We start from the raw sequence: 102,360 nt of genomic DNA, 5'->3' as shown, positions 1-102,360 counted from the left end.
TGGCCCTTTGTGACAAATTATAACTGATCCTTAAGTTAAGTTGTGAATAATCTGTGATCAATTTTACTAGACACACCAGGGCCTGATGACTGCTGTCTGGAGTGGCTTAGTCAAAGTCTAGACTTACAAACAATTTAGCAAACCTTCCATCTGACTGAAAACTCCTCAGATGTGAAAAACTTACTGCTAGTTATTCGTGAGGACAATTACTGTGGAACCATCATTATTGTTTCACACAGGGCCATGTTGGGTTGGACAGCTTCCCACTGTAAAAAATAATCAAAATTTAAAATCTGAATTTTATATTACCATTTGATCATCCTAATCTGGTATGAACGTATTATTACTGGACCATAAGATTATTTCTGCCTCTTTACATATTTAACAATGTGAAAAAGTAACATAAACTAATCAATCAAAAGAAAAAAGTTTTTAAAAAAAGTAATTCAAGGAGCATAAACCTTAAATATGTATGAATATATGCCAAAGATAAACAGAGCATTTATTAGTTTTCCAAGTCATTTATGTCTACAAAAACTATCCAAAATGGGGATATTAATCAATATTTATGTTAACATAATCTTTTGTTCAAATTTAAGCAAATCCTAAAAGGTATCATTTCTTTCAGAAAATCTGCAAATAAAAAAAATACTTTTAATTTGATAAGGCTATTGGTGCACGTCACATTTTTATTTCTTTATATATAATTTAATAAATAACATTTCATTTCCATGACTTTCCATTGGGCTTTACAGATAAAAATAAATGCACTGCACATTAAAAGGTCTTTTGAGGTTAATAGCATATAGATTTATTATATACAGCATCAGTTGGGCTTTCACAATTCACACTTAATATTTCAAGTAATTCAGATTTCTTCTGATCGTCAGAAGTGCTTCAGTGCTCATTCTCTGCTACTCTTACAAAGCTGAGTGCTAAATTTAATTCATTTATATATTCTTTTGTTCTATTTCAAAAGATAAACATTCGGTTGTATTTTTACAAGAACATGTAGAAACCGTGGATCAGTTTATGAAATAAAAGCCTGGACAGTAGAAAGAAAACTGATTTAAAATCCGGTTTGAGCGGCCTGCCGCCAGCAGGGGGCGGTGTTATTAGGTAGACTTGATTGTAAAGTCAGTTCTACTCAGTGAGCGCAGGAGAGGAAGGTGGAACATTTCAATGAGTTCAAATCTCACAGAAAAGTTTATTTATTTCATCAAGTCCAATTCAAAAACTGAAACTCATATTTTATAGATTGATTGAACACAGAGTGACACTTAAGTGATTATTTATGGCCATTTTACTTGTTATGACTTAAAAAATAAATAAATAAACCAAGCCAATTGTCTACAATATTAAATATAACAAAACCAGAAACCTTATGGACAAGTTACAGCCAACACAATCATGGGTCAGAATGCTGGCTACAGTTTTACCGGCAAACTTCTTCCACAAAAGGTCATTGGCAATGAACCCTGTTCAAGGGTTAGCCAAGAAACACAGAAAGTTGAGTGGAAGGAAAAACAAGATAATTATTGTGAAGCACAAGTCATTTATCTTAGCAATTTTCAACTCATCTGCATTTTCACATCTGATCATCTCCCTCTTAGCAAGTTCAGCTTTTTCTACCAGAGTTTTTCCATCCACTCAACTTTCAAATGATGTACTTGAATTGTCGTGAGTAACATTCCGATATTCTGAGAATTAGAATTTTGGGTTTTCAATAACTGTTAACCATGATGTTTAAAATGATTAACTAATGCTTCAAATGCAAAAGATCAATGTGTGAGTTTCACTTTTTCAACTGAATCCGTAAAACAAACAAACTCAACAACATTCTATTTTTCCATTCTGTTGTATCTAAGTGAAACCAAGTTATAGTCTTAAAAAAACAAAAGCAACAACAGTGGCTGAAACCATGAGCAGGACAGGCTTTGTTCTGAGACCAGCAGCGATCACTCTGCCTTCAGCAGCAGATTCATCTCATCAGGTCAGCTCATTACTGAGCGTCATCTCGACTCCAGGGTAATAACAGAATGTGGTTTAAGGTGTGCAACACAGATGGACATGTGTTTTCATGATTCGCAGTACACCTGTTAGCTGAAGGCAAGGGAAAAGCCAAGACAAAGGCGTCCGCCCCCTCTCCCTTTTTGTTTATGATTGCTTTCAAAGATCAAATTCATTTTGAAATCAAAATGTGTGTTTTGTTTTTTCTGCATGTAGCATCTTTGGTGGTTCTTGCATGAATGGTGTCCTGGGCGGACCCTGATGTCCTGACCCAACCCACAGCCCAAAGTCTGAAAATTCACAAGAATAATGACTTCTATGTTTAGGGTAAAACAATCCAGTTCAGGTTTGATGAGATAAAACTTTGACCTAGAGAGGATCCAATACTTAGCAACACCAAAACAGCCCTTCAGGTTTGTTTCAAATCTGAATTACAGCTGGAACTATTAGTCACCTGTGGCCTATTGTCATACTTACAGTGGTTATACAGTAATCAATACAAAATTGAACATGCAGTTAAGGAATGGAAAACATGTGGGCACAACTGACACTAGCTGCATTTACAGTGACCATATAATTACGCAATTTGACTTTTTGAAAATAAATTTGCTTAATGGAAACACGCCAATTTTGAAAAAACTCTAGTTTCTCAATACAAAGTTGCGGTGATTTCTTTTTGAAGTATTGAAACAGGTTCATTTTGCAAAACTGCAATGGAAACACTTTGTTTCCATTGCAAAGTGTTTAAGCACATGATTAAGCTTGTTTATTGTATAAACAAGCTTAATCATGTGATTTTAATTGTTTCTTATTTAACAGAAACACCGCAATTCCAAAATTGTGTTTTTTCGACATTAGCAGAATACTGACAACATTTTGCGGACATTTGTAACAGAAACGCAGCTAGTGCTTTTCTTGTGCTGCCCCTTGGCAGAATGGCGCCCTGGGCAGAGAGACGTATTCCCACGATTGTCACCAAAAAGCAAAGGAAAGCATGCTGCATGTCTGTGTGTGCACACCAAACACTACACATGGCTGGATTACAATTTCCAGTTAGTAGAAGAAGTCTGCGACACATTGAACATTCAGGAATGGAAATGGTTAGTCAGTTACTGAAACAACGAGACACAGAACACAATCACTTAAAGCTTTCACATTCCAACGCAGATATGTTAGGAGACAAATGGAACGGGTGTGAGTTTCTCTTTATCGCAGCAGGAATAAAATGTCTCACATTTAATACAAAGTTTCTCATCTTCATTTTGGTCTGTCCACTACTAACTGTACGACTACCCTGCAATCATTACACTGCATTTAAATTTAAGGCAATGCATCACAGACTGGACTGCCACTAGAAACACATTTCCCTGTATATTTGCATTAATATGAGAGAGAGTGTATTGCTCATGGGCTCCGCCTGTAGACGGCCCCCAATTCGCAGACGGGGTTTTGGTCATTAATACCTTATTAAGGCCCACAGAGGAAATTACATTCAACCGTGATTAAATTCAGTGAATTGCAGCAATTTTAAAACAATGTCAGGGGTTGAAGTGTGGCAATTTGACATTTAGTGCAGCATACTTGATATGAGCGTGGGACTGTTGTACCCAAGATGGTTAATGCAGCATTTTTTATGACTTGATCAAAGGTTTGCACAGGTTTTACAACACAGCTTCACAGTGCTCAAGAGGACAGAGTAATATATGGATACCAGCATCACCAGCTGTGACCACATCTGTTCAGTTTTTATAAAAGTGGATTATAGTAACTGGGGAACCCAGTCGGAGTAAGTTTTATTCTGTTGAACCCTTTTCATATTGTTTGAAGAAAAACAAATCCAAAGCAGTATTCCTAGACAAATTCTGAAATATCCATGCCAGGCCAGTAGATGGCAACACTGTCAAAAATGACCCCATCAAAATACAAAAAAAAAGGAGAAAACTTCTTTAGCTAATTTTAACTCTGACACCAATTGCCATTTTTTGCTTTGTCGTCATCCCCCCCTCCCCCCCACACACACTTTTCATGGCAACTTCAAAGAGAAAGGCGAAGAAAACGTTAAAAAATGTGTCGCCTCTGTTTCCAGCAGAAAACAAAAACAGGAGTATGCTGCGATATTAATGTTCCTTCAGATCTTCATTTTGTGATGTTAATATGGCAAACAATTTTTTAATACACAATGGTAACTCACAGAGTAAATCATTAACTCAAATGATTTACAGGTGGAATCAGATCAATATTCTCCCAGACTGTAGGAGGCAGTGTAGGGCACCTATTAAAAACACTGTTGTTATTAGCACCTTGCCGACACCATGGTGTTATTGTCACTATTGTTTGAATCATTAAAATGTCTGTCTTTTTGAACCTCCACAAGGAGGCGCTCTTTCTTGTCCACCATGTTTTTTGTGGAACTCTACACGTAGTTACTAAGTTTCCAGGGTGCACGGTGTCAAAAACTTTGTCTGCACGGACAATACCTAAAGGGGCGTGGTTATTGAAATGACGCAATTTGAACGCCCTGCTGTGCGGCCCTCTAGGATGTGTCAAGCACAAATCAAGCATTACACTTAACAGCTTATTTTCATGCAATGTTACATGAAATAAAGAGTTCAAGATCTAGAGTCTAAGTCAGGTATTGACGTTTCAAGATGCAAATTTAAGTCAACTTAGAAGTGTCTGTTTTCATGACTTGAGTCTAAGATACATATACGTGTCCTGATATCTGTCCTGTGACGTGGCCTACATTGGTTGCGTTGCCAACACATGTTCACTTGTGCAGCAGTGACGCAGGAAACTACAGTAAGTTATTTCCTTGTGTATTTTGGGCGTTTTTCTGTAAAAGGTCATTTTCAGTGCAGAGGCTTTTGACATCTTCATGGATAAGGGAGTTGTGTACCACCAGTCCCATCAAATGGTTTGATGTTAGGTGAAGCTGTTAGGTGTTGTGAAATTTGTTTTCACAGAAATTACTGATGGAGAAATCAGTACTGACACACGAGACCCCAAGTTCAACCTTTTGGTCCAGATCAGAGATCCGTTATGGAGTCACACCTCACCGAACGAAACAGACTTTCTAGACAAACAAAGTAGACTTTGATTAAAGCAAACTATAACAGGCTGATGTGAATGCACCCAATGTATTTTTTCCACAACTGGATCTGTGTTTGATTTATTTAATTAGAACACTAATTGATTTTCTGAAGGGTCTTTAAACTGGAGAATGCATCTCGCTCATATTGTCTTCATATTAGAAACCAGGTAAAACCAGAATAACAGACTGATGCAACTTTTGGATGTTTGAACCTGGGTGGTTTCAATTCAGTCAAAGTGAATCAAAGTAATTTGCTTATTTTCTGAATAAAAAAACACTCCAGTGGATGTACCTTACGTACACTAAAATCAGCAGCATATCTGCAGTGTCCCAGAGAGATCGTGCTTATCTAGAATGAGAGTGGCAGGGAAAAGATAGGAAGTTTTGTTTGTAAGTTCCTTATGTTTACCGCCTTATTATTGTAGTTGTAGTCACAGCTAGCGCGCTGTTATAAACAGATACTGTACCTCACCTTCCCTACAACTCAACGGTTGCTTTGGCAGTTATTTTCAGAGAAGTACCGAGGAGCGCCCCAACCAGAGTGTGGTTGTTCAGTGAGAGGCAACTCTTGGCTTGGAGCTCAGTTGATTTATACTTGAAGGTGTTGCACGGCTGCAGCTGGGGTGAAAGGTCAAGGTTTGGCAGTGCAGAACGGTTTTAAATATTAGTCTCTCTTTGCATGGGCTCTACTTCTTTTTGGTTTTGGTCGGCCAGGTCTTCGGAGGCCTGGGCCGCACCGTAAGCCTCCTTCTCATCCCGAACTCGGTCGGGATCTTCCGTCTCAGTTCGTTTGTACATCTCCCCCTGCTTGCGCTCGCGCTCCAAGAGTCTGTAGTTAATGAAGTTTCCAATGAAAAGCCAAATACTCGCCAGGATGACAACACCACCACAACAGAAATACATGGACTTGTAATTTTTGGTGACGTCGACAAGTTTCCCTGAAAGAGAAAGCAAAAGATGGTTGAGTTGCATGGAACTGATGTCATCAAGTCAATAGGACATTTAAAACAAACAAACAAACAAAACATGTTCAAAGACAGGAAAACTACCTGCTAATGGTGGACCAATAAGAACAGGGCAGCACTCTATAATTGTAGTGAGTCCCACAGCACTGGAGAACCTCGGCGCTCCAACCAGGTCCATCAATGTCTCAAACAGCACTGAGCTTACCATGCCAAAAGCAAAGCCAAAGAATACTGCATACACCACCAGGCCAGTGTAGCTTTCCACTAGTGGGCAAAGGATATGGCACACCCCATTGTACAGCACAGCGAAACTGAAAAAATACTGGATCTTGGGGCGAACCCATCGTGAATTGGCCAGCAGCCCCATGGTGGGTCTGGCAAACATGTCCACGAAAGCCAAGATTGAGAGCAGGAAGGCAGCAGAGTATTCATCCACACCCATGTCTTTGGCGTAGGCAGCGAGGAAGACAATGGGTGCAAAGAAACCCAGGAACATTATGACGTTGCCTGACAGGTAGATGAGGAAGCCCCGATGCTTGAACAGCGTCAGGTCCAGGTACTTGTTGACTATCTGCCAGAGGCTGCGCTTTTCAGTCGTAGTGGTGACGGCGGCCAGCGCCTCGTCCTTCTTGACCTTGCCGGGCGGCGGTCCGAGCGGCCTCATGAGGGAGCCAGCCACGCAGCAGTTCAGCAGCAGCCCGCCCAGGATGAGGAAGCTGCCTCTCCATCCAAACTGGTTAAAGAGGTACTGGTTGAGAGGTGCCAGAGTGCTGAGGAAGACTGGGCTGCCTGCCATCGCTAACCCATTAGCAATGGGGCGCTTCTTAAAGAAATATTTGCCTATCATCGTCAACGCTGGCTGCAGGTTGAAGGCCAGTCCAAGTCCTGCGAAGATGGACATAAACAGGAGATTCAGCAATGATTAGTCCTCAAGAAACCAAGTTAAGAAAGTAACATATGCAGAGTATCATTACTTTTTTCTAAATTACTGTTGAACTTTTCATTTGATGAAGATAAGTACATTCCTTTTAAATAAAATAAAATAATATGTAAAGTGATGTATTCAAGAACTTACATTCTAAAGATCATCTGATTTCATTTGTGGTTTCTGTCAAAAACTGTTAACCGTTTCTATTTCAGTTTCAAAATGTAACCATGACAGTAGATTCTTGTTTTTAATAGTATAAATACACTCTACAGTAACATCTATGACCATATAGCTACATAATAACACTATGATAAGTCAGTTAAATTACATATTAAAGATTGTTTGTGTCATGGAAACATCAAATCGGATTATAAATTATTTGTTTTTGATAGAATGAATACAACTAATCATCACCCAAACATTTTAGCTCCTGAAAGATTGAAGCTGCCTTTATTTTTAACCTACACACATTATGTTGGGATCATTTTAAGGTTATATTATGAAAGTTACTTTATTCAAATACTTTTTTTTTTTTTTTAACAGTATTTTTTTTAAAATACTTAGATTTTACAGTAAATAAATAAATTCTGCTAGAACAGGGTTTCCCAGCCCTGGTCCTCAGTTTTACACGTTTCCCTGCTTTAAAAAACGACTGAAATTCAACAAAAGCCTGTTAATTCACCAACAACTGAAAACAGGTGTGCTGGAGCAGAGAACCATCTACAGCATGTTGCTCAGTTTGTCCAGAGGACCAGGGTAGAAAAATACTAGCATAGCTGAATGTAGGGGTTGCTAAGTTTGGCTCTACATGTAATTATCCAAAACATTGAAAAACAGCAATTACATTATCTAAGGTGTTAGAAAGGATGCACCTAATTATGCACCAAACACGTTAAGCAAAAGAAAAGCCGTCTAAACAGAGTTACTGCTAACCGTCTGCTTGCTCATGTTAGCATTTAGCACCAGAGAGGCACACATTCCTAGATATTTTTGTAGCTTTTTACTAAAATGTGTTTTTGGTGATTTTATTTGTTTAATAACAAAAGTTTCTCACCATATAGTGAAGAGTGGAGTCAGCTGTTATCAACCCGTTCAGTACTCTGCTAATGGATGCTAGCTCCTACACCAACTTTACATGCCATAAACTGAACTTTATCTTGTTGTACTGTCTCAATATTAGATTTATACTTTTATCTTCAGCTGTTTTCGAGTAATAAGTTCAGTAATTCAGTCTAATATTAGAATTTGCCAGAAGTCCATAATAGAAAGTTGGAAGACAAAACCATCTAATCTAAAAATAAAGTGCAGTACAATGACTAAAGAGATTAAACGATGCAAACATGTTTCCTGCTACACCAGTTTAATTTTACCTTCTCCTTGGTGAGGTGGAGGCTAATCCCACCGTCTCAACACGGACTTCCTGAAGTGGATAGGCTTACCTCCGATGACTCCGATGCAGAAGTAAAGCTGCATCACGTTGGTGCAGAAGGACGCTGAGATCATACCCACAGAACAAAGGCAGCCGCCCATCATGACGATGGGTCTGCAGCCGTAGGTGTTGACCAGTATGCTGCTGATGGGACCTGCAGCGAATAAACAGAAAACACACAGAGGCCAAGGCTGAAGGACTTAATCTGAAGACCGGAAACAACAAGCAACATCTGCTACCAGCGACCTTTTCACATTATCACCTCAAATCTGTGAGCGCTGAGCGACCGTGTGTAATTACTCTGTCAGCATTAGAGGGACCTGTTAGCTGCCTAACAACATCATCCTGTCAAATGAGCTGCTTTACAAACTCCAACAAACTAAAGAACTAATCAGACCCGTTTCTACGTCTCTTTTTTGCGTTAGCTTTACTTTTTTACATAAGACTAACTTGGCTGACGAATGTTTTTGATCGTCAGAATCAAAATATTTCTTTCTTCTTATTATTACTATAAAGAGGGAGATAAATGACAGCTTCATTGATTTATTTACAATAATAAAGACAATGCTGCTTTTAGTACTGGAGTCTGCTAAACGTTTGAGTGCATGATTTGGTAACCTGAGCATGAAAAGGTTTTTTTTTTGGTACTTTCTTAGCCTAATATTTTTGCTACCACCTGGAAGATGAATTATATTTCTAGCAGTTCATCATAAAAACCACAGACGACTCTGAGTCATCGCTGAACTCGCTCTTCAGGAATCCCTTCCCGACCTTGAGGAAAGCTACCCTCATTACCATTTGTATTATCGAGGGGGAGGGGGAACCTGAAATTGGCCATGATGAGAACTGGGCTGATTACTCCGTGTCTGGCCGGGAAACGACCAGCGTTTGGCAAAAAGAGGTTGACTTCATTACTGGGTGGACCAAAACCCAGAACTATCCAAGGACCTCCACTGTACCGGCCGGTTTGTCTCGGTATAGAGCACTTCTACACATTTCATAGTGGTGAACATTTCATAGTGAACAGAAAACCATCATGGTCCTGTTAGACCATGTGTCATTAGGTAAGTTTTCATTGACTGTATAACTACACAATTTGACATTTTGAAAATAAATGTACTTTATGGAAGGATGACAATTTGGAAAAAAATAATTTTTCAATAAAAGATTTTGGTGTTAGGATGAGGTGGGTTTTTTTTTTTGGTTGTATCAAAATTTGTTTATTTCACAAAACTGCAATAGAAACACTTTTTCCTCATCACACAAGTCACATGATCAACAATAGGATGTTACCACCAGTGAAAACCACAAAGAAGAAGACAACAGGAAGTGGAAGGAGGATGATGGCGCAGCATGTTTTTTAATGACTTATCAGGTGAACAAACTTATTCACACATTACAATAATTGTGTTTCATATTTAACGGAAACACAACAATTGCAAAATTGTGTTTCTACGACATTAGCGGGAACTTGAGTATTACTTCACCACATCTGGATGCCTAAATGTGTCAAGTTGCTGATATGCTTTTTTGTGTTAAGTAATAAAAGAGACTAAGTGCACATTTAAAAAATGGGATTCCTGTTAAAGAGAGGATGAGCTGGAAGATCAAGAAACAAAAAACTTTTAGTTGATATGTTGGCTTCTATCAGACTTTAAATGTACTGTCTTTAGACTTCCCATGACTGAAAGTGAATGCAACACACTGGTTCTAACAACAAATGCACCATACTGATCTTTATCACATTCCTGCATTGGAGCAATCACTTCAAAGTTCAAACAGGTCACAGCATACTACAGGTTTTAACTAGGACAGATAGCTGCGAGAGTTTCCGTCTGAAGTGTCCGACTGCTAATTTTATAACCTGTCAGTGTTACGACACCTTATTCCACTGAAGCGTTTTGTTTAGAAGTCTCTTTGTTTGATAGGTCATCTACATAACCAGTTGGGCAACTGAGCAACAATTCCTGAAGAGGTAAGACTTTAGTCAGTCTGCGTACATAGCTGAGTGGTGAGAACAACAGGTTTGCAGGAAACAAGGAAGAAAACCCTGTGGCTGATTCCAGAGGTCAAGGGAGTCATTTTGAATTTTGTTGGCAAAGTTTCTACCTCTGGCTATCTTTGACCCAAAGCATTTTATACTCACAACATGAACAGTGTCTATAAAAAGTATTCGTTCCAGGGGCCACAGAGGTGGGTAGGGTTCCCAGTGAGAGCAGCAATACTTCAACATGTTTTTACTGAAGTTAAAGGAACCGTCTAAGAAATTAAGAGTAAAAAAGTAAATGTTAGAAAGAGTGATGATTTATTTAGAAATGATGTCATTGGATTGACAAAAGCAGAACGTTTCTGCGTAAATTCTGATGTTTTAAACATTAAAGTTTGAAAAACAAGATAAAGAAATATTGTGATCACAAAAAAAATTAGTGACAAAATACAGTTATACCTTAGACTTGTCTGTTTTCGTTCGAGAGACGCTGATACAACACATTTTTTGGTGCTTTTGTGGACTTTTTGTCCACAAATCCCTTCACACTTTCTCTTAGAAATTAGTCATGATCAGCAAAGCTTTCATTTTTGACCAAAAAACTGGTTTCCACAAAATAATGACAATTGAACAAAAACGTCTTTCCTATCCATCCCCTGACTTATACTTTTCAAACAATGTTTCTCTGACTTGTTGGAGTGTTTTTTGTCTTCATGCTGTCCTGGTAGCCAGGAATACCGATGAACCAGTGGTCTTTAAACTACAATCACACATTCCACTCATTGTAAGACTGCTACCACTACCTGGTTGGACCTCTGTTAAATTAGGTCAGTCACTTTAAAGGGTGTGATGGGAGACCCCCACCTCTCATCCAGTGACCACTGGAGATAGACACCATTCCTAAAAATTCTTAAATCTAACATCTCATTTAATTTACTTGACTACTTTTATCTTCCTGAAGCAAATAAAGAATTGTGAAAATATAACTTGTCCGGTATCTATCAAGGTTGTTTTGTTTGTGCAGCTGACTCTTAGTTTTGCATGTTGTAGACAAGGTTAGCACGGGGCAGTACTAATAAGGGAGAAGGTCTTTTCGGCCATTTGGAAGGACTGGATTATTACCTGTGGGTGTCTGCTGCTTGGCTCATTACCAGCTAGCCTTCTGGTAATGGTGGCGCTGTGTAAACAGCACACAAAAAGCAGCTGCAGGGGAATTAGAGAGGTGTTAAACATTCAGAGTGATGGAATCACCGGTGTAATCGGCAGGACAAGAGAGCAGGTGTTTAATGAATAGCTGATGAGTTCAATCAATATGAATGAGTGAGTAACAAGAGCCACTCACTTAGTACCTGCACATATTGACGGAGTCAACACAGGATAATGACATTCAAAAGCTTTCAAAAGGAGATCTGTTCGACGCGGAAGTCGCGGGTTCGACTCCCGGTCCCGACGACCTTTGCCGCATGTCTTCTCCCCTCTCCTCACCCATTTCCCTGTCTGCCTACTATCCCAAAAATACGAGCCACTAGCGCCACAAAAACTCTTCGGAGAAAAAAAAAAAAAGGAGATCTGGGAGTCTGGATCTGACCACTTATCCACAGCTATTCCCCCACTGCAGTCTGTCAGAGGTAGGCCGATAATGAGCAACAAGCAGCCAACTTTGTCGGTGTTGGAGCGTTTTCTCACAGCTTCAGAGTTTAAGCTAATAAATACTGCCCATGACGAACAATCAGACTCATTCCCTCCAGTTTGTAGCCATCATGTCCACTGTGGATCCCTCCAGAAAGTCTGGATTAGCAAATAAAAACAACAAATATATAGCCTGCAATGCATCGTCAACATATTTTTTAAGATTTACTAAGTGTCTCTCTGTTCTGCTGTGTCCGACCATCCAGCCTCATCACGCTTGTTCCTGACCGGCACAGATGGCAGCAGCAGCAGAGGCTCTGATTGGAGAATTACAGCGTGGGCAGATGGCAGCCATGGTGGGCCTGGGTGAGCGATCTGCTGAACGCAGACCAATATGCCGGGGCCCGTGTCCACCTCACCATCAATTCCCACCAGTCAGAGGCTTTAATATGAATTTCAGTCACCCATCGTCTGATTGGCTGCCTTACCCAGCTACTTAGCAGGGATTAACTAACGTCTCTGATTGTGATTGAGATCTGTAATTAATATTGTAAAAACCACCATGACTGAACTCTAGTTGTGACTGTCACTTCCATCTTCTTAGTTCCTTGTTCAGGTCTAGGGCCGGGAAAGGGGCAGCTAACATCTCTGCAGATCCCACACATGCTGGACACAAACTGTACTTTTACCTCTAGGACGGTGCCACAAAGCGCTCTTTACAAAAACTAGCTTCTTTTGTCAAAAACAATGTATATATAGCTAATTACAGAAAACGTTTATGTATTTGTTTATATTTAATTGTCTTCATTGAGAGCAAAAGTAGATCTGAAGTCAAATATTCTTTGCCTCACACAAGCATATAAAGCTGATTCTGATGATCTAAAATCAGTTTTTTTTTGTCAGTAACAAGACATAAATTTAATGCCATTTACTCTTTGTCTTTAAAAACATTTTAAAGTTTGAACTTGTCGAGAGTGTTACTACCAGATTACTTTGCTAATCATTAGCTTAGCTTAATGAACAAGTTCATTAAGCTAAGCTAATCAGGGAGGTAATATGACTTCAGATTTAACTTCCTGCCATAAAGAGATCTGTTTGGTTTTATCCAGAATGCTATTTTTTCTGTTGATTTGTCACAACTAAAAGGCTGTTATTATTGGACCCAAATATCAATGTGGTTTATTGTGTGTCTTTGTTTAAGACTCTTATTTTTAAGGAAGAAAATAAATAGATTTTGATTTACAGTGTGGCGTAAGCAACATAGCAATACCAGGACTGGCTAGGCTTTAGCAGCTAGCAATGCTAAAGGCTACTTCCTAACCTAGATCAGTGGTTCCCAAAGAATTTCTTCTGGGCCCCCCTATGGATTACAATAAAATGCCCCCCAAAAAAGAATCAACTGGGCACAGACATGGTCCAACCAGACATAAACAACCTATACACATATTTTGCTTTCAATCTCCATTGAAGTTAATTTCACACTTCAGGTTGCAACAAAACACACCACAAACCATCTTAACAGTGAAACACTTTTGTGTAACAGTTTTTTTTAGTTTTTTTTTTTAATTCATACCGCTTCCCGCGCCCCCCTACAATGGCTCTGCCCACACTTTGGGAACCACTGACCTAGATTATGTTTTGCTAAATCGCTTTCAGGACTGCTTACCTGCTGCATACATGACAGCTAGCATGATGGAGGAGATCCACGCCACCTGGCTGTAGGACGCATCGAAGATGATCTGGATGTCTTTGAAGAAGACCGTGATGGCTTTGGGGAAGGCGTAGGAGAATCCGATGGAGATGAAGGATCCCAGCACCACCGCCCACCCCCACCCACCGTCCGGTGGGGGCACGGCAGCGCCTGTGTTGGGGAGTGGCATCGCTGAGTCTTCACTGTAGCGACAGAGAAAAAAACAAGGAAAAAAAAGATCAATGGGTAGAAAGCTTGCATGATAAGCTGTAGTTTTGTGGATTGCTTTTCATAAATTTAGACCTTTCATTGTTCTGACCGAGCCTTTTGACAAGCCCTTCATCACGAGCTGAAACAAGTCTTTTATTTATTTGACAGTTGAAGTTCCTGAGCTCGTGAAAACATGCCATGTTTATTACGCTATTGTAATCAAAATTTGTTTATTTAGCTCAGAGGTCTCAAACTCCAGTCCTCCAGTCGCTGTCCTGCAGTTTTTAGATGTTCCACACGTACAAAACACTGGAATAAAATGGCTCAATTACCTCCTCCTTGTGTAGACCAGTTCTCCAGAGTCTTGCTAATGACCTAATTATTCTATTCAGGTGGTGCAGCAGAGGGACAACTAAAAGTTGCAGGACAGCGGCCCTTGAGAACTGGAGTTTGACACCTATGATTTAAAGTAATTATCTGTCTTTTTCTGCTAAAGAGCTCAGTAAGCTTTTGAAACAAATTCATTTTTTGTAGTTTCCCCAAAACATATGACAGTACTCGAAAGAACCGTAGCTGCATGGAACTACAATCTGTGAATACTCCATTTAAAAACACTGTCCATTTTTATAGTTCAAACACCTAATATGTCTTTATATGCATAAATATGCCCACTGGAAGCTACCACATGCGCTATTATCTACAGTCTTCTTCTATGTTGGGCAGGCAGCCAATCAGAGGCAAGGAACATGAATGGCGCTTAGGCAGTTCAGATTTTATTTTGGGGTTTTTTATGTTTCCTCTCCGGCAGTGTGTCAGTCAGAATCACCAAGGTGAGGCCCAACAGATTTACTCTCACATTTTATCATTTATTCAGTTAACACTGTTTTCTAGAATCAGAACCTCTTACAAGGATTCCCTCTTTTTGAGTTCTCCTTTCTTTCCTGTTCACTCCTTTTTCTTAAATGTGGTGTCTGTGAACCTTTGAGTTTTACATCCAGAGAATGAAACACAAACAGAACAGATGATAACATCACATTGGTCTCAGCTGTGATCATGACTGAGATCAGTTTCACACTGAGGTATCAGCCGATTGTCCATCACCCAAAGCTAATTGCACACCTCTTATTACACCTTTATCTGACCAATAAAACTCCTTCCTCTGGAATCCCACCATTTTTTCAACTATTTAACCCATACATACCCATACATAATTACAGGTCTGCCAATTTAACTTGTTAGTTAAAATAAGAGCCTTCCATGACAGATTCTAAAAAATAAATAAATCTAATTTTCAAAAACCACAAATTAAATGAATTTCTGTAAAGTTTCCCATAGAATACCTCCCTTATTAGGTAAAATAATTGGTCCTGTAGCTTAATTATTGATGGACTTGAGCCAGATCAACTTCATTAATGAGACTAAGGTGACCGTCATTCAGCAGCCCTATCACTTGCTACAGTTACCATTTAGAATAACTTGGGCCAAAGTGTGTTTATAGGAAAATGTCCCTGATTATTACAGTCAGGCCTGAAGCTGTGTTTACAGTACACACACATCCATGTGACAATAAAAGCCTTTTTGTTTCAAGTCATTCAGGTGTGACAGTCACATTCCGGAGCTCCATGTCCGGGTGCACAAAAAGCACACAAACACACACTGACGCTCACACACGCACATACACCGTTTGTGTGTGTTTGCTTGAACTCAACGTACCTGAGAGACCAGGCCCCGCCCCCAATTCCCCTTGAACACCTCACTCATCAGGAGATAATGGAAATATTACTACGTGGGGGGGAGGGGTCAGGTGACAGAAAGGCAAAATCAGGTCAAGCTGGGTGTTTCTGAGCAAACATACCTTTATTAACAACCTGTTCACACACGCATTGCAAATATTTTCAGGTTTTCATTCTTCATTGTCAACTGTCGCTTTGGATTGTAATTAGAGTAAAATGCCGGCAAATCACTTTGCTTTGCACGTAACCAGCCAGTTTGAGTGTTTGCACAGTAAGACGGCATGCAAACCTTGATAAAGCCTCTTTGACGTGCTTTAACTATACATGAGCGGGATCACGTCTGAGCATTTTAAAGGTGGGAACTTTCCATTGATATGACTGGATACAGCGCTCAAATGCATTTTGAAGGCTTGGAGTGAGTCAGTGATTGGACAGCCATCAGGTCATGATTTTGTAGTCCAGAATAAAAAACGCTTCATGACTAAAAATCTTCTTTGCTGACCTGAGAAACAGAATGACAGAATGTTGGGTTTCATTCATTTTCATGTAAGCCATAACCATGAACAGAGATAATCACAAATTCTGACTCTGTGTAATGAATCAATGGAAATTTTGAGGTTTTGAATCGAACTGCAGCAATAAATAAAACTTTATGATGACGTTCTAATTTATTGGGATAATTAGTCAATATGAAGACGTAACTACATAAGTTCAACCTGTTCATTTGCTTTTATTTATCATTTAAATTAGAAATATACAATAAAATCAAAGACAACTACAGAAAAAAAATCTGAAGTTTTTCAAAATTTGACCTACCTTCATAAACTACTTCTATCGTGCTCTGCTGTCTGTCATGAAGGAAAACTGTTTAGCCACTCAGACCCGCTTCAGTTCCAAAAATCTGGTTAAACATGTCCAAAGTGAACTTATTACACAATTGTTCACCGATTTGTCTTCTTCTTATCTCTCGCCATTAAATTCCCAGATGAGAGCAGAGTGAAGTGTGTGGCCTGGTACGAGGCGGAGTGTGTGTACCTGAAAACAGCCGGCTCAAACAGAACCAGCAGGATGACTCTTCACTTCTCAGACTGACTGACTGACTGAGTCACGACAATGATGTTAGAGAGAGCAGGCTGCTCTGCTTCCTGCCCTCTGCTCTAATCTGCTCAGGTTGTAATAAAACCAGGTCGGACTATATAAAGCAGCAGTTACCTGAACACACACTGGGAGGACTCTTCCAAATACGATTGGCTTTGTCTCAATAAAGGGAGATTTTGACTGAAATAAATGAATCAAGATATTAATAAATATGCATATTTAGACTTGTTTCTGAAATGTGCTGCAAAAATAAAATTTGATTGAGTGATTGATTAAATAATGTAAAAAAAAATAAAATAAAAAAAAGCTACATAGCTACCCTTTCGAAAGCAGATAACCCTGCTTGAGGAGCCAATCCAAGCATTTAGCTTGCAAAAAGTAAGTAAATCTTCATCAGTGCTGACTGAATGTCTGCATAGAGTGATATTTAGTCATGATAGTCATATTAGTTCAAACTATCACAGTATTAGGCACTTTTAGGCTAACATTGTAAACAAGAAATTGTTCTTAATGGTTTTTCTGGTGGCATAAAGCTATAACAACCAAACCAGGCCTGGTGGCATGGCGGTCCAGGGGGGCAGAGTCAGCCGTGCCCCCCCTGGACTAGGAGCTGTTTGTCGTTTTTACCTTAGAATGGACAACTTTCTGTTTTTCCAATATCAATTTGATACAGTAGGGGCTTCCGCATTTCCCATATCTGTGTCCTCTGTCACCGTTTTCAGCAGTTAAAATTGTTTAATCAGTTGTTAACACGCCGTAACCTGTTTTTCCGAGCCGCCTTTAAACGCAACATGAGCGCTACGACGCTCGCGCAGCGACGGAGACTTGCTGCTGCTGTGCAGAGCTGCGCAGCTGTGTATTAGAGTCATTGCTTTTTGCTGGTTTGCTGCTAAGAATTTTGCACAGTTTTTCCCCAAAACTAACCGACTGAGTTGAGTAATGCGGTTGGATGCAGGGAATGTTAGTTAAAAGATGACTAGCTAATAACAATACAGCTACGTAGATTCATTTTGCCTCCAAAACAAGTGGATGCCCCCTTGTTAAACTCGTCTGGAGTCGGGGCTGTACCAAACTACTTTTTTTTTTTACAATTCCAAAAATTTATACAGAAACAGATTCATAAAAAGATGACACTACAACGTTTATTTTCCTAAAGCCATTGAAATACAAGGCAGATACCTAATCTGCGAAGGTAGAGTTACTTTTCCTTTAAGACTTTTAGTTCCCTGCAGCTTCTTCTTTGTACCATTAAACTAATGCATCAATAATTCAACCTTAAATCCATTTTCTATGTCCGCGTTTGAAGTCGTGGCAGGTCAGTCCAGCAGTTACAGGGCTCTGGATCTGGATCCATCACAAGATCAAGACATGAGACCAATACCCAAGAGCAATTTAGAACTGTTACTAATCATACTATGAGTGTTCTTGAACTGTAGAGTGAGAATTTTAACAGCTTTAAATGGCTTTACTGGGAGCATGACTTCATAGCTGGGGAAAAGATTGTTCCTCAGCCAAGTTTGTGTTGGGAAATGTAATTTGGAGTATCAGTCCCTTGTATTTCTGTTTTAATCAAAGTTAGAGATTAAGCTTTTTTTTCCCTACAGCTCCACACAGAGGATCTAATCCATGCTAATCAGATTACAGACAGCAGCTCTCAGCAGAGATGCTGGTTTGGACTGAACGCAACGACAATGCATGCCGGTTCCTTGTAATCTATAAGCAGCTTAAGTTGATGGGTTTGAATATGAAGCTCCAAATAGAATGACCATAAAAAGAGCATCGGGTAGAGTTTAAAAAGCAAACAGTGTGGCTTTACAGAACGTGTTCATAATGAGCCTTTTGAGTGCAGAGGAAGTCAAGCAAAGCAAAGTCACTCTTCTGTCATTGCAATGTCAACACATCCTAATGTTGCTTCTAATGGCCACAGTCAATACAGGCCATCTCTGCTGTGTCCTTCACTGGATGGTTCTGACAGAGTTCTAGTGGGTTTATAAACTTTCAAGGCATTGGATTAAATCAGCTGATTTAAACTGACACAAAGTGACCTAAAAATGTGATCCAGTCCCTAAAAGTTGAAAAGTATGGAAGCGTTTTACCGTAGGAGCTTGGAAATCAATTCAAAAGTGGTATCTGGTTAAAACGAGAAAGTTTTCTTGTTCTGACCAGTTTTATATCTTGTAAGGCATAATGGGGCTCACTATGACTCTCCTCACCCCGTTTCTTCTAGAACACAGCCAAAAAATATGACCGTTTTTGCTTAAAAAGAGGGTATTTTGCTTTTAATGACATGTACGTGTGATTCTAAGAATATTTTTAAATCTATTTGACTATTTCTAAGAGCACACCGCCTTTCAGGACGGAATAAATTTGTCATTTTCATATGGTGATGCTGGTCTTGAAAAGCAAAACAGTGAGCGATTGAATTTATACTCACTAGTTATTGAATTGTGCAATTTAACATTTCAAAAATAAAACTGTTTAATGGAAATATGTCAACTTAAAAAAAAAGAATCTTTTTTTTTTTAATGAATGTTTTGCTGCTAGAATGAGGTGTTGTTTTTGTTTTGGCTGTATCAGAATTAGGTTTTTGTTCGCAACTCTACAACAGAGACACTTTTTTTCACATCCTACGAGACACGTGATCAACAACCTGATGTTGCTACCGACGCAAACCAGGAAGAAGACAGGAAGTAGTGTTTGCAGGATGATGGTTGGTGAGGCGTGTCTTTTAATGACTTATCTCGTGAGCAAACTTATTCATGTGTGATTTTAATTGTGCTTCTTATTTAATAGAAAACACAACAACGTCTAAAAAAAAACAAAAAACCACCAACATAAACTAGTGTGTCAGGAACTTAACTCTACGCATCCTGCTGTGGAGAGCTCAGTGGACGCTCAGTGGACGCTACCCACTGAGCAAGGCAGTTGGTCAGCTAAATCCAGTGCAATGAAGCCAGGAACCTGGTCAGAGGCTGATAACAGATTAGAACTAGGGTGGAGGTTCACCTTCCAGCAACACTGCTCTAAACATGCAGCTGAACTACAATGTGATGGTTTAGCTATAGTACGTGCTAAGAATGTTCCAGTCAGTGTACAAACTTCAATCAGTCACATGCCCCACAGAATTTGCAATCATAATACAAATGCATTTGTTAGACACTGTGCATCATCATTTAATATATCCTGAAATCTCCCGGAGAGTCCAACACGCGCTAAAATTGACCCAAGTGAAGCACGTCACAAGGACAGAAGTTGAGCGATTCATCCAATCAAACAAATTCAGTTATGTCTAATATCATTACAACAGCATCACAAAGACTGAACAGAAACAGAAAACAGTTGTGAATCATAGAGGGAGGACATGAGGGAGGACTCTGAACAACCTGGTGCCATCTCTTTCCAACAAAAAGCCTGAATAAGGGTCGTCTTTTAACCAGAATGTTACAGAAAATCAGACTTTTAGCACTTCAGTTGAACAGCATAAACTGATAAACAGGCTTGACAAAGCGGTAACCCGACCCCTACGGATCAGCGGGTTCCAGCGTGACCACCACACCCCCACCCCCTTCAACTGAGTCTCACGCTGGGACATAAAGTCATGGCAAGGCAAGCTTAGCTCTAAGGTTACGTCAGTGTAATAGCACTCATTTAGTTTGACAAAGAGTTCATGATTAACATAATTATGGACTCTGAAGGTTGGACTGAAGCACAGACCATTTACAGTAAACACAACGGTCTGTTCGTCACCATGGTTCAGGTAAATACACTTGACCTTGGTGAGCGCAGGAGAACAGACAGACAGACAGCAGCTCCTTCTGACAGCTTCTGTCTGTCTGTTAAATACATTCAGGTGATAACAGCTGTTCTGCTAACTGTTCAGCATCTGCACTATGAAGTTCATGAGCTAATTCCTGAACAAGAGTCTGGAATGGAAAGGTCCCCTTCGGTTGTTCCATGTGGGCTGCCAACACATGTGTTCAGCAGCCAATCCAGGGCTTTCTTACTGCCACACCTCTCTGACCTCATGGAGAAGGTCAGAGGATTGAGGTGTTTCTACTGCTGTAAGTTAGTAACTAAAACTTTATTTATAGAGAACCTTTCATAATATAAACACCACTAAGTACCTCACGCTAAACAAATAGTTATTAAATCAATACCTATTGACTAAAATTGGATATAAAGCGACGCGTGTAGAAGTTCTGCATCCTCTCCAAGTCGATACAAGAATCTTAAAATGCACTCTGAAATAAACCACAGGCCGTTGCAGACCCGTAAGCAGTGAGACTCAAATGTGAGAAGGTTTGATTTAGCCAGAAGTCTGGCAGCAGCATGTTGAACAACCTGCTGCTGTTTTATGGAGGTCATGCTAACATTTTGCGAAAAACGGTTTGCAATAAGCAGAAAGGCACGACTGTTTACTTTGGTAGTAATTTTCAAATGACAAGAGCAGGAATGAAAAGTGACAGTTGTTCCAACTGATTTATGTTTTTCTTAATTCTGGAAAGATAATTGTTTTTTTTTTCTTTGTTTAGCTGAAGAAAAACACCAGACATTCACTGTTTGACTAAGACAAAGCACTTCAGTAGAGTGTAGTTAAAGAAGATTTACAACTAAATGTCATCTGTTTAGTAGTGATGCCAGGCTCAATGAATTGACCCAAGAGTGAGCAGATATAACAAAAAAGCAAGAACTAAAGTAGAACCTTGGGATACACCAAGCGTGCTGTTTGCTAATGTGACTGAGTGTTGCTATCCAGCCCAACAGAGCTGCTATAAGTCAAATGACAATTCACCCAGGAAACAACTAAAAACGGTAGCCTTTAAACAAAAAATACAACAAGAACTGCTTCCTTTCAACTACACAAGAAGAGCATCATACATTGATAAAGTTTCTGAATAACAAAAATGGCTTCTGGTACAATTGCCCACACAACCAAAAGCCATTTTTGTCCTTTGGGTACCGTTGTCCTGAGATGCATTCAGGTGGTATTGCAGCTAAATGTCATTAAATGTCACTATTCTCTAGAGCTTAGACAGCAGTATCTTACCCCTAACCACCACCATCAAACTTGGTTTTGTAAATAAAGTCTAATGAGCCTGACCAGATGTTGAGATAGGACTCTGCTTTTCAGAAAACCACAACATGTAGACATTATCAACGAAAGTGTTTAGGATCCTTATATAAGAGAAACTTCAAACCCGAATGGGACACAGGAATATGAGCTGTAAAGGTTCCAGCTTGGCTACAGGAAGTGGCTGCATCTGGCCAGCATGGTGTTCAGCACATCCCATTATAGACCCGCTCAGTGTTGTTTTTACACTTGACTTTGTGTGCAGATTCAACAGAGAAGATAATGATATTAACAATGAGATATGGGAGGTAGAGCTGTCTTTATTTGTCCAACACATCCCACAGATGCTTGACTGGGTAGAGGTCTGTGAAACAAGCAGGTGAAGACAGTATGACAAGGTTCTTGTCAGAATCCCAGAAGCAGCTTTCCTCTGAGGAAATATGCATCACCCTGTTTAAGAGGCCACAAAATGGTCTGAAACATTACTTAGCTACGGGGTAAATGTCAAAGTAACATCTATATGGATGGAAGGACCAAAGGTTTCCCTAGAGGAGCATAGAACACTGCAGTCCCTCTACCTAATTCATCTGAGTAACATACTGTATATACCCAAAAGTAAGCCATACAATCTTCAGACATCTACACGATTTAAGCAAACATGGTTACTCAGGACAAGTCATCTTCTTGCATTGCTACATGGCCCAGTTCTGATGCTTCCATGCTTGTAGTTGGCGCTTTAAGGGGTCAGGAGTCAACATGACCACCCTGAACTGGACTTGGCTCCTTGTGTATATCTCCAAACCTTAACGACGTCATCAATTCACCAGAGTCTCTTCCAGGGATGGCATAGATACTGACCATTGCAAACCCTGGGTTTGCAAAATGCAGAACCACCATGAGGTCTATGAGAAGGTGTGCAGTGGGCCTTCACCTATTCACGGTTCACTCTTGGATTTTCCTATTGGCAGATTTTTCTGTGGAAATTAGCTCATTAATGGATATTTCCATAGAGCATATCTAAAATATTCAAACGAAAATGTAGTTTGGAAAGCTAAAATACCAAGGCAAAATGTTGCTTGACACACTATTGGCAACACAGTCAATCCAGGAACGTCATTCGTCTTAGTTGTCACTGTCGGCTGAAACTCAAAGAACAGAAATTAAGAACGTGGATGTTAGCTGTGCTCTGCCGGAGCATTAATGGGTTTCCACTGTGCACATAAAGGCATAATAACATAAATTTGGTGTCTGAGCTATTAAAATAGAAAATTAAACGCATTTTTACATTGACTCTGAGATATTTGTTGATTTTAGCTATTTGAGGTTGGTTGTGCTTAATAATACCGGGTTACATTGTAACTTTAACAAGCTATAAATTTAAACAAGCTGTATTTCATTGACGCAGACTTCATCGTTGCTTTTGAGGTGTCAGAAACCACAGCTGCACTGGGTGTTACAACCCACTGTTCTAGCCATAGACCTCAGCTAACATCACCGCGTTTACTCTGGGAGAATGAATCCTAATCACTTGTAAGTCAGAGAACCTTTGTAGCATTTAGAGCGGTGGTGCCCAAAGTGGGTCCTCGAGGGCCAGCATCCTGCATGTCTTAGTTCTCTCCCTGGTTTAAAGGACCTGCGACCTGGATCCAATGATGGCTCATTAGAAGCCCTAAGAAGTACTTTGACGTGCTGAAAAGGTTGCTACTATCACCAGGGTGAGAACTAAAATGTGCAGGATGACTTTGGGCACACCTGTTTTAGAGATATTTAATACTTGAACAGACATGTGTTAAAGGAGGACACAGTAGTGGTTTCTCAAAAGTCTGTTACTTTTGAGAAATAAACTATGGTAATAGTTTTTTTTTTATGTATCTCAGAACTATAACAGTTTAAATATCTAAATTCTACTTTAAGCATTTACCTGGAGTTGACATAAGTCATAAGTGAACTCCAAGGGAGTTGCTGTAGGCCACTTATGCCAGTTAATGGATATTCACTGCATTCATTCCACTGTAATGAAAAAAGTCTAACCAACCAATGAGGCGTGCTTCAGACTCCCTTACTGAACAAATAAATAAACTACCTTTTTTCCAAAGACTTTTTCTGGGGTAAATTTCTAACCTGGACAGCCGTTTTTACCTTGATAAAAAGAAACAGAAGGAGGAATTATAGAAAACTGCACTGGTTGTAGAAAAGATTCCATTAGAGGAAAAAATGCCTCAATAAATCAAAAAGGACAAAATATGTAACCCTCAAAATCCTGTCATATAGAATAAATAATCAGTATTATTCACTTCACCTCCTCGTCATGATGCTACGCCTGAATAAAACATAAAATGCTACACAAATTAAAGATGGGAAAGAAATGTTTAAATATCTTGATTTTACAACTTATGGCCACAGAGGCGCTGTTGAGTAACTTCACAAGAGTGATGTCATGATGCTCTGTCACGCTCATTTTGAAAGAGGTAAATTTAAAACAAGAAGCTAAGTCCACATTCCGCTTTATAAACCGACCTGTAACCTTACACCTAAAGGTCAATAAGACGGCTCAACCAGAACAGGACCACGTCTAAGCAGAAACATCACATCCTGAACCCGAGGAAACCTGCTGCTTGGAAACTAGTCTTCATCACATCCTGTTGTGGAGAGGAACAAAAACTCACCATGATGTTATTTACAAGCAGCTCAGTAGCATAAAATTCTGCTGCTGACGGTGTGGAGCAGTGATTCCTCCATGAGCGTAGCAGCTTAATCATACGGCGCTGCTGATGTAAGGACAGAGACCGGATGAAACCAGCTTTAATTCCCATTGCCTGTATAGAGCTAAACAGGAAGAGACTTTAAAATTCTAACATTTGACACTCAGATGTCTGCCTTTCTCCACGGGCACTTGAACGCGTCATAAAAAAATGTCTTCAGGCATCTAACAAGGACACGCAGCAACCGGTCGCTATCTGCGTTAACTGTAGCGCGTGCCAGCGTCCTCAAACAAACCGACTGATAATGTCCAGGACCGCCCGACAGAGACACGCGGAGGTCCCCCATGGTTACCTTTCAGATGAAATGTAGTCGTCCGTGTGTGTTCACGCGCTGCCTGCCGGGCTCCGTGACCTTGCCGCGGAAAGATGCGTGTGTCCGTGGGAACCGGGTGGATGCGACTTCGAGTTTCCTGAGAGTGTCGGAGCCCGCGCAGGCACAGAGCAGCTGCAGGTGCTACCGCGCTGCGGAGGGCGGCGCTGCGCTGAGCGGCGCGACGCGGCGTGGTGCGGCGCGGCGCGGCCCGGGCTCTGGAGCAGATCAGGGCGGCTCAGACCGGCTCCACCATCATATCCTCATCTTATTAATTATTCCTCCGTCATGCTGCTGAGCATCGCAGAACACAGACCAGGCAGCCGCACAGCAGCATTTTCTTCACACAATGAGCCCAAACTTTAATGCATTTAATGATGACAAACACAAAGTAAGTAGTACATAATGTAGAGGTGGAAGGAAATAATATATGGTTGATCAACCATATATTATAAAACATTAAATCAACTATGCGTATACACAAGTGTGATATAAGTCATTTAGATATGACGTAAATATAAATTAAGTAAATAATAATAATAATGATAACAAGAAAAATGCCACCCTGTGCAACGTTAGAGAGACATGTTCAGTTCAGTCATCTTCAGTCAAGACAGAAATTGCCCACAGCATGATGCTGTCACTACCATGTTTCACCATAAGGAATGTATGTTCAGGGAACTTCGCATAGCTTTCTCTACAGCTTTGTAGAAAGTCCAGAAATGTCTCTTTTGCTCTCATCTGACCTCCTTTGAAAGTGTCAGTTTTCTTTTGGAGGTTCACTTTTACACGCCGGCTGCATTTCTTCTGAGAAGTGTCGTTTCAATGTAAAAGGAGCGCCACAGCCACCAGCATCAGACGCAATCTGGGTCATCTGTGCTCAATCCACGGGATTAGTTTGATCACTGAGAAGCCTCCGCATATGGTGCTGGAAGAAACACGCCTGATGACGAAAAGCCAGAAAAATCTACACCTCTGCAAATTTAAACTAAGAGACGAGGCAAACTGCTGCTGGAGAAGATGGGCAGTTGGGCTTTAAGTTGTTCATTGAAAAAGAAAATATATATATATATATATTAAAATTCTGCTTAAATAATCTCTATATAATTATTTTCTGAGCTATGTAGATTTATATAACTAATGTGAGCTGCTCTCAGCGCTCTGCCGGTGCTGCCAGGTTGTTGTTCATGAATGTTTTATCTTTATATTGCACCAGCAATAAAAAGTTCTCTGAAGCCGAGTAAAAGAGCCATTCATGCTGAGTCACGCCGCTTTTTCCAAAAACCTGAATCGGCACTTGTTCCCAGATGAAGGCAGGAGACATTTTAGCGCTGAGCAGGTCTCGTGTTGTTTATCTAACTGGAAAAGTGTAGGCAAACTTTTGGAAATAGTTTAGCCTTGAAATTGAAAACTCACGTCTTAAAACTAGAGGGGTTTAGGTTTTTGTTGCACTTGTACCAAAATACCAACAAATCAGACGTCGCCTACTCAGGATTATGTCATCAGCACCGAGTTCGTACAGGGAATTTTAAATCAACGTTTGTTTTATAGAAGTCTCACAATAGGAAAGGTTGGTGGAAACAAAATTCAAAATGACTTCCTAAATTTAGCAAAAAAGATTTTTTAATCACTTGAGGTGTTTTTTTTTTTTTCACTTCACTGAAAAAGAGTTGATGAGCTAAAGGAGAGATGGAAACACATTTCCTGGATAAGTTCTTTCACTGAGTCCAAACCTCCAGTTCAGAGTAGGACTAGCATGAACCAGGTGATTCATGATAGTTTACATCCTCTACTTCCTGTTTCTTACAGCCATTCTTAGAGTCAAGGCCTGATAAAGTAATTTGCAGTTTCTTTTTTTTTTTTTTTTTTTGGCAAAGTCTTTGAAAGTTTCCTCAAAGTTCACATGACAGTTGGATGGAAACATGGCTAACATTTTCCCCTCTGTTGAACAGTTTGTAGATCTTCTGACTCCCACTAAAGACAGATCATGTAGCAGCCAGTGACATTCGTACCACAATTTAATTACTATGAGTTTTCCTCAGCTGGTTGGATGTTGGAAGCTGGCTTGGCGGAAGGTGACCTTTTAGAGAATCATATAGCAATCCACCACTGTACTGTATGTCTGGCCTTTTCTACCATTTTTTCATAAACTGCTGACCAATGCCTTGTTTCCGTTGAGCGGTATGACGGGTCGATGTGGGACGGTACGCTACGGAAAACCCAAACATATAACTTTAATCTTACGAAAGAGCTTCAAGGGGCTATTCTAGAGAGAGCTTGCTGCACTTGCATCAAATCAAAATACTTTCTCATGGGAGGAGTCGGATTCTTTCAAGACCAAGTAAAAACGATGGCCAGCTAACCCACTACACCTGAGCTAGCTGCTTTCCAAACACCAGCCAATAGCATGTCAGGAAGCATAGCACCTGGATATTTCAAATTCCCATACTGTTTTCTAATATGTTAGAAATGTGCTACAAAAAATCCACAAAATAAGCAGATTTTTCAAGAATAATTTTGATTTACATTCCACAGAAAATCTGTAAAAAGTTGAATCTGTGAATACTTCTGGATGTTCAGCGTGGTAGAAAAGTAGCCATAAGGCAGTTTGTAGACAATGATGTAATTAAAGACCTGTAAAACTGAAAGCCATCATTTAATTTTATTGCAAAATCTTGAAAAGTGAAGCTGAAATAAAACTTTTATACATTTTTTAAAAAAAACCCACATGTTTTATGAAACAAACATATGTCAAGTGTTGTTGTGTTGCAACAGTATTAAAAGAAATTGTGTCCATTTGATAAAAAAAAAAAAATTAAGTTGAATTTGAATGAGAAGGGAAAGAAGTGTAGAGTTCAAACATTCTGACAGATTGCAGATGCAGCAGTACTTTGACAGGAAGTGATGTCGTTCTTCCTGTAGGAGCTTCCTCTCAGGAATCCGTTCAGTCTGTTTTTCTTCAAGCTGTCATCCAGCAGGAACATGGAAATGCCAGTGAAAAGTCTGGGAAACTCTTTATTCTCACCGTAAACACAAACGTTTTTATTTTCTGAACGTTTTCACCTTTTCCTCTCAACAAATACAAACTTCAAGCCAGACAATGTAGGTTTGATATGAAACACAATGTAAACAAAGCTGAAGGGAAACAGTGTTACAATTGGATTTGGGTCTATACTTTGACTGGGCCCAGGGCCATGCAGAGATCTCTGGAGGCACATTGGACAAGATTTTAAAACACCGTACAACAACATAGCAACATATATTAATCAAGAATCTAGTTGGATCCTACTATATCACTGCCATCATGCCGGGACAATGCAAAGCAAATCTAGTCTATATTTCCCCCAACAGGTATAAAGTTGTTGTTGCTGCTGCTGACAGTCCTGGAACACAGTCCTGAGTTGATCTGAGACTGCAGAGAAGGTCGTTGGTTATGAAGTTATGAAATAAGCTAATCTGCTGTCATTTTACTAATTAAGCCCTAATATCTATTTAGCCTCTAGAACAACCTGGCTGCAGACTGATTTAGAGATCAGAAAAGCTAAAAGGGTTTAACTCTATATAATTGTTTGATGTTAGCACCTCTGAGATCTAGAATTGTAAGACTGAGATATCAAGGCAAAGAAAACTCAGTAGCTGCTGGTAGAGGCCCTCCAGACACTCAGGGGCCCCTAGAAATGGTAAGACAGACCATAGATCTAAACCTGTAGCATCATTTATAGAGAATAACGATGTTATTACAATTTATTTAATGCATTCAGCTGAGAAAAAATAATTGTACATTTAGGATTTAATTCGGAAGTTTACTTTGTAAAAGTTTAAAGAATCATCTTGATAGTTTGATAGTTGTGTTACCATGGCTACAAATATGGCGTGATCTTAGTGTTTGAGTCGGGTTTGTTCACAAGTACATCACAGCAAATATCCAGTAATCAGTGATTGATTTTAAACTCGGCCAATAAACCTGGTCTCCCTCTCACAGAATCACCTTATTGATATTTAAACATTTTAGTGATACTGAGGCTCTTAGAAGGACTGGGGGTTCCAGGGGCCGGGGGGTTCTGTTTTACCTTGGGTTGACCCTGTATGAACAGCCACTGCGTTGCGCATCTCAGGAATCTACCTGGAATCCACCTGGAATCAACCTGGAATCCACCTGGAATTAACCTGGAATCCCCCGGTGGCCCCTATGCCAGTCTGCTGATGCTCTGGAGACATTTTGATTCATTTCATTGTGGCATGTTTGGCTTTTTGCTGCGGTTCTAATTATTGCTACAATATTTCCTCTGATGTTCATTTTGTGAACTCTAAATGCTCTGGGCCGAATCTTCCTTTAACACTTGAGGTTCTGCAATAACTTTTATGTAGAGCCGCTCACCTCCAGCCCAGATCCCATCAGCAGCGGCTTTAACCCGCCTGGTAGAAACGTTAAGGGGAAGCAGAGATTAGTCAGCAGGTGGGACAGGGGCTTTGAGCTGCGTCACGACTAGCAGTGACAGTCGCAGTAGCGAACCGAACTTTATCATTAGCATAATGATAAAGTTAAAGTCAGAAGTTTTCTCTGCAGCTGAAGCGTTTCTGTGTTTAGGGCCGAGGTGGGTTTTGTGTCGCTATTGCAAGGACGATTATGAAAATAGAAATAGAAACTAACGTCAACATCAGACCTACGTTTTTATTCACAAACCAGTGTATGAAAAAATAACAATTTTTGCCCATAATTTGAAAAAAAAAACAAAAAACTCAAAAGGGCACTAGGGGCATTAAGGATAAAAGGGACAGGGGCTGTAGCCCCCTTTCACCCCCCTCTGCACGTGCCTGACTGGGCCATTCTAACACCGGCCTGCGTGTGTAGGGCTGTTGTCCTGTTAGAAGGTGAACCTCTCCCCCAGTCAGTGTTTTTTTCTTTCTTTTTAGAAGTTTCAGATTCTACATAACAGAAACCGAATTCAATTTCACAACACATTTTCAGACTTCATTTAAAAAAAAAATTTTTTTGTTTTTTTTTTGTTGTTGTTGTTGTTCTTTAAAAGCATGCAGAATTTCCTTTCCACTTTATTATTTGCACTGGTTTGTGCTGGCCTGTCATCCGGAACCATAATAAAGTACAAGAAGGTTTGTAGTTGTGGTGTGACAAAATGGGTGTGAAGACTTTCAGTTTTCAGTGGATCTGGTGAAAAACCTCTAGAAGGAAACCAAACATCTTCAACAGTAGCATCATTGTGACCAGTCAGAAATTCCAGCATTTTGTCACTGTGATTACTTCTTGCAGCGGACACAAGCTTGGCCTTGTCTGATGAATATCTGACGGCCTGCATGATCTGCTGCAGGCCGATAACTCTGGTGTTCTTCATGTATCCATGCATCGTAGCCGTTGCCTATCTTGACTGCAGCAGACTGACACATTGTTGCAGGGAGAAACATTTTTAAAGTTCCACTGAGGAGCAGAATAAAGCCACGGACCAAATTCTACAAATACCCAAACTGACGAAGAACCTGTGGAGCGTGACAAGAAGACAAATTTGATCTGTGGAAGTCCTCGCCTCACGTCTTGCGGACCCTCAAACTTTAACCTCTCATGAGCTCTAGATCAACTTTATCTACTCAATTCTGGCTCCGAAACATAAGTTAATCAAACTCCCAAAAAACATACAAATGACCAACACATACAACAAAACACACGTGAAAAATCTAGATGTTTGTTTTACTCATTAAAATCTGAGAAGAGTTGTGTGTGTTTGTATTCAGTCCCCTTCACTCTGCTACCTCTAAATGAAATCCAGGGGACCCAGTAAACAGAGGCTAACTGGTGCTGGTGTTATTGACTCTCAGTCCAAGCAGTGATGAAGGCAGCAGTACAGGAAAGGGGACCGGAGACCATTCCAAAAGCAGGAAACAGACTACAGCACAAGGCATTATGGGTAATTACAACCAAAGTACACACACAAGTCTAGTGCTAGCTAAATAAATTGTGGCCTTTTACTAAAGACGAAAGAGAAATCCTACAAGTGCTAAAACCTTGTGTCACTCCATTTTGGTTTACATTTCATAAAGAAGGAAGTAATGTTCAATGTCTTCTTCAGAGTTTTTCGTGTTGTTTCCTTGAGTGGTTCTTGGTGCAGCGCCACCACAGGCGTGGAGGGAAACAGGTTTTTCAAAAGATTCGGTTTGTTTGACACAGCACAATGTGAAAGTGAACCGCAGCTGCTGGAAATTTAACAAATGTTGCAATTTTGGTCCCCAACTGAGCCGAGTCGAACGGACTATCAGGGGAAAACACCCCAAGAGAAGCAGCAGAGACCCATGGCCACTCAGCTCAGCTGCAGCTGGAGGGAAGCTATCAGCTGCGGACTTCCAAACTCTGGCCTTTTATCGAAGAATGGCAAAAAGAAAAAAAAAACGTTTGATCTCCTTTTGAAATTTTGCCACAAGCCGTGGCAAAATGGAACCTTTGGCCTACATGCAAAAGTCTGACTATAGAGGAAAAATCTGTTTATCTTCAAAAAAGCCCCCCCCCCCACTGGGGTGAAACATGATAAGACAGCGCTAAATAAGGGGAAATCCTTGTAGAAAACTTGTTTGAGGATGCATAAGACTGGAGCAGATGTATAAAATCTTGATAAAGTTCAGTAAAGTTTGTGGTTGTAGTGTGATAAATTAGGAAAAGTTCCCTTCCCGGTTCAGAGAAGAATCACCCACCCGCTTTTGCTTTGTCTTTAAAAACGTTCCCAGTGCCAGGCCAGGTCTTTGTTTCCACCTCGGGGTAGACACGTGTTGTGTTTTGCGCGGTTTCATGTGACTGTCGCTGTTGGAACCTGTAATACTGAGCTTTGCTGATGGAGAATAGAAACACACAAACATGGCCGCTCCGATTCTAGAGGCTTAAAAACAGAAACTTTAGACAGGCTCACGCTGCTGAGGCTCAGAGGGGGACGCCCAGAGCAAATATTAAATATAACAAACTGTTTTAGGAAGGTCTCTCATGGACATCACACTAACCTGTCAAAGGAACAGACCTGGATGTGATTAAAAACATCAAGTTCACTGTTGACGCCAAAATTCAGTTTCTGTACAGAACAGAGGCTGAATCCTCCACAGCAGGGTTAGAATGGACTCACAAGTCTGAAGGGGAAACAATGACTCACTTCAGGTTTTTGATATATGTACATGTAGGATTATAATACTTCAGCTGCTTTCATAAAATCATAATCAGGGGCCAGAAAGTGAGAAAATAAGAGTCCTAGATGTTTAATAAAGGTTCAGTCACGTGTAAAAAATTAGGAGACACAATGATAGCCTTCATGTCTGGATATTTAATATATGTTTTTTTCTTAAAGTGCAAAATAAATCAAAGTAATGTATTTAGCAGCTCATGAGTCTGGTAAGAAATTTAAAGAGACCTCAAAGAAATTTGAATTTAGTTATAACACAGTCTGCAAAATAGTCGCGTTCACACTGAAAGCAGATGGCAAGATGCTCCATGAATGGTCCAACAAGTCTCCCCTGGTCCTACAGGCTGTTGCTGATTCTGGTTAAGTTCTTCTGCTACAGTCTTCTGTCTGAAGGTATTGTAGTTCTAAATCCTTTTTATCTGATTTCATTGCTTTGTTATGTTGACTTAAAACAATCTGTTTTTGACTGGCTCTAGTGGCCTTTTCCCAGTTTCTGACAGCAGGTAGAAAACCAGAGGGAAACTTGTAGTGAAGGTACTGAGGCTAGTCAAAGGCTGACAACAGATAAACTCAGAGAGAGAGAAGAAACCAGGATTTTTTATAGGCAGCAGCACAGGTGAAAACAATCAGCAGAGGTGGGCGGGGCAGAGCAGTGGTGCATCATGGGACTTGGCAGCAGAGGCAGACAGTAACTACTTACATTTACTTGAGCAACATTTTAGAAAACATTTCTTAGTCTTTCTGCACCAAACGTTTTACCTTTACCTGAGTATCATCATGAAGCAGCGCTAGTCGTTCTGGACATCAAGCTCATGTTTGGTGTTCTTCATCAGTTTGTTCTTCACTGATGAAGAACAGCAAACATATTTAGACCAAAAATGCATCAGGCCAGGACACACACCTAGAGTTGACTGACTTCCTGAACACCAACTGTGTTGTTGTGATGATCTGTCTGCGTAGCCATCTGGAGATCTGGATACAGTAAACAGTAGACACTGTCATTAGAAGTACTTTACCCCGTTTTAAATATAGATTGTAGATTTTATCTTCTGTAAATATCAGTTTCATAAGTTTTTACAAAAAAAAAAAAAAAAAAAACGATGTAGAAAATAGCTTCTTCTGCCTTGGTTTGTAATGCTGTCATTTTAAAAAGTTCCGCTTTTGCAACTTCCTCATGAGCAGGCACTCTGGATTCAAGGCAACTATTTCAAAAATCGTGTTCCGATACAAGATATCATCCCTCACAAATTTCATGTAAACAAAAGAAAAAATATCTTTAGTTTATTCAGTTTAAAGTTTGCGCAGAAATATATGAATGATTGTTTCAGATGTATTCATTTTTCCCTGCAATGAAGCAAAGTGAGGAAAACGAGTAAACGTCACACAACTTAGACTAATATTTTCAACCAGAAGAGGGCGCTGGAGTTGACTTCCTATGAAGGTCACATGAATGTTTTTTGTTTTACCGTCCTTGATAGTATGGTGGGGTTTAGTTCAATAGTCTTTGGTTGGAAATTGTTTACGTCTTTAAACCATTAAAAATACTTTAATTTTTTTTTTAAAGCCAAACAACCTGAAAGAAATTGTAGAATGAATTTCTAGTTTTCTATTGTAGTTCTCTGAATGGTTGTGTTCAGTGCTGTGCAGTTCACTCTGTCACCCTGGATGTCAACCCATCACATCTGCTAAAAACAACCCACCCAACCTAAAGCAAGATTGGATGGAAGGAAAATATCCACTAGGTAGAAATAAAAAAATAAAAAAATCTGTTTTATGTTTGACAAGATTTTTATTTTTTTTTAAAGATGTAAACGACGTGTCAAACTCATGGTCCGTGGGCCGAACACAGCCCACTATACCTATTTATGTGGTCCTCTAGAATCCTGAGGGCCACGTTAATAACTTTTAATAACACTCGTGTTCTTAAATATTTTATCATTAAATCAAAGCAGTTTTACATGTATAATGCCAAATTACCTCAATGTGAAAGAAATTTTAAAATAATTAGATTTTAGGGAGTACTCATCAAATACAGAACCAGCTATTTATTGGTACTCTGACAGTTTGCTAATGGGTAGTTTTATAGATATCATGAGGACATTCATGATGTTGATGTGGATCAAACTGAAAATGAGTTTGACAGCCCTGATGTAAACCGTTACAGCGCCCTCTGTTGGTGAAAAAACACATTGTATTTGGTTTGTATAAGCTTTAGCATTTTCCTCCGTTTATTGCAGAAGAAGCTGGCTCTACACACAGAGATGCATCCAAGCATATCAACAGAAAGTTGAGTGGAAGGAAAATGTGCAGTGTGAAAGAAGTGCATATGCAACAGAAATAGCTGCTTTCAGTAAAATGGCCCAACACACACCAGGACACCCACCAACCACTGGCTGAAAAGAAATGGAAAGTTCTGGGTCTAGGCGAAGCCCAGATATTGAAACCCATCAAACATCTCAGAACTTAACAGGAAGAGTGGGGCAAACGATTAAGATGGCTAAGAGAAGCATCTTAAAAGAATTTAGTTCCACTAAACAGTGTAAGACCAGCAGGAAAGGTTTTAGAGTGTTCAAATTTATTTTGCTGATATTCTTTATTTAATGAGAAAAACAAAGTTAATTCTTTTTTTTTTATTTGTCTTTCATTGACCAGACACGAATAAAACATAAGACTTATTTATTTAAGGGCTCATTTCTTGTTTTTCCATTACTGTACAGCAAACCGTTTCACCATTATAACCTCCACCTCTAGAGGGCACTGTGTCCCTTGGTTCAGCCGTTTTAAAGTTGGTCCTCTCGCTTCACATTCCTGCAGGGCCGTGTTTGAGTCTGTCCTGCTTTGGGCAGGAGAGAGAGAAAGAGGGAGAGAGAGAGAGAGAGAGAGAGAGAGAGAGAGAGAGAGAGGCTCTCTCCACACCTCCATGTTTACCTTTCCAGTCAGCTTTGTTTTCACAAAGGCAACTGAGACTGTTTGGGTCAGAGGAGCTGCAGCTGGAGGGAGGGTCGCCTTCTCACCCCAGTACCCCCTGCCCCACCCATCATCTGAAGAAAGGAGACACTCAACAGCTGTGGCCTTTATGACACCTTCAACACCTGCAGCACGCCTGCTCCTGAGAGATATTTTCATGTTGTGCCTTAGTATTTGCCCTTGTGTTCTATGGATGTGTTCTTTTTAGACAGTTATAGCAAGAACTGGCCCTCTGTGGGATTGTGGAAAAGCAGTGTTTACTATAAGTTCAGAGTTCAGGACTCAAAAACTAGAAGGAAACTAACAAATGACAGAAGGAAACCGAGGAGCTAATTACAGGTGAGTGGATGCAGCTGGGGAAAGGAATAGGGAGAGGCAAATGGTGGAGATGAACCAAAACAGTAAGACATAAGAAGATAAAACAATAAGAAACGATCAAAACAGAAACATAAATGAGACTAAAAGTCAACACACCAACGGCTCATAACGGTATTATAACAATCAACAGATATTTCATGCTTATAATCCGTCACCTGTGTCTGAATGTGGGCTGTATTTCCTCCAGTCATATAAAATACTCATCAGTTGTTATTGCAAGCGCTTGATGGCAACTGTTATGACCAAAGGAGGCTCGAGGGAGTCATTAGGTTTATGAGGAAATGTTTTTTTCACATTGTTCCTAGTTGGTTTAGATGAATGAAATGGTCATGTGACAACTGTTTAATATCATCGTCTGAAACTAAAATAAGTGTGAAATATTTAAATCTGTCAATAAAGTGATTCTGTAATAGAAAAATATTTTTTCACATCATAGTAATCACATTATTTTAATAGCAAACTAGAAAATAAAATGAAAAACATTTTAATTTGAACCATTCATTAATTTAAAGAAACATCTGGTGGCAGACAACTCCATTTTATTCCCCTTCTGTCTACTGCCTTCACCTTGTTGCCTTAAAATTAAATATCTTGTAACGTTTTACAATTTATTAATTCCACCACCAGGCGATGGCGACGCCATGTTGGAAAATTCAAATCTTTGCAAGACTCCTAAAATGGATTGTCGGCTCCAAAAACATCGGCGTTTCTAGAAATGCTTTCTTCCACATGAAAACACTGAAATGCTGTTTTTACTCCCCCGGACCTGTAAGTGGCGCTAAGCATGGAACATGGAACACAGAATAAAGCCTCCTGATGAGAAACCTACCAGAACAGAGCTGAAGAAAAAAAATATTTCCTTTAGATATTGTTGTAACCAGCTACATAAATAATTTTTTAACAAATCGATTTTGACAAAATGTTTTTTATACGTAAATATTAAAACAGTCCAGGATGACATCCATAACCCTCACGGTTCCCATTTACGGTGGGTGAACGACCCAACGTTTCCATAGTACCAAATGAGCCACAGAGACTGACCAAAGTTAAGGAAAACTTCTTTAAGATTTTATGGTTACTTAATGTTAATACAGAAGTTTGTCCATGCATAGAAAAGAGTTGGAATCCTTGATGGAGATGGAAACACCTTATTCATAAACAATAAGCTCAAGCTGAGTGAGAGTAACGCTCATTGTTGGTTAGCAAACAAAAGGTCAGGATGGAGAACCAGAGGAGGTGAGAGGTGGAGGGCAAACATTCATGAGATGAGCAACGGGGGGTTTGTGGAGGACAAAAGTTTGGTGGAGGGGGCTGGGTGGGATTTCAGAGTTCCTGTGGAGTTCTGAAGATTCTCCATCGCCCTCCTGTCCTGTTCTTCACCAAGCAGAGCTGGAACCGCTAACGCTAAGGACGATTTGCTTGTAGATTACTTTCAAACTGTTTCTTTTCCTAATGACGTTTTTTTTTTGAAGAAGTAAACTAAACTAAAATTGATCATTTGTATTTTTGTTGGCGTTCATTTTTATTTATTTATTTATTTTTCATCACAAGCACATTGTGATTTTCTGGATCAGATTTACACAAAGTAGTAAAGAATTGTGAGGTGGAAGGAAACAAAAAACTTTTTTTTTTTTATTTCCTCCCCAAAACAAAAATGAGAAAATGTCATCAATGAGACCAAAACTGACTTTTTGACCTACAGACAGCACTATGCATTGGTGGAGCCCAACAACGGGGCTCCACAGTTCATCCTAACTTGTCAGGTCTTACAGGTACAAACCATAGAATGTATCTGTTTCATTGGGATGGATGTTAAATTATAGAGAGAAATATTTGCTGACAGAAAACTGGACCGGATGAAGCCAATGGCTCCCATCAAGTGGAAGAAAAATATATTTATGATGTTGCTACAGAACGTTCCAGAGGGGATGGTACTTTGTGTTACCAAAAGAAACTCTAGTTATTGTAGATAGTAGGCTAAATGTGAAGATCAGGAGATATCCTGAACACACCTGTTAGGCAGCTGCAAAATGTCTACTGGGTATGTTCATAATGTCCACTTAATGTGGATCAAATTGACCCCACGTTCCATGACTTTACCCTTTCCCCACCCTAAAAATCTGGATTCTTGTAGGTAGCACAACAAATGCCTGTAGAAATTTTAATTAGAGATTAACAGAACCATGATCAAAGAACATTTGAGCTTTTTTATATTTTTAAAATGCTTTTTTTTAATTTATTCATTTATTTTACTGCAAACAGTGGGCAAAACTTCAAAATTACAACACACAGAATGAAATCACATACCCTGGATATGGGTATGAACATTTTTCCAAGAGGGTAAAAAAATGTCCTCTAGTCTACATGGGTATTCAATTTTCACTCAACGGACACAAGCTGTCCTATTGGTGAGTACCAGATGTAAAGTAACAAACTGACCCATGGTTGGTATCATCACCATTTTGTATCAGAAATACTCAGTGTTATCACATCTGCAAATGTCCTGAATGAAAACCTGTCAGTTTCCACAGGACTTTCTGTGAAGATCCACCTCACTGAATATGTCGAAGTGTCTACCTTGTAAACCATTTTGAGAGACATGTTTGCCTTTCCTCTCACTTTTACGCCTCTGAGCTGCCAAAGTGTTGGTTTATCACAATAAATTCTGGTGACATACGCTCATTTATGTTTGCAGCTGTAAAGTGATAAAACAGGAAGTTCAAAGGTTAGTAATACTTTAGGGAGGCATTGTAAAAGTTGAGTCAAATCTGTGTCATGTGTCCCAATTTGTAACTCTAAAAAGTCCCAATGAAACTGAAAACAAGCCATCTCCCCCGGCGACTCTCCCTCAGTTACCTTCCATCAGAGAGCCCTACTTCCTCTATTCTATGCAAAAATGAGTGACTTATTAACCGTGCGTTGATTTCAATTGTGACCTCGCAGTGACCCATCAGTGACCCGGCAGCCGAGAGGTTTCATCTACCCGCCGCGCTTTGAAATGCAAATGCAATGACTCGTCACACACAGTCCTGACATTGTTGCCGCGCCAGAGGTTGTTGGGGTTTTCAGCTCTGACCAGCAGGTGAGGTGGATCACACATTTCTGATTGTTTGTTGACTTTTCCTAATAGATCATAATGATTGGTTTGGGCCTGAGGCTGTTAGTTAACAGGCTGCTGGAGTTCAAATGCATCTGATGTTGGTTTCGGTTATGCTTTGACTTTCACTTTTTCATCTTCACTCCTATCTTCCCTAACTTTTAACAAGTGACCCCATAAAAGTAGCCCAAAATACTTCTAACCAATGTAAACATCTAAAAGTAGTCTTACCTACCCGGCTTCTTCCTCCTCACTGTTTTAACAGATGTTCTCTAAAGCCACTGATTCTTCTCGGTGGGAGGCGTAGTGACGGTGAGAATGTGAGTGTAAGCCGCCCCTTTTGAATTTTAAAACCAGATGTTAACAAAAAAATAGCACTGATGAGAGGTAAAAGAACACCAAGACTGAAACCGTAGATTAAGTTCTCGTGACATGAAACCTGAAATGAAAGCATTTTCAGGTGTTCAACATGAATAGGTTTTCTACAAACAGCAGTTTAAATTCCTAAAAATAACAAAGCTGTGTACAGTTATGATGGCCGTTTTGTTGCTAACTCATTGACTTTCTTGCTATATTTAGCAATATTTTAGACAAAAACATCTGTATTGGCCAAGATCGGCATTAGCAGGTCCGACTTTTTAAAGATTGGTAGTCAGGAATCGGTCCGAAAACTGGGTCAGGCCAGGGTTAGGGTAGCTAGTTGAACTATTAAAACAAGAAGTTATGAGTGTTCTAAGAGGAGGTATAAAGTTCTTGTGGATTTGAAATATTCACTGATGATGGCGGTTCTTAACCCGGGTTCCATGGTGTATTCTTGGCCTGGAAGGGTATTAGAGTATTCGAATGGACTACCATGGTCCTTAATGCCAACTCCTGGTGCAGAAGTCGGTGACCAGAATCAAAATGCTTCTCATAATGCAAAAAATAAAGTACTGAAGAATCTCTGGGTGATAGTTGCTGACAGAGAAAGGCTCACCACTTTGAAAAGTCTACAACGTATTAGAGCCACCGTAGATAAGGGAATAAAGGTGGAGTAAATTTCTATCAAAAAACTTTTGATATTAATCTCAAAGGTTTTCTGGAAAAAAAACTTTTGAAACTCAGAAATTTTCTAGATTAATCTCATAATTTTGGAGGGTTTTTTTTTTTTCAAGAAAATGTTCGACTTTTGAAGCTCAGAAATCTTGTTTTTTTCTAGAGATTAATTTCAAAATCTCTCTGATACACCATTGTATTAAAATATAGAACTTATTGAAATGATAAGATTAAAACTGGCACTAAATGTGTTCTGAAGCACAAACATTTGAATGTAATCACATTGCTTATTGTGGTTCTCATCACTTATTCTTAAAACCACATTATTACAGGTCCAATCATTCATTTTGGTATAAATCTCTACTTTTAAAACAGTCATTTAACTGAAATGACAGTTATGCGTCAATCTGAGGATAGTGTGCTCACTCTTTGGCTCACTATCACTAATCAAAGTGAGCAGCATTGGTATGTGTGGTAAAAGGAAACATCAGAAGGTTGATTTGAAAGAGAAATTGGATATTGAACTGAACTGACCTGCCAGGATCTCGGTCAGTGTGTTTGCGTGCTGCTGGATTTTCAGAGGAAAAGCATGTCAGGCTACCAACCGCTAACAAATTTGGGACAATTGAGTATCAAATTAGCAACAATATCAACTCAGGGTGAAAAATAATTACAATCAATACGATCCCCAGGCTTTAGTCCCTACGTCCTTGAACAATTGCTGGACGGTTCTGCTGAGTTTTTTCTTCTTGCAGCTGCTTTTCATATTTACCTCACTTGTATTGATGTTTGTAATGATTCCCATATTAGGAGACAAAATCTCCCTTCACACCGGTGTCAGGAGTAAATTAAGTTTAGGATTAGTAGCCTGCCTGAAGACAAAGCTCTTGTTTGGTTTTCAAGCATGCAGGATTTCTTAGAGAGCGTGGAGTTATGGGGCGAAATTGTACATGTTGACCAGTCATATGGCTGCCACACTCCATGCCAAAGTCAGTCGTCCCATTAATTACAAGAGGCAGCCGTCCTGACTGAGCAGCATACACTGCCCCCATTTATTCCCACTGACCTGTTCGCACAACGACCATTTTGTGCCGGGCCCCGAGCCTTGTAATTGGCTGCAGCCGCACAACGCAGACCTTTACACGGGGCCACTCTGGAGGCTCTCAGCCGCTCGTCCACATCAGCCCCACACAGGCTCGGCCTTCACAACAGACGCTCTGTTCCGACGCTTCAATGCTCCTGTGTAGGGCGAGGAGATTGGGAAGAATACGGTTTTGGAATGAACCTTAACGCTGTACGGTCCAAACACCTTACCTAGAACACAGCCAAGCACCTTCAGCAGAAAGGTGAGACTGAAGAGCTGTTAATGGAGGGGTAACTTTAGGTTAAGTAATTAACCCCGGTTCTCTGAAACATGAGTGAGGTATCTCACTATGGGACACGACCCCAGCGCCTGTCCCCCAGAAGCTCTATTACATTACGCCAGTCTTGACTGGCCGGTAGCAGTGACGTCAGCTCCAGGAGGAGGCGCTTCCTCCCAGGATAAATACCTGACGACACGCAAGCAATCTTCAGTCTTTTAAGCACACCTCTTCCTCGCTCCAGGCAAGGAGGGTGATCTGGTGAGATACCTCACTCATGTTTCAGAGAACCGGGGTTAATTACTTAACCTAAAGTTCTCTTTCAACATTCGTTTCGGTATCTCACTATGGGATGTGGCGACTCCCGTATTGCCAGATAAGCTTACTCGAAGACCAAAAGATGCATCCTGCAGTTATCTAAGTGTGGATCCCACGGCCAAAACTGTGTGAGCCAGAGTTGGTGCCGTGACATCCAATCTATAGAACCTAGTGAAGGTGTGAGGAGTTGCCCAGCTGGCAGCATCACATATGTCCTCCAAAGGTATACCCTGAAACAGTGCCCAGGATGAGGCCATGCCACGAGTGGAATGAGCTCGTAGACCTGCAGGGGGTGTAAGGCCTTTACTCTGATAGGCCATAGCAATAGCTCCGACTACCCAATGGGAAAGGCGTTGCTTTGTTAGAGGTTTCCCTTTATGTGGTGAAGCCCATGACACAAACAGCTGCTCAGATTTGCGAAAACCAGCTGTTTTCTTCACATAGCGCCGCACGGGGCAGAGCGTATGCAGTCTTTCATGCTCCTGAGAGGAGAACGGTGGAGGGCAAAAAGCCATCAACTCCAAAGGGCGGCATGGCAAGGCCGGGTTAAAAACCTTTGGTATATAAGCCGGATTGGGTTTCAGTAAAACCTTATGATTCTGCTCAGTAAACCGCATGCAGGAGGGGTTTACTGAAAAAGCTTGAATGTCGCTCACACGTTTGGCAGAAACCAATGCGACTAACAAGGCTGTCTTAAACGAGAGCACTTTAAGCTCAGCCTGCTCCAAAGGTTCAAAAGGTACATGTGACAAGGCATCAAGTACCATCGGTAAATCCCATGAAGGAGTGAGGCTTTTGGACACCGGCCGGAGCCGTGTGGCACCTTTCATGAACTGGCACACCAGAGGATGTTGCCCCACTGTCTTGTCTCCAAAGCCTACATGACAAGCTGAAATAGCTGCCAAGTATACTTTGACAGTTGAAAAAGCCAAACCTTTATCCAGCAGCTCTTGTAGAAATGTCAGAATAACTGACACAGGGCTCTGTATAGCGCTAAACATGGTTTTTGCGCACCAACCCTCAAATGCACGCCATTTTCCCTCATATGCGCTACGAGTCGAGACCGCCTAGCGCCTGAATCGTGTCAATGACGTTCTGGGGAAGCCCACTGGCTGCCAGATTCACCCTTTCACAAGCCAGGCCCATAGAGCTAGGCGTTCCGGATGAGGATGAAATAGTTCTCCACGTGCCTGTGTTAGGAGATCCCTGCGAAGAGGGAGCCGCCACGGCTCGCCCTGCAGTGACTGGAAAATCTCTGCTAACCAGTGCTTCCCCGGCCAACGGGGAGCTACCAGGATGAGTGAATGTTTCCTCTCTCGCACCCTGGCGAGGGTAGGAATAATCAGTTCCAGTGGTGGAAAAGCGTACAGGAGAACCGGAGGCCACTGTGGTGCTAGAGCATCCAGGCCCAACGGAGCACCCTCCTCGGTCAGGGAGAAAAACCTCGGACATTGAGTGTTTTCCTCTGATGCAAAGAGGTCTACCTCCGCCTGACCGTACTGCTGCCATATTTGGGTTACAACCTCGCTGTGGAGTCTCCACTCCTTGTAGCGGGGATTGCCTCTCGACAGCAGATCTGCACCCCTGTTCATCACCCCTGGCACATGAGTGGCTCTCAGTGACAGAAGGCGTGAGCTGGTCCAGACTATCAGTCTGTGTGCTAGCATGTGTAAACGATGTGAGCGCAGGCCTCCCTGCCTGTTGATGTATGCAACCACCGTTGTATTGTCTGTTCTGACCAAAACATGGTGCCCTCTGATAGAGGGCAGAAAATGTCTCAGAGCCAGTATAACAGCTAGGAGCTCCAGACAGTTTATGTGAGCTGTCCTTGTTTGTGAGCTCCAGACACCGTTTACCATCATGCCCTCGTGTGTGGCTCCCCAACCAATTAACGAGGCATCCGTGGTAACAACCTTCCGTGTTAGGATGGTTCCCATGGCAACGCCGGTGTTCAGGAAAGCGGTGTGTTTCCACGGACTCAGAGCGTGTGCGCATGTCCCGGAAACGATCACCTTCCGGTGGGCATGGCGTATTACGCTCAAATCGAGCGATGCTACCCACCGCTGAAACGGTCGCATGTGCAAACGGCCGAACGTGATGACCGACAGTGCTGACGCCATCAGACCAAGCAGCCTGTGACACAGTCTGAATTTCACGAGTGCGCCTCTAAAAACTGCCAGACAAGCCTGGAAGGCTTTCAATCGTTTCTGCTGAGAGGCTCTGAACTCCTCTGAATTCAGGGACATCCCGATGAAAGTTATTGTTTGTACTGGGGTTAGGATACTCTTCTCCCAGTTTATTGTGAAACCCAGAGCCGCCAGATGTGATATCAGCATCGTATGGCGCAGCTATAAGTTCCCCGGAGACTGAGCTGCTATCAGCCAGTCGCCTATATACGAGCCAGACGTGTTCCCTTTTCCCTCAGAGGTGCGACTGCAGCCTCGGTGCATTTCACAAACACGCTGCGGCTCAGTGAGAGGCCAAAGGGAAGTACGAGATATTCGTACGTCTTCCCCTGAAAGGCAAATCTGAGGTATTTTCTGTGAGGGGGGTATATAGGGATGTGAAAATATGCGTCTTTCAAGTCTACGGAGATGAACCAGTCTCCTCGACGCACAAACCGTATCAGAGCTGCGTGTGTCAGCATCCTGAACGTATACCGTCTCAGATATGCGTTCAGAGCTCGCAGATCTAATATCGGCCGCAGACCCCCGCCTTTTTTCGCACGAGAAAATATCTGGAGTAAAGCCGCCCCTGCTGTGCTCCTGCGGACCAGCCGAATGGCGCTTTTGTTCAGCAGAGATATTATTTCCCCTGCAAAATGCGCGGCGTGTTCCCCCCGGGCATATGACTGTACTATACCTTTGAAACGGGGAGGAGCTGTTCCAAACTGGAGCCTGTATCCTCTGGATACAGTCTTTATCACCCAATTTGATGCCCCGCACGCTCGCCACAGCTGGACTTTTCCCGCTAGTGGGCTGGGAAGTGCTTCTGTGAAAGCATTGTTCCGTGCTTGCTGAGTAAGCTGTAGCTGCTGTCGGCCAGCTTCCTCTTTCAGAGACAAAGCTGCCGAGTACGCCAAAGGTGGGGCAAGAGCTCCCCCTGTTGGCCTCATGTGCAGCTGCACGGCCACGTTCTGTCCTAATGTCATTTTTATTATGTTTCTTTGTTTTGGCTGCGCCCTCGGTTCCTGACCTGGATGCGCGCCTGGGAACAATTTTATTGAGTTTGTGGTGAAGGGAGATATTTGTGTTTTCAAACACTGGTGTGTGTTTGTGCACTGGTGTGTGCTTTCTGGCCACAGCTCTGGCTCCACTGAGCTCTGGCCATGTGTAAGTTTTCTCCTCTTCGCTCGCTCTGAACCGCGAGCTCCAACGCTGGCTCTGCAGGCCGTTTGAATTGCCCTGAACGTGGCTTCACAAACTCGAACTGGGACAGAACGTTTTCCGGTGGGGGGGGGAACAGGTGTCTGGCAGTGCCTGCTCTCCCACCCCGGGGCGAGCTGCCTAGGTAGCCCGCCTCTTTTCTTCAAGGCTAGCGGTGGCCGGAGGTTTGGTTCCCGAAGTCACCGGTGGCGTGAAAGGCTTTCTTCCCCAGGCACCCTTGAGCTCGATCGGCTTTCCCTGGCTTTGGTCCGCCAACTGCTGCTGAGGGTGGCGTTTAGGGATGCGGTAGCCCGGTCGAGTTGTCGCCTGAGCGAACGTTTGACGAGGTGCCGCAGAGGGAGGAGGCTGCGCTCTTCTGGGCAGACAGAGTTGCAGCGCTTCACCTTCTTTCTTTTTCTCCTCGCAGCGTTTTTGCATTGCTGCAACGGTGGGGCCGAATAAGCCCTTCGGGTCCACCGGAGTGTCGAGGAGCTGATTTTTCTCTCTTTGAGAGAGACTGGACAGATTCAACCATCTGGCTCTTTCCTGAGTGACCATCAGAGCCATCGCTCGCCCTGAGGCCTGGACAGCGTTTCTGTGGAGACGGAGGCAGAGGTCTGTCACCACGCATAACTCGTCCCACACATCTGCGGTTGCTGCACCCGCCATCTGCTCCTGCAGTTCTGCTTGATAAGCGAGGAGGAGAGAGGAGGCGTTCAGGGCTTTAACCGATGCTGCCACTGCTTTGTAGCTTTTTTCGTTCAAAGCTGACTGAAACGACTCGGCCTTGAACGGGAGGGATGGTCCTGCCGCAGTCATGGTCGATTTCTGTGAGGGGTGCAGGTGAAATGCCAGCTGAGGTTCAACAGCAGGCAGGCGGAAAAACCGCTGTCTTCCACGCCGGTCCAGTCCAGCGCCGACCCTCCCAGAACGGGGTTTTTGGCGGTGAGTGGATTACTCCAGGACCGGGTTGCTTCCTCGAGGCACTCCGGAAAACCGCAGCAGCTGTCTGGTGGAAGATTTGGCTTTTGGAAGCCGCTTTCCTCATACCGAGATGTGGTGGTCTCGGCCGGGTTTCCGCCATTCAATGCCCAGCTTTGCAGCTGCTCTTCTGCAGACATCGTGGAGGTCCGGCGCAGTCGGGTTTGGAGGGCCGCTGCAGCGGGTTTCACCAGTTCCTGTGGGCTTTGCAGCCAACGGGATAGAGAACGCCTCGCCGTCTGCTCAGAGTCATCAGACCCGAGACTGACGGATTCCACTCGGAGTCAGATTCTGCGCCCAAGAAAATCACTGAAAACCGGAGGTCGGTTCCATCTTCCTCCAGGTCAAGAAGCGGCGACAGCATCAAGCTGGTCACCCCAACTAGCTTGAGCTAAAGGGAGCTCTCATCGGTCGAGGCAAGAACCGGTGGAGGGGATTGGATACCCCAGCACAGGGTCTGCCTCTGACAAACTTCGCATTGTGAGTACGGGTCCAAGCTTCGCCATATCAGCTTCGCTTAAAATCAAAGTTAAAGGGCGCTTGTTGGAGTTTGAGATCAGCTGCAGCTGTTTGGTGACAGACCAGCGTGTAGAAGAACTAGGTATCTGCCCCAGCAATGAGGTGACGAATGTTGTTAGTCGGTAGTTTGGTCCTGTCCATTGTGAGTACGGGTCCAAGCTTCGCGACTATCAGCTTCGCTTAAAATCAAAGTTAAAGGGCGTAGCCAGTTTGGAGATAGCTGCAGCTGCTGCTGTTTGGTGACAGACCAGCGGTAGAAGAACTCAGAACAACCAAGCACAGCTACTAAAAGGTTAATGGAAACTACAAAATTTGAGCTAATTTGCTTTCAGCTTTGTAAAAAAGTTCTTACACTAGCTTGAGGTGGTTGCTTCTGGGAGCGAGAAGAGGTGTTAGACTGAAGATTGCTTGGTCGTCAGGTATTTATCCTGGGAGGAAGCGCCTCCTCCTACATTAATAGCTGCCAATCAAGACTGGCGTAGCTTCTTACAGGCGCTGGGGTCGTGTCCCATAGGAAGAGGAAATCTCAGCCAGAAAATCTAATAAATTTTGTAGAAAAAATAAGAATATTTTCTGGGTTTTAAAAGTTGAAAATTTGCAAGGGAAAAAAAAGGAGAAATTTTGACAATATCAACAATTTTCTTTCAAAAACATGAAAATTTCTGAGTAGCAAAAGTTGAACATTTTCAACCTTTGAATAAATATTTACATGGTTTTTCTCTTGAAAATGTCTGAGATGAATTTCAAGATTTCTGAGTATCTTGGTGGAACTTCAGTCTTCCCTTTTTTCCATCTACAGTACCTCTATAAATTTGGGCCAATCAAGTCTTATGAACTACGAGTGATTATGACCTTGAGGTATTTTGTTTGGACCGATTTGTTGAGTTTGTATGAATTCCTGGAGGATTTTTTTTTTTTTTGGAGAGCAGACGGGAGAATCTGACCAAACTCTTCTCATTGATGGGCTGATTGCTTCCTTATGGCTGGGAAAATTAGAGCCGTTCTCAATTCAAGTGACTAATTTCCTTCTTTAAAAAAGACTTGAAGAAGCCTCCACTGCAGTGTTTTTTTCCCCCGCTGCAGTCTGCTGGAGAGTCGTCTCCAGCGATCTTGTCATGCCTTGCACCTCTACACAGTACACAGCAGCAGTGAAGCGTGCCTCAGCCCTCACATTCCTCCACTGGTGAAATAATTTTTTTTTTTCTAGCCGCCGCAGATTTGTTTGGTCACGGCGGCGCCTGCTTGATAGATGTGTTTCTGGCTGTGAAACACTTCCTGTACCCTTCGTCACAGCAGCCGACATCACCTCCAGTGAGTTTACAGCGAGCCTGCGAAGTTCGTCAGTCGCTCCGCTGACTTCGCCAGAGTCTCTTCGGAGCCTCTCGTAGAGAACGGCCAGAGACGTAGGTAGAAATGTAGAAAATAGTCGCTAATGCTGCGCGTGGCCTGCCGCCAGACATTATGCTCGAAATAGCAGCGGTGTTGAAAAATGACTACCCAGCATGCTTCGCTCCAGGTGTACCGCTTTGCCAGTACAAACACTCAAAGAAGAGAAGGAGGGGGCTAGGAGAGGTACAGCTATGTGTGCTCAGGCATTTTCCAAGGACTCATATAAAATAAATGTGAATATTAGCCCAAACATCTCAGCTTTCAGTCCTTTTTGAACCAGAAGTAAGAATTTATTGAACCTAAGTTTGTTCTTTGGGTAACTGTTCTTGACTTGACCGTAACTTAACCACCTAGTCTTGTAAAAGTGCACTCTCCTTCTTAGGTTGATAAAAGAAACCAAAATACCAATGAGTGTCAGAAAGATGGAAAATCACTTCAAAGCAGATTACAGAAAACGACTTTAAATCGTTGGTTGTCAAATTGGGAGGAAACGACTCCAGTGCAGTTATGAACTGGCACACAGCTTTTATATAACGTCACACAGGTCCCTGTGGCTTCTCCAGCTTGCATCCTTATTTCATACTTACACATTGCTGTTCATTGCTTCCTATTTCCATTTTTTGTGCGTTATGGAGTTACAGTTGAAGCCAGATATTTATATATACTAAATAAAAGACACATACTCATTTATTTTTTTTTATCACTGCTTGAGGTTGAATCAAACCAAGGTTTTCTTGAAGCTTGTGGAAGGAAATCCAAAAGGTTTGACTCATGTCATACACTTCGAAAGACGGTTAACCCGAATGCTGAGCAAAGTGTGTAAACCTTTGAATTCGAGGAAAGTTACAAAAAAAATTTCTAAAAAATGTTCTTGCTAAGTTTTCTAGTATTCAACAAATAGAAATAATTTTGGTAATTCTAACTAAGCTAAAACTAGAAAACAACAGATTTAACCTCAGACAGTGAGAAAAATATGTGTGTTTGTGCTTTTTTTATTTGGTGTATGGAAACATCTGGTTCTAACTGGGAAAGCTCTCAAAACTTGGAGCGCCACATGGCTCTCATGGTGGTAGAGCAGGCGCAGCAGAAGCTACAGTCCTCCACAGTCGTCCCTGGTTGGAAACCCGGCCCCGGGCCATTTGCTGCATCTTTTCCCCTTTTCTCTCTGCTCTTCCTTCTATCCAGCTACTGTTGAATGAAGGTCACTAGTGGCATGAAAATCTTTACGTATTTTATTTCTGTGTATTTCTGTGTATTTTACATTTGGAAAAAATTGTATTACATACAAATTTCTAGCCTGGTTAAAACCAGCCCGTCGTTACTACGCTTCTCTTCATAAAAAGGGTCTGAGCTCTCAGCTGTTGAGAAACGATTGCTGAGGGAAGGCATGGAGTCGGTTGAGGTTTTAGATTTTACCCAATCACTAACGTTTGGCTGTGACGTATGTAATTGCCCAGTTCGACTCACACAACTTCTGAATACAGTTTACCGGAAGTTGTGTGAGCTGTAAACAATCATCCTCTACTGCGAAGAGAGTCGTGCTGAGCAGTATTTGGAACGAATCTGTTCACTTCCCCCGCTGCCATTGCTAAAACTACAGACAGACTACATTTGTAAAACAGAAATCTGTTTGCTGATTGTTGAAATCCTATGGGAGGGAATCCTAGTGAATGGGAGAAGGTCCAGACTGAGCTGTAAAGCAAAATTTGGTCAGGCTAATATTGTCTACTGCTGCAAAGTACAACTCCTGATCAAATGGAAAACTTTTAGTGATAACTTGCTGGTAGATTTTGTTTGTTGAAGACATAAAGCCATATCTCCTCACAGGAGACCAACGTTATAAAATGAATTAGCACTTTAGAAAATAAGTAGCTAATGTGGGTGTGAAACTTCCTCGCGCTAACTATGAATTGATAAATGGTCCGCACAAAACATTACGAAGGCGCAAAACCAACAGTCCTAATATTCGATTACATCTACTTTCCACTGGTTTGGATCCTTGTAATCAGTTCCAGGTTAACAGACTCTCCCTGTAATCATGGGTATTTACTGCCTCCAGCTCAGCAGGACTGTGATGAAAATGTCACACCTATTTAGGTATGGTAACATTCACAGCGTGGGCTGCACTTTGGGACGCATAAATGAACACAACCCTGAAACTTCAACGTTTAAACAGAGAGCCTGACAATGCCAGCGACGCTTGTTGGGAACAACCACTGCAGATTTATTTTGTTGTTTTGTACTGGACTCTTTGGGTTATGAATGGTCAACCGAAGGCAGTTCCAGGGTAACCACGAACCAGTTTGTAGACAGTCATTAACATTTCTGTAAACTCAAACTCTACCTCAAAGAAATATGTTTATCTGACTCCAGTACTACTTCCACCAGCTGGAAGTAACTACGTTATTTTGGTTTGATGTGGGGTTGTGTTCTGTCTTAGTTGATAAAAATCAACGAGCCCAAAGAGAGATCAGAACCAAAATGAATAGTGGTCGGTTGCAATAGAAAGATGAAAATATACAGTTAAGTTAAATTACATGTGAAATTTGAAAACTCTTCAACTATTTTCAAAAGAAATTTTTTAAAAATGATCTTTCCCTCTGACCTCAGCGTGTGAAAGTTGGAGGCATTACCCCTTGGGTTCTTGATGTTGTCAGAGGTGTTCCTCAGGGATCAGTCCTTGGGCAATTATTCTTCACAGTTTTTTTTGTTTTGTTTTTTTCATCATTTTGAACAAGAAGTATGAACACTTATATCCATTTGACACTGTGATTTCTGTATTTACCCATAATACCCTGCACTGTAGTCCAAATCCTACTTTTGGCATTCACGTACACATTTGAAGCGCACCAGAGTTCACGTCATCCGGACCGAGATCGAGGTTTTTAGGTGGACCAGAGTTTGCTCTTTTGGTCCGCATCAGAGTCCCACCTCACCAAACGAACCGGAGTTTGATAAAAGCAGACGGAACAGCTGCTGGGGATCCAACAAGTTCTGTTTTTTTTTGTCCCTTTTACCCTTTAAAACAAAACTTTGACTCTCAGCAATGCTTTTTCTGGTCAGATGAAGTCATAATAGTTATAATATGTAATTGTAATAAACTACAACACAAAAAATGATAAGTTATAGTTGAAGTTCATGTGTTCATCATTTTAAGTTGGTTGTAATTGAGTTGATGTGTGGTCATGGTGTTTCCCTCACATAAAATCTCCATATTATCAAATTAATTATTCTTATGACAAAGGGCTCTGGTGTCAGACTACATCATTATTTTAATACTACAACTGTAATATGCAGAGACAATTTTCATAAGTTTATAGAAAAGCAACACTGGACCCATTTACTTTTCCCCATGAACACCCGATCGATGCTGTTCAGCAGCCCACTTTCCTTTGAGCTCAATCAAATTTATTGACACAGTTTAATTAAAAAAAGAGTAAAGGCACCAGGAAATTGAGTCGGGGGAGTTTGGGGGCGGGGGGACGCTTCATGCTGCGTTTGGCCACTAGAAAATCTTTGATCAGTATTGTCAGATGCCTGAGGAGCATTTTGTCAAAACATCACAGAGAATTTTTTAATTAAATGGAAATTTTTCAAATGAGAACATCTGGTACCACTTCCGAACCTGTGGATCATTTATTCACACAGATAAATGGCCCCGACATTCTCACCACAAAGTGCGTGTGTGTGTCCATGTGTCCACAGTTTACTTTGACACCATTTGTCCTCAATTGAATACAAATGTGTGGTCGACTGGCCCAAGGGTAAGTTTCACACCTCCAGGCGGTTTGGGCTGTAACTCTTCTGAAGAAAACAATGAGGCTGTTTGTTAATGATCCCATAAAATCTGTGTCATGTACACAGATTTTAAAAAAACATCATGTCAATTGATGTTTCTTCTTCTTTTTTGATGGTTTAAAGGAGGATTTATGCAGTCTGGATGTTTGTGAAAAACACCGGAGAATGAACAGCGTCTTTAACTTCAGACTTTGACTAGGCCACTACCTTAATTTTAGCCTTCTGAGACATGGTGGACTTGCTACATTGGAGAGCAGAGTTCATGGTTTCATCAATCAGAAGTCATGTCATTTGGTAAATCAGACGCACTACATTATGACTTTTTCCAGGATTGAAGGTCTGACATTTTATGGTTTTGAACAACCCGACATTTCATGTGCTTAACATCAGACTGTTGTCAGATTGTGTCCATCAGTCTCTGGTGTTTTCATTGGTGCATTGAGCCATTCCTATGGAATTCTGACAAATGGAAAAAATTTTTAATCAAAGTTAACGGTTTTGTTTTTGGATCATGCCTGCTTTATAAAGCCTCCGGCAACAACTTACATTGCACCTTTCAACAACAGAGCACCTTAAACCCTGGTTTAAAGTGACACCCCTGGCACTTTAAACCAGGGTTGTTTGAAATGCGGCCTGGGGGCCATTTGTGGCCCACGAAGTGATTTTGTGTGGCCTTCGATCCCAATAGAAAAACAGCTCTAACTTGTCTTTTCAGCAGCTCAACGTTGGAGGCTGATGGAGTTAAAAAAGTACATTTTTTACTCCCTCTGAAAAAAGATACAAACAGATGAAAGTCTTCTAAACATGGAAAGTACAACCCAAAGTAGTCATGGTCATCTTTTATTAACCATGTTATCCACTTTTAATTACATTTCATAGTAAACAGAACCACAGATATTCAGTGACTTACTGGAGAGCAGACTTTAGTGAGCTTCACTAACCAAGGAAAAAATGTTGTCAACTCATATCCTGTTCTTGTTGCTGATATTGAAATTGTGCTCACAAACTGGTGGATTTAAAAGAGTGTTGCTTTCATCTGTGTGTTACTGGACCGGCCAGCAGGTTTGTGGAGAGGAGGCGGTGAAAGCGTAACCTTGGTCAACGGGATCCGGCACTACACTTCGCCCGAGGTGAACCGACACGTCTGAATATCAGTATGAATATCACAGGAAGAGGCCTTTTTATGTGGAAATTTGGAAAGAGCGCTCGTCCTTTAACTTGCAAATGAGAAAATATCAGCTGGCTGGCAACAGCAGAATATTAATGCAATCCTTTATTGGCAACTTTACCTTCGAGGTGAATGAGGTTGGTTTGTGTTCTGCAACAAGGTTCTGTCTAATTAACGCTTTTTATAAATAATGTGCAACTTTGCAGCATGCTGTGCAGATGTAAACCCAGCCTCCGACCTTATCCGATACAAATAGTTCAGCTAGTTATTTTTTCCTCCTTTCAGTTGGGGCTAAACTGCCGAAGGTGAAGCTGCGCTTGCTCGTTTCTGTAAATACGTCTGGTTTTGTGTGGCATTTCTGACAAAAGCTTTACTTCTTTTGGGCTGAACACCACATCCAAGGCAAAGAGCGCAATTAAAATTTGAAAGTTTGCCATCCTGTAACACAGAAACCACAGACATACCATAGATGAAGCCAAGGGCTTAATTAGACATCTGACTCTGCAGAATTTTTTGCTCAAGGACCAGAACTTCAGCACGTCAACATTCTTAACAAGCTGCTTATGTGACTCAAAACTCCAAAGCTAACTAATAACGTCATTATTTGTCCAGCTGCAACTTTTCTGTCATGTTTTATTTAACTAGGTAAACCAAGAGGCTAAACGAAGCCTATTAGATCTCACCTGACTATCGCTGTAGCAAAAGGTGAAAACATTTTTCCATATTTAATCATCATAGATGACTGATAAATCATGAATTAGCAACATGTTTTGGAAAGATAATCGAAATTTCAAGCGTCACAGCTGTACCTAACCACTGCCAGACCTGCAAATCAAATAATTACTTTGGTCGAAAATAAAGTAAGCTGAAAGATCAGGATGTGGCACATCACACATAGATGTTAAAAACAACCATGAACAGATGAGAAGGCGTTGGAGTCTTTTAGCCTGGAGAGCGATATAAGATGCTTCCTTTTGCTTTGGGAACCACAATGAGAGCCATTATCTGCCAACGAACAAACAAGCAAACATCTTCAATACTGTGCCAAATTCTTCCAAATTTCAAAGTTATAAATGGTAATAAATTTATGTCATAAAATTTCTACTAATGTAGAAGTTTTTAAATGATTCATCAGTGTAGAAATGCTGGTGCAAAGTGGGGAATTTTGACGTCTGAGTCTGAAGTCAGATTCTCACTTGGAAAGTCTGAGAAGATTTTTAAAGGCTGACTTCAGATCCAACATGGCCGCTCCTCGCATCAGCAGCAGCAGAGGTGGAAACATGTTTATTTCACAAAACACACGCGTAAGAGTGCGTCTAAACTCAATGTCACATGTAACATCTTCAACTTTAATTGAAGAAAATAAAAGTGCTTATAGAAGGTAAAGCTTGAAATGATTGTAAGCAATACTGTGAACAATGTCTACGGCGTAACCATGTTGAAGACTGTTCTTAACTGGAACGCTGCGCTGTTGCCACGAGTAACGGGAACAGATTACGAGTTCTTTAAAAGCATCAAAGGGCTCCTTCTGGCTCTCCTTTCCTTTTTGAACAAGATCAGGTTTTGGTTTTAATTAGATGTGAATCTCATAATAGCGAGAAAAGCTTCTCGATTTAGCAAGATACCAGAGTAGTATCTCATTTAAATGTTCAACTTGCTGTTTAGTTTCCATAAACGGATTCTTCCATTTCTTTGTGAAAGCTACAATTTCCAAAGTTCAAGTTGGAATAATAAACTAGATTTCCTAGATGTATAAATTTTGACTTGAAAGGTTTTTGTCCAAATCTCTTTTCCTGACATTAAATCCAACATGGCTTCCATGTTTATAAACCATAGAAAAAAACACCGTAATTTACTGAGTAGGTCTCAGTAAATCTCTTATTTAATAACATTTAGTTATTAACTATTATTTCATAACATTTAGTCATGAAAGCAGAGCCAGACTGAATGAGACTGAAGAGTTTCTGTTTGCATCATTATGTCGATAACTTCTAAATACGGCGCCATCCGCTTTCACTGCTAACAGTAGCTAACAGATAGCAGTACAACACTTTAGGACCAAAGTGATGTAAACGCTTTGAGGACACAAATTTTGAATATTTTCTGGAAGGTTATCTTCTCAAAAATAAACTGAACATACAAGAATGTATTTTTTATATATATATAAAATAATAATAATAACAATTATTATTATTATAATAATAATAAATACTACTACTATTATTATTGTTGTTATTATCATTATTATTATTACTATTATTATTAAGATAGTATCAATAGAAGACATGCGTATGGTTTCCAAACATTTTTTGGTGTAAATTTTCCCTCTTTGTCCGGCAGGTTGAATTTTGAGATGGAGTTTTGAGAAGAACTGTTCAGTCATTTTTCCGACTTGGAATTTGGAAATTCAGAGCATGTATTTTTATTTATTACATCTTCTAAACCTACTACAAAACTACTTCTAATAATTGTAAATTTAATAATAAAAACCTCAGTCATAAATATTAAACAGCTCACGTAAAAATGAACAAAAAAAAGTAGAGAAATTAGACCTATTACGTTGGATTTTGAGCCAGCAGCTGAACGGACTCCATTTCCCATGCGCCCCTGTGGTCCCCGCCCCACGCATACCTCTGGTGTGTGCTCATGCTGCGCTGTGGGGATCCCGCACAGGACGAGTTGCCCCAACAGAAGCGGCGAAGCGCACGGCACCAAAAACTTTCCACACTGGGATGGGAAAGTTCGAAAGGGACGCTTTGCTTTTCTTCCTCACAGATACGATCCACGCAGGAGGAAGGGATTGGATATAAACATCGAGCCGGTGGATAAAAGGATTAGTTTTTTGGGGTGTTGGGGGGCAGGGTGATTTATTAAATTTTTCCTGAAGATTTCGCACTTTGGATCGGCTGCATCCGAAGATAGAAAGAAAAGCCCACTGAGGTGCGATCGCCCGGGTGGAAGAAAAAATGCCTTCCTCTCCGCAGCCTCGCAGTCTGGTGAGGTTTGCCGTGTTTTTTCTGCTGTTCGTGGGACTGGAGCGTGGATCGGGGGCCCACGCTGGGACGTGCCCCCCTCCCTGCGTGTGTTTTGGGGAACTTGTGGACTGCGGTCGGGTGAAAAGGGGCCGAATTCCAGACACGATCCCGGAGTGGACAGTTCAGCTGTGAGTCCTCGTGAAGAGAGTTTTTCTGTTTTCTGTGGAAACTTTTGTTTGTGTCATTTATGACCACGACGTGGTTTGTGCGTTCAGTGGAGAACAAAAAGGAAAAGAGTAAGAAATCACAGAATTCAGTGGTGTCGACAAAATCCCTTGTTTTTATTTGGGGTTTTTTACTATAGTTTATGGTTTAAAGATACCAATATTCATACACGGTCAACTTGAATACTGTTATAACCAAAAAAAAAAAAAAAAACCTTACAAGATTGTGTCATCACAGACAGACCTTGCATGTCATTCAGTGATCAGAGTTGATCAGAGTTGTCTCAGTTCTTCGTGCATTTATGAAAAATCTGTCCTTTTATTTCTCAGGCTGAATGATCGATCAATCACCTACAGGTCAAAATCGGTTCCATTTCCAGAGATGCACTAATTAGTTAGGGAGACATTGGAAATGTTGGATTGACTTCATGCAGATTCACCAATCAGGGATCAGAATCAGACAGTTTTCCACAGTTTAAAAGGTTTAGGGACCTTTTGCTTTAATGCAGGAATGGGAATAATCTTGCTATTAGTTTGACGTTTTTTTTTTTTTTTGTTTTTTGTTTTTAAACTACTCTAATCTATAAACCTGCAGAATATTGGCATCAGCCAGGTGAAGTGTGATCGGTGCATTCCTAGTTTTGTCTAAAGTCGTGTTATTTTTTTTCTCTCCTCCTGTCTTGTCTTTGTTGTGGCAGCGGTGGTAATTACAGTAACAATCAACTACCTGATCCCTCCCTTTAGAAGTAATTGAAACAAAGCTGCTGCTGTGTTTGTGATGTTTTGCAGTGCAGTAAGTCCGCCTCAGTGCAACGCCGTGCCTTCAAAACAATTCAAGCCTAAATCTGTAAAGTTGAACTTCTTCCTGAAGTTCCACCGTCTCCTCTCATGTGTTTTTTTTTTTTGTTTTGTTTTGTTTTGTTTTGTTTTTTGTTCCACTGGCTCCACAGGCCGAGTCCGACCTCCGGTCTCCTGGAGCCACAGCAGCATGCACAGCCTCAGCTCTAAACTCATATTCCTCTCTGTCTTCTACTTTACAGATAATTATCCTTGGTGATATTTTTATTTATTTTTTTTTTTTTATGGCGCTGTGTTAGGATTTAGCAGTTGACTCAGCGCCTGCTGAAATCCAGCTTTTCTCTTCTGCTGCTCTGGAAACTTGCGACTTGCCAGAGAAAACAGACCCAGCCTGCGCCTCACAACCAAAAAAAAAAAAAAAAAAAAAAAAACCTGGCCTTCCAAAGAAAATTGAGAGAAAAAGAGAGGGGGGGGAGTCCCACTCAAGGGGAAAAATTCTTTTCACTCTGGCATGCTAATTTACGAGTGGCTCTCCAGCACATCTTAAACCCCTTAAACCGCCCGACTCTTTGTTTTCCAGCATCCCATTATTTCTGCTGAATTAGCAACACCGGGGCCAGCAGTGGTACTGATTGGGGAGGAGCGAAATAAAGGATGAAGATCAAGCCAACGGAAAAACAGAAATGTTTTCAAGTTGCAGTTTGAAAAGGGAGGGGAAAAAAATGTTTTAAAATTGTTTCAGTACAGAAAGAAATTAGCTTGAGTGTTTATGTTATTACAATGATACAATTCAAATAAACACAAATCATTATTTGATATATACAGAACTAAATATTGGTTGTTAATATCAACCCAGTTTTATTTATCGGACCGGTACAGACATGGTAAAATATGACTAATATTGGCCGTTACTGATGTTAGTGCCGATATATTGTTAATCGCTAATAGTTTTAATTTTAATCCTCGCTTGGTCTGGATGACTCTTACAAAAAGTAACAAAGAAGCACCCGTAGGCTCTAAATAGACCAAACGACTTTGACCTTCGACCTTCTGCTGATAGATCATTAGAGTTATAAAACCACAGCTCCTTACAGTAGAATGAATAGAAAATGAAAAAATCCTGGAGTCACTCTGTGGCCCGTTTGAATTAAGGCAGGTGGAAACATCTTGTCGTAGAATGCAATGCTTTTTACCAAAACGACCAAAACTACGAAGGTGAAAAAGTTCAAGCGGCAAACTAATAGGACTAGGAAGCAGACCCTAGACATCAGTTTTTATGGTTATGTAGATATTTATAATATTCTCCTACATTGTCTAGCTAACCATTGGGAATGTGTGATTGCCCTGCTGTGCCCAACATTTCCTCTTAGGGGCTCCACTACAAAAATATGAGTGCCTCAAAAATGTTAAAAGCAGCTGAAAGTTAGTTAGCTGAAACTAACAATAGCATCTAGGCTAGCACAAGCATGTTGACCTACAATAATATACTCCATGAAGTCTAAAAACCCACGTAAAAGTCAAAATGAGCTGCAAAGCAAAAGCTATCTAAAATACTAATCATAGCATCTAGGCCATCCCTAGCTGAGATGATAGCCTAGATATTATCATCTAGACTATCATATGTTAACAGTAGAAAATTATATTTTAGTTAGTCACAGATATGAAAATATTGGGTGATATAGATATCCGATATTAATATTGCTATTGTAGCTGAAAACCGATATTTACAATATATAAATTTCCTGATCTTTTGGACACAATTAAACAAATGACACCTCTGACATTGCTTCTCTACTCCAGTTAAACACAGGACAGCGTCACCGTGACCACCAGAAACACAAACGGCATCAAGATGGACATAAACATCAGCTGTTAATATCAATAAGAAGGACAAAAATTGAACAGTACTGATGTTAATGCCGATACATTGGCATTAAGAAACAGGTTTTTTACAAATCCGTGTATTTGATTCGTAAAAACCCTGTTTGTTCAGCTGGATGTGGAACACTTTAAACATTGAATATTCAATCGCAACAGAAACAGGGTTTGACCAAGCAGCACAAAGCTGCAATTGTACAGAATGTTGACATAGCAAAAGAGCCCGGGGCTATTTTAAAATTGTTATAATCAATCTACCAAGTACTACAAGTGAAAAGTATCGCTCATTAACAAGATGGAGCAAAAGGTTGGCAGCCATTGTTTCACGAAATGCCAAGTTGCTGATTCAAGCCAGTGTTCTTCCACTGTTGGCATCTTACCCCAGGGGGCGAACCTCACCGCAGCCAAAAACTGGAGAACGTTTTAGCATAAATATATCAAGGATTAACATTCCCAATCAAGCTGCCAAAAAAACAAAACTTCTCTGCCCCTTTTCTCTGGCATTGATATCAGCAAAAGTAGAAAACCTTACAAATATAATCATGGAGGAAAACCAAGGATTGACTTAGTCCCGTGACTGGTTTCTGCTTGCATGGCACACTCTGGAGTCCTGCTAATTTATGTATAGTGAAAATAAATTAGATCATTTTCACACATAAAAGAAGCATTTGTCCATACTAATACTTATTTTAAAAAACAACAACAAATATACAGCAAATTCTTTAAAAAAGTGGGACTAACAAACATTTCTACCAGGATTACAGCTAACAACAGTTCAACTAGGCTACTTCATTGGTTTTAGGTAATGGATCAAATTCAAAAGCTACAATTTATTTAAAGTATACCTGAAGGTGTTATTTTTATTTAAAAATTGACAAAGTTCTATCGATCTAAGTTCCATGGACTCAGGATAGGCATTAATTATAATGTTTCTCGTTATTGTGAGAAAATACAAATTCTCATCAGGGTTCGAATTTTGATTTATCTTGACAACTAAAATGTCCAATTCTGACAGCAAAGTCGAAATTGATGTTCTTGTAATTTTTTTCCTCCTACTGTTGGTTCCAGGAGAGAGTCAGCAAAATTTCATCAAATTCTAAAATATGATTCAGTGCAGTTACTGAGTGGAGGTTTAGTGATAAAAAATTATTATTATTATTATTATTATTATTATTATTATTATTATTATTATTATTATTATTATTATTATTATTATTATTATTATTATTATTATTATAATTATTATTATTATTATTATTATTATTATTTACACCAGTTAAAAATTGGCATGTTTTTTAAGAACCACATTTGTTTGTGGAGCTTTCATAACTGTGGCACTCAGACACGGCCATCATCAACCTGACAACAACCTGAGAAAACAAGAAGCTGTTTTCACTCTTAGCACAATGACAGATGCACAGTATGTTGCCATCAACTGTTGTATCAATGATAGTAACTTTTTTACATGTCATCATCACTTAGATGGGTAAAACTGAAGCGATATTATCAATCGATTATTATTTCAATGTTGGATTGCTTAACTGAAGCGATGTCAGTGCTGTGGTAGTTTTTTTCACTGTCAAAGGGGTAGGGATATATATATATATATATATATATATATATATATATATATATATATATATATATATATATATAAAATATTGGTTGATATCAGTTATCTGTCGTAACAGCTAAAGATATCGGCCCAAATTTTTATGTCAGTGCATCCCTAACAACAATACATTCCACAAAATATCGTGGCAAACTTTATTGCTCATCTCTCATCAGGACTTTTCACACTTCATAAAAGATCAGGAGCAGAACTCCTGGGAGGTCGCCCTAAGCTCCTCCCACTGCAGCGTTTTATTGGCGTCGCAGCCCCGCCCATTCAAAAATCACACAAGCGCCGCTCAGCATCAACAACAACCGGCTGCAAGAACAGACTGATGTCATTTTGTTCTGGCAGATACGGGCCGTTTTTTTGTTTTGTTTTTTGTTTCTCCCTAACGCGTGATTAGATTCAGGTTTATTTTTCCGTCAAACGAGAAACAAACACGTAAACTCCTCCGCTCTCAGTGTTTCTCGGTGTGAACGGTAACGACGCGCTCTTTCGGCTTAAAGAGAAGCAGTTTGCGGTGCCAGATAAGGAAGTGGCGCGGTCTGCTTCCATCGGGGCAGCAGATGCAGGTCGCAGCCTGTACGCCAGGCTTCGTGTTATCTTTCTTCACTCAGAGCCTCCTTTGTGAGGGAAATGGAAGTGTAGGGTCTGCACAAGGTTTATCTTTGGAGCGTGATAGGACACCTCCAGTGGCGGGGCGACAACAACAACAACAACAGCATCTTGTAGTTGGAACACGGCGAGAAAAAGAGGAGGGAACGGAGGGAGGCAGAGGTGGGGGTTTGTTCCAGCAGAGTAAGGAAAACTCTGCCTGATGTGTTCATGAAACCTTCAAAACAGGCCCAGAAAATCCAGCAGGTTGTCTCCGAGGTACAAAAGGCGTTCCTCTCACTTTTCCCAGCATTACAAATACATTAGTAGTTGTCAGGTTCCCCCACTACGCTCCCCTCCTATAAGAGTTTCTTGATGGATTCCAGATGAGGGAGGTATGGAAAAAAAAAAAGAAAGAAGAAGTGTCTGGCACCACAGTGTTGATCGTGCGCAGCAGTGCCAGTAACGCCGCCGCTTTATGGTGCGTGAGGCCCCGCTTGCCAGAGTTCTGCTGCTGGTTTTAAGGCTCATTTTCAAAAACAGGCAGCAGACACAAGAGTACAACCCAAAGCCGAGCCGCAGCCAAGCCCAGAACCGGGCCGGGCCGGGCCGAGTGCAGCCCAAACACCAACACGACTCAGACAAAAGCAAAACACAGATACACAATACGCAGTCTGTGTGGGCATCCAATATGTCCTGTGTCAGTGTCACTCAGTTTACCTTACAGTGCAATAATTATGAGGAAAAAATTCTGGTGTCAGAATATTTTCCAACGAATGTTTTTCCGTTAGTGAAATATATAATTGGTGCATTTCTAAACGCAGGAACTTCAGCAGTTATTCCTGCTGCTGACACCAGAAGCCAACATATTGATTATTACAGTTTTTGCCACTGATCGGTGATCTCATCAACCAGCACAAATTGTAATTCTGCATGTGCTTTGATGCATAAATTGGAATTGTTTTGTACTCCTGTAATTTTCTGCCTGATTCCAAACTACAATCGCTCAAAGGATCTTCAGTCAGGAGGTCAGGAGGTCAGGAGGTCAGAAGGTCGGGCCTCAAGAAACCCAGAGATCAATAACAACCTTAATAATCTTAAAACATTTTTTTATATTATTTTTCATTCTGACACACAGACTAAATTATATGTATGTAATAAACATCCAGTAAATTTACCAAATTATCCCACCTTCTTCTCTTTTGACTCCATGTAGAGTAATATAAATTTATTAGGCTGATTCATCTTCGCCAGGCTGTTTGTGTTTTTCGTGATCGCTTTATGGCTGAGGAAGCTTTTGAAAAGCTAATGCAGTAAAGGGGAGACTGAAACAGATTTTCCAGATAAGTTCTGACTTAGCAAATATTTACTTTGCATGACTGATTAGCTGTTCCTGCAGTTAGGATCGTTAGCACTGCATTTTTTTTCTCTACGTCTCTTGAAAGCTTGTGACATCACCGCTACTTAGTTGACATGACGGAAAAATTACAATTTGCTCTACAACACATTTCCAAAATCCTCTCTGAGATTTTCTGAGACTTGTGCTCTATGCTAGTTGGTAACCTCTGCTTCCTGTTTATTGCAGCCATGCATAGCGTCAACATCTGACGAGATTACACTTTGCGTTGCCTGGTTGATTCGCTCCAGTAGATACCAGAACATAGTGCCTATGTTCTTTGCGACATTTTAAAAGTTTGCTCAAAATTCAGACTGGAGGACTGTAAATTGATGCCTCTAACAAGTTTTTGCATGTTGGTAAGCCAAGATATTGGAGACAATCTAAGTGTGTAAAACATAATGGACGATCATTTTAACAGAACTTAAGACCATAGAATGGAGAATTTTGTTGGTTTTGAACTCTGGTGTACCTTAATTCCAGTTCCCAGCCTGTGCCTGCTAGTAAGGCAGAAAGCTGTTAATGTTTTCTGCAGGTCATTATGGAAGATTGGAGCTTGTGAAAAGTGCAGTGCGTTGATGTTTACTTCTTCCTCCTTTCACAGGGACTTAAGCCATAACAAATTGCAAGTGCTCGACGGCAATTTGTTTTCCAGACTGCCGCATTTAAAGGAACTGTAAGTGTTCTTGGTGTTCTCGGTGTTTACCCAGGTTAATAATAGTCTTTTCCGTCCTTCGATGTACTAAATCTAGCAATCTATTTCTGTTTTCTTACTTCTACAGAAAGCTGAATCACAACAAACTGGAGGCAATACCAGATCTGGGTCCTTATGCTTCAAACATCACAACCCTCATTCTGTAAGTAAAGGCTTTTGGATAACCGTTACGTTTGCCTATTGTCGCCTCAGCCTGGTTTCGATGGTCATTCTCTGCCAGGACTATTACAGTTGGTTAAACTCATGAGTTGGGAAGTTGCTTCTCCCAGCTCAGCCAAACCCAACTGACTGGGCTAGTTCCCAGACCAACCAAGTGTTTGCAGACAAATGTCACCAGGACGAATGGAAAGAGACTTCAACATCAATTTAGTCCCACTCTTTCAGAGGAGATCAGCTTTCAGACAAAAACAAAAAAAAAAGCCTCTTGACTTGTCAAAATTTATTCCTTGCAAACTGTGAGCTCGTAATCGTCTGGAATCTTGTTTTGCAAGACGTGCCTTCAGAATCACACCAGATATTAGACTGTGAAACCTCAACAATTTTCATTTGGTCTGTGGTGCGTTTTTCAAAACTACCCAGTGTGAAGTTGTTGGGGAGGAATGTAGATGTTCCTAGATGAGGCGTATTCCTCATCAAGCCCCGACACGACAGCCAGCAACAGCCGCAGGCCGCAGTCAGTCAGTCAGTCAGTCAGTCAGTCAGTCAGTCAGTCAGTCAGTCAGTCAGTCAGTCAGTCAACAATTTGCTTGTAGTTTTTGGAAAGAAATCTCACCTCCAGCGACAGTTTATTTCACAAAGCAATATAAACATGAGCTGGACTGCCATTTTAAAGTCTCCAGCAGAGCTCTTCCAACAGGGACGTTGATCCTCCTGCAACTTTTAATATGGGTTGGGTTACATTTTAATCCTTGCTTGGCTTCTAATTTGGCGAAGTGGCTCAGATACATTAAAGTACCTCAAGTGAAAAGGTATGCCTTTCCCTTAATGGTCATAAAGGAGTTTTAGCGTTTTAATGAGCACACCAAGTGACTAAAGCTCCACACCTCTGAATTTCATGATTTCCCTACAGTGATATAATATAGAACAGTATTATGTTATGGGGCAAAATTCCAACAGATTCCAATTAGAAAAAAAATCTTTTAATACTCTCCATGCCCGAAGTCCGGTCATTCACTCATAAATAGGCGATATGCTGGACTCCACTTCCTCTTGACGATGGAAAAGAGAGGATCGCTGGGCAGTCACTCGGACAGTGGGCCACTGACCTGAGCAAAGAGCCGTCTTGTAATCAGAAAGTTGTGAGTTCAATTCCAGCTTTCTCTTCTGACATGTGGAAGTGGCAAGGCGCCGACAACTCCAGGTGTGTTGGGGTGAATGAATGTGTGTGGCAAAAGCACCGCCGTTGTTTAAGTAGAAGTATGGATACTTGTGTTAAAAGTGACTCTGCTAAAAGTAAGAATACTGACTGAAATCGGTTAAGTAAAAGCTAAAAACTATTGAAATGTACTTAAGTGCAAAAGTAAAACATAATTGTCACCTTCAATGATACAAAAAAATTCATGATGTTGCACTTACACCCTTACAGTTGCTGACCTGGAAGGATTTCTGTTTTTCAGATTTGACAAAAACATTTTTTTTGAAGGCTATAATAAACTCATGACCTTCATGTTGGCTGAAAACACAGAGCGTTTACTACAAATTATTCTTGGAGCTGATGAAGTGAAAAGAGTCCTCTGAGACTGCGTTCACACCAGCCCTGTTTAATCCGCTTCCACTGAACTCCAGTCCGGTTCGTTTGACGATGTGTGAAAGCGTAATCGGACTCTGGTCCACCTACAATCCTAAGTCTGGGTTCAGTTGAACTCTATTATATTATTTAAATGCCTAAAATGTGTTATCTTATCTTAGCACTATGCGTTTCTTTTCAAAGTTTTATGCAATTTAGACATAATTTGGGATTGGAAAAAAGAAGGAATATAACAGAAATGGAAGTAGCCTAGATATGTCAAGTTAAAGTGGTGCAAGCCTCATCTGGCCTACAAACAAAACATTGCATATATTGTTATTATGGGGTGCCAGTATGCCACACCAATTACACTAGGTATCCCATAATGCTTTGTAATGGCTAACTGTCCCGTAAGACAGCCTGTAGTTGTGGGAGTTTCTGTTAGGGCTGCAGTGGTTGTTTGTATCCAGACACAGGCAGGAGGTTTTTGTGTGGAACTAAGTGTACAGTGCAATGTTTTGTAGTGCAACTTTAAACGTGACACCAAAACAAAACTATCATTAAACTCTGCAGTTTGGGAAAAATGAAGGTTTTCATGCAGTGAAGGTCAAACCAAAACCCTTTGTAAGTGTGCATTTCCATAAAGTAAATTTAAATAATCATCTAATAGATTTCCATAAAGTAAGTGACTTCTACCACAGCAGTAAGCAGTAGAGGCCACTTTTTGTTAATCTGTTTCTTTTAATTAAGGCAAACCATATTATGATTTTAAAGCTGAAGTACGTACCAAAGTGCTCTTGACCCACTTATTTTTGCCCAAACTCCAATTTTACATACATATTCATTTTATTGGTTTGTGTTTGAAAAAACTGGGACAAGAGCAAAACTTCAACTTGTTTGCTTTCACATGCTATCTTCATTAGCTATCACCTCTTTCCCCCTAACGTTTAGCAGTTCAGTCTGATTTCTTCTTCTTTTTTTTTTTCTTTCTTTTTCCACCAGTGGAACATTTTTCCAGAATTTCTCTCTCTCCTCCAGTTTCTCCAAGCTGGGAGGGTTGTAAAGGAAGAAAAAAAAAAAAAGAAAAAAAAAGGACCTCAGGGTATCAAATACCACTTATTCAAACAGCCAGTCAGACATAGCGGCAGCGCTCGCCGACTTCTTTGACCTCGCAGCTTAGAGTAAAAACAAATGGCAATAACCCTGCAGCTGGTAGTAATTGAGTCGTGATCATCTTAATTAATTGAACAATTTCCTTGGAATTTCTGTTGGGTTGGGGGGGTGGACCCTCTCCTCCGGCCCCCACCAAATCCCCTGTGTGTGAAGGGTCAACAAGTGACCGTAGAGATACCAGGTTAGATTAGGTCTACAAGGGGCTGAACTTCTTGGCAAGTTTCCATCAGTCAGTTTGAAGATTCAAGACAACAACAAGGCCCTCATACTCTTAGAAAGTTGCTTTAGCTAGGCCAGCCAATGAGCTGAAACGCAGAGTCTCGTGTGTGTAAGATATCTGACAAGTTTAATATGGCGTCTCAACAATGAATGCAGCGCTGGTTTTCATTACCGGCGCCACGGCTGTGAGAGGGAGTCGTCAGATTGCGCTTGAAAACTCTGTTCTTTTTCCAATAGGAAATACCACACAGACACACACGCGCGCACACACGCACACACACACAACCCAGACACACCACGAGTGAGACGGTTTAAAGGGAGAGAAGAGAAAAAAAAGCTACTTTCCGTTTGAAAAGCTTACTCTATTAAAATTATTTGCTGCTTAGTGGACACGGCTTTACTGAAAACACATGTCAACAACAACAGCGTTCGGGAAAGGCTCTCACGATTTTGCATAGTTTGACGGTTTGTGGGGTCTGGTTGAGGGCCCAGAGCGCTGGTAGATTCTGGCAGGTAGCAGCTTGAGGGAACCCAATCGTGCTTGTATAACAAATGAGAATCTGGGACGTAAACCCTGAACGATTGTTAACAACATCTCTGTTCCAGTCATTCACAGCCTTTTGCTTATCTAATTTCCCTCTGGTATAAGCTGGAAGAACTAGTTAGAGCTCATGTGGCAAACCTTCTTCTTCTCCTCCTCGCCTCAGTGACCCGGTCAGGAGAACATGGACACTGAGATACACTTTAGTCTGAGACCTGAGGGTCGTGGTGCGTGGAGACCCCTCTGTGGTTCTCCCTACAAAAAGGTCTTCATTGTGTTGGACTACGGCTGCAGAACGTTTCAGAGAAAGACACGTGTCAGTTACCAGTATCAGCAGATACCATAGTTTTAGAGATAAGAATCATTTCTGTCTTTTCCCCTATTAAAAAAATAGTAATTACTTCAGGGGTATCCAACTCAAATCCACATTGGGCCAAAATAATAGACAGTTGCTTTTCCTCTGTTTTGTAGCTTTCACTTGGCTACAAAACGGGGAAAATGTCGCCGTTTGGTGCAACTAGCGTGAGAGCCTGGGGCCCAATACGGGATATTTATGGGAAAATAACGATATGGCAGGAAAGGGGGATTTTAAAAAAGGGTCCTTTCCCGACCAAAACGGGAGACTTGATAGGCCAGGGTACACCTGCTGTCTGAATTCACTACCCACCTCCAGACCAGATTACTGTTGATTAGAGCTGACTTTTCTGATGATGTACAAATTCCAGTAAATGTCACCATTTTAGAAAAGTGAGCGTTGGCTATAAAATACCTCCAAACCATGCTGGGCACTGAGCAGCGGAGGCGAGGACTGGGCCTGCAGTCTGGTGCATCAGAGGGACTCTCTCCCTCCCATCCACTCCGCTGCTGAGTCCCCACACACAAAGACGGCACTGTACAGCTCTGTTTAGAACTAAGCAGTCCCTGCACTGCAATTTAGGAGGCGTGCAGCTCAGGAAATTGCTGGCCTCTGCCGAGGCATGCTTTCACTGAGGGAATGGCATTCATCAGTCAAGTAATTGGCGGGTAACGTTTTTTAAATACCTTGTTCGTAATTACCTTATAAACAAAATAACACGTCGCTGAACCTGAGGGTCTGAACGGCGACGTTAGTCATGTTTAAAAATTAACTTCCTGTTATAATAATATTCAAACAGCATCAGCGTGGAGAAGAAGAAAGAAAAAAAAGGCATGTCAGAGAGTTTCATGTTGGGTGGTAGGTTTTGTGAGATGTTTGACTTTTTTTTTTTTTTTTTTTTTCAGTCCGCAGTGGAATTTACAGTCTTCACTGTTTGCATATTTGGGAACACGACACCGTTTTGCGCCGCTAGTCAGATACGAAGCATTCCTTGCAATTTATAGGAGCAACGGTGTCTGTATTTTCAGAGCAAACAACAGGATCAGTGGGATCTCGGAGGAGCGGCTCAGACCCTTCGCCTCCCTGGAATCGCTCGACCTCAGCAGCAACAAAATAGTGGAAATAAAGACCAGCTCCTTCCCGGCTCTGCCTCTCAAGAACTTGTGAGTTTTGTCTTCTTACATGGCCTGAACTTTCTTTTTTTTTTTTTTCATATTTCGCTACATTTCAACCAAAATATCTAAGGCTGTACATTAGGATTTCAATTGATTTAAGACAAATGTAGCGAAGTAAAACTGAACTGATGCAGCGTTTGGTTCTTTTGTAAGACTCTTCCACTTTTCAGCTATGCACTGAGGTTTGTCGGTGTTACATGATGTTAAATGAATGGCCCGTTTCAGCAAGTTCCTCCGAAATCCTTCAGGTTCCTCTGCAACAATCGCATCTCGTCTCTGGAGTCGGGCTGGTCCACCAACCTGGCCAGCACTCTGCAGGTTCTTGAGCTCAGCCACAACCGGATCTCCAACATCCCGGCCAGGTTCTTCCAGCTGCCCAACCTGCAGCATCTGTAAGCTCTGCGCTCCTACGAAAGTTGCGTGTTTGATGGTTGCACCTGGTGGCTCCTTCTGATTGAGGACACCGCGGGGGTTTTTTTTTCCCCAGGGATTTGAGCAGAAACCAGATTCGCCGGGTGGAGGGCTTGACTTTCCAAGACCTGCCCACCCTCCGCTCGCTGAAGCTGCAGAGGAACCGCCTCACCGGGCTGATGGACGGGGCCTTCTTTGGCCTTAGCAACATGGAAGTCCTGTAAGTTCACCTTGTGATCAGTGCGTGCCGAGACGGTTTCCCTCAAACTTTCCCGGGTTTTGCATGAAGTGATGCCCTGTTTGCGTTGTCTGCAGGCAGCTGGGCTTTAACAACCTGACGGAGGTGAGCAAAGGCTGGCTGTACGGCCTGGGGGCTCTGCAGCAGCTCCACCTCGAACACAACACCATCAGCAGGATCCAGCCTGAAACCTGGAAGTGTTGCCAGAAACTCAGCAAGCTGTGAGTCCATATTCTTCCCTCTCTCTCTGGACTCCTTCCCCTCTCCAGCCAGCTTCGCTATTCCATTCGCCGTCTGAACCCTCGACACTTCTACATGCTGCTCCGCCTCCCCTCCTCTGCTGTGCTTACACTTCAGTTCCTCCCGCCACCAACCAGACAAAGCTGAGTCTCTGTTGCTCTGCGGATCAGTGCCAGTGTTAAAGCTCTGCCAAGCTACTACACATTCCGCCTTTTCAGTTCTGCTCTTCTGTCTCACTTTGTGATTTTTAGTTTTACACAGAATTCAATAATTCCCCAAACCAGAGACGTTTGCTCCTGGCAGGCAAGAACTGGTTAACAGTATTGAGGATTAATAAGGTTTTGAAAATTCATCTTTTTAATGAGATGAAAGGGAAATCGACTGGAGTTTTCTTTGGCACTGCTGACCAGCTGGCTGGACCCTGGCCTCGGCCAGCTGAGACCCTGTCTAGAAACGGTGGATGTTTACTGTGTAGTTTGGACTCAGAACCAAACAGCATCTTGAAGACAATGGGCTGCGGTTACTGTTGTCAAGGTGTACAAAACCTCCCATTCGTTTGGTTTTCATACCAACGAACCGTTCTCCGGTTAAAAGTCCTTCTAATGACAGACAGATGGTTCTAGATTGTTTACAAAAGTTGGGAATCGCTAGCTTAGACACTGAACCATACCGCCGACTTTGTCTGAATTCACACCACGTGATTTATAGCTCTGTGTTATAAACTGCATTTCCCCGTACACCGGAGCAGACTTAAAACATCCAAAAGTCTACATGCTAACCAGTTTTTTCTTCATACACGCTAGGCTACATGATGGCGAGACATTGTGTCCATGGTTACTAATGATTAGAGATCTACCTTTTCCATACTGTAATATTTGACTGTGCCTTACTAATCTTACTTGCTTATGAAGTGTATGAACATTAATCCTCTTATCTTGTAAAAGTTGTGCGCTGCTAATCCACAAAAAACTCTGTCTGGCTGCCAGTCCTTAATACTGACGGCTGCTATCCATCGGCGTCTTTTTCCCTCATCAAACGGTTTTGTGTGGAGGCTTCATGCCCATGTCCTGTACTCCAAATTTAGCGCCACTCACAGGTCTGGAGGACAAAAAACAGTATCTTAAGCCGTTTCCCTTCCATGTGAAACGGTACGATGCAGATGTGGGTGGGTTTTTTTGACAAAAAGTGATTATGCTATCATTTACATATTTGACGTAAATATAGTGATCGTTTTTACTCATTGTTATTTCACCACCGGCATCTCCTGCCTTTCCCTGGGAGCAGATTCCTTGTTGTGGCTTTTTCCATCAGCGGCCGGCTTAATGTTCACAAAGTCCAGGATGCTTTAGGACTCATTCGCTCTTATCTCGTAAACAAGTTGCTGGTGAGCTGGGGATCTGTCCAGCCATCTGATTTGTTCTACTTTGGATCAGAAAAGGATGTCCGCTATTTTTAAACTACATTCTCCCAAAGCAGTGCCACATATTGGTTTTGATTGCGTCAGAATCACAAGCATTCAATATATATTAATGGAATTGACCAACATGAAAGAGTTTGTAACTGTGAACTGGAAGGAAAAAGACTCTTTGCTGTAATTGGATCTAAAAAGTACCGACTCTGGGGAAATTAATATAAACAAATGCCACACTTTTGTTTATATTGTTGCATGGATATTAGGGGTGTGTTGCTGTGCTGATCTTCCTTGATGTTTTTTTGTTGTTTTTTGTTGTTTTTTCCGCCCTGCAGCAACTTGTCCTCGAATCACCTGTCCAGACTGGAGGAGTCCAGCTTCGACGGCCTCAGCCTGCTGGACGAGCTCCATGTGGGAAACAACCGTGTGAGCTTCATCGCGGGCGGAGCGTTCCGCGGCCTCTCCAACCTGCAGATGCTGTGAGTTGAGTTCGAGTTACAAAAAGACGGATTGTAAATGTCACCTCAGGGTGAGTACGGAGGCCCCTAGGGAACACGGAGGGGGGGGGGGGGCGTTGTGAGGATCGAGACCGAAGCCGTTGTTGGCGCGCAAGACGTAACTGACAGCATCCGGTTTAGGATTTTCAAAATAAAAGCTCCTCCAGACTCAATACATAGAACGGACATATTTAATTATTTCTTGGGACGCAAGTAAGAGCGAGTATTTGTTATGTGGAACAAAGAAAAGGAAAAACAAAAAAGGACAATCCATGCTATCCTTAGCTTTTAGCTAACTTCGGTACTGGAGTGGAAATATTGCGTCTGATTTGCTTTGGGGATGTGAAGTAGATTATTGTCTTGATGTGTCTGCGCACACAAATAAAAAAAAAAAAAGAAAAGAAGGAACTCAGACAGGCAGAACCGCAACCTCAGTAACCCCCCCCTGACACACACACACACACACACACACACACACACACTCCTCCCCACACCATCCTTTCCTCTGTCCAAATTGCTCTCCCACACCGCATCCACCCATCCCCCCCCACCTCCTCTATTCCCACAGAAAGGCTCAGTAACATTTCCCGTAGCGGAGACTAACTACAACCAAATGTGAGCGGCGCTGCTGAGGTCATCGCAGGGCAGGTGTGCATCTAGGTGGACACACACTGCTTCAGGGCTTCAACAATCCCCGGCCTCCCCCTACACACACTAACATGAAAGCACACACTCACACCCTTCCTCAATTTCAACCAGCCATAGCCGAGCATGCCGAGGAGGAAAATAACTGTTTGAAGGCAATAAAGAAGCTAAAGGATCAAAGGAAGCAATTTTTTTTTTTCTGGGAAATTCTAGGCTTTCGGTGATCTAGATGTCATTTTCTTTCTGCGGATAGCAGAGAGAGAAAGCGTTTGAGTTTTCCTTGCTGAAAACATTTCAAAGAAACATCAGCTGGTTAGATTATGTGGCCACGGTGGTAGTAATTACGAAATCCAACGGCTGACTATTTAACATTGGGTGAAAAGTCTTATTTTATGTAGGAAGTTGTAGTAAGAGAAAGGAAAAAAATGACGCTGCTCAGCGGATAAACGAGTGTTGAGTGTTTTGTTTGCCTGCTAAGATCACATTATTTGGTCATTCATTTTGGACTTATTGCTAAGTTAATATTTGGCACAAAATACTTCATAAAACATCAAAATCCCACCAAACAGAGATTTTTACAGCAGGTTTACCTTTTCCAGCAATTGTTAGAACAGTATCTGTATCTGGGAAATGGCCTTTATGGATAGGCTGGCTTTTACTTCCTATTGAGATGCTTTGTTTAGCAGCTCCAGTTTATAATTAAAAAGGTCTTCCAGGGAAATAGTCAGTGGGTTCGTGAAAAAGCTTATTTTACATATGATAAAACAACAGAATCGCTTTAAAGCTCTTATTGATGGTGTTGGAAAGATATTTAAAAACTTCACCCATCTTGTAGGAGGTTTTATGACCACCCACTCCCAACCTGCCCAAAAAAGGGGCAAATAAATTAATAAGTGCCAAAAAGAGTTTTATATGATCGTTTGGAGCATAAATTCAATGTTTGATTGTGGATTTTTTTATTTCACATTGTAATTTCTCTTAAAGGGATCTCCAAAACAATGAAATCTCCTGGACTATTGAAGACATGAATGGGCCGTTTTCTGCTCTTGAAAAGATGAAAACGCTGTAAGTTAGTTGTGTCTGACAGATCAAATTGCCCTAATAAAAACTAAGATCTTGTAGTCTGGTGCAGCCTTTTGTTTCCATTCTTCCAGGTTCCTGCAGGGGAACCAGATTCGCTCGGTGACCAAAAAATCCTTCTCAGGCCTGGACGAGCTGCAGCACCTGTGAGTCGACCTCGTGTTTCACTGATTGTTTTCAAAAGTCCGAGCCGTAAACAAAGCGGGCCGAATCATAAAAGGCTGTTTGTTTGAGCCATGCATCCAGATCGTCTTCTCCTTTTCCTCTGCTTTGATGTGGAGTCAAGGAAAAAAGAAAAAAAAAAGCTGCCATTAGCATCCTTACATGTGAAACTATATCGATCACAAAGAGAGACAAAGTGGAGACAAGTGTGTGTGTATGTGTGTGTGTTTGTATATGACTTTTCAACAACTGCATTTGATTCTAATTAGAAGTGATGCCAGAACTCAAAGCAGTCCAGAGTCAGGCCTCTTTTGATTAACAAAGCGATCTGTTGCCCAGAGTTTTATTGTTTTTTTTTTCCTCTCTCTTTCTTGTGATTGAAGATTGTAAAAATGTCTGCACTCCTAACATCTGATGTCTGCAGAAAATCTCTCTGAGAACCTTATCAGTGCTGATGCCTTGTCTTTGTTTATTCTTATTTTTTCCTCTGTGCATAAGAGATCTGAGCAATAACGGCATCATGTCCATCCAAGCCAACGCCTTCTCCCAGATGAAAAACCTTCAGGAGCTGTAAGTGTTGGCACCACAGACCGCTGACTTTCTTATTAACATCGACTCCAAATATCATTGAACAGTTTGATGATATCTTCATCAAGGAAGTGCATTAGCATTAGCATTTTACCTTAAGTAAGCTATTAGCTATTTTTCTTACTTATTAGCCATGTTTAGTATACTGAATGGAGTAAGTCAATTACATGGAGCATCGTAGTGATGCCCCACATGCTGCTGACAGCATTCATGCTAACATTAGCATTTTGGCTAATTTCAGCTGATCCACTTACTTTAACATACTCAGTGGTGCAAGTCCATGTTTTTTAGCATCAGAACGCTGGGTCCAAACCGACAGGCACATGTTGGCAAAATAAAAATCATTATCCATCTATTATCTAATGTACACAAAATCTTTTTGTACTGTGGGAGGAAGCCGGAGCACCCGGAGAGAACCCACTCATGCACATGAAGAACATGCAAACGCCATGCATAAAGAACCCAGGCCGGGATTCAAACCCAAGTCTTTATTGCTGCAAGGCAACAGTGATACCAACTGTGCAGCCCTGATGTTTTATTTTTGATATTTTAGTCATGAAATTAATTTTTTATTGACACCTAAGGAGAATTTAGAGGCCAGTTGACCTAACAGTCATGATTTCAGACTGTGGCAAGGAAACCAGAGCACCAGAGAGCAAAGGAGATGATTGTTGATTTCAGGAGGAACAGGATTAAATCAAACCCAATTTCCATCGTGGGAGAAGAAGTGGTGGTTGTTGAACAATATAAACACCTGCTGTTGTTGTAAAATCTGACAAGAACTTTTGCCTGTTTGGAGAAGAGTTACAAAGAAGTAATATTGGTTTAATAATTTTATAACTCTGTTACTACAGAGGAGGGCTGAGTTGGCAGTTAAAAAAATCTACAATGATGATGGAACTTTGACTACAGAAGGAGGCTGAATGTTAGAACTACAGACATGGCAGCATTATATAACTGATTTAACTCAACCACTGTTACACGTGGGATTAGTGTTGCCATTTAAAATGAAGCATACTGGAAATTTCAAAATAAAAGCCTCAATATTGCTCTCAGGTTAATAATATCAGCCTGTATTATCTTTACCTCTCAGGTTAGTGCAATGCATTAACATTAGCACAAAAATTAGCATTTCACTTCCTCCCACCATGAGCCTTTTCCCTAACATAAGCATTTTAGCTATTCCTTATATGTTAGCTATGGTTAGTATAGTCAATGGAGGAAGTGAATGTAAGACAACATGCTAGTGATACCCACATGCTACTCAAAGCATTCATGCTAACATTAGCATTTTGACTAATTTTATTAGCATTCGCATTAATTTTAACATACTGAATGTTGCAGGTCCATATTAGTCAACATTCTTGTGATTCTCCACATGCTACTTTGGGATTTTTTTAGCTAAGCTTAGCATTGATGCTAATTTGTAGCATCAGAACCCTGTGTCCAAACCAACCAGCACACTTTGGCAGGCCCCAGTTAAATTTCTTCAGGAATTTTCTAGTTCCATTGGAAGAAAGTCAAAATAACCTCTTTTTCCCATAATTCTGACAATGGGCTAACTGATTCAAGACCTCCTTGAAGTAATTAACGTAGCCAAACCTACTTAAAGCAGTAAAGGTTTAGTGTCATTTAAAGTGAGGCGGTTTTTTCCATTTTTTTAATAAATATCTTCATTCAAATACTTACAGGAAAAAATCCTCCTCAACTTCACTTCTTAAACATCTTGTTTTCTCTGATAGAACATTAACTTATGGATTCATGAAGCATGTGCTAAACCAAAAGCTTTTTCTGATACCTTCTCCTCCTGGTAGGCGTCTGAATACCTCCAGTCTCCTGTGTGACTGCCAGCTGAAGTGGCTTCCCATCTGGGTGGAAGAGCAAAGCTTCCTGCCCTGCGTCAATGTCAGCTGCGCCCACCCACAGATGCTGAAGGGCAGGAGTGTGTTCTTGGTACGTCAGGAGGAGTTTGTGTGTGGTAAGTGCATTCATTCCTGATACACACGAGCTGTTTAAATTGGGTACTTTTCTTCCCTGGCCACTAAATGTTAAAATGTAGTAGTTTGTGCATCATCTGCATACATGTTGATGTTTTTTCTTGCTCGTCCAGATGACTTCCCAAAGCCCAAGATAACGGTGCAGCCAGAGACCCAGTCAGCCCTCAAAGGAACCAACGTGACATTCGTCTGCTCTGCCGCTAGCTCCAGCGACTCCCCCATGACCTTTGCCTGGAAGAAAGACAATGAAGTACTGAACAATGCCGAGATCCACAACCAGGCCCACCTAAGGGTTCAGGGCGATGCAGGAAGTGAGACGGAAGTCACAGAATACACCACCACATTGCAGCTGCGGAATGTGGAGTTCTCCAACGAGGGGAAGTACCAGTGCGTCATCTCTAACCACTTTGGGTCGTCATATTCCTCTAAGGCCCGGCTCACGGTGAACAGTAAGTTTGGGGTGTGCTAAATTGTTAGACACTTCTCAACAGACCCTGGACTCCAAATCTTAACCTGTTTTGCTTTTTCAGTACTTCCTTCTTTCACCAAAACACCAATGGACTTGACGATCCGGGCAGGAGCGATGGCTAGGCTAGAATGCGCGGCCACCGGTCACCCATCCCCTCAGATCGCCTGGCAGAAAGACGGAGGCACTGACTTTCCTGCCGCTCGCGAGCGTCGCATGCACGTCATGCCCGAGGATGATGTCTTCTTCATTGCGGGTGTCAAAACGGAGGACATTGGTGTCTACAGCTGCACGGCTCAGAACACAGCTGGAGTTACTTCAGCAAATGCAACTCTAACTGTTCTTGGTGAGAAAATTACCCTACACCTACTGGACCTTTATTATTCCAAAGTTTTTAACAGTGTTGTCAAAGCTTTTCCTGTATTTCTTACAGAAACCCCCTATTTCCTGCGCCCTCTCACGGATCGGACCGTGGCCAAGGGCGAGACAGCCGTGCTCCAGTGCATCGCCGGTGGAAGCCCTCCTCCTAGACTGAACTGGACCAAAGACGACAGTCCCCTAGGGGTCACCGAGCGACATTTCTTTGCTGCTGCCAACCAGCTCCTCATTATTGTTGATGCTGCTGAGGTGGATGCGGGAAAGTACACTTGCGAGATGTCGAACGCTCTGGGCACAGAGCGGGGGAATGTTCGCCTGGCCGTCCTGCCGAACCCCAACTGTGATTCTGGAGTGCAGAGTGGTGCCGGGAATGTCATGGGGAGTGGATCAGGGGCAGATGATGATGGCTGGACCACAGTGGGGATTGTCATCATTGCGGTGGTTTGCTGCGTAGTTGGAACTTCCTTGGTCTGGGTGGTCATCATCTACCACACCCGCCGGCGGAACGAGGACTGTAGCGTCACCAATACAGGTCAGAGGTCACTTGGTTTGTCAGATTGTCCAAGCATCTAAACTTGCATTAACACGTGATCTTGTCCTCCAGATGAGACCAACCTACCTGCGGATATTCCTAGCTACCTCTCCTCCCAGGGAACACTAGCGGACCGACAGGATGCCTACATCCCGTCTGAAAGTGGTAGCAGCCATCAGTACATAGCATCATCCTACAGTGGTTTCTACCTGCAGGCCAAAGACATGAACGGTACCAACACTGGCCTTTTCTTCTTTGACTTTAAAGCTAAATGTACTGAAATAAAATATAAGGTTGTAGTAACATTGTTCACCTGGTTACCCTTGGTAGGTCTTTGTCAGCTGGATACAGGAAGTGAAGCTGATATGGAAGCAGCCATCGATCCTTTGCTTTGCCACTACCAAGGTCCGATTGGCTCGCTGCTTTGTCGCGATAACATCTATCCCAGTGACCCATCCGAAGTCTTCACAGGTTGGTACAAGTCTTGATCCGGTTCCAGAAGGATTTTGAAAAGGGCCGTGTTATGACTTTGTATTGACTTTTTTTTAGCTTTTTAGCCTGATTATGCTATTCCTTCATCGAGAACATTCTTGGAGTGTTGCCTTGATTCTTTCACTCATTTTAGAAATCCTTCAATCTCATCCGTGTGGACCAGCGTCTCCTTCAAGGTGCCGCTCCTCTTTGGAGCATCATCAATACCAAATCAATACCATCAATACCAAAACTCTTGGTATTGATGATACATTTTTAGACAAACTGATGGGAGAGAGAGCTGCAGCCTACCGGAGGCTCCCCCACTCAGCTACTTCAGACTAGCCAGCAGTAATTAGCAAACACCTGATGGAAGTGTGCATCTGAGGAGCTCCTTATAGGAACCACTTCTCAGAGTAATGCTAGTAAAAAAATTGCTAAAGGGTTAATAGAGGAGCCATGTTGTGGTGGCTTTCTGAAGGTGGTGTTTCAGGAAGAGCAGGAGTTTCTAAAGAGAAAGAGACCCAATTTACATAAATTACATGTTTGATATATAGCTTTTTTTTTTAACAACTTTAGTTACTTAATTGAGCTTTAAAATGGTGTTATGTGCCACTTTAAGCCCCAGAAAACTAATTAATAAAATCTCTGCCTATTCACCCTCAGGTTTTTCAATTGACCAAAAGCCGGTCGGCATGGAGTCCTACAGCGGCAGCCTGACCAAACCCAAAACGATGGACATTTTGCTATCGGAGCATTTTGACGTGTGCTCGCCCTCTCTAGTGATGCAGCTTCGAAACACCAGCCTAAATCAAGACCCTGCGCCTCAGCAGAGGGACCGGCAGACAACTGTGGATGAGGAAGATGCTTTCGACTGTGGAAAACCTCATAAATGTGTCTCTCCCTGCAACACATTCATGGGTAAGTTGTCGATTAACCAATCTTTTTATCCGGACTTGATTTTGCACAGGCAATGGAATGACTTTTAAACATGTTTTCCCGCAGGTACGTTTGGGAAAGCTCCTTGGACTCCCCACAAGGATCTATACATCCCACAGTCAGTCACGTATCATGGGATAACTCTTCACGAGAATCCTTACACTGCTTTGGACATTGACTCGGACCTCGAGCAGAGCATCAAGGACTCATTGGAGCAGAGCGGCCGTGTGTATGAGCAGCCGTTTGACGGCCGTAGAACTGATGCCATCTCACAACGTAGGATGAGCTCCTAGCTGATCCAACTTCCGATTTTTCAATGAGAACAACCAAAAGGAATAGAAAAACACGAACATTTCTACCTCACTGAATGGACACTTTGGCAATAAAGGATGTCTGTAATGTGCAACAAGTGAATGTAAAGGACAGCTTCACGCAAAATAGCACCGGTTATTTTGCTGAAAAAAAAAGATTCTGTTGAATAACGTAGATGAATATATACATTTTTATATAAAGTTTATTATATTTTGTAAATTGTTTATAAACAGATTTGATTATTTTTGCCTACTTTTTTTTGTACAAATACTTTGCAGCCGTGGCTTTCCATTTATGTCCGCTTTGAATAAAGCAGTGTTTTGCACATGTGTAAACAATAAAACGTGTGCTGCCATGCTCACTTATGGTTTTTCAAACCCTCCGAAAAGATGATCTGTTTCACATCTGAATATGAGACAGATTCATCACTGTTCTCTCAGAGCACAACACACCACCAGAGTGGCGTTCATATTCAAATATATGGCATCCATTTTCATCTTAATTCAGTTCAGATTTATCCAATATAATCTAGTCATATTTTCAGATATAGGTTTGAATACATACTGTTCCAGTTCAATCCTAATTATATTACAATACAGTTGAAATTCAGTTAATTATTTGATGCAAACTGCCGACAAGTGATCTATTACAGGCAAAGGGGACGTCCCCAAAAACTCGCAGCATTCACCATTACAGGCTTGGTGACTGCACATCCTTAAAAAGTCTTAAATTTGCAGTTGCATGTTCGATTCCCGGTCTGATGACCTTTGCCGCCCGTCTTCCCTCTCTTTCATTTCCTGTCTAACTACTCTCAAATAAAGGCTGTCAGAGCCAAAAAAAGACCTTTCTAAAAAAAAAAAATTCTTTAATTTTTTTAAAGATTAAAAAAAAAGTAAATGAAACTTGCATGCATTAATGACAGGCCTTAAATTGTGTTGGGGGAAGTACTATTTAATCTCGTATGTTTTTTCATAAACGTTCATTGTGTCCTATGACTTGAGCGGCTGAGGCTGCTAGTAACTGGATGCTAATATACTCTAACTAGCTTTTTAGCATAGATATCATGGATGAGTACAAATTTATCACCAGTTAGCTGAACGACAACTGTTTTTGCCACTGACTAGCTTCTGTTACCAACTCATATGAAAGTAGGTCCATTCTGCACCAAAAAAACTTGCTAAAAAGAAAAATAAAGGAATAGCGGAGTTAAATAGCAAGAGCATCTACTTAAGTGACTCCTTTCAGGAAACGGACATAGCTAAACATGGAGGCAGTGGGTTAAATGGACTTTGTGCAGGAGAGAAAAACTCAAAGAACATGTTGTGCAAATAAGCACAAGTTTTGATGAAACATGGCACCATGGTATAGCCAAATGTTGTAAAAGGGAATTCCCTTAGAGCTTGTTTTAAGTTAAAAGCCATTGGAGGAGGATCCAGAAAATCTCTTAGGTTGCGATAGTTTTCATAATTTGTCTTACTAAACTGACTTTTAAATGTATCAATAATCCCGCCCTGGAGATTATCAGACAGATGACTTTAACACCCCACAGCAGGAGTCAGAACAAGGAGAGCTGGAAATAAAGACTGCAACTCAGTAGGATGCGGAACATGATTTGGATCATCATGTTTCTCATTTAAATGAGCACATACTGTATGTGGAACATTTTGCCACCAGTAATCAAACAACTGACTGGGCTTAAAACGTTTACATCTCACGTGAAGAAGAAATGGCTCAAACATGTGAACACTAAAACTGGTACAGCAGCTAACACTCATTACTTATTGTTTACTGTTACTTTGTTGTTTTATTTAATTTGTCTCTTTTTTCCATTTTAAATAACTTTTTTCATAATTGTACAGGTCAACATCTTGTTTGTCTTGAGGTGTTATTCTACTGTTAATTCCAGATGTTTCTGTGTATTTTTACATGCCGACGTAGTGACGGCTCCGAAAGTTTGAAAACGTTTTTTACATCCTCTTGTGGTATATCCCAAAAAGAATAAACGCGCTAACAAGCAAATGGAAACAGAATTGCCGAACAATTTCCGACGTATTAAACTGACCCATTCACTGCGCAATCTGTGCCTTACCAGCGGCACGAAACTAGGAAAAACGTAAAGGTCCAGACCTTCGATTTGGAGGGGACGATTTCCTCCATTTTTCTGAGATGTGTGGTCCATGCTAGTTAGCAACCTCTACTTTATTACACAGCGTCAACATCTTACGAAATTATGTTTTATGTGGCCAAACCAGTAGATGGAAACACAAAATTCGTACTTTATTTTTATTTTTTTTAACTCAAAATCTGCATGATAATTGAATGGAAACACAAGTGCTGTTTTACGTCTTGTTCCCGATAAAGCAAATTTAAATACCAGGGTCAATCACTTTTCCTAGTTTGGAAAGTTTTTTCAAACCCTTTAAAAAGCTGACTTTTGTTTCTTATCGGCTGGTTTTCATCCAATTTAATTCTGTCAAATTAAGAAAATCCAGTGAAAACTGTAAGGACAAAACACAGCTATGTCAAAATGTGTTGAATGAAATGCTAAGAGCAGAAATCGAAAAAGTCTCTTGAAACAACTACAAATTACGGGGGGAAAGTCAGTAGAAGATGTTCAGCATGTTGCAAGTATTGGTTGTAAGGTTTCATTTTGTATTTTCTGCTGCCTGCTACTTTCAGTGAGCAAAGGAGAAAATATTGTATTTTTGAGTCCAATACAGTAATATGCAGCTCAGGATGGCCGTCATCCCAGAAAGCAAAACAGGTAATTGAATCTAATTTTTTTGGAAGACACCAACCAGCAATTACAAATATCAGCTATTAGACCAGCGTTATTTAGAATTTTATTAATAAAGCTGGCTGTGATTAAACCCAGCTTAAAATGATTACCTATAATTTACATTAATGCCACTAATTGCTGTTGAAACAGTGTGGCACAATGTACCTTAGCCCAAGCTGGGCTGTGTGTGTTTGCTGGATGACTCACTCCCCCCCACCCCGCTCACCCCAGCCCTTCTCGCCTGATGGATTGTTGTTTCAGGCCTCTCCTCTTAAACATGAGGGGAAAAAAGGTGTGCTTGTGCATGGGGCAAGCTGTTGAAACTTGCACATGGAACTTGTCTTGCGGCTCGGCGGCCGCCACAGTGGAGCTGTGTTTATGAAACGGCAGATTCACGACGGTGGTGCCAGCAGCTCCGGACAGGAGGGGGGGTTTCAATCTGATCCTCTGCTCCGGCGCGAGCAGAAACTAACCGATTCCTAGAGTGGAAATCGTAAACAGCAGAGAAAACTTTCCATGCATGTTCTCATCGGGTTTGTATATGGATATGCTCCCGAGATTTGCTTTTATATGATGTATTATTTTTCACCCATCCCTTTGGCTGAGTAATGTTTAAGTACACCTTCTCAGAGTGGAGTTGGCTGAGTGCTTTGTATGCCTTTGGTCTGTTTTAAAGGAATGAATTCGGGGTGGGAAGGGGGGGGAGGGGGAGTGTGGGTTGTTGGAAGTCCTGCCAGTTCTTCGAGGAGGCCATGATTAAGACAAGATGGTTCAGCCACACACATCCAGACACCTGGGGAACAGCTGCCGTGCAGCGGCTGAGGCAACAACCAAAGGTCCGGTCCGTTTTTGTCTTATCTCAGGGCCAGAAGAACGCAAACTCCCAGCAACCAGGAGGGATTCTGGAGTAATAAATGATAAACGCAGGGGATTCTAATTATACCCCCCCAGTTCCAGACAATGTGGTGGTATTTACATGAGTGACACGTTGTTTTGAGATGAATTTTCAAAACCTTTGTGTGAGGTCAAGAAGGGATGATGAAGAAGGAGATGTGAGTAAACAGATGTCAGAGCAGGAGAGTCAAGTTTGGGAGTTGAAGAAAGCTATGCTGCGCGCATTACCAGTGCAGCACAATTCCTTTTGATCATGTTCTTTGGGTTTGTTTTCAAGCAGCTAAATAGTCTAAACACTGAGAACATAACGTGAAGTTGAAATGGTACAAAGGGCTGCTCTGGTGGGCGACTTCAGGTTCTAAAGAGTTGTGGGTTTTTTGTTTTTTGCTTTTACCAACAAACTCCCCCCCTGACCCCCCACCCCCGATGAAAACGAAAGGGAATCTAAATAAAATCACATTTTAGATGACTTAAAACCATGAGAAAAATCCCAGAAATAGAGACAAAAATGTTTGAAAGTTGATAGAATCCTGTGAGATCTGGTTTTAGTCACATGGAAAGGGACAAGTTTGAAAAAAATAGCCAGAGAGACATAATTTTCTGAACTGATGACTTTCACAGCAAGATGGTATTTGTAGAAAGGGTTTGTTTCATTTATAAAGTGATTGTTTAGATCAGGGGTCTCAAACTCCAGGCCTCGAGGGCCGCAGTCCTGCAGTTTTTAGATGTGCCACAGGTACAAAACACTGGAATGAAATGGCTTAATTACCTCCACCTTGTGTAGACCAGTTCTCCAGAGCCTTAATTATTCTATTCAGGTGGTGCAGCAGAGGCACATCTAAAAGTTGCAGGACTGCGGCCCTCGAGGACTGGAGGTTGAGACCCCTGGTTTACATAGAAGACACCAGATAACAGCCAGCCCTTTGTTTGACGCGTTGCTTGGTCCAGAGGGTCTGGACCCCAGGATGTTGAGAGTGTGACTCTGTTGAAGCTTGAACTGATTGGATCTGACTTTACCCCATTGTCAATGTTTGGCCATGACGTATGTAATGCTCCGTTGATCGTGAATGAAGTTTACTGGACATTGTGTGCGCTGTAAACAACCGCCTCCCACTGCAGTTACACTGTTGCATCTCAGCAAGAATGTCCTGGGTTTAAACTCCTGCTAAGGCCTTCTCTTGAAACCTTAATGCATCCTGCATGAACTGCAGGCGTGTCTTGATATGTTGTGTCAAATTCAGTTCTTTTTTTAAGGTACTGCTTCCACTTCAGTGCTTCTGAAGAGCTCACTGGCTGCATTTCCATTTACCAACAAATTGTGCGAATTGAAGTGATGACCATAAACTTGCTTAAGGAAACGCAACAAATTTATGGGTTTTTATTTCCAGGCGTATCAAAATTAATGTATTTTACAAAACTGCCATGGAAACACTTTTTTCGCATCACACAAGTCCCATGATCAACAGCCAGGTGTTACAGCGGATGGAAACGATGAAGAAACGACAGGTAGTGGTTGGAGGATTACATTAAAAGTTGCATGTCGTTCCAACATGTTGAATCCAAAGCTCTTCTGTAACATCGGCAACTACACTTTCCAAAAAACGCAGCATATGCAGCCATCCCCAGGTGGGCGGACCTTGTGGCTCCACCACCTGAATAAAACGCCAATGTCTCTTCTGATTGGCTGAGATATGATGAGCGTTACCACCATGACTAAATTATGAATATATCTCATGTATCTGTTGAATCGCTGCTGTGAGTTTTAATGACTCATTGCGTAAACAACCTTATTCACGTGCGATTTTCATTTAATGTTTTATTGAATGGAAACACCACAATTACGACATGAGCAGAATATAGACAAAGGATTGTGGACATTTGTAATGGAAATACAGCTAGAGATACTGTAAATAAGTGAGTTTGACTGTTCTTCACTCAGTAACAACATTCAGACTGAAGAGTGTTGGATTGGATTTTTAAATTGTCAACTGGTCCTACGCAGTTGGACCAGTTGACAATTTAAGACCCAATTTACATAAATTATTCTTGGACAGACACAAACCGATTCAGAATAAGTGTGTCATCCCCTACGCAAATGCGAGGTTTTTCACTTCACTGAACTCTGCATGTTACAATTAGGCTGGCGGCTGTAATTCCCCTGTACAATGGTTTATTTACTCCATTTAGGAAAGTCTCTGAAATTGCTGCAACTATAAAACAATTTGTGGCCTGACAAGTGACTGTGGCACCGAGGGTTTCCACTTCTAAAAGATGTTTTCTCGTCGAGTCTGTGCCCTGTGACAAGCTTTTGCACTGCTGGGCTCAGGGGGCGGGATCATTTGTCCCGCTTTGATTTTGTGTTCAGCGAAACGAGACAGGAAGTGAACTATTCTCGCAGACCGCCGGTGACTGGCGGGAGACCTTTGGAGCCCCGCTCTCAGATAAGGAGTCTGATCTCCTTTCCCCTGATCTCCGCTCTGTTCACGTTTTGCGGTCAAACCCCCAGATCTGGGGGTCAGCTCCTCGGGTCACGTCTGCTTTGAGGGAACGAGTCGAACACATTTACCATGCCCCGGTCTTATCTCACCACCAGACACTCTGAATTTTGTAGCTAATTTGCTTTCATCGTTGCCAGATGTGCTGACATGCAGACAGATGTTTGTTGTCACTACAGTTAAAAACAGCTCACAGGAACCATTTTCTCTGTGCTGAAGCAGAGCAAATCTGTGGGCGGACTGGATTCTGGGATCCGCCGATACCAGACTCAAGAAATTACCTTCAGATTTTGGACCATATCAGATGGTAGATGAAAGGAATCGCATGTAAACGCCAAGCCTTGAGAGATCCCACGGCCGTATAACACGCTCACATGAGCAGCCATCTTTGTGATTCCCGGCATGGATTCCATGAAACCCCCATCAGACTGGCTCTTTTCAGTCTCCCATCCAGGCACGGCTCTTTGTATGATTAAAAGCATACACAAGAGCTTTGCGTCTTGCAGATGTTGCCATAAATCAAGCGTTGGCTCTGCCTCTGCAACTGGCTGCCTGACAAATGTTCCACAATAACGGCAGGCCCCCCCCACTCCAGTAAAAGAGGGAGGGGAAAAAAAAGGAGAAAAAAAGGGTAAAAGAGAAAGGGGGAAGAAAAAGAAAAGCCTTGGAATTTCTGCTTGTAACTCTTTCAGGACTATTGTAAAATCTCAGCCGTGTCAGCACAGGTGGAAACCCGACGGCTCATAAAACGGCAAAGAAAGAAAGAATGAGAGAAAGAAAATCCCGCCCAGTCTGGGCTTTCTCTGCACAACAATGTCTTAAACTCTCTGTTGTCCCACTGTGACTAATTCCAAACAAATCTAAAGAGTTAAATCAGTCTGTCTGTCTGTCTGTCTGTCTGTCTGTCTGTGTGCATAGGCGGCACAGTCTACACCCTGGTGCATGAAAAAGGCACAGCCATAATAGCTGAGACAGAGACTGAGCCGTGAATCACGCTCTCCCTGGAGCGACCAGGAGAGAACATATCTGTAGGCAACATTAAACTTTACTTCTGTCCAAAAGGCTTGAGTCATCCCTACTGTGTTAAGAATTTTCCTGCCAAGAACCCTTTATTTTTATTTTTTGTTTTTATTTTTATTTTATGGTCTTGGTCAATTTTAGACGTGTCCAGGAATTAGCAAAGTATGGTAGAATATGTTTTACCTCACAGATGTTCCAGAACATCAGCCAAACTTCAACATCAGGCAAATATAGTTTGAGTCATTACAACACACGGTTTTCAAACAGTTGTTTCATTTATTTCAAAAGATCTATATAACACAAACGTTCATCACAAGACAAACAACACATAAACAAAAGCAGAATGAAAATCAGAATCACATGATCAATGTCTGCATATGCAATTATCTAGGAGTCATATGTTTAAGTTAGTAGAAAATGATTTTGAAAACTCAAAGATGATTTCATTTATTAAGGGAAAAAAGCTCAGTCCAAGCTAACCTGGTATTATGTTAGAATTATGGATAGACTGAGGGTGTTGTCATGCCTGACAGCCTTTTTAGACTCGCTTCGATTGCAGCATTTGTTGCAGCACGAGTGGAAGATGAGCGCTACCGCTAGACACACCCATTTGCAAATTTAACAAAGTCTTTCACACTTATTCGCTTGGAAAGGTTTGCAAAGCCATTTGTAAAACCTTTCTACTCTCGTATAGTGAAGAAAATAAGTTAGTAATTGTGAAAACAGGGAACAGTAGTTAACCTTCCTAGGAATAGCTGACCAACCAAGATTAATCTAAGAACAGGTCAACAACTCATCCAGGAGTTCCCAGAAGCAGGAGCTTAGCTGCTAGGCTAGCATGACTCTGGATCCAGTCTGCAGTGAGGTGTGATGGCTGTGGAGCCGGGTTGGCGGTCTTGGAGTCCTGTGTCATCCACCAGACGAACCTCCGTGGAATAAAGTACATCTGAGTATATTGGGGCCTTTACCTTGTTGTGTTGAATTAATCAGCAGCAGCAGTATTTTTAGGATTTTTGGAGGCTGCTCTAAGAGTAAACTTCAGAGCTCCAGTGGCCAGTTCTGGGCATGCTGGCACTCGTTTCATTTAGATCTACTTTTGATCTCATCTTGCTACATCCACAGTCAGGAGTGCACCAGTCTAAATGTATCAGGTTCAAACTAACCAAACAATGTAGGAGGTAACAACGTTCTCATGTGCACCTGATGGAAATAAGTGTGTAAGTGTCCTAATTTATTCTTCAACCTAAAGAGTTTTCTGTCACTTTTCATTGTTTATTCATATCGCCTGAAGTCCAGAGATGGACGATGTTTTAAGATGACTTATCATAGTGGCGTTACTGTGCCTGGTCATGTCTTGATATTTAAACTTTACACTCCACAGTAGAAACATTCAGGATGGAGGGCAGCGGCCATGAAAACCCATTTCAGCAGCAAAGCAGTTTCCACATAACACGGCATCATGTTGTAACACGTCAGCCTGTTAATAGAAATCTTGCTAAATCTCTTCATGTGGGCTTTTACTCCAACTCAACTCTGACTGGTTCACATTTTCCCCGCTGTCTTAATAGATGAATGTCTGTTTGATTGCCAAGTTGCAGCACAAATGACTGCGGGGCGATGGTGAAAGATACAATTATTTTAATGCAATGAAGGAGAGGAATGTGGAAAAGGTTCCTGCATCTTCTGCACAGCTGGCTGACGCCGGAGTTCAGCTCGAAATGTATCGATTCTTACGAAGCAAACATTAATCACAAACAAAAAAAAAAAAAAAGATTAAAGTCTGTGAAAATGATTATATGATAGCTTTGGGTTTGTTAAAATGTTCCTTTTTTTACCACAACAAAGGCAGTAAATCTTTGTTACGGTTGGTTTTACAACCTACCGTGAGGTCAGGGTCACTCTCTCCCTGACCTTTAACATCTTGAAGAATAAACACATTGGCCCTACATCTGGGCTTAACCTCCACTTGTGCACACAAACTTGCCTTACTAATCTAAATACTGACCTCATATAGCCAACGATGCCTTTTAAACTGATATTACTAGCCAAACGTGAAGCCATGTTTTAGTTAAAGACCTCCACGCCTTTCGGGTGCCACCCAAAGCCGGTTTCCAAAGCGACCCGTTTGACTGCGGCGATGTCCTGATGGAAAATGATGGGAAAGGTTTCGCGCTGACAACGAGCAAAACAAATACTGACGGGGGTTTAATTTCAGGAGAAGCCTGCTGTCAACAGCTCAAACAAATGCAAGCAAAGGAAGGAATGAGGACGGGGCGGGGGGGCACAAGGCTAACTGAGCACCACTCTTCAAGTGAGAGGAGCCCTCACACCCTGTTTTGTTTCTGCCAAAAGCTAATCTGATAACAGGGTGTGATTGTTTCTTTAAGGTGAACCTCCTTTCTATTTACTGAGACCAAGTATCGCCCAATGGTGCTTTAGAAACCATTTGGCGCAACGCCAAGCCTCACTGCCCCAACCATAACCTGAAACCCTTAAAACAAAAGGTTCGTCTTGTTCCCGCAGTGAAAACACAGCATGGAGGATATTTGCTAGAGGTCTTGTATCTGGAATGTCAATGCTGAATACAATACGGAAAGTTTGACTGGATGTACGGCTCTCGCTCGGGTGCATCCAGAGTGTTTTTAGCACAAACACAACAAGAACACACATTAAAATGATTGTGACTCCCCTCTCTTCCCCCCACCACTCAAAAAACAAAAACAAAAGAAAAGACAAGTTTTAAAAGAAAATGAAGAAAGTTTAGTAGGTTTCTTCATTTCGAATACAAACCGCCAATATTATCACACCCAGCAAGAACTCCATGCATGTTCTGGCAAGCGCTATTGTGCAAACAGCCCTGCTTTTAGAGGAACTGAGCTGTTGAATATTTATTGTTTGGTTAAGGTTTTAGAGAGAAGTTATGACATCAGTCATGAGAGCGATTCAGCAAGACGAAGGGAGGGGAATTCCCCGCTTTTGCCCCAGACAAACTCAGACTTGAAAAGCACCGATCTGTCCAGACAGACAGTAAAGCCGGCTGGACGGATCCATGTTGGGCCGACACGATGCTCAGTTTGAAGCATACTGGTTATCGCTGCTGTCAGACCAAACAGGTACTTCTGTTTGTCTCTGCTCAATTTCAACACTTAAAGTCAGAAGCAAAGGATGGAAGAGTCATCCATGGTCCAGTTCAGCAACCAAACGACTGCTCTGCCTACAGTCGTTTGGTTGCACTCTGTTGTTTAGTTATTGAATATCTCTTATGTAAAGCACCGTGGTCAACCATGGTTGTCCTTTAGATGTGCTATATGACTGAGTTAGACTAGACTAATGTCAAACCAGCGCGGTAAATGTCACAGTTAGACAGCGGGGGAGCGGGGAGTGATTGTCCTGTCAGACCGTCAGTTCCCAAAACCACACAAAAAAAGGAAACCTCCTAAAAGCGCATGCGGGTCCAAATGACCATGTCTCTGAAAGTGAAAAAGTTCCCTCAATCCAAACCTACTACTTCACATCCACCGAATAAAAACTTTTCACAACTGTCAGGTTTTTTTTTTAGAAAGCAACACATCAGGTCCAAAAAGTACACTTGGTTTTTGAAAGCTAAGAAAAGCAAAAACTGTAAGAAAGTAATGTAAGTTCTTCTAAATGACCCCAGTCTAAAGCCCCAGTGTTACAAGGCTCAAAAAGCTTTAGCTAACATGAAAACTGTTCAAATAAATTGTCAAAATAGAAGTAACACACCAAAAGTGGCTTATTTTTCAGTGCAACTGCACACAAAACTGCTGAGAAACGTAAAAACAGGATCAGTCACAGTCACAATGTGTCATATGCTAGCAGGCCCACCCAGAGCAGTGACTGCAGTCATTTGTTTCTTTTCTTTTCCACAAGCTTTTTTATCATCTGCAGTGTTGCACTGAAAATGTTCACACAGCCTCCCACGCTGGCTAAGTTAGCTCCAGATGGAAAACGGAGCCATCTTTCCCACAGAGCGAGAACGGGCATATCTTCACCATTTTCACAACAAAACTTCAGGAATGTTTTCCAGACTGGATGGAAACAGACGCCGTGCGGCGACTCAGCATCTTGGAAAAATGTCTTGGCGCTGCGGGTTTCGCTTTCTGACGCATAAATAAGGCTGTTAAAAATGTTGCCTGCCTGGAGGATGGCGGCCGTTCACCACCGCTGTCAACGGTGGGAGAGAAGGGACATTTACGGTGCCTCGCCGTGAAATCGTTCATGTTTTGTCACATCACGACCACAAACTTTACTGTATTTTATTGGGGTGGGGGGAAGTTGTGGGATTGTTGTGCATATTGTGAAGAGAAAGGAAAATTCTGAAATGTATAAAAAGTGTATTTTAGTGAGTCTTATTTATACTAGCTGTGCTTCCGTTGACCATAGAACTGCGGAAATTGAAATTTAGAAAATTGATTTGCTTAAAGAAAACACAGCAATTCTGAAAAAGCTAATAATTTTTGATACATAGCTTTTTCCCATTGAGCTCCATTTCTTCTGTAGAATTTCAACTGGGCCAATCAGCAGACAGAAGGAGCCGACAACGATGATGTCGATTTTCTGAGCTGAGTTGGAATTGTAGCAGGTGAGGAACTAAACAAAGTCGTTCGGTCTGTTTTGGCCACGCTTCCAAATATTGAGCAATAAAAGTTGGAGCAAGAGGAATGTTTAGGACATTTCATCGTTGGCAAACATGAAATCCAAGCCTCCAACCAATCATTTCTCAGCAGCTGAGGGTCCAGACGGTCCGGACTGAACAAGGAGCTGGTTTTTTACCAGCCTAGATTTGGTCTGTCCCATAAAATCACAATGAAAGAAAATAAAGTTTGAGGTCACGATGTGACAAAATGTCTAAAAATTCACTTTAAAACTAGTACATGTGGCTTATAGAACGTGTGGTACAGGTTGCAAAGTCTGAAAAAAATAAAAAATAAAAAATTCAAACCTGAACTGAAATGAAAAGTGAGAGAAAGAAGAGGTCGACTCCACGGTTTCAGGTGGGATGAAGGATAAGAAAGAAAGAGAAAAAGGAAAGGAAGCCTGCAGAGGCCAACTTCTACAGCGGCCTGAATCACTATCATTACTATAATGACTGTGTAATGTTTTCTTTCCTGGACCAGTAATTGTTACCAACCCCTCTGCTCAAACATGCAGGTGGACAAATTGCAGCAGAGAATGACTTTCCTTGAACGTGGATTTAATTATTTTGTAGATCCAGGCTTCGGTGCTGAGTTACCCGGCTTCAAACCTAACCGATGGGATTTGTGCCATAGTTTCCAAACCTCCTCACCATCAAAAAGACAAACTCATCATCATCATCATCATCATCATCATCTTACTGTTTTCATGTAAATGAAAAGCTTGATAACAATCTAGTCGTCCTGATCTTGAGAAGATCCCAGATGACGATGCTGGAACCGGTGGAGGTCTTGGACATGACAGGCTGTGTTTGCTTATGCTGACCCTTTTAAACTTCCATGCACCATAAAAGTCATACACGCCCTACCACCACCTGCGGCTAACTGACCATGACTCTTAAAATCAGCCAGATGTTGCTGCAAGGCCAGGATTCCTGAGCCAAATCAGAACAAACTCTCATTACTGGTGGAGACGGACTGTGTGTTTTTAAAGATGCAGGATTGCATGTGTTTCAACAATTTATTACTTCTCATGTTCTGTGCTGCACTTAGGTGTTTTCCAGGAATATAGTGCCAGTTTATAGCACAATCAAGTAACTATGTTAACCTCAGTCATTATAAAAATACATATATCAAATATGACTTCAAAGAAATTTGACTTTGTAATTTAACATCTTGAAACTGGGCCTCTGTCTCTTTAAAAACTCCTGCTCTTTCTGTAGCTCCGCCTTCAGGAAGTCGTCACAACATGGCTCCTCTATTAACCCTTTAACAATTTTTTTTACTAGAGTGTCACTGAGCAGTAGCTCCTATAATGAGCTCAGCTGATGTGGGGATTTCACAAAGTGTTTGCTAATTGCTGCTGCTAGTCTGAAGGAGCTGAGTGGGGGAGTTGCAGGGGAGGAATGCTCTGTGAGGCGGAAGCTTAGAACCTGCCTTCCAAAGGCGGTGCTACGTCCAACCAGGCGTTGTACATAGCTGAATCGTTGCCATGGAGATTTAAAGGATTTCTCGAACATGGATGAAAGAATCAAGGCAACACTCTATGTATGTTTTTGGTGAAGAAATAATATTATAACATGATGTAAAGCTCAAAAAGCCAATTCAACATAATACTGCGCCTTTAACATAGGAAGTGTGTGTCAGGGTGTGCATGTGGGTGTGTGTGTGTGTGCGTGTGTGTGTTGCTGTTGCTGGGGGTTTTGACCACCTGCCCTCTTTCTACTCTTAGCCACACTAATTGCAGTCAATAGAAGGCAAATCTCAAGCTTTAGTTCCTCTTTATGCAGAAGCTGATACTAGCTCTCCAGCACAGCTAGATGTCCCAGGAAGTAAGAAAAGCGGTACTGTTGTTTACTTTGACCCTAATTCCAGTACAGATTGATTTCTGGGGTTTTTAGGCGTAGTTGAGGTCTATGCTCAGTAATGAAGCCACCGTGAGGCGGATTCCTCCAAGAGTTAGTCATTTCTGCTAAGCCATGACCATTCTGGAAACTGCCAGTATTTTCAGATGTTGACTGGGGCAAAGTTCTACATTTAAGACGGCACTGCCAAGACACATAGAATCTCCTGAAGTTGTCATGCCAGACCACTAGATGGTGCTGTGATTTTACCAGACAGTCGAAACTCTTCCGTTCAGTGTATCTACATTAAACACAAAGTGTCCCTCCATCTCTCTGACGAACCAGTCGTTCATGTAGCAACAGATATATTCCGCTTCAGACGATGCGTTAAACTTCAAAGGTTAAGTAGCTCAACAAAGCACAAAGATAACCACCTTTTCTTAGCTTTTTTACTGTTAGCTGCAGCATGTACGCTTTCACACCTCCGCTGTGGGTCCTCCGGAAAACTTCCAGTCCAACAGCAGGCTTCAAAAAGACAGAGTTAAAGAGGAGCGGCAAAAACAAAAGAGGTGGATTAGCAATGCTTCCCAAAAACCAACAGCTTACTATCGAACGTCGTCACTGCTGCCCAGAAACTGAGCTGTTAGCATATCATGACGTTCATGACATGCTAACAACAGCAAGAGTCTTTAGTCAGAGGCCTATTCAGATTAACTTGACTGCTACTGGAGCATCACCTTCCACTGACTCTCTCAAAAATTTGGATGATTTGAATTATGACGATTAATTTCCCTTTAGAATAAATACTAAATAAATTACTGTTGTATTGCAGTGACATATATATTTGCTGAAAATGATATCAGTAACAAATTATAGTTTTATTTAAATTAGGAATAGAAAATTACTTTCAGGATACGTTTTGACAGCACCGTTTTTTCACACTGCATAGCTTTGTAATGTATCCCACTGTATTGTGTTGCACATGTTTGTACAGTGTTCATGTTCTACATGGCATAATGTCATAACCATAGGAATAAATTCATATTCATAAACAGATCAGTACTGGACGTTTCAGTTGTTCCCTTTGATATGAGAATTTACATGTTTTCATATGATGAAAATGTAGCTTTGATTTTATTGAAAATGCATTGAACTGTGCAGCAACGGAAACTTCAGAAAAAAACTAGAAAAAAAAAGATTTACTGTGCAAATTAATTTCCATTTATTAAATAAGCATTGCTTTGAATGTGGATTTTGTTTTTCATTAGCATGTGAAAACACAGTGTGGACACACACAGACCAGGAAAGTGTTTCATTCCATTTTTGGCCATTAGTGTTTCACGCCCACACACACACACTCACACACACACACACTCACACACACACATGCACACGCAGTCCCTTCCCTCCACCTCCCCTTTTTTCCCAACAGTGACTTTCAGTCCCAGATGTTCTTTCACAGACTTTGTTTTTCTTCTTTTTTTTTAAAACCCTTGCTAGTCGATTTACTTCAAAAGCAAACTCCACGTTGTTTGAACCAGTTGCAGTTGCAGCCCTGAAAGCAGCACATGTCGTACAGTAACTCCTGATTTTAACCACGTCGTCATGGCTGCGATGGTCGCTTTGACACCCGCAAAACAGCTCCATGCCTTTAACAGGAGAAGTAGAATATTAAAACCTCTAACACATGACAGACAGCAGCTGTTATTGTTTTGGTGAGACTGGAAACACTGTAAATTCTTTTTAAATTTTTTTTCTAGGTGTCCTGACAACATGAGCCGTGTGTTGTTTTTTAATAAGTATTAAACTCATCTCATTGTTTTATAGTCTCAGTTTAACAATGTGGGTTTTGGGGTAGAAGCATCAATTCAAAGTCTCCTGACGTTTTTTGCTCTTTAAATTTTTTAAATTTACTTTACTATTTCCTTTTTTTTAAAAAAAAAAGGAAGAAAGAAGGAAAGAAAAAATGCTTCATTCACAAAAGAATTTCCCTAAGCGCCTACTAGAAAATAAAATCTAAACCATAAAGTTACATCAGATGACATGCAGGTCAGTGAGGAAGTGTGGCTGACTTTGCTCCTCTTATCCCCAAAACACACAAAGGATTATGTAATTATAGCACCTTCATCTTTTAGAAATTTGAGGAAAATCATTTCTATTTTTTCCAGTTTTTTTTTAAGTCATTGAGAGCTCACAGTATTGTATTTGATCGGTTTTCAGAGGTGATTCTCTGTAAAGGTGAGCAATATATTGGTGAATTATTACTTATCACAAATGGATGATCAGTACTGTAATAATTCACCAATTTTTGCCAGTAACTTTGTACCATCTGGAGGCTAAAATAATACCTGATTTTCTCTCCGCACAGTTGTTGTTGATCCTTTTTCAAAAGGCAACCTGGATTTTCTGGTTGTTGGTGTATGGTGTAAGTATGGTGTCCCGGAAGGCTCAACAAACTGGAAATGCCCCAACACAAGAACAAAAAGCGACAAAGGAAGTTATGCTAAAACTGAAGTTTTACATTTCATTTTAGCACAAATTCCACTTGAGCTTTAACTTCCACTTTAGCTCAAATTATGTTTTAGCATAAATTCCACTTTAGCTTAATTTCTGCGTTAGCTTAACTCCAGTTTTAGCATAAATTCTGTTTCAGCATAACTTCCACTTAAACTTAATTTCTATTCTACTACAAAATCTGTTTTGACATAACTTCCATTGTTGCATAACTTTCATTGTGTCCTTTATTGTTGCATTTTGCTGACCTTTCTAGGCCACTGTACCCAAGCACAGAATGAGGTCAGGATTTTAGAGCCCTTAAAAGAACACACCTGCAGGGTTTTTGGTTTATAATTTCACTTGGACATTTTCTCAGTATTGACATAAATCTAGCAGGCTTTTCACTCTGTTTCCGTTGCTGTATTTCAGCTCCCTGCTCTCCTGACTTCATATTTGTGGAGCGTGACTCAAACAGCATGTTGGACCATGTGAAATCATGGCTTTGTGCCCTTATGTCGGGTTGCCACGAGGCGTCCGGGGGCCAGCGCTTTGTAGGACCTTTCCTCTGTGAAGAAACTTTTCAAAAAGCTGCGGCGGTCTCAGCAGACCTCTCCTCCTGTTCTCCCGAGAGTTAAGAATAGAAATGACAGGATCTAACTGCAGATAAAAGGAAGATGTTTATGGACTCTGAACACATTTATTAACCTCTTGAATTATGCCGACTAAGCCTTACTGCACGGGGCGACGGCGTGAAGGAGGTCACCGCTGCTCATGAGGGACAAGAACAATCAAAGTGATTTCCGAGCTAATGAACTGTGAAATGAGTCACTTATACTCATATTTAGGAAAGGCCATTTCAGAGAGATTTCCTGCGTCTTGTTCAAGCTTTAAGTTTGGTCGTATTCACAGTTTGTCAACCTCATGCAGATCTGAGCTCCTCTCTGTCCTCCTTATGACACAAAGCTGCACATTTGTTCAATCGTGTATGAATGGTATTTAGACAGTATTCATATGAAACAAGTCATGTTTAGATAGATAGACTGAAAATATTCTTTGTCTGTCTGTACATCACATTGAATTTTGTTCTTGTTAACATGGACAAATGTGGAAGTCATACATTATTGTTTTTTTTCTTGTTGTTTTTAAGGGATTTCTTCTTTTGTCCATGAAGCCAACACTTAACCTCGATTCTAATAAGTTAAATACAGAGTAGCTGAATCCAAAGTCAGATTTTTACAGCAAAAGGAAACAATTAAGAACATTTTAAAGGGCTTTCACGTCTGGGCAGAACACGGAATATAATAAACTGGGGGAGGATTCTTGCATGACAGGAACCAAGCAGCACCACAGTGACCCCTTAAGGTGCCATGAAGAAGTGCAGCTCTGCTTCAGAGAAGGACACGGTGTGATTTACTGCAGAACATTGTTCTGGTGAGCACGTGCCTTTTCCAACCCAGAGTGAATTTCGACCTGACTGGATATATCCACCACAGATGTCTGCGCGGCCGACGGTAATAGGAGGCTAGACGTTTGCTGACGGTCTCCAGGGAAATCAGATCCTTCACCGTTTTTCTCATCAGCTCCAGCTGCCCTTGAGCAAGGCTCCTAATCAGTGACTGGATATTAAAATGCCTGGCTAAGTAAATCGGGTCTAGATGTATGGTGTCATTGTATGGCTTGTCCCACTTTGTTGATCTAACCTTGATTTCACTCCTAAAGCTCATGTTTATGTGCCCGGACATAATGGTCTCTACAGATAATGGGTATGAATATGCCAATATTTGGAAAATTTTAATAAAGCTTCTGGAGCAAATATAAATTAACCATTAAAAAAAAAAAATCAGCGGGTTTAATACTGATCACAGTTCTGGAGCCAATTTCTGACCTTTTGACCTGATGATCGGCAGGCGAATGACAAATGGCGGAGGTCGAAGGTTATCATTGGGTCGGAGCCGTCCTCTCAGGTAATGAACGGCATATTGTGATAGAATCCACATTGAAGTTAGCTAGATCATCATCGGTCAGAATAATCCAAAATTTTCAGAAGACGTGACCGGTTTCAGATAGAAAGGTTGGCAGCAGATGGGTCTCTGGGTTTTCTACAGCCTACTTCTTGTTTTAGGCGTGGTCATGTGAAAAAGAGCTCATGTCATATAAATAAACAAATAAAAAAATGAAACTCAAGCAAATATCTGTTAAATCTTTCATCAGGAGGACATGATCAAAGAAGTTTGTTGGTTTGGTTCTCCTGCCTGTTGAAGTGAGTCAACGCTATGAAGAGAACCAAAGACCTGACTGAAAGAGGATGAGCTTCTGAGTTTCAACCACTGTCTGGAAAATATTCTACAGGTCCGGAGGTCCCAAATAAGACAGAAAGAGACTGAAGACGTAACATCACAGAAGGTGTGCAAGGAGGAAATGTTTGCACATGAAAGGCCGGACTGAAGCCGACCAGAGAGAAGGTAGACCAAAGGTCACCAACTGCAGTCCTGAAGAGTTACTGACCAGGAACATTTAGAACCAGGCCGCTCCAACAACACCTGGGTCAAATGGAAGGATTCCCTCCACACATCGCGAAGGTCTACAGAGGCCTGGAAACAAAACTTCTATTTGGTTGAGGTGCGTTGGAGCAGGGATGTATATAAAAGAAAACTGTTGAGGAGTTGGAGACCGCTGAGGTAGACAAAGACCTGAACGTATGGGAAAAAATGTTCTAGAGTCTAAAGTTGACTTATTTAGACATTAGAACAGAGGACATGTTTGCATAAAATGAATTCCAACCAAGACGATGGTAGATGGACACCAGAGAGGAATATTGGTCATTCCAACCAAAGGTGTAAGACTAACTTTTAGGGTTCTGGTGTCCAAACTTCAAACAAGGTTCATTTGTTTTAGTTGACATTAAGTAGAGGAACACCAATAAACTGGCCTGCTGATAAACTGACCCAGATTTCCTTCATTTGGAGCTCGGCGATCGGCTGGTACTTAAACAAAAAACCGATCTTATCCATTGATTTTATCTACCGATCTGATCTACCTCTCCAAATGTTAAAGTCACGGCTTCGTTCCCACTGACCATATAACTTTGCGATGCTACATTTTGAAAAATATCAACTTAATGGAAACGTGGCAATCTAAAAAAAAAATAATTCTTGTTTATCTGAGAGATTTGCTGCTAGGATGAGTTTTTTTGTTATATCCAGTGGTTTATTTCACAAAACTTCAATGGGAACATTTTTATCACGCCACAGAGTCACATGATCAACAATAGAAGTTGCATCTGGAGCAAACCACAAAGAAGAAGGCAACAGGAAGTAGTTGGAGGATCATGTTTTTTTTTTGTTTTTGTTTTTTTACTTAATGCATGAATAGAGTTATGATTTTAATTGCATTTCTCATTGAATGGAAACACCACAGTGGTGAAATTGTGTTTTGCTTTTATTTACATTAACGTAATACTGACAAATTTTTGCAGACATTTGTAACAGAAATGCTGCTATAGCCTCCTTTTTATCTGCCGAGAAGGCCTGACTGACAGACCCGCCCACCAGGCCTCGTCTACACGTGTGCCTCTGTTACGCCACTCTTGCTAACTTAGAAAATCTTTTGCTAGATTTTGGGACCTTCCATACAAAAAAATTGGTATTGACCAAGATCAGAATATGCAAGTCAGACCTTTTAAAGATTGATGATGAGCCCAAAACCTGCAATCGATGCACTTCTAATATTTAGTCTCTTTTCTCTCAGAGATTATTCTAAAAGCCTGAATGTGTGAACATTTCCTTTAAAATTTAAATGGGGTGTCCTAATTTTTTCACACGGATGTACATTGTTCAGTAACCCTGCAACAGCTTAATAGATCACATCATTGACTCTTGGGTGCTGCTCTGTAGGCCCGTCTTTTGCCACCAGCTCAGTCCGCTGTTCCAGTTCCTATCTGTCCTGTCAGAGATGAACAAATGTCAGGGAAAAAAACCCCGTCCTGTAATCCTCCCCTCACACTGAAGACACGGTAATCCCTCCAGCCGTGGATGTTCAGGTTCAACTGCCGCGCCTGCTGCCGCAGCTCAGCCGTGCAAGTGTGACAAAGCCCCCCCAGATTGGAGGACAGCTCTCTGGACTAACAACACCGGAGAGGAGAGGTCAAAGTAAATTGGCTCACCGGGGAGCCCGGTCCACCCCGCAGGCGTTCGCCCACTCGTCCCAGCGAAGAATCCGAGTTCCCACAGGTCGCCCGCTTAGCTCCAAGATGGACGGCGGCGTTTCGCAAATGGAGCGGGAAGGAAAACGAGGTGATCCTCTCAATGTCACCGGAGTCTCACATGGCAGGGTGTTCACAGGCAGCAAATTTGTTCGTTTTGGCGGTCCTACATGGCGCCGAGGTTTAAGCTGGGTTTGAGGCTTGTCACAAGTCGAGGCGTTGCATCTGTAGCAGCGTCTTTCACTTTGCGGCTTCTTCAAACACAGCTAACTTCTTATCAGGACAAAAAGGTTGAATTGACTACAAATAAGCAAAGGTTGAATGTAAAGTAACTCAGCATTTTCTGCTTCCCAAGATCCATTTTCTTTCCCGGGAACATTGTGTTTGGAGTTTGCACATCGTTTGTTAGACTTTGATCTACAAAAAAAATGTTCAGGAAGAGGCAAATTTTCCATAAATAACGTGGATTTAGGTCTCACAGAAACAATCTGCCAACAGGTGAATCTGTGAAAGTTAACCTGTGAACAGGAGGAGTTTTACTGTACAAATAAAACAAAACATCGACTACAAGAATAAATGTAAAATAACCTTTTAAAAACTTACTGCGGCTGCAGTTTCCAAGCTTCCACCTCACAGAGCCGCCTGACACTCCCCCACTCAGCTCCTTCAGACTAGCAGCAGCAATTAGCAAACACCTGCTGGAACTGCGCATCAGCTGAGCTCATTACATGAGCTACTTCTCAGTTCATTGCTGATCAAAACGTTGTTAAAGGGTTAATAGAGGAGCCATGTTATGATGACTTCATGAAGGCGGAGCTTCAGAAAGAGCAGGAGTTTTTAAAGAGACAGAGGCCCAATTTCAAGGCATCAAGTATCGAAGTCAAATTGTTTAAAATAAAAGAAATGGCTAAAATTTTTAATTTATCTACAGTACAGACCAAAAGTTTGGACACACAAATGTGTCCAAACTTTTGGACACAATTTTACTTATCTGTACTGTATATTAAATCAACAATTTAATATAAATTGTTGGTTTTCTTGTGTGACCATGTACTAATATAATATATCAAATTATTTCAGCGTTTTTTATTCATCTTTAGCAGGAAAACCATAGCCAGCTCTGTGCCTCTGCTTCCTCCTGTCACTGCATGTTCTCTCCTCCGTCCACGGCTGAAGAGTTTACCAGATTACTTTCAAACACACGTGACTCAAGCTGCACTTTTCAAGGTTAGCTGAAATGGCGGCTGGGCTGTATTAATGAGCCTGTGACTTCAGGGGAGGTAATAAAAAGAAAAGCAGCTCTGCTCCTGTACCCTGGGACACTGTCCAGCGGTTGTTATGTTAATCATTTGGGCCTAATTAATATCATGCATATTATTAGGAAAATGAAGATCCAAATGCCACCACGTGTTAATTGCCATAGAAGAAGTTTTTTTTTCTCTCAGTGAATGTTAAGAGTTTGCCCTCGCTAACTTACCTAAGGCCTCCGTTAGAAAAGGAGTATCTCAGTTTTTTTTGTTTTTGTTTTTATTTTTACGTTTTCAGGGGCAGCAGAGGAAAACACGCACTTTTTATTTTATTTTTTTTTAAATCACACTTTAGATTGATTGTAGTTGAGGATTTTACAGATTGACTGTCCCAGTAAACCTGCGCTCAACGCAGGATGTTTGGTGGTATCAAGAAGATCTACAGTGCACCAGTGTGTGTGTGTGTGTGTGTGTGTGTGTGTGTGTGTGTGTGTGTGTGTGTGTGTGTGTGTGTTTTGAGGGGATTTCCTGATGTAATCTCCCCTTCTTTCATTTCTAATAAACCTCATTCAGCATGCCACAAATCCCTCCACTTACTGTTGCTATTGAGACAACGTGGGAAAAGGAAAAGCTCACTTACCTCTCCACCTCCTCTCCATCAGCAAAAGGCCACACATGCGTCTGTCAAAACCAACAAAACATCCAAATATTTATGTTTTCTTCACCTGATTTGTATGAATGTTAAATCTGCCGTTATAGCTTGGTAATATCCTCTAAGACCAAACACACCCTGACAGATTCTGATATAATCAAAATTACCATTAAACATAATTATAACCACCTACAGCATTTCCGGAAAACTTTCTTTTCTTTTCTTTTTTTAAATGTGAGTTGAGTTCTGCCATAACGCGGCCCCGCTGGAGCACCGGGGCCAAACGGTCGAGTCCAAGTTGCATAAATTTGTCGTAATTTCAGGATGATCTTTGCCAACTTTCAACAGCTCCTTAATTAATCCTCAACTAGCACACATAATTAATTGATTTACATGCGCACCCCCTACAGCAGTCTCCAGCAGGGCCTTCCTGCTGGGGAAGTTAATTGTCAGGTTGGACCGTTCGCCTCCAGAGACTTTGTGCTGTGAATTACAATGAGTTGAACTCTTTCTCTCCTTTCACTGTTGCCTGTTAATAAATTACACTTCCAATAACTTTATTAAAAAAACAAAAAAAATCAAACAGGTGCTATAAGTCAGGTTTAAATCAGTCCTGAATAGATGGCTCAGATATTTTTAATTGGGGTTTTTGTGGAGCGGTTATGAGGAGTCAGTATCTTATTTACAGTGGGGAAGAACAAACAAACTCACATCTTTACATCTGAATTTAAAAAAACCAATACAGAAAACACTACAACTTTAACATTTCCTAAAATGGGAATAGTTGTCTGTTTGATTTCAGCTTCCTCTGCCTCAAAATGCCAATGTGCCCCTGGGCAAGGCAGTTAACCTGGTCACATTTGCAAACATGACTGGGTGAATGTGTTTCTCCGAGTGTTGGAAAAAAACATTTTTTAAATGTGAGCAACATCATTGCTATTCTGCTTCAGTCTAGCTAGCTTGGTTAGCATTACTTTACAAGCTCGCCAAATTATTTCCAGTCATTGCTGTGACCATAATCCAATAGTAACGCGGAACTTAAAATGTTTTGCTAATGAAATGATTCTTATTAATCTTTGCTGTTGTTAATTCAAATGAGTTTAAATGATTTATTTCAAGAACAGCATGTTTTCTATTGCTGTTGAGGGAACTGAATGCCCTCCTGTACAGTAATGTTTTATTTGTTACACATTTTAGTGATTGGCCTTTTTTATTTAGTAGATTTTGTCCAATAAAACATGTCAGATATGATGTCAGGTGATAAAATGAGTTCCAGGTTGCCCTTCTCGATCTACACTCTTGTCCTCATGAAACTAAATTTGACTTTTTTCCCCCAGGCTAAGGAGCCGGTGAGTGGACCGAGTGTATTTCCTTCTCCCAGCATTCCCCCTGAGACCTGGAGACGGAACAGAAAAGCGAATATCACAGCCAAGGAGCGCCGCGTCATCCTACAGCCTTTTTGTCTCTAGTTTATTTTGCTGCTTTATTTCAAGCCGTGGTCACCTCAAAGTCATCTGAGACCTTGAGAAAGAACATAGCCTGCATGCGTTTTTTGGGGGGGTTTTCTGTCAAAATGTAGAATTGTATTCCCCCCAGAAGAACGGATTAAGCAGACACTTTCTTCTTTATTAAAGACAGCTTTACTTATCGCATCACTTTGAAAAGCTAAATAATTTAAGTGGCTCATTATCAGCTACAAGCCAGAGAAGAACAGACACCTCAAACTGCACCGAGGCAGCTGGGTGTCTCCGCTTTTCACCGTCTTCTCAGGACAATAGCTAAATTTGACTTTCTGCTAATTAATGAGATGAGTTCATTACTGCTCTCGAGGTTAATGTGTTGTGCTACAGCAGATTAGTGAAGGGATT

General features: G+C 41.4%; 2 protein-coding genes and 1 pseudogene across 5 annotated transcripts; 1 reads left to right on the top strand and 2 right to left on the bottom strand.

Moving 5' to 3' along the window:
- Positions 1–255: 255 nt before the first annotated feature.
- zgc:165507 (uncharacterized protein LOC561188 homolog) lies at positions 256–25,094 on the bottom strand. Of its 4 annotated transcripts, none has more exons than XM_044108477.1 (5): positions 24,896–25,094; positions 13,706–13,932; positions 8,434–8,577; positions 6,151–6,951; positions 256–6,039 (listed from the first exon to the last, which is right to left on the bottom strand). In XM_044108477.1, the coding sequence occupies exons 2-5, from the start codon at positions 13,917–13,919 to the stop codon at positions 5,759–5,761; spliced, it is 1,440 nt and encodes a 479-aa protein (XP_043964412.1). In that variant the 5' UTR covers positions 13,920–13,932; positions 24,896–25,094; the 3' UTR covers positions 256–5,758. The 4 variants fall into 4 exon arrangements, with proteins under 4 accessions (XP_043964412.1, XP_043964413.1, XP_043964415.1 ...); XM_044108478.1 differs by lacking the exon at positions 24,896–25,094 and adding an exon at positions 24,508–24,706; XM_044108480.1 differs by lacking the exon at positions 24,896–25,094 and adding an exon at positions 16,708–16,821.
- A 17,255-nt stretch (positions 25,095–42,349) lies between these two features.
- On the bottom strand, positions 42,350–44,389 carry LOC122826794 (annotated as a pseudogene).
- A 10,731-nt stretch (positions 44,390–55,120) lies between these two features.
- lrig3 (leucine-rich repeats and immunoglobulin-like domains 3) lies at positions 55,121–80,203 on the top strand. Its single transcript, XM_044108475.1, has 19 exons — positions 55,121–55,621; positions 62,543–62,614; positions 62,721–62,795; positions 67,696–67,830; positions 68,091–68,234; positions 68,330–68,473; positions 68,569–68,712; positions 70,478–70,621; positions 72,269–72,349; positions 72,439–72,510; positions 73,025–73,096; positions 74,929–75,092; positions 75,225–75,560; positions 75,642–75,923; positions 76,011–76,487; positions 76,560–76,718; positions 76,818–76,958; positions 77,625–77,879; positions 77,964–80,203. Exons 1-19 carry the CDS (start codon positions 55,425–55,427, stop codon positions 78,188–78,190), a joined length of 3,321 nt encoding a protein of 1,106 aa, XP_043964410.1. The 5' UTR covers positions 55,121–55,424; the 3' UTR covers positions 78,191–80,203.
- Positions 80,204–102,360: the final 22,157 nt, after the last annotated feature.

Source organism: Gambusia affinis, linkage group LG23 (genome assembly GCF_019740435.1).
Source record: "Gambusia affinis linkage group LG23, SWU_Gaff_1.0, whole genome shotgun sequence".
In the NCBI taxonomy this organism is placed as follows: Eukaryota; Metazoa; Chordata; class Actinopteri; order Cyprinodontiformes; family Poeciliidae; genus Gambusia; species Gambusia affinis.
The sequence above is the reverse complement of the archived record's forward strand: the minus strand, read 5'-3'. Positions and strand labels throughout refer to the sequence as shown.

What these genes read in the sequence shown, in the direction of transcription:
- zgc:165507 (XM_044108477.1), bottom strand. Translation starts at nt 13,919, where the DNA reads ATGCCACTCCCCAACACAGGCGCTGCCGTGCCCCCACCGGACGGTGGG. An exon ending in AGCTGTCATGTATGCAGCAG is followed by an intron (nt 8,578 to 13,705) that starts GTAAGCAGTCCT and finishes TATTCGCTGCAG; the next exon opens with GTCCCATCAGCAGCATACTG. An exon ending in TATTGGTCCACCATTAGCAG is followed by an intron (nt 6,040 to 6,150) that starts GTAGTTTTCCTG and finishes TTTCTCTTTCAG; the next exon opens with GGAAACTTGTCGACGTCACC.
- lrig3 (XM_044108475.1), top strand. Translation starts at nt 55,425, where the DNA reads ATGCCTTCCTCTCCGCAGCCTCGCAGTCTGGTGAGGTTTGCCGTGTTT. An exon ending in CTTAGCAACATGGAAGTCCT is followed by an intron (nt 68,474 to 68,568) that starts GTAAGTTCACCT and finishes CGTTGTCTGCAG; the next exon opens with GCAGCTGGGCTTTAACAACC. An exon ending in TGCCAGAAACTCAGCAAGCT is followed by an intron (nt 68,713 to 70,477) that starts GTGAGTCCATAT and finishes TCCGCCCTGCAG; the next exon opens with CAACTTGTCCTCGAATCACC.